Source organism: Quercus lobata, chromosome 8, assembly GCF_001633185.2.
Source record: "Quercus lobata isolate SW786 chromosome 8, ValleyOak3.0 Primary Assembly, whole genome shotgun sequence".
Lineage (NCBI taxonomy): Eukaryota > Viridiplantae > Streptophyta > Magnoliopsida > Fagales > Fagaceae > Quercus > Quercus lobata.
Genome location: NC_044911.1, coordinates 22,847,303 through 22,991,481, shown reverse-complemented (window position 1 = coordinate 22,991,481; position 144,179 = coordinate 22,847,303). Strand labels below are relative to the sequence as shown.

The 144,179-nt window shown below is 38.5% G+C and overlaps 3 protein-coding genes across 6 annotated transcripts; 2 read left to right on the top strand and 1 right to left on the bottom strand.

Moving 5' to 3' along the window:
• The first annotated feature begins 35,338 nt into the window (after positions 1-35,338).
• Positions 35,339-86,135, top strand: LOC115955772 (gamma-glutamyl hydrolase 2-like). Of its 4 annotated transcripts, XM_031074095.1 has the most exons (11): positions 35,388-35,904; positions 41,875-41,961; positions 47,298-47,387; positions 48,082-48,176; positions 56,070-56,130; positions 64,039-64,128; positions 64,263-64,325; positions 65,353-65,441; positions 79,381-79,470; positions 85,779-85,871; positions 85,956-86,135. In XM_031074095.1, exons 1-11 carry the CDS (start codon positions 35,461-35,463, stop codon positions 85,987-85,989), a joined length of 1,236 nt encoding a protein of 411 aa, XP_030929955.1. In that variant the 5' UTR covers positions 35,388-35,460; the 3' UTR covers positions 85,990-86,135. The 4 variants fall into 4 exon arrangements, with proteins under 4 accessions (XP_030929957.1, XP_030929956.1, XP_030929955.1 ...); XM_031074097.1 differs by lacking the exon at positions 79,381-79,470 and having other exon boundaries at positions 35,339-35,904; XM_031074096.1 differs by lacking the exon at positions 41,875-41,961 and having other exon boundaries at positions 35,386-35,904.
• A 15,091-nt stretch (positions 86,136-101,226) lies between these two features.
• Positions 101,227-101,877, top strand: LOC115956622. Its single transcript, XM_031074942.1, has one exon. It carries the CDS (start codon positions 101,227-101,229, stop codon positions 101,875-101,877), a length of 651 nt encoding a protein of 216 aa, XP_030930802.1.
• Positions 101,878-132,944: 31,067 nt separating this feature from the next.
• LOC115956620 lies at positions 132,945-133,385 on the bottom strand. The gene has a single exon (XM_031074941.1). The coding sequence runs from the start codon at positions 133,383-133,385 to the stop codon at positions 132,945-132,947; it is 441 nt and encodes a 146-aa protein (XP_030930801.1).
• Positions 133,386-144,179: the final 10,794 nt, after the last annotated feature.

Below are 144,179 nucleotides of genomic sequence, written 5' to 3'. Positions count from 1 at the left end.
AGCCCACTGCATCACCACAAATCCATACTAAGTGGCTGCAACATAGTATTCCCTAAGGCGAGGCCCATACCAACTCTCATCTTCGTCGGTGCTTCCTATGGTTCCTTGGTAGTTTCTTCATAGGCAACAACCGATTTGTGTTGACTTGTTAGCTGTTGTAGGCTATGGAAGTAGTCTCCGACATTAGGACATATGACTGGGGGTCAATGACCTACGGCTTTTTCATTTCTTTCTTGAGGCGGGCCTCCCAGTGAAACTTTAAGAGTTTAGAGGGATGTTGGTAGATATTGACATGGTGGGTATACGAGTACATCCTAACCTTGCGGCCGCATTATACAGGCCTGTCCTTGATAGCATACCCTCGAGCATATGCATAGGCTCATTATAGGATCTTGAGGGTAGTAGTAGTGCAGCCAGTCACTATTTATGTAGCTTTGGATTGCGTCATCCAGGATGAGATAATAGTTTGTCCATATGATGGCATGTTATTGAGGAGGGCAAAGCTCACCATTGCTATGGGCCAGTTGAGGATCCGATGTTGGTTTTGGGCCCTGACGAGCTAGGAGTTCTTTTTGGTAGAAAGGACCTTCCATCAGGTTATGCCAGTCTATGGAGTGCCCAGGGATCCACCTCCTCACGATTTGACATTCGAGGCCATGGTCTTAGATGACCTAGATTATGCGACGGGTGCCTTAAACGCTTATAAAGATACGAGTAGAGACTATTCCACTTGGTTTGCAAAGTCTTCTACGTGGCCTATCATTGAAGACATCCCTGTGAGTGGGGGTAGAGTACAGGAGGCGCTATACACACTCAGGTGGCAACTGGGGTTGAGTGGAGAGCGCGTGTCAAGACTGTTGAGGCTAGAGTAACAGAGTTTGAGGCCTTGTTTACTGCTAAAGAGGCACATATGTAGGAGGAGATTACTCGGGCAGTAGCTTAAGAGTGGGAGGTCTGATAGAGAGATAGGGAGATGCGAGCGGAGTCAGTTCCAAACTGAGCTAGCCTTGCATCAAGGTTATTCTATGCTTTTGGTGAAAGAGTTACGAGTGACTTTTCTTCTCGTTCCGGTTGCCCTCGAGATTCCAGGCCGAGGGACCATCATTCCTCCGTTTGAATAAAAGTACATGCCAGTTCCATTAGGCCCATTAGGCAGTTGGGGTTCTTTTGCTCAGGCTCTGGGGCCTTCCTGAGGTCCCAGGTATGCTTCCAGCACCTCAAACAGTGCAGGTCCTTCTACCGGCCCTTTTGCAGGTGGCGATAATAGTGATTATGGTGATACCGACCAGTTTATTAGCAGCGAGGATTTTCAGTAGAGTCAGCTTTTTGTTGTAGCATGTTGTAACCCCTGCATGGGCATGTATCTTTTTCATGTATTCTGTAGACATTGCCCTTTAATGGGCCAGCTACGTGTATACTATGTATTGCCTCTTGGTAGGCCTGGACATGTATGTATCATATTGCCCCACAGTGGGCTTTGATGTATTATATTATCTCTCTATAGCATGATGTATGTATGGAACAATGCCTCTGATTAGGACTTATATGTATGATCTAGATAAAACGCCTTTAGAAGGGTGATTGATGTGTATGAAAGACAATGCCTCTAATCCTAAGTCATATGTATCTCTGGATAAAACGCCTTTAGAAGGGTGACTGACATGTATGAAAGACAATGCCTTTGATTAGGACTTACATGTATAGCTTTGTATACTACCTTTGAAAAGGTTGTCGATGTATGTGTAAAACAATGCCTCTCATTAGGACTTATATGTATCTTTGGATAAAACGCCTTTAGAAGGGCAGCTGATGTGTATAAAAGACAATGCCTCTGATTAGGACTTACATGTATAGCTCTGTATACTGCCTTTGAAAAGCTGCCGATGTTGCGTAAAACAATGCCTCTGATTAGGACTTATATGTATAACTCTGGAGAAATCGCCTTTAGAAGGGCTGCTGATGTATATAAAAGACAATGCCTCTGATTAGGACTTACGTGTATAACCATGTATAATCTCGGAAAATGCCTCTGAGAGGACTGTTGAGACGTACGCACGCACTATTGCATTTTTGTTACGGATGGTGGTATTGAACCAGCTTATATCACATTCACCTATTTTGCACCGCAATTTCATGGATTTGCCAGTGGCTTCTGAACAATGATCGTCCCGTTAAGGGAGAAAGGAAGGAGAGATCACGTGAAATAAACTGCCCTAGTTTAGGGTTTCATGCGACTCTCAACATGAAAGATATATCCTCAGTGAGACAGACCTATTCTTGTATATTGGACAAAAAGGGGAAGGAATCGCGCAAAAAAAACTACCCCAATTTAGGGTTTTAAGGGGTTCCGAGCTTGTAAACTGGTTGTAAATGGCCTCGGCTTTGTAGGCCATGCCATAATGCTGATGACAAGTGCGAACACTTCAAACAAGATAATTTTAGATACACCACAAGGTGGTATGCACTGATTGCTCCTGTTAATACCCGAGCATGCTAGAAATCTGAGAACGGGACTCTTGAGGTACCACTATAGGAAATGACTCCCCCCGTCCTCCGAATAAGTCAAAAAAGCCGCCAGGCAGCTAAGATCGGGCTCTAGCATTTTTCTGTTGCAAATTTTGATTACCGGGGCTGAACCGACCTCGGAACCAGGCAAACCAGGTTTTGAAAACGAAGTTCAAGTCATTTGAAGGTGCTAAATGAGACACATAAATATAAACTACCCCAGTGTAGGATTTGTACGGCCTCGGATGTGCAAGTGAGAGTTTCCGAAAATTGGTTTACTATTAGGTCGACCATGCTTTATGGTGAGCACTAAAACGAGGGAATCTTAGTTCCAAAGTGCAAAAAAAAACATGTCAAATAGGAGAGGGAGTGTCAACACATGTCTGGGTTTGTGCCTAGGGGGCTAAAAAGCCTTGGCACACTTCTCGAGGTCAAGGGCCGCCACCTCAGGATGTGTGTATAAAAGTTAGGCATCAGCCCAACACCAGCTCATTCAGTTCCGCAATTTTTTCTAGGTCTTCTCCTGCCTTTTCTTCACTTAAAACACTTAGAAAACACCATTCTTCATCGTTTTTTGCGTGGATCTTCATCAAACTATCAGATCAAGTAGGGCTTGTTCATGGAGGTTCTTGGCGCTTATTCTTATGACACCTTGGTTGAGCTTGAGAGGGAGGAGTACCATGAGAGGAAGCTTAAGAAGTGGTGGGGCTCTTTCTCGTGGTGACCAAGCACTCATCCGTCAGCTTATTGGTGACGCCACTGCTTTACTTCACACCACACTAGATTGGCACTTGTTAGAGGTCATCACTTCCGGTTGGGACCCTACTCTAAGATGCGTTACTATTAGAGATGTTGACTTGGTGCCTACTTTGGAGGAGTATGATCGTTTCCTTTCACTTTCTACTCCTATGAGCATTGTTTTCATTTCACTAGTGCGAACACGCTACCGCAAGCGGCTTGTTGATCTGATGGGCTTCAAGAAGCTCATTGTAGAGGCGTTGACCTGTTATGGCAGCGAGGTAGGAGGGAGCATGTCCTTTAAGTTCCTACATAATCGGTTCCAGTTACTAGAGTGTTCGACTAGCTACTGAGACGATTTTGTGGATTTGAAGGAGCAATGGGCATCCTATCGGTGACAAGCCTTTCTAGTGGCCTTCTTTGGCACGGTGTTATTCCCTTCAACATCAGGAGCTATCAGTTTTGGCGTTCTTCCGCTGGTGAGTGTTCTGCCTCATGGTTATTCTTTCATTCCCGCTTTACTTTCTAAGACTATTAGGTCTTTGTCCCTATGCCAAGAGACTGGTAAGGGTAGATTAGGCTATTGCATCCATATGTTATAGTTGTGGTTCTATAGTCACTTGAGCGTCATTGCTAGGGATCAGCCTATGGACTTTGTGGATAGGTATAGGATCCGAGCTACTGTGTCTCTCGATCTTCCTTTTTTCGGGGATATTGATGGTTGGCTGAGATATTTGTGTAGCCTGGGCCCTATTGATTGGACCTAGGGGGTCAAGTGGGGTATTACCAGGTAGTAGGGGTAAACCCATTTTGTCGACTTGCTCGGTATTCCCTTGGTGGGCATTTACAGGTGCATAGGGTATTTCCCCGGTATGGCCATGAGGCAGTTTGGGGGTATTCAGCATATTCCCCAACTCAGTGATCTTTCTATTATCACTTGTGAGTATGGGCTGGTGGACATTGACATAGTAGTGGTTGGGTGTGCCTCAAAGTTCTAGGAGGCGCACAGATCGAGTATAGACTTCCCCCTATGCTCTAGGGACGACTAGAAGTGGTTCTCCGCTGAGTTTAAGGCATGGCAAGACACGTGGGATCTCGTCTTTGTGTTTAACCTGTCAACGCCGGTTTAACTGATATGCCACTTCTGATGGACATCTTGAGAGATTATATCCTAGAGTTTGAGATTAAAGTTGAGAAGGCCCTTGCAGACCTGAGGGAGTGCTTAAAAAAGGTTGTTAGGGACAGAGACTGCGGCGGGGAGATAGCTAATACACTCGTGAGTTTGGAGGATGAGCTTGTGGTCCTTACTTGGAGATTTGCTACTCTAGATCACACTTAGGATGAGGAGAGAGCTGCATTGGAGACTGGCAGGGTCGCGGCTAGTAGTTGAGCTGATGATTTAGCACTGGAGATATTGCAGGCGAAGTCTTATATTCACTCCATAGCGGGCTTTTCGTCGCCTTCAGACTGAGTTGGCCGAGAGAGAGGAGGCCTTGAGGGTCGCTACTGCAGAGGTGAGCACCTTGCAGGCTTTGCTAGAAACAGAGAGGAAAAGCTCTACTTCTGATCCCACGATGGAGCAGGAGTTAGTTCGTCTTCGGCACTAGCACGATAGACTTAAAGAGGTAGCCAGAGATCTGGGCTTTAATGCAGCCGAACTACTTCGCACTCATGCTTAAGATGACCAGATTCTTCACACTGGTTTTGGGAGGCTGTGTCGAGCCGTTTTCAATCGCCTAGGCCATGTTTGATCTGCTGATATTCTTTTCTGTTTACTTTATTTCTGCACATGAGCTATGTAGTTAGTATTCCACCATGTATGGAAAGGTCCTTCGTAAATTGCTAGGCAATTGCGTAAGGCCTTCCACTTTTGTTTTGAGTTCTTAAACCATAGTCTAGTCTGTTAGGTATGCTTAGAAATTGAGAGATGGTGTAAAGGGATGCTTATGATGATATTCAGAAAAGATATATTTATGAGATGAGATTTCATGTTTTGATACAGAATGTATGAAAGAACAGAATGGCACAATATAGGCATGTTAATGAATATGCAGGCAAATGCTTTGAAAATGCAGGATTATACAAATAAGTAATAAATGTAAAATCCATGCATATCAATAACTTATTTTTCCAAGGATATATCTTATTCTAGACGGATCTTTTCCTTTTCCCATCAAGGTATATTTCCCACTGACATAAGTCAGAACATCGTGAGCAAACCACTAGGTTGTGGCAGTATTGTAGACAGAGAGCAATCTCGAAGGCATCTTCATATCTTGACTTGGATGTTGGATCCCTTTAATCTTTTGGTCTTGAGTAGAAATTCTAGTGGGTGCAACTGACAGATTTTTCTTTTAAGATGTGACTGAACCAAGATGGCTGCCTACGTACCTCCATGAGAAAGGATCAGGTCATCACGTAGTTCAACTGACTTTTGATTGCCTTAATTTTTGCTTAGACACCGCCCTTTCGGGTTTTCAATCTACCTTTTGCATTTTCTCACGCTCTCTTTCTTTTGGCTCTCCTTTTGCATAGACCACCCTTTCGGGTTTTCAATCTACTTTTTTACATATTTTCTTTGTTTGTTTTTTGTTTTTTTGTTTTTTTGTTTTTTTGTTTTTTGGACATAAAAATGAGGCGCACTACGAGGCTCCTTCATGCAAAGTACTGTATGATGGCATCAAAATTGGTGGGCATATTGAAGTTATGCCCGTCCATGTCAGCTAGAATCAAAAGGGTCCTCCGGAAAAGGCCTTCTTTATCACGTACGGGCCCTCGTAGGTTGGGGCAAACTTTCCTCTGTGATCAAGCAGGGCCTGGTTGCATTTCTTTAAGACTAGATCGCCTTCTTCAAAGACTATGGGTTTGACTTTCTTGTTGAATGCTCGCTCGGCACAGCGTTGGTACAACAATCCATGGCACATTACAGTCATGCGCTTCTCATCTATCATGTTCAACTGTTCATATTGAGAATAGGCCCATTCAATTTCTGACAGTTCTATCTGAGATAAAATCTTGAGAGACAGGATCTCTACCTCTGTGGGGAGGATGGCCTCCATGCCATATACCGGCAAATACGGGGTCGCACCTATAGAAGTACGAACAGAAGTGCGATATGCGCACAGAGCAAATGGCAAGTACTCGTGCCAATCCTTGTATGTGTCTATCATCTTCACCAAGATTTTCTTTATGTTCTTGTTAGCAACTTCCACTGCACCATTCATCTGAGGGCGATAAGGAACCGAATTTCTATGCTCGATCTTGAACTGTTGGCAGAGTTACTGGATCATTTTCCCATTTAGGTTTGTCCTATTATCTGTAATGAGCTCTCTTGGCACGTTGTAGCGACAAATAATGTTGTGTTTCAGGAACTAGGCTACCACTGCTTGAGTGACGCTTTTGTATGAAGTGGCTTCCACTCACTTTGTGAAATAATCAATGGCCACCACAATGTACTCATGACCGTTTGAAGCTTTCGGAATCACGAGTCCGATGACATCCATACCTCAGGCTAAAAAAGGCCATGGTGCCACCAAAGAATGCAAAGGCTGAGGAGGGGCGCTCTTCCTATCTTGATAGGCTTGGCAACAGTGGCATGTCCTCATATATTTAATGCAATCATTCTCCATGGTGAGCCAGTAGTATCCAGCTCTCATGATCTTGTAGGCCTACAGGGGTCCACTGGCATAAGCTCCAAGTAGGCCTTCACGCATCTCTTCCATCAAATGATTAGCCTCAAAGGCATCTACGCATCGAAGTAAGGTAAAATCATGGTTCCTTTTGTACAAGACTTCTCCACTCAGGAAAAATTGGCAGGCCATGCACCAAATAAACTTATTTTCACTATCCGTTGCACCGGGTAGGTATTCATTGCTCTTGATATAAGCCTTGATATCATGGTACCATGGCTTTCCATCGGCTTCGACTTCAACACTTATGCATTCTTCGATGTTCGTACAATAGACTGGAACGCCATGGACTTCTATGCACAATTGTCGCATATCATTTCCTTCTGATAACTTAACCATGCTAGCCAGGGTAGCCAAGGCAAATGTGATGTTTCTGAATTTCGAAATCAAGCGGTTGACGCATTTCTGATATGGAATCAACTTAGGGCCTCGAGCTTGCCATTTTCCTTCGATTTGGGGGATGATCAAAACGGAATCTCCAAAGACGTAAGTCGTGACATGGGATATACAATTGAATACAAAATGGTGAAGAATGATGTTAAGATTACAAATAGATGAAAAACATATGAAAAAGGAGTTCAAATGCCCAAACTAGGGTTTCTGCCTAGTGCCATGCGTGTGTAGGAAAGAAGCTGCGTATGCAAAATTCTACACGCATGTGTAGGTTAGAACCTGTGCACGCATGAACTGAAAAACAGATACATGCGCGCAAGAACAAGCCTACATAAACATAAATATAGGCTACGAGTGCAAGAACATGTCTATGCACGCACACCTGAACCTATGCATGTAGGAACAAACACAGAAGGGTGTTCTTCAACATTTTCAAGGTTTCCTCCATCAAAACTCAACCTAAACATGTTCCTACCCCTCCTAAAGTTTCAGGTTTTCATCTAAACCCATCCTACAGCAAAACCCAAGCATTTACAAGCCTAAAAACATATCAAAATGGAAAATCAAAGGAAAAAAAAATCACCGATCCGGCCCTTGCGCCATCAGAAAGATGTTGTTGCAATTTGTAGGTCAAGGGAAGAGCCTCAGCCAACCTTACCACTCCATTCCAATGAGTGAGATGAAATGCATAAGTGGAAAGGATGTAGGAACTCTTCTTGGACTTGGGTGCCATTGAAAGAGATGAGAGAGTTTGAGAGAGAAGTTGAGATTGAAGAAGAAGATGAGGGTTAGATTGTGAGGGAATGAGAGGGAGGCAAAAGGATTTTGTAAAGGGATTTAGAGAATATGAAGAGGTGAGGGAGATGAAGAGAATGAAAAAATAGAAATAAAAACGGTTGGTAGCCGTCGCAGAAAAAAAAGATGAAGAGGTGGGAACATACTTGGTGGCTAAACTGCATGTAGTTTAGGCCTCCATGCTAAAGTACATGTAGTTTAGCAAAAAAAAAAAAAAATCAAATATCCCCAAGCGGCCCCTAGGAAGCTAGAAGTGCAAAGGAAAATTCAAAAGTATGACCAAAAATGATAGAAGTGCCCTTAGTAGACAAAGAATACAAAGATCCTAAAAAGGCATCTCCAATGGATCAAAAGCATCCAAAGCATCCCTAGTGGATCAAAAGCATTGAAAACATCCCCCAGTGGATCAAAATTATCATGAAAACTCCTTTATGAGTCAAGATCATCAACCAAATCCTAAGTAAAATTCCATAGGACTCCCCAGTGCGTCCAAGACACAGAGGCTGCCCCCTCAAGTGTTGCAAGATGAAATTTCCCCAATGGAGTTAATAAAACCCCCTCGAGGGTGGAGTCAACATCAATCCTTAGTGAGTCATAAGAAAGAAGAAGATAATTTTTCCACAGTGGAGGAAAGTTTTCCTAGTGAGCAACACACCATTAAGAAATCCCCAGTGGACGGTACACCATCAAGACTTCATGGAAGGTCAAAATCATCACCAAAACACTTCTCAGTGGAATTATACTCCCCTGTGAGTCCTCCAGCATCCTCAGTGGATCTGTCATCCAAAAAGTAGTCAAGAAAGTCAGAAAGTTAGAACTCATATGCATACCCTACGAGAATTGAACATGCAAGCACGAAATCCCATGCAAATTAGAAAGGAATACCATTAAACTTATGCACCTATCCTCTGGGAATTGAACATGCAGGCACATCATACAGAATTTGTGCACATATCCTCTGGGAGTTGAATATGCAAGCACAATGGAATAGATAAAGGTAGAAATAGAGACCAAGATCACCCTGAGGCAAGAGCCTTACTAGAACATGTAGAGATGGAGATGGAAGACAAGTACCACCCTGATACTGGATTTGTATGGGGCAACTCAAACTTAACCGATATAATAAATGGAAATAGGCTAGATGAATATATTTTGTATTTTCTAGTTTAGTGGGATAAGAAAAAAAACACTCAATAATTTAAAAGATAGATAAGCTCACCATCTACGAAAACCCAAAGGGATACAAATAGCACCACCCTAAAGAATTTAGCAAAGGATACAAAACTATTTTGGCTCACCACTCTATGAGATACAGATTAACACCACTCAAGAGATACATAAACCGATACTCGCCACCCAAAGGAATCCACCCAAGGGATGCGAGATAATTTAGAAGAAATCCATCTTCTGAAAAACATAAGGTTTTTAATTCTGAAAATACACTCAACTTTTTATTAGATTCAGCCAATGGCTTTAATAGAGCTTGGAACAGCCTCCCAAGCATAGGAAAATGAAAAATAATAATAAATACATTCATTTAATCTAACTGAAGTCAAATATGACTCTTAAGAACTTAGAAACACAATAAATTACTTGTTGGCCTAGGAGACACTAAATAAAGACAAATTGACTTAATTAACAAAAAAAAAAACATTTTAAAATAATGGGCTATTAAGGTCTTCAAGGAAAGCTTTTGGGCCTGGACTAACATCAGCTTAGGCTTGCAGGATCTTGGGATACTCCAGTGTCATACTCCCCTTCTTGAAAAGGACTTGCCCCCAAGTCGGCCTTCTTGATCTTCATAGTAAGGAGAAAGATCAGAAACATTGAAGGTTGCTGAAACGCTATAATGTCTAGGCAAATCAATCTTGTAAGCATTCTCACAAATCCGTTGCAACACTTTAAAAGGTCCATCAGCTCTAGGTTTCAACTTAGAAGATCTTTTGGAGGGAAATATTTCCTTCCTAAGATGAATCCAAACCAAATCAACTTCCTTGAAAACTGTTGGTTTTCGATGCTTATTTGCTTGCTTGTAGTACTTCTCATTCTGCTTCCCAATCTTATTTTGGACTTGTTCATGCAATTTCTTTATTTCCTTCGCCTTTTCTTTAGCATCACCACTGAAATTCTTGGTAACAGAAAGTGGTGTCAATTCAAGTGGTCCAGTAGGATTAAGGCCATAAACTACTTCAAAAGGACTATGACCAGTAGTTTGGCTAGTGGATTGATTATAAGCAAGCTCGTCTTGGGCCAAAAGAAGATCCCACTGTCTAATGTTTTCCCTACAAAATTTTTTAAAAGATTTCCCAAACTTCGATTCACAACTTCAGTTTTTCCATCTGTTTGTGGATGGTAAGAAGAGCTGAATTGCAGTGCAGTCCTAAGCTTTCTTCAAAGAGTACACCAAAAATGATTTACAAACTTTGAATCACAATTAGAAGTGATAGTTTTTGGAACACCATGAAGCTTGACTATTTCTCTGAAATACAAATCAGCAATAGAAGATGCATTTGCAGTTTTGTTACAAGGAACAAAATGAGCTATCTTTGAAAATCAATCAACCACCACCAGGACAGAATCCTTGTTTCTTTGAGTTCGAGGTAAACCCAAAACAAAGTCTAAGCTGACATCTTCCCATGGAGCCTTGGGAACTGGTAATGGTGTGTACAACCCAGTGTTCTGGCTGTGACTCTTAGCAATTTGGTAGGCTCTGCAGCTTCTCACAAGAGACATAACATCATGAGTCAACTTGGGCTAGTAGAAATTTTCTTGAACAAGAGCCAAAGTTTGTTCTCTTCCAAAGTGTCCACCAAGACCTTTCCCATGAGCTTCTTGGATAATTGCTCTTCATAAAGAACATTGATGAATGGACAGTATGTTGTCTTTGAATAAAAAACCTTCTTACTTCAGGAAATGATTAATAGAACCCTTGGAAAAATCTTTCCACACATTACCAAAGTCTGGATCATCATTATACAACTCCTCGAGAACTTCAAAACCTAACACCTGCACCTCCATAGTGTTTAGCAAGGAATGTCTTCTACTCAAGGTATCCGCCACTTGATCAGCTTTCCAGACTTGTGTTTGATAGAAAAATAATAGGATTGAAGAAATTCAACCCATCTGGCATGTCAACTGTTGAGTTTCTGCTGACTATTTAAATACTTCAAAGCTTAATGATCAGAATGAAGGAGAAACTCATTTGGAAGGAGATAATGACTCTAATGATCCAAGGCACGAATAATGGTATAGAATTCTTTATCATAAGTAGAATACTTTTTCTTGCATTCATTTAGTTTCTCACTAAAAAAAGCAATAGGCTTACCCTCTTGGCTTAGCACAACACTAATTCTCATACTTGAAGCATCACAATCCACTTCAAATAATTTGTTGAAATTTGGAAGCACCAGATCGGAGCTTCTGTCACCTTCTTCTTGAGCAATTCAAAACTCTTTTGGGCTTCTTCATTCCACTAAAACTACCCCCTTCAAACATTCAGTAACAGGGGCAATAAAACTGTTGAAATTCTTCATAAAACGCTGATAAAAGGAAGCAAGCGCATGAAAACTTTTAACATCATGGAGAGACTTTGGCACGGGCCAACTAAGTATAACCTCAATTTTGCTTGGATCCATTTTGATTCCATCAACTAAAACAACATAGCCTAAGAACACAAGGCTGTCAGTTAGGAAATGACACTTCTTCAGATTTGCATAAAGCTTCTACTCTTAAAGAGTTTGAAACACTTCATAAAGATGCTCCATATGCTTCTACTGAGACTTGCTGTACATTAAGATGTCATCAAAATACACAACAACAAAGTGACAAATGAATGGCTTAAAGATATGATTCATTAAGCGCATAAAAGTACTAGGAGCATTAGAGAGTTCGAAGGGCATCACCGTCCATTCATATAGCCCTTCTCTAGTTTTGAAAGCTATTTTCCATTCATCACCTGGCCTCATTCGAAATTGATGATAACCGCTACATAGAAGCTAGTCAAGAAGATCATCTAACCGCGAAATAGGAAAGCGGTATCGAATGGTGATCTTGTTTACTACTCTACTGCCAATACACATATGCCATGAGCCATCCTTTTTGTGAACAAGGACGGCTAGAACAGCACAAGGACTCATACTCTCCCTTACAAGGCCTTTTGTTATCAACTCTTCAACCTGCCACTGCAACTCTTCATGCTTTTTCAGATTCATTCTATAAGCTGGTTTATTAGGCAAAACAAAACCAGGCACAAGATCGATGCAGTGCTGCATATCTCTTATAAGTAGAAGACCAAAAGGAATTTCATCAGGAATGACATCACCAAACTCCTTAAGAAAAAGTATCAACAAAGGAGGAATATTCGCTTGATCCTTCTTTTCTCTAACTACAATAGCAAACCCCTCACCACATTCTGTCAAGGCTTTCTCCACCTCAGTTCTAGTCAATAAATTACTTCCCTCCCCAAGTGAAGGTTTGGGAACATGGGTCATTCTTAATGGAACCAAAGCTATTTTAACCCCATCTAGTTCAAAAGAATAAGTATTTTTGAAACCATAATGATTAGTCTTTCTATCATACTGCCACAGTCTCCCAAGTAACAGATGACATGCATCCAAGGGTACAACATCACAAATTACTGCATCTTTATAATTCTTGCCAATAGAAAACTAAATTAAGCACCTTTTATTTACCTTCTCCTCATTGCCTTTGCAAAGCCACTAGAGTTTGTATGTCTGAGGATGATTTTCACTTTCTAGCTTCAACTTTTCCACCATGGTTGTTGCAACAAAATTCTCACAACTTCCTCCATCAATGATAACATCACAAACTTTTCCATGAGAAGTACATCTGGTATGGAAAATATTATTCCGAAATCATTCATCTTCTGCATAGGCTACCTTGAGACTTTTTTGAATAATAAGCACCTCTCCTTGGTTAGCAAAGACTACCTCCTCATTGTAAACAGTAGGTTCATGAATAACCAATGCTGAATCATCCTCATCTTCTATCTCCGCATCTCCCTCCATCAAAGAAACTATCTTGCAGTTTGGACAATCAAAAGCAATATGTCCAAAGCCTTAACATTTGAAATATCTACGGCCTGTACCAGTGGTGTTGGGATGATTAGAACCTGATGTAGATTCATTCTTTGATGATTGCATGACAGTAGCTGTCTTGGGTAGTGCAACAGCCTTAGAAGTGGAACCACTCCCTCGGTTAGAAATACCTTCTCGATTATAGGATTGAAAGTTACTGCCACGCCTCTCCTTCAGTTGCTTCTCCACTTTCATGGCAAGCTTGCAAACATCATTTCCAATAGGTTTGAAGTTGGACCACATCACGGAGTTCAACACGTAAACCTCCAAGATAGTGAGCTATCATTTGCTCCCTGGTTCTATAATATCACATCGAGTCATAAGATGATCAAACTCTGCTGTATACTCCTCTATAGAAAGCTTCTTTTATTTGAAATTATGAAATCTCAAAAAAAGCATCTTGCTTGAAGTGATCAGGAAATTATTTTCTCTTAAGCTCTCTTTTTATCTTTCCCCAGGTCACAATACGATCTCTTCCTTCCTATTGTCACTGCCACTTGAGATGCTCCCACCAAATTGAAGCATGTTTTCTTAGTTTGATTGCAACAATCTTCACCTTGCGATTATCTAGAATATCTTTGAAATCAAAGATTAGCTCCATAGTAGTTGGCCAATCAATGAAATCATCAGGTTGCATTTTCTCCTCAAATTCTGGAATGTCCACCTCATATCATAACCTCGTTGTAAGTTTCTAAGATGACAAGGATGGGGTGGAGTGCTCCCAACAGAGAAATGACTAGGGGCACAGTAAAATGGATTCTCCTCTTCATCATTGCTAACAGCTTCAGATTCTGAATTATGATATCTGGGACCTCACCCTTCATTCTCGTAAAACCCTGGAGTTGTTGAAGTTGTCTCCTTAAATAGTCCATTTCAAAATCTCGATGATCCTTTTCAAGTATCTCACCATTGTTTGATGATGTCCAACCATTGAACCAAAACTCTGATACTAGATTCGTAAGAGGTAACCCAAACTTAACCGATATAATAAATGAAAATAGGCTAGATGAATATATTTTGTATTTTCTGGTTTTATGAGATAAGAAAAAAAAAACACTCAATAATTTAAAGGATAGATAAGCTCACCACCTAAGTAAACCCAAAGGGATACAGATAGCACCACCTTAAGGAATTTAGCTAAGGATATTGTACTATTTTGGCTCACCACTCTATGGGATGCAGATTAACACCACCTAAGAGATACAGAAACCGATACTCGCCACCCAAAGGAATCCACCCAAGGGATAAGAGATAATTTAGAAGAAATCCATCTTCTGAAAAACACAAAGTTTTTAATTTCGAAAATACACTCTACTTTTTATTAGATTCAGCCAAAGGCTTAAAAAGAGCTTGGAACAGCCCCCCAAGCATAGGAAAATGAAAAATAATAATAATATTAATTTGACCAAAGTTAGATATGACTCTTAGGAACTTAGAAACACAATAAATTACTTGTCGGCCTAGGAGACACTAAATAAAGACAAATTGACTTGATTAATAATTTAAAAAAAAAAATAATGGGCTATTATTCTGGTCTTCAAGGAAAGCTTTTGGGCCTGGATTGACATTAGGTTGGGTTTGCTGGATCTTAGGACACTCTAGTGTCACACCCGAAGAAGTTTGAGGCAAGAGCTCTAGATGGACACCATAGATATATATCCTTTTAAGCTGGTAAGAGTACCCTTGTTTGGTTGTTTGAGCTCATAAAAGCACCTTTGTTTTGTTTTTTTTTTTCTTTTTTCTTTTCTTTTCTTTTAAGTGACTCTAGGATAGTAAGTCTCTCGCTTTTTGCTTGCAATTGTCAAAATGGGTTCTGGGATAGTGAACCTATCGTTGCTCGTTTCTTGAGCAACAAAGATGAGAATTCTGACATACGAATCCCACGCAACTCTTCGGAGTTGCACCTCGCCCCATGTATGCGTGATATGTGTTGTGTGTATGGGTTGGGCTCGAGTCGTATGTCAAAACAAAATGTTTTGTCTCTTATTCTTTTGATTCTCTTAGCAAAGCTCGTGAATAAAAAGAGGGGCATTTGTAGACACCGCATTTTGTACCCCTTACCACTCGGGCCCCCGTTCCCTAATAATGCTGAAATTCTTAGACCTAAGGTTGGTTTAGGGCCTAATAAGATGTTAAATTGATTTAAGAAATGTTAAAATTAAAAATATAACTTTTAATAAGCAAATAAATCTATTTTTGGAAAAGTAAAGCAAAGGAAGCCCTTGGCATGCGCACATAGGCTCGATCTTGCGCGCGGATGTAGGATTCTAGAAACATAAAAAAATGCAAGTTTTCTGCATTAATGCTAAGGTTTAGAACAAATCCCACATTGTTTGGGAGCCGTTCTAAACCCTTATTTTCACAATATAAATAGCCATACATGTTACATTTTCAAAACACATAGATATCCTAAGGGAAAACACTAAGATTCACTAGAAATAGTGAATCAAAGGAGTTTTTCGCAAAACATCCTTAAGTCAATTTTCTTTTGATTAAAGAATTTTCTAGCCTTGATCTTTGAGTTTAAGATTACTAATCACATTTCTTATTGATTGTGAATAAATTTGACTAAGGGAAATGGTAAAAAATCAAGCTTAAGAGCTTTTGTTTTGAGGTATTAAGTTCTAAGCTTTTCTTTTTATTTCTTGCTTTTAATTATATTTTAATCTTGTTTCTTTGCTTGTTTTGTATTTGTATGTGTTTATGTAGTTTTTATGTTTTAAAGCATGTTAGGATGTTAGATTCATTGTTTTGAAGTCATGTTTGTTTTCTGTGTTGCTAGGGTTTCTAGGGTGGATTCCACGTGCGCATAATCTTGCCTGTGCACGTAGGCTAGATTATGCACATGCAGACTTGTTCATGTATGCGCATGATCTTGCCTAGAAACCCTAACCCTAGTTTATCTGATCCTGTTTCTCATTTCCTTGCATAAATATGCTTTTGTTCTAGTCTTCCTTTGTATGTTTAAATCTCTATTTCATTGTTTGATCATTCTTTTTCTCTTCACACGTTAAAATTAGGGTTTATCTTTCGTTTCTTTGTTTCGATGCCCTAAACACGCACTCACATGTTCATGCATTAATGCCATAGGTGCTAAGATGCATCAAGGTAAGTAAGGTAAGTCATGCAATCACATATACATGCATTTTGTTTTTAATATTGTTTAGTATTGATGAACGTAATATGATGAATAAGCATTTTGTGTTCTTAATGTTTTCAATGATCTCTTGATGATACCATGATTTGTTTATTGCCTATGCTTCTGCCTTGAATATGATATGATGACATGGTGTTAGATGAATGATAGGTGGATGATATGTATATTAGAGATGCCATGATAAATGTATGTTAGGAGATACCATGATAGATGTATGTTAAGATATGCCATGATAGATGAATGATTAGGTCTTTTTGGGATGATTGATGCCATGTTGTATACTTAGATGTATGATAATGTGTGTGTGTGTGAGTTAGAATGCAATATTGAGTATGTCTTTAATAAGGTTAAGACATAGGATACAATGAGAGGAAACCAACCTTAGGATTGGGCAGTTTTGGGTGCCTAACTCCTTCCCAAAATCGTACCTAAACTTTGAACCCATATTTCTAGTAGTAAGATAAAAAAAATCCTTCCTCAAGAGGACGCTATATATATATGGTTCTTAGACCATTTCAAAAACTAGGTGGTAGACTCCCTTGTTGTGTCCACAGTTGGGTAAAAGACACAAGGACCCTCAAAACATCCCTAATGGATTGAAAGCATCAAGAACATCCCTCAGCAGATCAGAAATCACCAAGGAAACTCCCCCACGAGTTAAGATCATCAACCAAATCCCCAGTAAAGTACAATATCTTGGAAAGACTTCCCTGCAAGTCCAAGGCATAAAGGCAACCCCCTTGAGGATTGTGAAGAAAATTCCCCTTGGAGTTGATGAAACCCCTTTGTGGGTGGAGTCAGTACAACTTCCCTAGTGAGTCATAAAGAAGAAGAAGAAAATTTTCCCAGTGAACTACACACCATTAAAGACTTCCTCTTAGGTCAGAATCACCACCAACACATCCATTGGCAAAGTTATTTTCCCAAGTAGGTCACACACCAAGGACTTCCTCGTGAGTTAGAAATAACAAGAACTTGTGCACATATCCTCTGAGAATTGAATATGTAGGCATAGACCCTATATCAATTAGAAAGGAAGAATACAACACTTGTGCAGATATCCTCCCGGAATTGAATATGTAGGTAAATACCTTATACAAGCCAAAATTTGTGCACATATCCCTAGGGAATTGAATATGCAGGCATAACAGGAGAGGTAGAGATAGAGATAGAGACCAAAGTCACCCTGAGGCGGAGACAAAGACGAAGAAGACGAGTATTATCCAGAGGCGCAAGCCACCCAGAGAAGTTTGAGACAAGAGCCCCAAATGGACACCACAAATATGTATCCTTTTAAGCTCGTATGAGCACTTTGTTTGTTTGATTAATGGTTGCGGCCGTTGGCCATGTTTGTTTTTCTTTTTTAGTGACTCTAAGATAGTGAGTCACTCATCTTTTGCTTGCAATTGGCAAAATAGGTTTTGGGATAGTGAACCTGTTGTTGATCATTTCCTGAGTAACAAAGGTGGAAATTCGGACATACGAATCCCACGTAACTCTGCGGAGTTGTACCTCGCCCTATGTATGCGTGTTATGTGTCGTGTATGTAGGTTGGGCCTGAGCCATATGTGGAAACAAAAAGTTTTGTCTCTTATTCTTTTAATTCCATTAGTGAAGCTCACAAATCAAAAGAGGGGCATCTGTAGACATTGCATTTTGTACCTCTTACGACTCGGGCCCCTATTCCCCAATGATGGTAAAATTCTAAAGCCCAAGGTTGGTTTAGGACTTGATTAGATTATAAATTGACTTGAGGAAGGTTTTTATGAAAAATATAACTCTTTTATGAATAAAATAAAGTAATTTTTGGAAACTAAATGCCATGGAACCCTTAAGGTTGCATATGCATACGCGCGTATGAATACACTAGTTTGATGTATGTGTACGCATACACAAGCTTGGGCACGCAGCTAAGGCTCCAGAAACTATGAAAGACACGTTTTTCTACATTGAACTTGATGTTTGGAATGGATTCCACATCGTCTAAGAGTCATTCTAAACCCCAATTTTTCAACTATATAAAGCCTAACATGGTATATTTCAAAGACACATAGAAAATCTTAAGGGAAAACACAAGATTCACTAGAAATAGTGAATCAAAGAGGGAGATTTTCACTAAACATCCTCAAGTCAATATTTTCTGATTGGGGCCCTTTTCTGGCCTTGATCTTCGAGTTTTAAGATTACTAATAACTTTTGTATTTGATTGTGAAAAAATTGACTGAGGGGAACGATCAAAATCAAGTTTGAAAAGCTTCTTGTTTGAGGTACTGAATTCTAACCCTTTACTTTCCATTTCCTTGTTTTAATTATGTTTTCCTTTTGTTTTCTTGCTTTGTTTATGTTGTAACATGTTTAGGTAACCTCGAGTTTAGTAGCTTTCTATTTTAAAGCATGTTAGGTTGTTAGTTTCTTTAATTTTTGTTTCTGCTTTTTTGTGTTTCTATGCTTTTGGGTTAGGGTTCTAGGGCGTGTTTACGTGCGCAAACTCGAAGTATACGTACACATACAACTGATCTGCGTATGAAGGCCTATGTATGCGCACATATACTTGTGCCCAAAAACTCTAATCTGAGTTTTTCTGCTTCTGTTTCTTTATTTCTTTCACATAATATACCTCTGTTTTGACCTTCTTTTATGTTTTTGAGTCCCTGTTACTTTGTTTGATTGTTTGTTTGCCTTTAACATGCTAGATTAGGGTTTCTTTCCATTTCTTGTTTTGATATACTATGCACATGCATTAATATGATCATGCAATGATGCATAGATGCTGTGATGCAGTAAGGTAAGTGAGGTAAGTCATGCATTCGATGAACATGCATTTTGGATGTTGAACACAACGAATATGTTTGTTTGATGCTTGGATACTATGCTTAGATGTTTGAGCTATATTTGATATCAATACCTTGCTGCCATGTCCATGTTTCTACCCTTGTAATATCTTGTTTGTTTACTGCCTTGGATGAGATGATATGATATGTATGATAGATGTAAGCTAGGTTTGATGTGAATTGCCATTATAGGTGTATGTTGGGATTTTGGGATGATTGATGCCACGTTGATTGCTAGATGAATGCTAGTGTGTGTGAGTTTAGAATAACAATATTGAATATGCCATTAGGTGTCGATTCCGTTTTCACCCTTCATCTAGTCCACTCGGCTAAGGCGTACTTCCCATGAGGAACCCACTTGTCATGGGCGCTTGTGCCCACAATTATTTATTTCAATGGGTTTACAATAGTGGTTGTCGGTGTTTAGTTTACTGTGTTAACAACTATGAGGCTTTTTTCCTTCCTTTTTATTAATAGATTGTGAGTGAGATTGTGTTGTTATTGGAGTCTAATATACTATACAAGGAGTAAAGATGCGGCTGTGAGGGTTTGTGGTATGTTTGGATAGGTTGTTATCTTCTTTTTATTTTGCTGTTTTTTTATTTATATATCACTTTATTACTTGATTTGGTTTGAAAATGTACATTTCTCTTTACATTGATAGTTTTAAAGTCAATGTGATTGTGTTTATATTTAAGTACTATTGAATTGGTTTGGTATGTTGATTACTTTTATTTTCAAAAACTCAATTTATACACCTTTACGAATTGGGGTAAAATTGTGGAATATTTTTTTTTCCTTTTTTACGATCAATGATTAATATGAATTTTGAATTCAATTAAAAGAAATAAATAAATGAAAATTTACAAATACAAAATAAAAAAAGAGCCAAATATAATCTAATCTAGGTGTATTAGAAATAGAATTCACGCGTGAGTCCAAATGTGAATTCACGTGAGTCCAAATTCATGCATGAGTCCGAATGTGTGCGGCTAATTCTCATGGTGAATGGGGACTACTATGTGTTTAAAACTGAAATTCCTAGTTAGCACTTAGCACTTAGCAGACCCCATAAGGCCAAAACACAAGAAGGACTCCAAGGGTCTATTTGAGATCTGCTTATTTTGCTGAAACTGAAATTTTTTTACTGAAAGTATTGTAGATAAAGGTAAAAGTTAGTTGAAATAGTATAGCGGGACCTATAAATAGTACTAAAAAGTTTAGTGAGACCCATTTATAGTAGTAACAATAAGCTAACTTTTTAAGTTGAGTCAAACACACACCAATTGAATTGAGTCACTGCTTTTTGGTTGGTAGTTGGTACACAAGTCATTTGGAGTCCTTTCTTCTTTATTGAAATGATAGAGGAGTCTTTTATTTGTTTGTTTGCATATTCCTTTGGCATACAAGATTATGCTTTTTTGGGCAAAAGTAAAACTTTTTTTTTCTCCCATTTTGTGTGCTCCCAATCCCAAGTGGCCAATGCCCAATGCCGTCTCCATTTTGAATTATTAAGGGGTTGTTTGAATGAGTGAGTTTTGAGTGATATGATCCTGTTTTCATCACTCATCATCCAAAACTTGTGGGACCCATGGAAAACATTTTGTTTGGACACCATCACTCATGTTTGGTCATCCGGTTTTGGTGATTCTATCACTCAAAAACCTGAGTGATGAAGACCAAAAATGAAAATACATTTTCCTTGTTTTCAAAACTCATCATCCATGACTCAGTGGTAGTTCTGTAATAAGCTGTCTCAATGGGCCCCATTCGACCAGTGCATTGTCCCATCCATCTGACCATTGGAGCTTCCCCTGTTACACTTCATTTCTCCGAAAATTTTTTGCTAAAAAATTCCCTCTTCTCACTTCCCTCTCTCAACCTCTTCTCATTTTCACTTCCCTTCTCATCCCCAGCGAGGTAGTTGCATGGCACCATAGTCTGTGTTCGAAGACTGAACCAAGCCTAAGAAGATTGTCCGTGTTTGAAGAACAACGCCTCATCGAAGCTCTGAACCAAGCCTGAATCTTCACCGGCAAGTGTACCTCTCTGTCACCGTGTCCATACCTCTCTCTCCTTTTCCCAGGTGCAATATTATCTCCCAGGTGCAGTAAATCTCTCTCTCTCTCCCTCTCCATTTTCCATGTCCCTGGTCTGGTTTGGGTTTTTTGTTGGATGTGAAAGGGGGGTTTTTAATTTAAAGTACTGATGTTGGTTGTGGCTTGTGAGACATGTTGATTGAATTCTTCTCATATAGATTTTTAGGGAAAATTTGTATTATCTTACTCTAATACCATAGGTCCAAAACAGAGCATGTAAGTGGGAAAAAAAAAACAAATAATCATTTGTATTATACTCTTAACAACGTATGACCATAGCAGACTTAGAAGTATTGATTTACAAGGGCCGGGTAATGTAGATGAGCAATAACCAAACAATACTAATTTAGAAGTGTACTTTATGATTTAACATTTTTTTTAATAAAAAAAATTCTTGTATCTATAAGTATATAATTATGAACATAATATTTACTAACTGGCAATGGAGTATCACAATAAGCTGACCAATAGAACTATAGAAGTTCATAGGTGTGTCCTTCAGTGAGGTAAAAAGTGCAAAATTCAAATAAGTACTTTCTTGATAGTCAAATTACATTTTTTTTTTCTTTGGTCGAATAAGACAGTTTAAGAACCACCTTTAGCATTTTATATGTGGTTTTTCTTTTTTTACCTCCATTCTAATTAGTGTCGCATGTTTTAGTTGATTTTCTCTGCAAATTATGTCACTAGCAGTAGGTAGTATCTTTTCCTTTGATTTCTTTACATCTTAGTACTGCAGCTGATTGTGAAACTGGCACTTGAAGAATTATGAAATAAATTGCTGTCTAAATAGGTTTTTTGTCTTCTTAACTTAAGTTGAGTGGTTGGTTAGAGATTCAAGTTGCCCATTCATAGAACTATGAATATACAAATATTAACATATGCAATTGTGTTGGGAAATTTGTATTAGATGGCACAAGAAACTCAGGATGTTGATGACAAAAAGTGGCCTCCCCACATTGAACATCTTTTCATTGACCTTATGGTTGATGAACAACAAAAGGGGAACATGGAACATGGTGTCTTTTTCCCAAAGCTTGGTTATCAATTACGAAAACCCTAAATGAGCAAATTGGGAAGAGTTTCACCCTTAAGCAAGTGAAAGATAAGCATAATAGGCTTAGGCAAAAACAAAGAAAGTGGGGCCAGTTTTTGAGGCATACCGGGTTGGGGTGGGATGAGACAACCCAAACGGTGATTGCTTCTGATGAGGTGTGGGCTAACGTGATTGTGGTATGTTATATTTACTACCCTAATTCTTTGTATATTTGTTTGTAATTTTCTATTTCATATTAGCATGATTTTGATGTATATATTGTCATTTCAGGGGGATAATAAGGCAGCTGCATTACGGAAGAAAGGGTGTCCTAATTATGAGAAGCTTAAGCAACTGTTTGCCCCTAATACTGCAACCGGTTCCCTTCAAATTTCCTCAAACACGCCAGCCCCAGATAGTGATGAAGAGCGTGTCTTGGAAGAGGAACTTGCCAATGAGGCACGTAAGGCACATCGTACCCAATTGGATGATGATGATTGCTACAATCCCAACATGGAGGGCGTAACCCAAGACGATCCCACTGTTGATGAGCAAACCTAACACGCGGACAAACATCCCATGGAAGAGCCTACTACCAAGGGGAAGAAGGTTGCCAAGAAGAATGATAGGGCTAGTGAGATAACCATGGCTCTTCAAGAGTACATTGCCTTGGCAAGGGAAAGGTTTTCCAAAAAAAAGGGAAAGTCTTTTGGTAGCTCTGATCATGTTGCACAATCCGCCGGTGGTGGCAATCCTTGCTCGCTTAGGAGAGCTTTAGAAGTGCTGAACCAGTATACTGATCTTAATGATGACACCTACCTTAACATCGCCGAGGCTCTCCAAAAGAAAGAGAAAAGGGTGTTGTTCATGGGCATGCCCGAGCAAAGGAGGAGGAGGTTTATGGAGCGCCACGCTCAGCAGCCGAATAATTAATGGGGATTGCTTTTGTTCTACCTTTTGTTATGTGACACTCTATGTGAATCACTTGGTTTAGTTTTTTTCTTTTTGAGAAAACACTTGGTTTAGTTTTTAAGTACCATTTAAGGACTTTATGTGTGTGTGCTTGAACAATGTTCGACGTTTGGTTTTATTTCTCTATGCTATCAGTTGAACACTTTTATTTAATGTAGTTTTATTGTAATGTTAAAGTGTTGTGAACTATGCTTGTGATTATGGTGTTACTTAAATTAGTGTGTGGACTTTGTTATATACTTGGTATTTTTTTTTATAGATTATATATATTTTTTTAATATTTGTTATTTAGTTCATGTTACTTACATTGTAAGGTGAGTTCAGCTAACATTATTGCAATTCTCTTGGTACTTTATATTAATTTGTCCGTTTATATATTTCAATATCTTTGGTTCTAATGCTTTGGTTTTTTTAGGGTATAGGTATAATGGTCTCCCCCAGTGATCCTTTCTGGCAATATGATTTTGATGATGCTTATTTTAACTCCGACGATGATGACATGGACAGTGGTGGTTGTGGTGATGACATGGACACTAGTTTCAGTGATGATGACATGGATATCAGTGACTGTGACGATGACATGACCACTGGTGCAGACACGAACTCGGAGTATGACAGCGAGGAGGAGGAGTTTTGGTTTGTATTTCCACTTATTGGCGAGATGGTGGCATATTTCCAACGGCATTACGACAAGCGCCCACAACGTACGAGCATTTTGACTGGAAGCGATTATATGGCTGAAGTGAGAGATAGCAATCCTACCAATTGTCATGAGATGTTCCGCATGACACTAGATCTATTCTATCACTTAGTTGATGAGCTGAAACATTATGGGTACTTGAAGGAAGGGAAGGTGCATGTTGATGTGCAGAAGGCAGTGGCCATATTCTTGTACATTGTCGGCCATAATACTCGGATGCGGCCTGTGGCAGACAAATTTCAACATTCCACTGAAACTGTGGACCGCAAGTTCCGTAGGGTGTTGCAGGCTATCCACACATGGGGCCAACATTTAATCAAGCCCGATCCGAATGTGGTAGGCCTTCTAGAGCATTTGCGGGAGAACAATAAGTATGACCCTTGGTTTGAGGTAAATAATTTCATAATATCTTCCAAAATGGTTGTACACATTACTATATAGTATTTCAACTAATCGGCACTATTCACTGTAGAGAAGCATAGGAGCTATTGACGAAACACATATTAGTTCTCGGCCTTCAGCGATAAGACCCCAGCCTCATAGGAGTCGCAAGAGCACTGTTACAACCAACGTCATGTGTGCATGTGACCATGACATGCGGTTTACGTATGTCCATGGTGGTTGGGAGGGAAGCGCCAACAACTCCAGGGTGTTTGAAGAAGCTATTAAAGACCCGAAGCATGGCTTCCCATGGCCATCGGAAGGTATGTGTCTTTAACTTAAATACTAACATTTGGTTCTGTAGGAAGATTCAAATATGGTTTTATACAGTTGGTTCTCTGTGTTGCAGCTTAGGCTGCACTGTGTTGTAGCTTCTTGTTTGGGTTATTAGTAGGTTCTTTGAAATGGTTGTGGCTTTGTTTGAGTTCCACAGTGAATTAATGATGATCTTTAGTTCTTGGCAGAATGGGAGTACTCAGTGCCCTTAGATTCGAACCCAATAGCATTGACTCCATTGAGTGGATTAAACAGTCTTTACAACCATTTTTATACTCAGATACCATAGTTCAAGGTGCAAAGCTAGTAGAGGCTGCTTTATAAATTTACAACACAGATGACATGTTTTTAGAAACCCTAGCTTTATTTGTTTTCATGTAGACATGTTTATATTGGGCTGCTGCACTGGTGTGGCAGCTGGTGCACTTGCTGCTGCAACACAGTGCAGCAGCCCAAGCTGCAACTCAGTGCAACTTGGGCTGCACTGGTGTGGCAGCTAGTGCAGTCTGCCACTAATTAACCCTGCTAGAATCTTTTGATAGTTGTTATCATTTCTAGATTCAACATGATTCTCGCCTTGTTTATGAAGAGTTTTAGGTTTGTCTTCGTAAATTATGATTATTATTTATTTGGTTTCAGTTTTAGTTTAATGTATAATGTCTTTTCAACTGAACTGTGCTTCTAGACACTCAAAATTGAAGATGTTAATTATCTTGCAAGTTTTTTGTGTTGGAGTTGTCAATTCCTTTTACATTTGACAACTATATTAATGCAGTTGTGACTTGTGTCGTAACATATATTTGTATGAACATGAAAGTTAGAATCAAGCAGCAATTGAACATGGTAGTCTCCACAATTTTCAGGCCGAGTGAGTTATTTGTTTGGTAGATGGTTTTAGTGCTTCTACAATGAAACAAAGGGCAGCATGTGAGCTATATTTTGATGTTATTCTTTTATTTTAATTATGACTCTGCACAGTTCAACTCATTCTTTTCTTAAGTACATATGATCATAAACACACAGGACAAAGCGTCTTTCAATGTTTTCCTCTTCGCCCCTCCCCCCTTGATTCGATTGGTATAGAGAGAGCTTGGGCTGCACTGTGTTGCAGCAGCTAGTGCACTAGCTGCAGCACTATGTTGTAGCAGCTAATGCACCAGCTGCCACACCAGTACAGCAGCCCAAGCTGCAACACAGTGCAGCTTGGGCTGCACTGGTGTGGCAGCTACTAGCTGCTGCAACACTGCTGCACTGTGTTGCAGCAGCTAGTGCAGCAGCTGCCACACCAGTGTAGCAGCCCAAGCTGCAACACAGTGCAGCTTGGGCTGCACTGGTGTTGCAGCTTGGGCTGCATTGTGTTGCAACTCCGGTTGCACTGGTATGGCAGCTTGGGCTGCACTGTGTTGCAACTGCACTGTGTTGCAACTCGGGCTGCACTGGTGTGGCTGCTTGGGCTGCACTGGTGTGGCAGCTGGTGCACTACCTGCTACAAGCTGCCACACCAATGCAGCCCAAGCTGCAACACAGTGCAGCAGGTAGTGCACTACCTGCTGCACTGTGTTGCACTACCTACTGCACTGTGTGCTGCAATGTGTTACATAGTTCCTTTGCTTAGAATATAGCTAGCTGCACTCAGCGTACTTGAATTAGAATATACAGGCTCTGCTGATTATTTTATTGATTTAATCCCCTTATTATTACTGATTTAGATATGCTATTCTTATAGGTTCCTATTACTTGGTTGATTCGAGGTACCCCATTGGTGCATCATTTCTTCCACCACAAAAGGCCACCCGATATCATGCCCAAGAATTCAGGAAGAGGAGTACTAGGCAACCAAAATCGGGGAAAGAGTTGTTTAATTATAGACACTCTTCATTGTGCATGGTGATTGAGAGGTGTTTTGGAGTCTTGAAGGCTCGCTTTCCCATCTTGAGCAACATGGCGAAGTATAAGCAATATCGTCAGCGTTTAGTTGTTTCTGCGTGTTGTGCGTTGCATAATTTTATACGCATCAATAATCGAAGGGATGTACTGTTTAACACATGGGAGAACCTTGGTAGAGATGATATGCAAACCGGAAACAATGGGAACTCTCTTGAGTCGAGTGCAAGTGCCGAAAGGAGGCATGTGAGGGAGATGTCTACTGCGTCAAAGAGAGCAATGGGTGAATTCAGGGATGATATAACTGACCGCATGTGGGAGGAGTACATGCGACGTCGACGTTAATGGTTGGCATGTCTAAGGATTCACTCTTTTTGTTGGGACTTGTATAGAGCTAATACCTAGTCCCATGACATTTTGTTGGGACTTTTGTATAAGTCTAGGTACTGTGACTAGAAGTCACTTAGCATGACACGTGATGCACGCTTTTGGACATTATGATGCATTTTTTTTGTAATTAAGATTAACTGTACATATGCTTACATGTAATGGCTAATGTCAATAACCTATTGACATTTCTGATGTAATTCTTTTTGGCAATTTTAAAGTAGGTGTATGTAATACCTATTGGTAATGTAAGTACAGGTGGACATGGTTATATGTAATACCTTTTCACAATACCTTTTTGCAATGCATTTTATATGTAATACCTTTTTGCAATGGAGTATTTTTCAAGGACCAATTATTGTGTATCTGATATGGTTACAGGTGGATAATTATGTTATATCACCTTGTAAAATATATAGGAACTCAAAACAGGGCATGTAATCTTTTTTTTTTTTTTGGTAGAAAGGGAAATTCATAAAACACTAACACAGCCAAAAGAGTTTCAGAACAAAGCCTGTTCACAATACAAACTAGTGGCATCAGCCTCCAAAATGCTAACTAAGTCCACAGGCGGACTGGACAAAACAATGAAATCGTTCTCAAACAGGGCATATAATTTTTTGGTAGAAAGGGAAATTCATAAAGCACTAACACAGCCAAAAGAGTTTCAGAACAAAGCCTGTTCACAATACAAACTAGTGGCATCAGCCTCCAAAATGCTAACTAAGTCCACAGGCGGACTGGACAAAACAATGAAATCGTTTTCAAACAGGGCATATAATTATTAACATAATACATGTGATTGTAAATGGGTCATGGCAAACGTAGTTACGTATGGCCATGGCCCCCAAAAACAGTAGAGTATACAAAATAAACCCCAACTACAGTCCATGACAAAAGTAAAGCTAGCCTATACTTGTAGAGCTTGTCTTCAGCAATCCGGAGTGCGAGCTTAGTTTTTTCAGCCTTCTGCTTTGCTATCCTTAACTGCTCTCATGCTACTGCTTCCATTGCATGAGCCTCATCCCTTTCATTTCTTGCAGCCGCTGCCTCAGCCTTATATCTCGTAAACCTTTCATGGACAAGTGGTGCTGTTGCACGGCCACGTGGGCATGTGTTTTTATCCAACCATTTGAAGAACTTACATGCCTAATTGGAGTCCTGCATACAACATTGAAGGACACAATAAATATTTTGCATGGTGCTAAAGAATGAATATAATATATAAAAGCTATAACAGTCTTTATGATAATAATTACAAAAACAAATCAAAAGAATCACATAATACTAATCGGCGTCCAATGCTGACATCCATAGAACTGCCTACCAAAATTACGGATAGATAGGGAGGTCCTTTCCACACACCGATCCGTATCGCACATATGGCCACTAGAAGTGGACTCATAAGTAGTGGTAGAAGACATTCCACTGCCGAAGAGTATAACAAAAAAAGTAAAGATTAGCACTATGTGAAAATTCAAACAATTATACACACTAATGTGGGTCATTTTTAAGCAAAAATGTATATAAAGCATCCATTTTTTCTCTATGTTGCCAAAGCAAAACCCACTGATTCCCAGTTCTAGTGCTATAAGTTTCTAACATTTTAAAAAAATTGGGTTTGGTTCACAAACCTCCAAAGAATAATAAAAAAAGTTTTTGTGTCTGTTTCAAGTGTGCTATATCTTTGTCAAATTAAATTTTGAAGTAAGCTTTAAAGACAAGCCTGCCACTGTACAGACTACAAAGACATATATTATCATCATAAGATCTTCTAAATTTCAAGATAGTTATCTGAATTTTAACAAATGTTAGCAATTCAAATAATAGCAGACAATTCTGCCAGATGAATCTAGTTACCACTTCTAGAAACTAATCAACCAGTCAACCCTCAAATTAAACTATGATTGATAATTTCAGCACCCAAGTTTTATAATCATTCATTCTATAGAGTACAACTTATGTCTCATTCAACTAAAATCAAAATTCCCCTCCACCATATTCAGTATTCACAATCTCAATACCTCCAAAACACACACAAATATATACATATCAAGCTCTTGTAATCAAAATGATAACTAGAATAAACTTTACTTCTTCTTTTTTTCTTCTCATTTTTTACAAAAAAAAAAAAAAAAAAAAAAAAAAAAAAACAATGTTTTTGTTATAGAAATTGCAGTGACCCCAAATACAATGACGAATTCACAGGTAGTAGTAGTACATGGTAATGATTATGAATCAAGAAACTAATCAAATAGAAATAGAGAATGATTCTAAATTGAGAAAACATAAACTGACCTAAGGAAAATAAGAATTTTAATCAATCCAAATTCCCACGCTAAAGCTCAAAAGAGAAGAGATGGCAGCTCTAATCTTGAAACTAATAAGATGAAAAGAACCCACTTAAAGATAATGAATTAGACTAAACAGCCACTTAAATTTTACACCAATTATACACCCAATAATGTGAGTTCTTTTACATATAATAGAAATGCAGAGATGATTTTAAAATCTTTAATCTTCATTCCATCAAATGAGCCAAACCTGTTGTCAAAGTTTTCCCAAATTGATCAAACAATGCAGAACTCTACTAAAGTGATTTGGGCACAAAAATTGCTTTTCTTTTCCTACGTTTTCTCAACAACCAAACAGCCTCACAGGGGTCGAACACAAATGGAAGCCCCAGAATCTTCCACATTTAGAAGGATTTCACACAAAATGGTATAGTTAATAGGAACCCAAAACCACATTAAAAAAACAAAACAAAAATAAGACACCCATTTACAAAAACAACACAAAAAATTAAGAAAATAAGACATACCCATTCAGTTCAAAAACGAATAAAATGGAGAAGAACTGAGAAAAGAAATGAGGCATTCAAACACAAAAAAAGTGAAGCAACTAAGAGAGAAAACGAAGGAAGGTGACGGTACACACTGACGAGGCGAGGCGAAGGAGGAGAAGGGGAAAAATGGGGGAAAAAACGGAACTTTAGCAACAAAGCATAAAAGAAGAAAAAAGTCTCAAACCTGAAGAAGGAGAAGGAGGCGAGGTGAGGCGACGGAGCTTCTGAAATGGTGACGGTACTCACTGACGAAGCGAGGCGAGGGAGCTTCAACGCATTTTTCTAGGTTCGGGTTTGGGTTTTGGAAGAGGCACTCTGTTTTATGGGTGAAGGGGAAATGAGAACTAAAGGAAATGGGGAATCAGCGCGGGTAGACTAACAGAAGCTACTGACTGGTGATCAGGTGTGAGTCCCACAAAAAGGTTGAAATATTTGAGTTATGTAGAGTGAAAACAGTGTCCAAATGGTAGGGAGTGAAAATTGGGATATTTTGAGTGATGAATGATGAGTGACGAAAACTGAGGGTATGTTTGGTAGAGTGTAATAGAAACTGTAATGTAATAGTTATTCCTATGGTTTAGCTTTACAGTTGTTTGGTTATGTTTTTATTACTTGTAATAATCATTCCATATGAATCTCTATTCCTTAAAATGAGGAATAGACATTCCTTATTAAAAGTGCTGAATCCCTATTCCCTTGCTAAACGTAATACACTCTGCTTAAGCAAAATTCCCAAAATCCCCCTCTACCCGCGTCTTCTCCAAAAATTTCTTTCTCCTTGCTCTGAACAAAAATCCCAAAATCCCCCACTACCCGTATTTTCTCCAAAACTTCTCCTTTCTCTGTTAACAAAATTTCCAAAATCCTTCACTACCTGCATCTTCTCCAAAATTTCATCTCCTTCCTAAATTTTCCATCTCCCTCCTCTCTAAAATTTTATTTTCCCGTTGCTAGAGATCTATTTATATGGGTATTGTCTTTCTTTCACCCTCAGTTGCTGCTCCCTCTTCTCAAGGAAATTTTTTTTTCCTTCTTCCCTTAAGTCTGCGATTTCCACAGGTATTGCACCCTCTCTCTCTTCTTTTCTCATCAATTTGTATGGGTATTTCCTTTTACTCACCCTCAGTTGCTGCTCTCTCTTGTCAGGATTTTTTTCTGCCCATAGATCTGCAATTTCTACAGGTACTGCTCTCTGTTTTTGGTATCCATATCAATTTCTTTTTTTTTTCTTTTTTTTGACATTATATCAAATTTTCCATAATTGATATTTGTATAGCTGTAAGGTTCTGTGAAGCAAAAGATATATATATTGATTTGCTGTGTAGTTGAAATAATAATATATATATTCCTAAATATAATGCCAAACTGCAGTTTGACATACTAACAAGCGAATCAATATAATAATATATATATATATATATATATATATACATATATATATATATATATACTCCTAATATATTGATTTGTTGTGCAGTTGACATACTAACAAGTGAATCAATATAATAATATATACATATATATATATATATATATATTAACGTGTCTAATATATACTATATGTAATCTGTGGGGATGACTTTAAATAATCAAAATTCAAAATTTCAAAATCAATTAATTAATATTAGGAGGCAGTGAATTGAAAGTTATCTATTGAAGTGTGGGCCTGTGTCAAAGTTATCTATCAAGTGTGAAAGTTATCTGTTGAAGTGTGAACATTAGTCTCAAGGAATTTGGTGGTGGGTTACCCATACACTTGGTATTGTGGTTATTCATATTTAATATATTATTTTAATTATCATCTTGTTCAATTATTTAAATTGTGTACAAATTTTATTAATAGTATTGTGAATTTGTTCAATGCTATTGTTTGCAGTTATGGCCCGTTTGAGTTTAGCCACAAGGAATAGGATAAAGAAAAGGAAGTTGGTTTTGGTTGTGATGTTTTGGTTGGATATGTTGCACATTGTTAGTATGTTTTTTCAATTATTATGCTTTATAGTAGAGGACCGTGTTCGAAAAAGATCATTGAAAGCAACATATGGTCATGATTTTCATTCAAGGAGAGGGGAAATTCACTGTTTATGCTATAAGAGTGATGAAACTTGCATTAACCAACTTAGGATGAATAGAAATGCATTTACCAGGTTATGTAATATGCTTGAAACAATAGGTGACTTAAAAGATACAAAACACATGTTAGTAGATGAACAAGTTGCCATGTTCCTACATACACTAACTCGTTATGCAAAAAATCGAGTCATAAAACACCATTTTAGGCGCTCAGGAGAGACAGTGAGTAGATATTTCAATGATGTGTTACATGCTATCATACGTTTACAAGGAGAGCTATTTAAGAAACCAGAGCCAATTCTAGAAAATTCTTCAGATGAGAGATGGAAATGGTTTAAGGTATCCAACAACGTGAATTTTCTTTTCAAGTAATGAAGTAGAAATATTGAATAAATTGCTAATTGCATTTTTTTGTTGTTGTTGTAACTACAGAATTGTTTAGGTACATTAGATGGAGCATATATTAGGGTGAGAGTGCCTTTAGAAGACAAACCTAGGTACCGAAATCGTAAGGGGGAGATTGCCACTAATGTACTAGGAGTTTGCTCACAAGACATGCAATTTATTTATGTTTTGCCTGGTTGGGAAGGCTCTGCTGCTGATGGTAGAGTGCTTCGAAATGCAATAAGTAGGAGGAATGGATTGAGAGTTCCCCATGGTAAGAGAAATAGGTTGCCTACTAATTATATTATTATTTTTTAAATTTTTATACACCCATTATACTAAAGACATTACAATATATAGGGTATTACTATCTTGTTGATGCTGGCTATACAAATGGTGAGGGATTTCTTGCCCCATATAGAGGACAACGATATCACTTAAATGATTGGAGAGATGGACAACAACCAAGAACCCCAGAAGAGTTCTTTAATATGAAACATTCTTCAGCTAGGAATGTTATAGAGAGATGTTTTGGATTGCTTAAAATACGATGGGCTATTCTTAGGAGTCCTTCATTCTTCCCAATCAAGACACAAAATCGCATTATTATGGCGTGTTGCCTTCTCCATAACTTCATAAGGAGAGTGATGCCTGTAGACCCAGTAGAAGAGGAATTGGACAATGATGAGTAGTTGGCAGAAGGAATTAATGGTGACCCAATAACACATATTGAGACTTCAAATGAATGGAGTGCATGGAGAACCACTTTGGCAAATGAAATGTTTAATACGTGGAGAAATAGGAGAGAGATATAGTTTAATAATATAATACTTTGATTTGTGACTTTTTCATATATTTTTCCCTTGAGTTAATAAATTTTTTTATTGCATTGGTGTTATATTGTTTATTATGTGTGTCTGAACTTTTGCATATTAATTTATTATCTTGCCATTTTATTGTTAGTATTTGGAGAGAAATGGAAACGACTGTACTTAATTCTCAAGATCCTTCTAAACAAAAGTGGACTCTTGCTGAAGATATAAAGTTAGTGGAGGCTTTGGTAGAATATCACCATGAAAGAGAAGGTAGCCCTGAAAATAAGTTTAAACCTGGATATTTGAAAATCTTGGAAGGAAAGATTTCTACCAAATTACCTAATGCTGGCTTAAGAGCAAAACCACATATTGAGTCAAGATTGAGGACTTTGAAAAGAGAATTTCAAGTTATTCATGAAATGTTGACTGGGCCTAACACAAATGGGTTTGGATGGGACACTATGAGGAAGTGTGTTATTGCTGAAAATGATGTATGAGATGCATATGTGCAGGTAAAAGTTCACTATCTTATAGATGCATTTATTTTATCTCTTTTGGTTTAACATAATTTATTTAATTTTATCTTGCCATTTTCATATTTTTGTCAATTGTTTTGTAGAGTCATAAGGGGGCAATTGCTTGTAGAAACAAATCATTTCCACACTATGAAGACCTTTGTATTGTGTATGCAAAAGACCATGCTACTGGTAAAGATTCTCAAGCACCTGCAGATGTTGTTGAAGAACTAGAAGCAGAGAAAAATGATGACAAATTAGATGATATTCCTGAAGACGTGGACTGCACACAAATTCCCACCCCTGGTAGTAACGGGGAAGAACAGAATGCTCGAAAAAAGAAAAGAAAAATTCAAAGTGGTGAAGATAATATGGTAGAAGCGATGAAAGAAGTTACAATCATTCTTACTGCTCAGTTAAAGGATGCATCAAATAACCTTAGCAAGGCAGTCATTGGAGTAGTAGCAGTTGATAGTAGGTCCAAAATTAATGATGAATTACTAAAACTACCTGGCCTTACAACTAAGGAGCATCACAAGGCAACTAAATTGATTGCTTATCAACATGAACTAATAGATGTTTTCTTGAGCATGCTGGATGCTGAGAAGGAAGAATGGGTGAAAGGCCTTATTAATGGTGACTTTTGAGTGGCTTACAAAGGTTGGAAAATTCAATTTGCATTTATGCTTCTTTTTTATCCCACTTGAACACGGGGCTCCTACGAATTTTGGATGATTGTGATGTTTTTTTTAAAAAATAAATGGGATGTTATGTTATTGAAATTTTATATAATTTGGGCATTTTAAGACTTTTCAATGGTTATTCAACCTTTAGTTTCATCTTTCTTGTTCTTTGATTTCATTCATGTGCTACTTGTAATTTTGTTGCTGATGCCCTAGCTAAAAGAAATAAAAAGGCTGGTGAATTTGCTCAAGCATACTTCTAGTTATGCTTTTGTCCCAGGATACTTCTAGTTCCTATTAACCAAATATACATATATATATATATATATATATATATATTAGGGAAAAATGATACCTTTAATACTGGGGCAGGGTCTAAGATTTAGTCTTTTTTTCTTAAGCTCCTAATAGAAACAAAGAACGTACATCAATAAAAATGAATGAATGAGATTTCAAACTGAGATATTTAGTTGTTGGTAGTATTTACAGTTGAAAGAATAATGAAATAGTGATACTGTTTGTTGGGCAAATTTTACAGGTGTGAGACAACGTTGAGAAAAAAAAAAAAAAAGACAAGTTAATTTTAATGCAATGAAATGAAAGTAATCCAAAAAAAAAGGATTGGGTTTATTAAACCAAAAAAAAAAAAAAAAAATTCATTAGAGGTCTCCATTCCAGATTGGGATTATTAAAGGAATCTTATAAAAAATGTATTTATTATAATAAGGGCATTTTAGGCAATTTGATTTAAAAAACTTTCATTATATCGTTTGAAGGTGTTGTACCAAACATGTGGAATACATATTCACAATTCTATTACTATAGGGTTCCCAAACAACTGAATAAAAATAATTATTATATTACAACATTTTCCATTCCTTGTAATAGCTATTTCTATTCTTATATAATTATCATTACAGTCTATCAAACATGCCCTAAATGATGAGTGATGAATAATAAAGAGTGACAAAAACTGAATGATGAAAAAGTCCTAACCAAACAACCCCTAATTGAGTCCCACCGTTCCTGTCTCTTTCAGTCTATTATAGTAGTTTGTATCAAATATCATCATTCGTCAATTCACTTCATAAATTTCAATGTCCTTCTCTTTCCTGCTTTTGAATACAAATTTACAATTTACAAGTAATGACAAACGACGCTGTTCCCCAGTACTCATCCTCGTCATCTTCATCTTCATCTTCCAGTACTGGCTCAGACATGCCGAAGAACGACGTCGTTTCCTCTTCCTCTTACTCTGAAATCTGGAACTACCTCTGGATCCCTCTCCTCATTTCTTACTCAAAAGAACTCAGTCTCGCCAAAGCTCAGTCAACGATTCTTCTCCCAACTCAAAATCATCAACTCGGTCTCGCCGACTCCTCCACCACCACCTGTATCGCTCCAGATCCCAACCTCAACTACCGGCCGGTCATCGGAATTCTGAGCCACCCGGGCGACGGCGCCTCTGGACGTCTCAACAATGCCTCAAACGCTTCCTACATTGCGGCCTCCTATGTCAAATTCGTTGAATCCGCTGGTGCTCGTGTTATTCCTCTCATCTATAATGAACCTTCCCACATTCTTTTCCAGGTACTATTATTATTTAATTAACCTTACTTCTTCTTTCAAGGTTTTATTTATTATGCTAGTTGAAATTTGATAAAGAAGAAGAATTATTTGGGCTTTTTATTTATTTATTAGATTAGGGTTCAGGTCAGATAGATGATGAGCTTTTTGAGTATATTGCGATGATTAGGAGGCGTTTGTGCTAATTGAGTTTTGACAGCAAGGGGGATGGATGGATTGGGATTGATGCCTTCTTTATTTTTTAATTCTAGATATATTTTCATACGCCGATGGTGCAGATAGATTTTTCTGGTAAAATAGAATGAATTTTTCCTTAATGAATGTTGCTAAAATACCTTTTCTTTAATATATTATTTTTATTTTATTATTATATTAAAATTCTCACGAAAATGTAATTACTCTGAATGAAGTTGTGTTTGGTTATAGAACTGGAGAATTTTTTTTTTTTTTTTTTTTTCTATAAAAGGAATAATTCATTTTATTTTATTATTATATTAAAATTCTCACGAAAATGTAATTACTCTGAATGAAGTTGTGTTTGGTTATAGAACTGGAGAATGTTTTTTTTTCTATAAAAGGAATAATTCATTATAAAAATATTATGAAATTATAATTTTTGGCCAAAATGTTGTTTTCGTGGCTAAAATTTACCAAAAAATCGGTTTTTGTCCCTAAACTGTAAAAGTTTCATCTTTTGTCCCTGATCTTTGCAAAACATTCTGCTTTATGTCCTTTTGTCTATGTTTAGCTGTTTGTTAGTTTATATCATATGTGGCCTAACGGGAATGCTGTTGTGGTATTTGACTTGGACCAAACTATTTATAAAAAAAAAAAAAAAAGGTTGAACACATGTCATGAAATCATTGGAATAAAAAAAATATCATTAAGACAAATTACCCCACAACATCTTCCTTGGATTTCAATAAAACTTCCCTATCAATGAGTTAGGAACTTAGGGCTTAGAACCACACAATTTGTGAGATTCTCTTTCTCTTTTGCTTGTTTTAGATTGAAGTTTTCTCATTTGTTTTTAAGGTTATCATTTTTGTTATGTTTGTGTTTAGCTTATGCGTACTGAGGGGACAATGACGATTTGTGAATTTAAGGTCTCTTTCATTGTAATTGGCCCAATAGGCCTTGCCAACCGTCGTGATATATCACTATTCACTACCCATATTTTGAGCCGTTATATAACTAATTATTATTCTTCGTTTTTAGAAAGATTTAGATTTTATGTTTTCTTTTTTCAAATGTTATTTGTTTGATTTTGTTTGGATTGGTTGTTATTAAATACATAAATTTAAGACAAGCATATTTCTGAATCAATCTATGTTGATCAATATAATCTTCTCTATAAGGCCCTTTAAAAGCAAACAACTTTGAGTATTGGGATTGTTGAGTGGTTATGTTATGCGTACTGTTTGGTTCTTGAGCAAATGGGGGGAAAAAAGTTCAATGATTGGGTGTTAGCGATTTTTGTTGAAGTCCAAGGGGGACATTGGGTAATTTGTCTTGGTTATATATATTTTTTTCCATGTTTACCTATTTCAAACCATATTTTCAATTTTTTAAAAAGGAAACAATTTGGTCAAAGTCAAATACCACATTAGCTTTCCGTTAGGCTGCGGAGTTTATAAAACTAATGGACATAGACAAAAAGGCATAAAGTAGAACATTATGCAAAGTTTAGGGATGAAAAGCAAACCTTTTTAAAGTTTTGGGAGGAAAACTGAATTTTAGGTAAAGTTAGGGATGGAGACATTATTTTAGCCAATATATATATATATATAGTTTTTTCAAATATTAACTTAAAAAATCACGGTTAACATACATGATTGCCAGTTTAACCTCGCACCCATTCACCCATTCACTACCCAAAGGCCACCACCATGAACACCATACAATCATCGTGCCCAGGTCACATCCCTCCAACCTCCCCTCAGACAGCCATTGCCAACAGATCCAACTTCCAGCCCTCCAACAGAGCTGCTTCCCTCATTGACTCCAAAGCAAAGAACCTGCTACCACAACCTACACACAAATCACTTCAATCCCCTAGAAGCACCCAATCACCACTGCTCGACAACTCTTCCATTGCTGCATTGCAGAAATGTAACTCTGGGGCAGCTTATGAGATTTGGATGCACTTGCCAAAAAAACATTAATGTCAGCTTCTCCATTTGATTTTGATGCACTGGTGAACCATGAATGAGTAGAGGGATAAGAAAAAAACAGAGGAAAAAAGAAAGGAGGATGAAAGGGGAGTCTTGTGGAAGAGAGGGAAATAGAAAAAAGAAAAAGGTTTAGCTTGAGCATTTGGGCTGGTTAATTTTAAAGAGGAAAATGAAAGAAAAAAAAAAAAAGACGAGAGAGAATTGAGAAGGAAGATATAATTAAAATAAGGATTTTTTTTTCTTCTGGTATCTACCTATATTTTTTTTGGTGATAGGGTTATTATTTTAAAAATTCATTAAATGGTTAATATTCTAATTGTAAAATTAATTAATTGGAAAAAATGCATTCTCCAATAACATAGCTAAACTCAATTTCATTCAGCATAATTACTTTTTAGTAGAAGTTTCAGCATTAAACCAAATTTAGTTTTTTTATAAACAGGCATTCTGTCATAATATAATTTTTAGAAATCATTTTGCTAGAATACATATTGTTTTTATTTATTTTATGGAATACTAGTAGAGTTACCAAACGCAACCTACTTATCCAAAAAAAAGAAAGAAAGAAAGTAGAGTTACCAAATACTACCTAAATAAGAAAAACAAAATGCAAAATGTATTCTCATGTCTAGAACATTGTGTACATGTAGGTAATTGGATGGTGATTAATCAAAACCTGAAATTGATAGATTTAGTGGTGACTTTATACATTGTTGAGCCATGTGAATCGCATTTCTTATTCATTTTGAAAAAGAACTTAGGAACAGTTAAAGAACATAATGGAATTAAAAAGACAATGAAGAGAATCTACATAAGTGGGAATATATATATATATATATATGTGATGTAGGACAAATTAGGGATTTGTCTACGTTTAGTTGTGGTGGTTTTTGGGTTAGGAATGATGAAGAATCAGAGAGAAGTTAGAGCTGTTTAGGGGCTGTGTGAACAGTACCCATGAACATTGCCCATTGCTCAAAACACTCAATTTTATTAATCAACTACTTCTACCTTTTGAATACATTGAGTACAATATATATATATATATATATATATAAAGACTCTTACTTGTACTAGTAGTATTAGGCTATGTTGCACGGACACGGATACGGACACGGACACGACACGGACACGGACACAGGGATACGCCAATTTTTTAAAAATAAGGACACGACACGGCGGGGACACGGCGGTTAAATAATTAATTAAATTTTATATTTAGGCATATTTTTAAATATTTTTAGACATAAAATACGTTTATGTCTAGAATTTAAATTAGGCAACTGACTGAGCTGATTTTTCACTTTCAATATTCATTTTAGTAAAATCATCTATAATATTTAACTTTAATAAATAAATAAATAAAACTATAGCAGGACATACAAAAACAAGAATCACTAAATTTATAATGGATTTTACTAATATGTGTCCTAAGGGCACAAAATAATAAACCAATTTTGAAAAAAGTTTATTAGGAATTGAAAAAGTTTTGACAACTATTTTAATTCTTAATAAAAAATTTTCAAAAATAGATTTGTTAACAGGACCCATTTATAATAAACATTATAATTTGAGGCAAAACAAAAGGCTGAAGGGCTGAGTAAAGAAACACAGTAGCGGGACAGTGAGAGTGGGATTAAAAAAAAAAAAGCGTGTTATAAGTAACCCACTAACCCATTCAGTCATTCACCCAAACCAAATGGCCGAATATCTGGAAAAAAAAGAAAAAACAGAGAGAAGCTTAAAGAGGTAGGACCTGACGCTGAGAGAGAGAGAGATCGGAAGGGACAAACACGGCGTCGACGTCGATGGAGCTCGCCGATTGGCCCGATCTAGCTCTGGCGAGGAACAGAGGGCAACGGCAGCAGCGGGCAGAGCAGAGGGTGGGTGGGTTGAGAAGTGAGAACTTGAGATGTGGGTTTCGGGACTTCTCCGGCTTGTTGTTTCACAAAATCAATGTTATTGGTAAGTCAAAATCTGTGATTTCCTTTTTTTATTTCACCGCTGGCGTGTCGGAGCCGTGTCGGAGAAGCGAAAAAAAAAAAAAAAAAAAAAAGAGACACTCGCCGGACACCGGAATCTAGCGAGTCGTACCCGTTCCGGTGTCCGACACGTGTCCGACACCGACACGACGCCAAAAATGGCGTGTCCGTGCAACCTAGGTATTAGGACTCCTACTAGTATTAGGACTACTATTTAAACCTAATAAATTAAACCAAAGCCCATACATAAAAACCTATAATTAAATAAGATTCGTTAATAAATTCCATGGCCTGTAACTATGGCCCATACCCAACAATTGTAAAATTACTAAAATACCCTTGACTCAAGACTAGCCAAATAAAAAATAAAAAAGTTAATTAACTACCATGGACACTAATGCTCAGTTTGTTTTGAAGTAAAATATTGTAGATGTAAAATATTTTACCGTGTTTGATTGTCAACATGAAAATACAGTGAAAAATTGTATGTTTCACTGTAAAATGAATATTTTTTTCATATTTCTCAAAACTCAACTGGTGCACAGACCTTCAGCCAAAAAAAAAAAAAAAACTGGTGCATAGACCACCACCACCACCACCCACCCCCCAAAACCCCACATCGGAAGAAAAAACAGCCACCAAAACACCACCAACCATTCAAAAAACAGCCACCAACCACCAAACCACCATTGTCCATTCAAATGACAACCACCGTCAACCAAAAATCCAGATCGGAAAAACCAAAAAAAAAAAAAAAAGGAGATCGGAAAAACCAGCCAAAAGGCAATCTCCATCAACCAAGAAAAACCTTTACGAACTCAGATCAAAAACCCAAGAAACAAAGAACATAATCTGAAAATCTAATCCTAGCAGAGGTGAGATCGGGCGTAGCCACCAAAAACTTAAGACCGTCGTTGGACCCAAGGCAGTGCAAGAGAGAAGAGAAAGATGAATTTTTGCAGAAGAGACATGATGAGGTTTTGTAGTGCCAATGATGGTGGTTGGGGTCGGTCAGTGGGTGGGCAACGGTGTGAGATGGGTGGAGATGAGAGGGTTGTGGCCTTGTGAATGAGAGAGTTGAGAGATGGAGAGAGGGAGAAGAACTGAGAAAGTTAAGATAGGGGGAGAAGTTGAAAAAGTGAGAGAGGAGAAGAAATTGTAAAACGTTTTACTGATTTTTTAAGTGTAAAATATTTTACAGTTTTTGCCTTTAGTTTTTCCTTTGACTGAAAATATTTTACATTTGATGAATTATTTTACTGCAAAACAAATATGGTAAAATGTGAAAATATTTTACATCAAAACAAATAGAGCATTATTCTTGGGCTTTGCCTTAGATTTAGGCTTCCAAAGAGAATATCCTTTCTTTAACCATGTTATGATTCCACCATCAATATATATATATATATAGTCCCAAAAACCTGGGGATCTGGGGGATTTTAACTGGACCAACCTATAGATTATGCATTACTATCAAGAGGTCCAATTATTTCAGTATATCCCATCCAAAATCCAATAATTTAAGTTCTTGGTGTGCGTATTGGCTGTTGGCTCGGTTCCTTTGAATTTGTTTGATAATTTGATATTGCAGTATTACTGTTATCTAGTTATTTGGAGAAACTTGATATGTTGATAAATTACATATTTTAGCACTTATATCATCTCTGCTTGCAATGAGCTCCAGCTCAAATGACACCTTTTCTCTTGTAAGAGTAAGGTGGAGGGCAAGGTTCGTGGGTCAAGACCCATGGCTCTGTTTGTAACATTACCTATAGAAAATTATAGCGTCATGCTAATGACATACAGCTGCATTACAGAAGCTCAACTTGGTCAATGGAGTGCTCTTCACAGGAGGGTGGGCTAAAACTGGTCTGTACTACAAAGTTGTTGAGAGGATTTTTAAGGTAATAATTACATATCTGCAATATTGGGGTTGACAGCTTTTGACAGGCTACAGTTTCCTATATCAAGCTTTCTATCATGAAAGTACCTAGTTACTTTTTTTTGATAAGCAATAAAAAGAAAATACAAAAAGCTCAAGAGCTAAAGCTAACAGCTAACATATTGTTGTAGAAAGCAGAAATTGAAATACATTGTGTAAGACCCCAAATACGAGCCCATTGAAATAAAGTACCAAAAAGAGGATGTTTTAAAATATCTAAAGATATCTCATTATCTTCAAAGATACAGTTATTACGTTCTTGCCAAACTAACCACATTAACAAAAGCTTCATTGAAAATAAAGAGAACAATACAAGGAACCAAAGAACGCATGCACTATGCTAAGGAACCAGCAATACATCAAAAACTATGGAGCATGGAAAGTACAACTATCAAGCAAATCAACCAAAGAAACAAAAGTAAAGACACCCAAAACATTTGTCCACTCTAACAACATCAGGAGGAAAGACAACTTCAAGTCATTGGTTGATCTCTCATTTCCTTCAAAAGTATGGGTATTCCTCTCTTGCCAAATATTCCACATGAGGTTGTGAGGGATCATGCTCCAAATCACCACAGACATTTTTTTTTTGATAGGTAATCAAAGATTTATTTCATAAAAAGGACATCATGTTCCCGATGGTGAACACTCAGAATTTAAAACGAATACAAGTACCTCAGGAAGAGATACGAATAGAAAGAAGAAATTCAGAAATGGAAATACATTGTGTAAAACCCTAAATTTTACCCCACTGAAATAAGGTCCCAGCTAGTATAGGCTTTAAAAGATCTATTGCTCTCACAATATCTTCAAAAGTACGATTATTACGCTCCCACCAAATTAACCACATCAAACAAGCTGGAATCATATTCCAAAAATTAGGGGAATGCTTCCCCGGCCAATTCCACCGCCAAAAAGAAGGGAGGCTACTGTCTTCGACATCACCCACTGGATTCCAAATATCAAAAAAACTTCACTCCACAAGGCATAAGCAAACTTACAATGAAGTAGAAGATGATCCACAGTTTCCTCATTTCACCGGCACATGCAACACCAATTAAACAATGGTAAACGCCTAAGAACTAGATTATCAATGGTAGGAATACTACCCCTAGTTGCTGTCCATAAAAAGAAAGACACCCTTTTAGGTACCTTTGTACTCCAAATGCACTTCCAGGGAAAAGGGATAGAAGAAGAGCCAGCTGGGTTAGCTAGCAAGTTATAGTAAGAGCAAACATCAAAGACCCCTGAATGATTCAACTTCCAAGTCAATGTATCATCTCCCTCACCACTTGGCATATTAGAATAAAGATGCTTGAGTAGAGATCATGATCTCTCTACCTCCCTTTCATGAAAAGCTCGACGGAATTGTAAATTCCAGCTTTTATTACCTGCTTCTAAATTAGAAACGACCAAATAAAAAATCCAAGCTTCTTTGGAAACAGCACAAGCAAACAGATCTGGATAGAGATCCTTTAGAGGGATAGGCCCACTCCAAGGGTCATACCAAAAACGAATACGATGGCCTTCCCCCACAGCATACTCCACCTGTCTAAAGAAACTCTTAACTCCTGCTCTAATATTCTCCACAGTCCACAGCCATGGGTCCCTCGAACATCCCTAGTACACCAACCCCCACTATCAACTTCATATTTGGTTGCTATAACTTGACGCCATGACCTGTGAACTTTTTTCCCAAAGTGCCATAACCACTTACCAAGCAAGGCTTGATTAAACAACCCCACCCTCCTTATCCCCAAACCACCTTCCTTCATCGGTAAACAAACTTTCTCCCACGCGACTAAAGAATATTTAAAGACCTCATCAAAAGTCCCCCAAAGGAAATTCCTTTGTATCTTCTCCAATCTGGTTGAGGAATAGTGAATAGAGATAAAAAATAAGTAGGAAGGCTCGAAAGAGTACTCTTTAACAAAATAAGTTTGCCACCCTTAGACAAATATCACTGTTTCCACCTAGAAAGTCTCCTTTCCATTTTTTCTAGAATTGAATTCCATATCGAGGGATCCTTGTAATGTGCCCCAAGAGGCATACCCAAGTAATTCATAGATAGATTTCCCACCCTACAACATAACACACGAGCTAGGGCATGTAAATTGCCTACCTCACCTACTGGCATAATCTCACTCTTACCAACATCGACTTTCAAACCTGTGATGGCTTCAAAGAAAATCAACACCATTCTTACATATAATAATTGTTCTCTAGAAGCATCACAAAATAAGATAGTGTCATCTTCAAAAAGAAGATGGGAGATTTTCAAACCCCCTTGCACGTGGGAGCCTACTTGGAATCTGCTCAAGAAACCGCCCACTTCCATCTTCTTCAGCAACTTGCCTTAACCTCCATCACCAAGAGGAATAAGAGTAGAGATAAAGGATCCCCTTGATGGAGACCGCGAGAATTGCCAGAAAAACCCGCTAGAGAACCATTAACAAGAACCAAGAACCTAACTGTAGAAATGCAAGCCTTCATCCATCTCCGCCACCTCTCCCCCAAACCCATCCTCTCCATAAGGTAGAATAAAGCATTCCAGTTCACATGATCGTAGGCCTTCTCAATATCCAGCTTGACAATCACACCAGGAATCCCACTTTTTATTCTACTATCTAGACACTCATTTGCAATAAGGATTGAATCGAGAATTTGTCTCCCTCCAACAAGAGAATTTTGAGAGTCAGAAACGAGCTTATCCAGAACACCTCTTAGCCTATGAGCTAAAACCTTTGCCAGAAGCTTATACAAGCTGCTCTCAAGACTAATAGGGCGAAAGTCCTTAATACAAATAGCATTGACCTTTTTAGGGATCAAACAAAGAAACGTGGCATTAAGAGATTTCTCAAAGATGCCATGTCTATGAAAATATGCAAAGAAAGCCATAAAATCCCTTTCCACTACACTCTAGCATTTTTGGAAGAATGCCATAGTACACCCATCAGGCCCCAGGGCCTCCTCAGCCTCCTTTAATGCCTCAAGAATCTCCTTCTTCTCAAAATCCCTCTCTAGTGAGAGCTTCTCAGTCTCATCTAGACAATCAAATTCTAAGCCATCAATAGTAGGCCTCTAGGATTCCAACTCCTGGTAAAGTTTCTTATAAAAGGCCACCACATGATCTAGAACATCTGATTCGCCCTCATACAACACGCCATCCACCTCGACACTCCTAATAAAATTCATTCGTCTATGAGAGTTAGCAAGTCTGTGAAAAAACCAGGTGTTATTATCCCCTTCTTTTATGAACAAAGCTTTCGATTTTTGCCTCCATGAAATCTCTTCCAAAGAAGCCAAAAACTCAATATCAGCTTTAATAATAACTCTTCTCGATTCCTCCTCTTGAGACAAGACTTGCTAACCTTCCTTTGAATTGAGATCCAAAAGCTTAGTCAATAAGCATTTTTTCCTAGAAGACACATCCCCAAAGACATGTTTGTTCCAATGTTTCAAATCCCCATCAAGAGCCTTCAACTTGCATGCTAGTACAAAACTAGGGGGCCCAACAAAGTGATAACTATTCCACCATTGGCGAACTCTATCCACAAAACCCTCCACCTTTAGCCACATATTTTCAAATTTGAAAGAACTCTTCCCCCTCGACATACCACCCGCCTCCACAAGAGGAGGGCAATGATTTGACAACACACGAGAAAGAAGCCTTTGGGTCACATCCAAGAAGTGGTCCTCCCACTTTGTTGAAACCAAAACTTTGTCTTTTCTAGACATTGAAGGGTTGTTGGAACCCAGAAACTAAGGGAAATCACCCCCCATCAAAGGCAAGTCAACCCAAAAATGTTTCCCAATGAATTCCGAAAATTTAAACATGTCTGGGGAGAAAGAAGTGCAACTAAACCTCTCTATCGGGTATTTGATAACGTTGAAATCACCAAACAAACACTATGTCAAACTCCATCTTAACCTCACAGTATTGAGTTCCACCCATAGAGCATCCTTGAGACTAACATCCGTCGGTCCATACACCCTGGAACAAACCCATTCAAATCCATTTGTCACACCCTTCAACAATACAAAAATTGAAAACCTTCCTACTACACAATCAACTTTCTCAAACATCCTTCTATCCCAAATTGATAATACACCCCCAGTAGTATGATTAGCATCCAAAGCCACCCACACTACAAAACGGCTACCCCACAGATTCATCACACCAGTAGAATTGATACTATCCAATTTTGTCTCCTGTAGACAAACTACATCACATTTCCACTCTGCCAGCAAGTTCTTTGCAATTACTCTCTTTTGGGGATTGTTCAATCCCCTCACATTCCAAGATAAAAGTTTCAAATTCATGAACAATGATCCGTCCCAATGGATTTTAAACTTCCTTGAGTATTTCTTCCAGATTGACCATCATAATTAATTGTGGAAATTAAATTTCTTAATTCTCTTATACCTTTTTGGCTTGAATTACTCACCCAACGTGTACTTGCAGCAGCAACCTGTTCTTCCCACTTTCTCTCAAGCTTTTGAAATACTCATACTTGAGAATTGCATCTTAAGTTGGTGACTAATTTCGCTAGCATTTTCATTTACAATACAAAATTTTGATCATTTTCATTCATTCAAAAAAAATAAAATAAATAAGAATTCAGATTTACATACATATAATTTAGATATTTAGTATACAATATAAAGAGTCAATAAAGAACTAAAATTTTAGAACTGTGACTATTCTATAAACGTATTAAATGCTACCATTAAATCCATATAACCAAGTTTGAGTGCAAATTAAAGCTTCCACATTCTCGGGCAAAAGACAAGAATGATACCGAGTAAAAATTTTACCTCCAGTGCTAAAGGTTGATTCAAAAGCAATTGCACTAATAGGAATGCTTAAGAGATCACTTGCCATCAACAAGAGCTCAGAAAATTGATTTTTCATATAACCTTTAGGGTCAATTTGGGTTGCGGGTTGACCCAAACCCCCCGTTTTCCCTAAGGGTTCAAAATCTCGGGTTCGGGTCCAATTTTTTCCTCAGGTTAGGGTTCAATTTTGCTAGTTCTTCCTTTTTCCGTTTCTAAAATGGTAATTATGGTTGGTTCATTAATTCTTAATTTGCAAATACAAAATATACATCTAGTTTCCATGAAGACTAATTCATCAAATACCAATGAAATAAAGTGCGTGCTGAGATTCTCTTTTTACCTATGAACTTTTTACATTTTAAAGTTATTAAGAAAATAAAAGGATGTGTTATTTCTAAGTGTTATTTATGGATTTCTCTTACAATGAGTCAATGACCTATCTTTTATCTGTTTATGCAGAAAGCGTTAGAGAGGAATGATGCTGGTGACCATTTCCCATTATATGCCATATGCCTAGGTTTTGAGATATTAACAATGATCATCAGCAAGGTAGTCTATCCTTTCTCATGATTTGTATAAATTTTGCAAATTATTTTTTGTCTGTATTCGTTAAAGTAGCATCTCCTTTTATTTTCTTTTTCTTTTTTACCCTTAGTGATGTTCAGTGTCAGAATAGTCAATTGAGTCAATTTCTTTTATCATTGTTGGCGATTCAAGTTATTAAATTTTTGACAAGAGTAGAATTATGTGATGTGTTGTTCTTAAGGAATGCCTATATGTATTATCAAGTGGTTAACCTCACAAGGGTAGACTGTTTACTAGTAATTTTTTATGAGTTCCTTCGGTCTGGTACATTAAGTTCTCCAATTAAATTCAAATACATGATTGCATTGACCAATAAAGCGTGAACAATGTTATCTATTCTAAGGACAATTAGATAATTTAATTGGCAAATCTAATCTAATGCACCTTAGGGAATCGTACCTAAGTTTTACCCATTTGTTATTTACTACTTTGTGGCTTATGTTGGTTTACAAAATTGGTGGCTGTGGTCCTTTTGGCATTCAAGACTACTAGTTATCATCCTTGGATGGGTGGGTAGACTTTGATTTGCATTCATGATGAAAAATGGAATAATTTTTGTTCCATCTTTTGTTGATTTGATTTGTAAATTTTTGAAGTTTCAACAATTCTTTTCAAAGGATATGTTTTTATTTTATGATATTTCTTTTCTTGATAATAGGACCATAATATTCTCGAAGCATTTAATGCAACAGATCAGGCATCTACTCTTCAATTTATGGAAAACACACATATTGAAGGAACTGTGTTTCAAAGGTATATAATTTTTATATTATATCTGCCAACTGATATAGATATGTTAAAACTCAGTAAGGCTTATAGCATTTTCCATATGTATTATGACTATAAGCATATTAATGTTAGCATTTTCTTGAAACTGTTAGAAGAAAAAGGGGTAATATAAAGAATTGAGAAGTAAAAGATTTGCAAAGAATTGACAAAAAATTAAGAAATTTCGCAAAGAAGTCGTTAGCCTGACTATCAAATCAATTATATAAATTCGAATTGGTTGTCTGCATTCCACAGGGTGAAGATTATATATGTAATATACATCCCTCTTCTTTCAATCATGAGTACTGGTAGACTAAAGTGGGTTGCTTATCTAGATGTTTAGAAGAATCAAGTTTAGAAAGCTTCCTCATCCCTATTGTCTCATGGGGAGCTGTTGATGATTAAAGCATTAGCCGATGTTATTTTTGCCTCTCTAACCCTTTTTGCTCCAACCCAGTGGAAAAGAATGACCAACTATGAAATGTATCAGTGTTAGTTTAAACTTTCTTGTTGAGTGTAAGGCCTGGCTACCTTGAATTAGTCATAAACTTTCTTCAATCTTTTCTCTTCTCTACTTACTTTGTCATGGGTGGCTCTCTCTTTTTCTTCATTGAGTCAAAATCTTTTGAATTTTCTGTTGAAGAAGGGGGTACTTTTTTCTTATTACGCATTTTTGAGAGAGGCAGAGATTCTTTACGATCTGTGTTCATGGGCAAAGAGAGTGCTAAGAGAATGTTATCCATGATGGAAGACTTTATTTCCACTGAGCCCCCTGGACATTTTGCGCGATCTGTTAGAGATGGAGAGATGGTTTTTATTCTACAACTGGGTTCAAATGCACATGGCTCTTTTCTTATGATTTCAGAACTTCTACATGGCCGTCGGAAAGGTTTCATAATTGTGCCGGAAGGAAAATCGGGTAGTGGTAGGAGAGGATTTAGTTTGCACTTAAGGAAGGCTATAGCTCCAGGGACTCTTGCCATCAATCTGCCTCCAAAGCTTTTACCTGGGTCTATCATTAAAGACTCCAAATCTTTTGCGGTAGCGGTGGTGCAAGGCCAACGTAGTGAACCCAAAACTCACAGGCAGGCAGCGGTGGAGAATGCTTTGAACCAGGATACTCGTGACGTAGTGAATCCTTCGCATTTAATATTGGATTCTCGAAACTCTAACTTACCAAATCCAGGTGCTCAGACCCAGGATTCTTGCGAGAGCTGTCTTGGGAAGGAGAATGCTCTGTTCGGGGCTGTCTTTTCAGGTGATACTAAAGGTGGGGTGCTTTTGAACCTATATATTAGGTTGGATCGTGGGCCTCATGGTAAGTGGAGGATTAGCTGGTCCAATGTTTTTGAGGTGGACCCTTCAGTTGACCAAGCCCCTAACCCAAAGCCCATTGATTTTATTAAGCCCAAACCTTATTCAGCCCCTTCGGTTGGCCATAATCCAAACCCAAAGCCCAGTGACTTTTTTAAACCCAAAATTAATTCTGCCCCTTGGGTCAGCCAAAATCCAAAGCCCATTGACTTTTTAAAACCCAAACCTTATTCTGCCCCTTCGGTTAGCCAAAATTCAAAGCCCATTGACTTTTTTAAACCCAAACTTAATTCTGCCCCTTCGGTCAGCCAAAATCCAAACCCAAAGCCCAATGGCCATTATAAACCCAAACTTAAACCTGCTTTTAAATGGAAACCCAAACCCTCCCAGCCCTCATTGACTCAATCTCAGACTAACCCACGGTCTATGTTCTCCTCGCCTGTCCCTCCCTCGCACCTTATCTCTCCGGCACCTGCAATAGCTGATAGCGTTCAGTCCAATGCTATGCTATCGCTGACCCACATGGTGCCGACATGCACAGAGATGTGTTTCTCAGTGCTTGACAGCTCTGATGCCTCTGTGACTGAGTCTATGAGTTCCGATGCTTCCGTGGATGAGTCCCTGTGCTCCAATGGTGATGTGGCCTTGCAACGTGACATTCAACGGATCATCCATGAGCACACAGATAACGTCATCAAAAAATGGGGAAATTCAGAGCAGTGGATTCTTGAATTACGAGATGGGAAGAGGGTGGCTGTCCCGATCCAATTTTCTTTGCCATCGGGAGAGGTCGTTGCCGGAGTGGACGACTCGAACCAATTGCCAACGGCACCAGGGGTGTCATCGGAATGTAAGGAGCTAAATTCAGAATTGGAAAAAGGGGCTAATGTTACTTTGGAGGATTGGGTTTCAGATTTTTGTTCCGAGGATGCTTCCCAGTTTACTGATTCTTCGCCTCCTCTAAATGTCGAACCACTGGCTTTCTCTTTGCCCATGGGCGTCATGGATATTTCTGAAGGGTCAGCATCTCTGGATGAGGAGAAATTGCTGGGTAAGGACAATTACTCAGAATGGTTTCAGGAAAAATTCAGTGGCTTTGATGATTTTCTTGGGACATCCCTCAAAGGTTTGGAAGAGTCAGCAACCAAATTCCTGTTGGCTGTAGAAGCTGAGTTACAGTAGAGGGCCATTAAGGAACAAACTGATAAAGCTATGAAGAGCTCAGGGAGGAAAGGAATTAGGGAATTGAGGGGTTTATTTAGCTCTGTCAATTATGGTTCAGCTTCTTCAAGGCGCATTGGTAATGGTAAGGACAGGGCTCTAATCACTTTCCAATGAATTTGAAGATCATATCTTGGAATGTTAGAGGTTTGAATGAGAAGGAAAAACGGCTTAAGGTTTGTAATTTTTTACGTTCTTGGAGGGCTGATATCGTTTGTTTGCAAGAGACAAAGTTGGAATGGGTTACAAGAGGAATTGTTAGAAGTATATGGAGCTGTCCTTACATAGATTGGTTATATTTGGGTTCTGAGGGTGCTTCTGGTGGAATTCTTCTCATGTGGGATAGAAGGGTGGTTGAAAAGATAGAGGAAGTAGTGGGGTTTTTTTCGATTTCGTGTAGGTTCAAAAACGTCAGTGACCAATTTGAGTGGGCTTTCACAGGTATGTATGGTCCAAATTTGAACAGGAATCGTCAATTTATGTGGGAGGAAATGGCAGGCTTGAACAGTTGGTGGAATTTACCATGGTGTTTCGGAGGAGACTTTAATGTCATTTGCTTTCCTTAGGAGAGGTTAGGGGCAGGAAGATTTACTCGTTGCATGTATGATTTTTTGGATTTTATATCTCTTCATGGGCTTATGGACAATCCTCTGGAGGAAGGCCTTTAAACAAGGTCTAACTCCACCTCAGCTTCTAGAATAGATCGGTTTCTTCTCTCTCCAGTTTTGGCAGATTACCTCTCTCATTTCTCCCAAAAAAGGCTTCCTAGAGTGTTATCCGATCACTTCCCAATTCCTTTGGAGAGTGGGAGTCACTGCAGAGGGCGTATTCCTTTTCGTTTTGAGAATATGTGGTTGAAGGCGGAGGGGTTTCTAGATAAGGTGAAGTCTTGGTGGGAAAATTACCATTTTCAAGGGACTCCTAGTTTCATTCTTGCCAAGAAGTTGACTGTTCTAAAAACGAACCTAAAGAAGTGGAACGAAACAGTTTTTGGCAATATCTCAGTCAAGAAATAGCAATTATGGAGCAAGTTGAATGCTCTAGATGTAAAAGAGGACAATCAACCTCTAACTGAGGAGAAGAATTTGGAAAAAGCATCCTTACGCGCCGATCTTGAGAAGGCAGCCTTGTTAGAGGAGATTAGTTGGAGGCAAAAGTCCGGAGTGTTGTTTTTAAAGGAGGGTGACTCCAATATGAGGTTTTTTCATAGGATGGCTAATTCTAATAGAAGAAATAATTGTATTGATAACCTTATGATTGAAGGGGCTTTGTCTTCCAACCAGGATAGGATTTCTGACCATATTGTTCAATTCTATATGAACCTATACTCTGAGCAACATGAACAACATCCTTTCTAGGATGTATTAGACTTTCCAAGGATTTCAGGGGGTAATGTGGATTGGTTAGAGAGACCTTTTGAGGAATCTGAGATTTTTGAAGTCATCAAGGAGTTTAATGGGGACAAATCTCCTGGGCTTGACGGTTTTTCGATGGCTTTCTTTCAAGCCTGCTGGGGGATTCTCAAATCCGACCTCATGGCTGTGTTTCACCATTTCCATGTTACAGGTCAGTTTGAAAAAAGCTTGAATGTAATCTTCATTGCTCTCATTCCAAAAAAAGCTTCAGCAGTGGAGGTAAAGGACTTCCGGCCTATCGGCCTTGTTGGGGGGGTTTATAAAATTCTTGCTAAAGTTTTGGCTACTCGTCTTCGCATGGTTTTAGGAGAGATCATCTCAGCTCCCCAGAACGCCTTTATTCTAAATAGGCAGATTATTGATTCCGTTCTTATTGCTAACGAATGTCTTGATAGTAGATTGAAGTCTGGTCAGCCAGGGTTGTTATGTAAATTGGATATTGAAAAAGCCTTTGATCACGTGAAATGGGGATTTCTTTCTAACTTGCTTGAGCATTGTGGTTTTTCTAATAAGTGGAGGCAATGGATTTCTTTTTGTTTATCTACCGTTCGTTTTTCTATCCTCATTAATGGTACTCCCCATGGGTTTTTTGGAAGTTCTAGGGGGTTACAGCAAGGTGATCCTTTGTTCCCTTTGTTATTTGTGTTGGTTATGGAAGCCATCGGTAGAATGTTGAATAAGGCTGTCCATGAAGGTCGTTTGTCAGGTTTTAGTGTAGGTGCTTCTTCTGGAAGATCTTTGATGGTTTCCCATCTCCTTTTCGTTGATGATACTCTGATTTTTTGTGATACTAATATTGATCAAATTCTGATTCTCCGTATGGTGCTCATTTGGTTTGAGGCTATGTCTAGTCTGAAGGTAAATTTGGATAAGTCTGAACTAATGGCTGTGGGGGCAGTTCATAACATGGATCTTTTGGTGGCTGTCTTAGGCTGCAAGCAAGGGTCTCTCCCAATGAAATATTTGGGTCTTCCTTTGGGGGCAAAATTTAAGGACAAGTCTATTTGGAATCTTATTCTAGAGAAGATGGAAAGAAAATTAGCAAGTTGGAAAAAATCATATTTATCCAAGGGAGGTAGAATCACTTTAATTGAAAGCATTCTCTCTAATCTCCCTACTTATTTTCTTTCTTTATTCCCTATTCTCGCTTCTGTGGCCAACCGAATTGCTAGACTTCAGCGGGACTTTTTATGGGGTGGCCTAGGAGACGAGCCCAAATTTCATTTGGTTAATTGGTCTATAGTGTGTACTCCGCTTTCTTCAGGTAGGTTGGGGATTAGGAATCTGAGAACCTTCAATGTAGCTTTATTAGGGAAGTGGTTATGGAGATTTGGGCAAGAGAGGGATGCTCTATGGCGTCAAATGATAGAGGTGAAGTATGGTTGTGATTGGGGTGGTTGGTGTTCTAGCTCTTTCTTTGGTCCTTATGGAGTTAGTTTGTGGAAAAGTATTAGAAGGGGGTGGCACTCTTTATCTCGGTTTATTCTGTATGAAATTGGAGATGGATCAAAAGTGCAGTTTTGGCTAGATCGTTGGTGTGGATCTTCTCCTCTCGCAGACCACTATCCTGATTTAGATAGGATTTGTTGTAACAAAGAGGCAAGTGTGGCAGATCTAATGAGGTTCACCAATGGAGTCCTCCATTGGGATTTTCAGTTTTGTAGGGAGGTGCATAATCGTGAATTGGAAGCTTTCAGAAGCTTCATCAATTCCATTTATTGCACTCCTGTAAGGGGGAACGGGGAAGATAAGAGATGTTGGCTGCCTTGTAAGAGTAAGGGGTTCACGGTCAGTGCTTATTACCATATTCTAGTTGGCCATAGTGAGCAGTTTTTCCCTTGGAAAAGCATTTGGAAGCAGAAGATTCCCTCTAGAGTGGCTTTCTTTGTATGGACCACAGCCTTGGGGAAATGCCTGACAATTGATAACTTAAGGAAAAGAAAGGTTTGCATTTTGGATTGGTGTTATATGTGCAAGTGTAATAGTGAAACTATTGACCATCTTTTCCTTCATTGCCCGGTTGCTTCGGAGTTGTGGGATATGGTTTTTGGGTTATTTGGAGTTTGCTGGGTTATGCCATTCTCTGTTGTTGGGCTTTTGGCTTGCTGGCAAGGTCATTTTGGCCGCCATCGTAATGGGGATATTTGGATGGTTGTTCCTCATCGTTTGATGTGGTGTATTTGGAAGGAGAGAAATAGTAGGTGTTTTGAAGACAAGGAGCGTTCCATGCCTGATCTCAAGCTTCTTTTCTTTAGAACCTTACTTGATTGGTTTTTTGTGTGGAGAAACCATCATTTTTCTTCTATTTTGGATTTTCTTGATTTTTGTAATGTTCGTTTTTGATTTGTTCTCCCCTGTATACCCCCGGTGTACTTGGGTGTCTTTCTCTTTTTGATATCAATGAATTTTTATTACTTATCAAAAAAAAAAAAAAAAAAATTATATACATTCGAAGTTGTTGCTAGAAGATGGAGATGCTGAAAAAACAATGCTGTAAGTAGTAGAAGAATAAAATTAAAAACTACTCAGGCCAAAAGCTAGACCAAATCTTACATAGGCCTTTCTCACCTGTGACTCATTTTAAGGAAAGTGAGCTATGTGTTTGAACTGTATCTGATACAACACTCCTAAAAGACATCTACATATTTGCTGCCAGCAAAACTTTAACTGAACCCAAACTATTGTTATTTTTTTTCCTTTCAAATTGTTCCTATGCATGGTAAACTTAGGCTTGACTCTCTATAGAAACGTTGTGCCTCTTGCCTTAAATGATGAATCCAATTGCATACTGAGATAATTCATAGGCAAACAGCGCACTTTACAGCACACATTTGCCAAGCCGTTGATATCATTGACTTCTGCAAAGGGAACAGCCTCACTTTCTCCCAAGTTCATTTTCAAGCTTAACACTGCTTCCAAGCAAAGCATAAATAAGAGATGTTCAACATTTGTATCTCAAAAAAAATGTATATAATATTTAAGTTCCTAGGTAATTGAACTATGATGACATCATCAGGGGAATATATAATAAATAAGCTTGAAGCTTTAATGAGATATTACCCTAAAGTTTTTCCATCTGCACAAATACCTTTTGAAGGGGATAAGCTAGGACTTGATTCTGTGACTCCTTTTTTTTCGTGACTTGAAGTCCACTTCTTTTGCAGTGAATAAAACAGATCAGTGATTTGGTATGTGCTGCATCACATCATCATTATTAAGAGTTGGGTTCTTAGGCATAATTTATGAAGGGACAGGTTGGTCACAGAAATGGGTTGTCAGTTGTCTCCCCCTAAGAAGACATTGCATGTCTTTCAGTAAATGTGGAGTCTTGGTTGGATAGGGCCTTGATGCATTCTCTTGCATTGTTTTTACTTTTCACCTTGCATACCTAGCTTAGATTTGGCTTCACTAGTTTCTTGTTTAAAACAAGTGGGAGAGGAGGCATTTGAACCTTGGTTCTCTCCATGTGAAGAACCAGGCAGTGCCACTTCTACAAGACTCTTGGCATGGCTTCACCAGTTTATAATAATGTTTAGTTACAAAAAAGAAAAAAGTATATAACTTCTGAATTGTGAACGTGCTTTATCCATTAAGTATGGTAATCTTTAATATCTCATGTATGGTTTAGCTTGTATGTGTTCCAATTACACAATGCAATATCTCTTCAATTTAAGTGGATCCTCAAAGCGTATGGTTTGCATGGCAGACTGAAAGGTATAGGTGAAAGAGTTCAACTTCTAAATGTGGAGTTATGGTTAGTTTTTAGAAGCTGGCCTTGGGAAAAATAAGTGCTGAACTTTTTTCTTTTTGGGATTTTCTGACTAGTCTGAGCTTTATATTGTAATGTTAGGAGGTGAATTACTATACTTATTTTGTATGTGATTCTTTGCACTAATTATTCCAACTTGATATCCATTTTCTTTTGCAGATTTCCTCCAACTTTGCTTAAAAAAATGAGTACAGATTGTCTTGTCATGCAAAACCATCGTGTAAGTTCCAGATCATTGATGGCTCATTTATAAAAAAACAATAAAGAAGTTACTCCCTCCATTCCAAATTTTTGGTCCTGTTTAGAAAACCCAATTTTGTAATAGAACATCATTTATTGTTTTGTCTCCTAATTAAAAAGATAAAAGTTTCCAAAATTACCCTTAAACAAAGTTCTCAAAAAAATTTATTGTTTAAAGTGCTTGTGTTTGGAAGGGACATAATAGGAAACTCAGTAAATTAATGATTTTTAATTTTAGAAACAAGACAATTTTTTTTTGATAAGTAAGAATGATATAAATATGAAAGGCTATTCTGTGCATGAAAGGCATAGGGCAAACCCAAAAATTACAAGAAAAAAATAGAGAAAATACATAAAAGAAAACCAAGCAACAGATTAATTACAAAAGAGAAAGAGAGCTAAGAAAAGAAGAGAGAGAATCACTAGTAGTGAGTCTCCAAGCCCGAGACCAATCAAAAAGAGTTCCATTGAAAGAAGCAAGCATCTGATCACTGGAACTATCCAAATCCTCAAAAGTCCGTCAATTCCGTTCCTTCCAAATACACTATAGTATGCACAATGGAACTAAATTTCAGATTTGAGACAAATGCTTCCCCAACCAATTCCACCAGCGAAAAAGCAAATCTGGAATCGATCTAGGTATAACCCACGACAATCCAAAAGTTATAAAAACAAAGCTTCACAACCGATAAACCATCTCACAATGAAGAAGTAAGTGGTCTACCGTCTCCCCACAATGTCGACACATAATGCACCAGTCCACAAAATCCAAGCTCCTCAATCTCTGGTTATCACCCGTTAGGATCTTATTCCAAGCTACACACCAAACGAAGAAAGAAACACGCCTAGGGACCTTAACTCTCCATATACCTTTCCAAGGAAAGACAACTGAGGGAGAATCCCGCAACTTGTTATAATACAACCGGATGTCAAAATTCCCATTAGACTTCAACTTCCATCTCATCCGGTCTCCAACATCCATTGAAAGAGTATTGGCTCCCAAGATACGAAAAAAATGTAACCCTTCATCCATCTCCCAATCATTAAATTCTCAAATAAAATGAACATCCCAAATTCTTCTATCCTCTGTCCCCTACCTTGAAAAAGAAGCTTCTACAGAGGCCTCCTTGTCTGTAGCAATACCATACAGCCTCGGGAAAGCCAATTGGAAAGGTTGATCCCCATACCACCCATCCTGTCAAAATCTCACTTTATTCCCCAACCTAACAACAAATTGAAGATTTTTTGCTAAAATCCTCCTAGCCCATACGAATACCTCTCCACAAACCACACCCATGAACTCCCCTGCCTAGCTTAGAAGTCCATCCCCCCCACTCTTCTCCAAACTTTGAAGTTACCACTCTCCACAACCGATTCTCTTCTTTCCCAAACCACCACAGCGATTTCCCCAATAAGGCCTTATTGAAAGTAGGAAGTTTCCTTATACCTAAACCCCATTGGCTATAGGCGTACAAACTTTATCCCATCTCATTAGATGAGTCTTGCTATCACCCCATAGAAAATCCTTTTGCAACTTTTCAATTCTATTAGCCATGTAAGTAGGAATGATGAATAGCGATAGAAAATAGTTAGGAAGACTAGATAATGTACTCTTGAGTAGCATCAATTTACCTCCCTTAGACAAATACTTCTTCTACCTGGCCAACTTCCGCTCAATTTTTTCCAAGATAGGATTCCAAATTGAAGCAGAGTTATGCGAAGCCCCCAACGGCATGCCAAGATAAGACATAGGCAAAGTTTCTCTGCAGCCCAAAATTTCAGCCAAGGCATGCACATCATCTACCTCCTCTATTGGAACCATTTCACTCTTTTGCACATTGACCTTCAAACCTGTTACAGCCTGTAAACTAAGTAACAACAACCGAATATGAAGAATTTGCTATACATTTGCATCACAAAATAGAACAGTATCATCTGCAAACAATAGATGTGAAACACATTCCCCACCACCCCACCTACCCTCAGCTTTGAAACTACGGATTAAACCAGCTTCCTCTACTCTTCTCAACATCCTTCTGAAAACCTCCATCATAATCAAAAACAGCATAGGAGATAGCAGATTCTCTTGTCTTAAACCCTTTGAGCTACCAAAAAATTCAGTTGGAGATCTATTAATCAAAACAAAGAATTGAACTGTGGATATACAAGTGCGAATCCACTTACACCACTTCACCCCAAAGCCCATTCTATTCAACAAATCCAGAAAAGCCTCCCAATTCACTTGATCGTAGGTTTCTCAACATCGAGTTTACATATGACCCCAAGAACCTTACTCTTCACTTGGCTATCAACACATTCATTCGCAATAAGAACCGAATCAAGTATTTGTCTCCCACCCACAAAGCTATTCTAAGTCTCAGAGATCAACTAATCTAAAACCATTCTCAAACGATTTGCCAAAACCTTAGCCAAGATTTTATACACACTCCCCACCAAGCTAATAAGCCAGAAATCTCTAATATTAGAGGCATCATTCTTTTTTGGAATTAAAGAAATGAAAGTAGCGTTAAGAGATTTTTCAAACTTATAAAGTTGAAAAAACTCTTCAAAAACCGCTAAGGTGTCTTTCTTTACTACTCTCCAACAATGATGATAAAAAGTCATAGTAAACCCATCCAAACTTGGAGCTTTGTCCCCTTCCAAGTCTCTTACAACTTGAAAAATCTCCTCTCTCTCTCAAACTTCCTTTCAAGCCAAACCCTCTCCATATCCCCAATACAATCAAATTCCAAACCCTCCACAAAAGGCCTCCACCCCTCAGACTCCTTATACAAATTTCTATAAAACTGAACTACTTGAGCAGTTACCTCGGATTCCTCCTCAAAAACCACCCCACCCATCTCCAAGATTCTCAGATGATTATACCTTCTATGGGAGTTAGCCATCTTGTGGAAGAACTTGGTGTTATTATCCCCTTCCTTTATACATAACATCCTAGATTTTTGTCTCCAGGAAATTTCTTCCAAAGAAAGAAGATGCTCCACCTGGGACCTCAAATCTACCCTACAACATTTCTCCCCATCAGTAAGACCAAGATCCCCTTCCTTAGCATCTAATTTTTTCAACTCTTCTAGTAATTGTTTCTTATGACGCTCTACATTACCAAACTCTCGGCAATTCCACAGCACAATGTCCTCTTTCAGAGCCTTTAATTTTTTGGCAAGCATGAAACTAGGTGTGTACCTACAAAAGAATGCGGATTCCACCAGGATTGAACTCTATCCACAAACCCCTCCGTCTTTAACCACATATTTTCAAATCTGAACGGACTTTTCCCCCTCGCCATTCCCCCTGCCTCCAAGAGAATTGGACTGTGATCTGAAATAGGACGGGGTAAAATCCTTTGAATAACATTTGGGAAGTGTTCCTCCCAATCTGGAGTAATCAAAGCTCTATCAATCCTAGACATCGCTAGTTGATTAGTACCACTTGACCAAGTATAGCTACCTCCTTCCAAAGACAAGTCAATCAAATTAAGATCCTCAATAAATCCAGAGAACTTTTCCATAGCCAGGTTAATACACGTCTCACCCCTTCGCTTACTTGGAAAATGGACAATATTAAAATCTCCAAAGCAACACCATGGTACCTTCCAATGCTGCTGAATACCAATCAACTCATCCCACATGTGACCCCTCTCATTATTTTCATTTGGGTCATAAACCCTCGACCATGCCCATATAAAACCGTCCACCACCCTTTGCCACTTAACCGAAACTGAGAAAGTACCAACCATAGCCTCCATCTTTTTCAAAACCCTTTTATCCCACATAATCAAAGCCCCATCAGCAGTCCGATCGGCCTCCAAAGCAACCCAATCCACATACGGATAGCTCCACAAACTACAAATCAACTGTCTATTCATGCTAGCAATTTTCGTCTCTTGTAAACAAACTACATCACACTTCCACTCCCGCAACAAATTCTTCACCACAAGTCGTTTCTGAGGATCATTTAAATCTATAACATTCCACGAAATAATTTTTATTTTCATAAAAACAAAAATATTCCCATCTACTAACACCAGCACAAAACCAACACTCTATCTCCCATCATAATTCATCAAAGAGATCAAGTTTCGCAGCTTTCTACGTACCTTGTTTTTGGATTTAGCCACTTTCCTGTGTAACACATTGGCTGCCTCCATCTCAATTTCTAGCCTTTGTAAAAGAGCAATGCATAGCTTCTCATGTCGGGTCATGGACAGCCCAACCAATTTACTGAAATCGGGAATTCTGTGTTTCACCCATCCAAAAATATCCAACTTAGCGTCAATACTCAACATCTCAGTGACCTCCTCTAATTGTACCGAAGTTGTCGACCCATTCGGAGCAATAATCCTTAGAGGAAGATAATCTGGAAGTTCTCTCTTACCAAAACCCACAAAAAAATCAGCTACATCCTCCACAAGCATGATGTCCCAAGAAAGGCTAAAAAATTCCTTACTAGAAAAAGAGTTCACCTCCTCACCTGATACTCCCAAACCCAGTGACCCAGCTCGCAAAAACCCCAAAAAAAGATCGGGAAAAGATGGTCCAAGTCCAACCAATCGCGGCACAAATTCAAGTCATCGACCTCATAACTTCTGAAACCAACCCACCAAACAACATCTTGGAGCCAAAAATACTAACCCCTTCAGAACTGAAGCTTAAAACCATATTCTGAATATTCTCGGGGCAGCAGGACACTCCTACCGGTGAAGCACAACATGGGTGAATAACCAAATCTCCATCTACATTGGTCTGCGTTGCCCGTGTGACTAAGAGACCGAGAGGCTCTCTTCAGCTTTTTAAGTTTTGACGGATCAGTATGGGTAGGATTCGTAGTTTTTTTTGTTGAATCGAAGCTTTTTTAGTTGATGGTGGAGGAAGGAGGAAATTTCTTTGCGTTACGCATTTTTGAATGGGGCATACTGATGAATAATAGAGAACACACGGTGGTTGGGGTAAATCCCAAACAATTTTTCACACTTTGGGAAGGCGATACTGCTTACACCTTGCAACAGGGATCAAACTCTTTTGGTCTATTCCTGCTAGTGTCTGAACTCAATGTTGGTGGGCTTTGGACATCCCAAAAAATGAAATACAAGACCAACAATTTAGGACCAAGGGAGTAAGACAAAATTTATCATTTTCGCATATAGTTATAACATAATTTCTTCATCCAAAAGCTCCTATTATTTCATCCAAAAACTCCTATTATTTCTTTCCATCCAAGGCACCACATCAAACAATGGGGCACAACCATCCATATGTCACCATTTCTATGGAGATCAAATCGAACTTGCCAACAAGCTAACAACTCAACAAAAGATTGCAGCATCACCCAATACATTCCAAATAAACTACCATGGACCACAAATCTGTGGCAATAGAATAATGAAGTAATAGGTGATCGAATGATTCCCCATTACATTTGCACATATTACACCAATCTAAAATCAAAACCGTTTTCCTCAAATCATCAGTCGTTAGAATTTTCCCCAAGGCTACCGTCCATACAAAGAACAACTCTGGTCCAAATGCTTTTCCAAGGGAATGACTAATCACTAGGACCAATAAAGAGACAATAGTAACCAAAAACGTAAAAATCTTATCTGTCCTTCAATACATCCTATCCTCCCCATTCCCCCCTACCAATACACCAGAGATAGCATCCATGAAGTTGGTCAAGGACTCCGACTCTCAATCTTGCACGGCCCTCATGAAGGGCACATTCCAGTGAAGAACCCATTGTTGAACCCCATAAGATCAGCCACACTGGCCTTTTAGAATAACTCAGGATAGCAAACAGCCAAAGGGCTCTCCCCACACCATACTTCACACAAGTCCCATCACTAACCTCATGTTGAATATAACGTGACAGATTTGGCCAACCCCGTCTAATAGTTTTCCACAAACTCACCCCATAAGCACTAGTAACTGAATTAGTACACCAGCCTCCACATTCACAACCATATTTCACCTCTATAACTTGGCGCCATAGCGCTTCTCTCTCAATACTAAATCGCCACAATAATTTCCCTTGCGAAGCTTTATTGAAATGTCTCAAATTCCTTATATCCAACACCCCACCCCACCCACAAAAGGAAAAGGGGCACAAATCATAGCCCTTACCAAATGAAATTTAGTCTCATCTCCCAAGCCACCCCATAAGAAATTTCACTAAAGTTGTTCCATTCCATTTGCCAATTCTCATGTATTAGAGCATTCACATCCAAGTGTCTAAAAAAAATACTCATATTACCATCTAAAAAGCTACTTTATCTACATTAACAACCCATTATACAATTCACACTACATCCCAATTCTTATTTTCAAATACAACTAACACTATTCATTTATTTATTCATTTCTCTCTCTTCCTCTAAAGCAACCCAGCCATATCAAAACCCCATCAAACCACCGCCACAAGCACAGGTCAAAATGATCCACCACCACTAGATCGGGACCCAAAACAAATCCACCCAACCCAAACCATTGACCCACACCAAATCAACCCAACCCAAGCCCAAATCAATCAAACTACCACCGTGACCCATGCAAATCCATAGCTCAGAGCAAGAAACAAATACAATCTAATCAAGAACTAAAGGAAATGGAGACGAAGAATTTAGATAAAGAAATACAATTCGTACACCCCCGAATACAAGCCCAATGAAACAGAGTACCAAAGAGGAGATTTTAGGTGATCTAATGTTCTCTCATTTTCTTCAAAAATGTGGGTATTGTGTTCCTACCAAACTAACCACATTAAACATGCTGGGACCATATTCCAAATGGTTGAAAGATGCTTTCCAAACCAGTTTCTCCAGATAAAGAAAAAAGAGCTAACTAACCTCGGCATTACCCGCTAGATCCCAAACACTACAAAAGTTTCACACAATAAGGTGAGAGAACTTACAGTGAAGAATGTGATCCACTGATTCCCCATTGCTGCAGCATAAACAGCACCTATTAATCAGGGACTGAACAAATCATTGGAACACATGAGCTCCACTACCCAGCCCGAAACAAATCAAACCCATGAGTTGCACAACAAACCAAACCCATCGTGATCCATACCCATGCACGCCGATCTCCACCGCCTCGGCTGAGGTTGGCCATGCCAGATCCACCGCCTGGGCCAAGTTGGCCATGGTAGTAGGTGTTTGGGTTTGAGGGAAGGGAGGGATGAGAGAGAGAAGAGAGAAAAGAGGTGAGAGAGAAGAGAGAGGTAAGATGAGAGAGGCAGAAGAGTTGAGAGTGAGGGGAGAGGAGAGATAAAGTTAGAATAAAATATTATTTTTTAATTTTACAAACTTGCTACAGAAATTCTTATATTTAAGATGTTACTATAGCAAGTTGGTAAATTTTTTTAACAATAGATACCCAGGTAAAGCCAGTTTTAGGTATATGTGGGTGTAAAATAACAATTTAGGGGGGTTTTACACCCCCCAATGTGAATGCTCTTACATCATATTATTATTTTTATATTAATTTTGCATATATTGGGAAATAATTCTATGGAGTAATTGATCGAGTCTGGTACAATCTAGGAATATGTAATAATGATTATCTTTCTCCTAATCTTGAAAGGTTCATTTGGACTAGAGAATTCATCGAAGGGATTTGGGTTTTGACCTTAAGTCCAAAATGGTTTGAAAGAGGTATAAAAGATAACACTTGAAAATATTTGGCATGGATAGATCCTTTTAAGTTAGATTGAAGGTGTTGTTTTAAATTCGTTCCCTTAGTTGGAGTACAATCTTGGACCCTGTCTCCATGTTGCCGATCTTCTTTCTTGCAAACTTTGAGTAGCAAATTCTTTTGTTCCTTTGTGTTTCCCTTTATTTATTTATTTATACATTTGTTACTCAATGGGACAGTATGGTATCTCACCTGAAAGGTTTCAAGAGAACCAGAATTTATCCAGCTTTTTTAAGGTCCTGACAACCAGCACAGATGAAGATAACAAGGTACTGAATGTATTCGTGCTATTTTATCTTAGATCGATTCACAAAGTCACATTAAATATTTGACTACATTCACCTCTTCGTATTATTTTTATCCTCTTAAATCATTCTGAATCTAGTGGTAATAATTATATCAGGTCTATGTCTCCACAGTACATTCACACAGCTATCCCGTGACTGCCTTTCAATGGCATCCAGAGGTACTATTATATTATGTGTCCCATAATCTTATTACGTGTGATTGTTTTCTAAGTTGCGAGATTGTCAGAATTTGAACCAAAACTCATTGGCCTCTACAATAGTCTAATTTAGATGAAGTGGATGTGTATAGCCTACACAGTCTAATTTAGATGAAGTGGATGTGTACAGCCTACAGGCGAGTGTGATTCAAGTTTTTGAATGGAACTCAATTTCTTTCCCCTCAACTTGTTTCTTGATTCAGAATACACAAATGAATTGAGAATAATATTTCTTTTTTTCCCCATTAGAAGGGGTAAAAACATGACACCACAACCAATTGGGGGATTTTGTATCAAGTAATGGCTATTTTATGAAAGGTTTGAAATCAGGAACACTACTTTTTCCCTTTCATAAGAATGGTTTATTACTTCTTTTCATATCAATTTTTGCATCCAAATAGTGATTGTTGTTGGTGGGCCCTAGTCCTACCTCATTATGCAAACTAGTAAATCACCAATTATCTTAAGAGCTTAAGTAGTTAGGAATATGTTGAATTTAATTATTTTACCATAATTCTAACACCCACCTCATTTGTGGGCCCAAATTCTCCCATAAAAAGTGAGGTTCAATATGTGTGGATTTTAACATTAAATGGGAGGTAGAGTGGAGATAGGGATTGTACTTATGATTTCCTGCTCTGATACTATGATAAATCACTGATTATCCCCAAAGCTTGAGCTGTTAGAAAATGGTGAATTTAATTATTTCACCATAATTCTAACACAAGCATTAAGGAAATGGGAGCAAGTGTTATCCTGCAAGTGATAAAATTTTAGCGTTGAATATATTTTGCACTTGAAACACTTAGTTGGGTGCCATACCGCATGTATGTCTTGGTCAACTGATGTGTACTGTGTTACAGCTTTGATAAACTGCAATTAAGTCGCAAACTGATCTTTATCTACACCTCCACTTCTCTCTCTCTCTATATATATATATGCAGTGGTCTTATTTCATACATGAGATGATTGATTATATACACTGCAGAAAAACGCTTTTGAATGGGGCTTATCAATGATTCCACACTCAGAGGAAGCAGTTCAGGTGACGCAGCATGTTGCAAACTTTTTGGTCAGGTTAGGCCATGTGATTTAATGTGTCTAAAACCTAGCCGTTTAAAATAATTGAAAATCAAGGTTTAACGAGTAACAGAAGTAACTTTTCACATTATTAAGTAAACTTGATTTTGAATGGGGGAGGGGTTGTCTCCTTATAAATGGGATTTAGCTATTGCTATATAAACTTCTTCCAACCATATGCAAGGTTACTTCTAGTTCATGATGCAGGTGATGTAGCCTGTTGCAAACTTCTATCTATTGTGGTTACTTGTGAAACCTTGATTTTGTTGAGGGCAAAATGTGTCTTGGCTTTTTAAACTTAACCCTTAGGCATAAAATAATATTACATACCATTTTGCCCCTAGCTTATACCCATAATACTTCCCCTCAAATTGGAGAGTATATATCGTACAATCACAGCTTGTTACATAATAAACCCAAACAAGTCTTACATAAAACTTTGGTAAATATATCAGCAATTTGGACTCTTGTCGAAACATATGGAATAGCAATTACACCATATGTGGGTTGTGGTTAGTGGGGTTAATGACAAATAAAGGTATGCTTTGATAATACCATGTTGAGGGGAAGACATGTCTTGAGTTTTTTAACTTAACCGTAACACAAAATATTATTTATATATAAGGAGCACATAGTGATATTACTGTTTTGCCCCTAACTTATACCCATAACATGAATTATATAAGACGGCTAGTTTGTAGACTTAATTTTAATTAGTAATTTAGACATACCTATATATTTTTTTAATTCACATATTTATTTGTTGATTTCTTAAATTAATTTATATGTTTTTTGTTGGACCCTATGATTAGACCACCGATCTAACAAGACAGACCACTGTTACCCCCACCCTACCTTTCCAATCCTCTAACCTCTTTACACATCCACCACCACAACAACAAAGTCTTAATCCCAAAATTTTGGGGTCAATTATGGATTCTCAACAAATTAGTTAGAGTCGGTCACATGTATTCTTTTCTTCTGTTCTATTCTATCTCATATTCTCTATTACTTTCTTAGTTTACTTGTCCTTTTATATTACTTCTATTAATGTTATTTTTGGTATTCTTCTTCCTTTTTGCATTCTCTTAATTTGGATCAACTCACTCTTTTTTAGTGGTGCATTAATTGCTCTTCTCTAAACATGACCAAACTATCTAAAGCAGTTTTTTCTCATATTTTTATCTACAGTGGCTACTCCTATCTTTAAGCGGATTTCTTCATTTTAAATTTGCACCTAATGAAGTATATGTCCATCTCTTAAGTTAAAAATGAAACTACATATTTTAAAAGTTTGGTAGAAATATTGATCAAACACACTTCAAGCAGTTTCCCCCAAGGTTGTCAAATCGAGATTTTACATAGGATGGTGGAGGGAAGGTGGGATTGTAGATTGTAAGATCTTACACGAAAAATACATAGGTAATGGCATTGTATGTTGAATAATCATATCAATTATGAATTCATCCATTAAAAAAAAAATTGTATCAATATGATGTAATTTGTATATCACACATTGTTAGATCTATTCTAACAAAGCTGCCATACTTAATTTTGAACAGAATTTATCCAAAACGTTAAGTAAATGTTTAGTCTAGGAAGCACCTACACAGATATGGGTGTGGGTGCAGTGCGGCGACACCGAAATTTTTGAAAAAGTAGGACATGGATGCGGCGAGATACGTTTTTTAATTAATTATTATATATATTTTTATTTTTATTTTTTGTATATTGTTAAGCATTTTTTTTTTCATATAATGTTAAATATATATCAATTTAAGAGCAATAATGTATAATAAAGTGAATATATAACTATTAAATGATGTTTAGAAATTAAAATTTTAAATTAAAAAAAAAAAAGGCACAAGTTAAAACAGTAATATAGACTTGATAATGAAATAAAAGGCATATTCATATATCAAATTGGACTTGGGAGAAGGGTCCAAGACTTAATAATTTAATATAATTTTAAAAAAAATTTAAATAAAATGAGTATATTGTTATTAACTAAAATTGGGGTCCTTCTATACAAGGAACCTTCTTGGAAATACACTTTTCCTATTTTCCATGCCCACCCACATGATTTGCACTTCATCCTAGTAAATTTTTTTACTTTTGTCATCTCACTCATCTACCTCTCTTGTTATTCTTCTTTCTTTCTCACAGTCTGCTCTCTTCTGGCTCTTCTTCTTCTTTTTTTCCTCTCTCACACAGCCTGCCTCTTTCATCATCTGGTCAGTTCTTCATTTATTTTTTTGCTGTGGGTGCTCGCTTCATCTTGTTCAGTTGCTCTTCATCTCATTCTTCTCTCCTTTTTTTTTTTTTTTTTTCTCTGTTGAGTTTGTTCATAACCTCAGTACAAAGTGCATACCAGCCGGATCTTTGATTTCAGCCGGTATTGACTGAAATTGTATGAAACGTCCAAAACGACTTGGATCTTTAATCTGTGTTCAGGTGTCCCAGCTGTATCGGATTAAAAAAAAAATTGTGTGGGATGCGTATGCAGCCGCGTCCAGTAAGCTTAGCGTGTAGCCTTTAAGTGGCACCCTAACAAGGAAAATTTAAAACCTGGCAGCTTCATATCCACTTAACATTAATATCTCAGACTTGGCAGATTAATGTTTTCATCTTCTCTGTTTTACCTCTTGAAGCATAAATGGCTAAGCTTAAGTGTAACTACCTCAAAGATTGTCACCTTTTGATCTTTATCTATCTCTTAAAACACATATGTATTATTGTTGTGGACTTGTGGATTTGGTTTTTGGTTATACCCTTTGTCTTGTAAAATTTGTCTCTCTTTCTTCTCATATATTCAAAGCAACAACATGAAGACTCTCTCTCTTAAACACACAGGTATCATTGTTGTGGACTTGTGGATTGGTTTCTGGTTATACCCTTTGTCTTGTAAAAAATCTCTCTTTCTTCTGATATATTCATAGTAACAACAAGAAGACTAAGTGTACGTCTCTTTCTTTTTCATTTGGACCCAAGTATGCTTCTATTAGACCATATAAATGGCCAAAAACTAGGATCGCGTAGGATCATACGATCCTATCAATCCTTGAACGTGAATTGAAAGTGAATGATCCATATCGTTTTGGGCGTGTGAGATCATAGGATAGTACGATCTGGATTGCAATTTTGAAAAACATGGTTTCCCTCTATTCTTTTTAAATTTTGTTCCACTCCTACGAATGTGCAATGGTTGTGGAGTTGGTGGGAATTTGTTTTGGTGGTGCTTGAGGTGATGAGTGAGAATGGTGAATGATATGTTGCAACATTGGAGGAGAAAACTAAATTAATTTTGAAATGGGACATGGATTGTATTCCTTTAACTCTCGTTTGGGAGAAGGAAATGGAATGAAATGGAAATGAATGAAAAGAATAATTTTATAATATTCCTTCCTTCCCTTGTTTAGGAGTTTTAATTGAGAGAATTGAAGTCCATTCCCTTGTTTGGGAGTTTAAGTGGGAGGGAATGGAATGGTTAGAAGGGAACACTCATTCCTCTCTATTCCCTTAAAATTTCAAATTTTAATTTCCCCCGAAATTGGAGAAATGGGAGGGAATGAAATTAGATTTAATGAATTTTTTATTAAAAGTCTCAAAATACCCCTATATATTCAACCTTTTATTTTAAAATAGGAGTCTAGTAATATTGTCATAAAATGATTTCATTCCATTTCCTCTATGTTACTTTCAAACAAGATTACTTACATTCTATTCATTTTCATTCCTCTATTTTAAAACATCCAATCATGGCTACTTAATTCCAGGGGAATCTAGTTAACTAATTTAATTTTTCTAACTATTTAGTTAGTAGTTAAGGTTTCAAAACTATTTTTTTTACTAGCATCTCGAGTCTTTGAGGCTCGATTTTGGCCTATAAATCGAGTCTCAAAGACTCGATTTTTATGGTCTAATCACATTTGATGTGGCATTTCTTTGCCACGTGGTAACCACCTGGAAATCGAGCCTTTAAGGCTCGATTTATAACCAAAAAAATTTGAAGTATCATGCACCAGCCAAAATACCCATAAACAAATTTCAAAAATCCCAAACACAAGATACTCAGATCAGAGGGAGAGAGAGCAAGCAAATTTCAGAAATCCCAAACACAAGAGACTCAGATCAGAAATCCCAAACACAAGAGCCTCAGATCAGAGGGAGAGAGAGCTCACCTCACTGGCGCGACGGCCTGGGTTGCGCGCAGCCTGGGCTCACGCGACAGCCTGGATCGCACGCGGCCTAGGTCACGCGCCGGCCTGGGCTCGCGCGGCCGGAGTTTTGGTGATTTTTTTTCTCCGATCTCCATCTTCTTCGATGTTCTGGTGGTTTTTTTTCTCTCCAATCTCGATCTTCTCTTTCTTTTCTGTTTCTGGGTTTTTTTTTCTCTGGTTGTGCTATGATGTTCTGGTCTGATTTCATCTTATTTATAAGGGTTATAAATCGAGTCTTAGAGACTCGATTTCAATGCACGTAGAAAAATATGCCACATCAGATGTAATTTGAGCATGAAAATCGAGTCTCTGATGCTCGATTTTGGAAAATCGAGTCTCTGATGCTCGATTTATAGGCCAAAATCGAGCCTCAAAGACTCGAGATTCTAGAAAAAAAAATAATTTTGAAACCTTAACTACTAACTAGATAGTTGGGAAATTATGACTAATTTCCCATTTCGTCCTTAATTCCATGTTATTCCATTCATTTCCTTTGCTTAAATACATTCCATTCCATTCTATTCATTTTCATTCCCTTATGAATTCCCAAACGAAGCCTAATGCATTATGTGGAACATTTGGAGGGAGAGTATTAGGCAAACATTTGAGGGGCAAAAACTTTATGTGGAGGGAATAAAATTAGGTTTTGTTAGTACTTTATTTTCTTGGGCATCACTGGATAATTGTAGGCCCCTACTACTTGTGATGTTTTGGATTCTTTGTTTTGACATATTTGTTCTGTAGGGGCAGTTGAGTATATAGCTTGTATACTTAAACTGCCTCCCTGAATCTTTGTATATTTTTTTCCCTACTTAATACAATTACTATTCACCTATAAAAAATATGTTACTTATTGGTCTTTTGTTTCCTTTTTAAAAAAAGGCATTGTTTCCTTTTATTTTATTTTTTCTAGTCTTCTTTGATGTCTTGGATGCCCTAGATTATCCCCAAGTTCATACTTCAACCCTTGTCCTACAAAATCTATAATAACTATGGTTACTATGAGTCTTGCTTGCTTTATTCCTACTTCTTTGATCACCCTTCCATTCATAATTACTTTGATGGTTCCAATTGGGGGAGATATAATTGTTTCGGCTGCATCCCTTATATGGAGTTGGCTTGTACTACTCAACCTTTAAAAGACCATTGGTATATTCTTAAATCACTTGGTATGAAATTAATTTGAAATTTGTGTAGCAAAAACAGTCGTGTAAATTTAAAAATTTTGATAATTAATTATTCAAAAGGTAACTAAAAAATAATTCATCAGGTAATTAAGACCTTGAAAGAATTATTTAGAGCATGAAGAAATCTGGTTGAATTGATTATTTGAGAAACTCTGGAATGTAAAGTTGGTAATATATTTGGTAACTTGGAAAAATTTGTTTAAGTTTTCCCAAATACAAAGAAATGGGTTGCTTCTAGAGTCTAAGCTCCCAAAGCACAAAATCTGGTCAGTGCTCAGGCCTATGAGATTTGCCTTAACATTCAAGAATGGAAAAGCAAAGATGATTTTTAAACCTGGGCTGCTCCTTGCCTACACGGTAGAATAAAACCAATAAATAATAATAATAATAAATAATAAAAATAAGAAGAATAAAAAAAAAAAAAAAATCCTCTTCATATGCCATATCTGCATCTGTGCATATCACCAGTCTTATTTATTTGACATTTTATCAAAAACTACTCTCCTGCTGCTTAACAAAATCTAAATATTTTCATAAAACCCATATGTTTCTATTATTTTTTGTGTATGGTATTCCAAATTTCTGTTCTATTGTTTCTATTTTCTCGGTCTTGTCATGTGCAATATTTGTTACGAGTCAGTAACACGTGCAATGCACTAGAAAATTTGACATAATATGATTTCTTTTCTCATTTAATTTTTGTTAAATATGACATTTGATAAAGCCTCTTATGCAGTGAGGGGAAAAGTCTTAATTTACTCTTTCCTCTCTCTTAGGCAATGCCTGGCTACCTAGAATAAGCCATAAACAAGGCCTGACTACCTCAGATTAGTTGTAGAATTTCTTATTTTGAGAGGAGGGGAGTTCGCAGTTTTTACGTTGAAGCCAAACTCTTTGAACTTGTGGTGGAAGAGGGGGAACCTATTTTGAATTGCGTATCTTTGAGAGGGGTAAGTAATATTTGAGATCTATATGTATGGGAAAAAATGTAGGCTAATGGTTACTATCTAGTATAGAGAAAACGATGTTAGTAAGCAATCCCAAACAATTCCTTACATTCAGAGAGGGCGATATTGCGTATATGTTTCAGAGGTGCTTAAATGCTTTTCAAAGGTATATTGATGTGATTAAACTTAAGGCTTAAGGACGTCAGAGGTTAGTGCTTATTCCAGAAGGTAGATGCGTGGGTGGAGGGGTTCTAGGTTTGAGTTGCAAAGTTTTTTAAAACCTAGCAAGCATGCTTTGGGGGAATCACATGCATATATACTTTGCACAATCAACATAAGGCCAAGGTGCATGCTTCTCACTCTTTTGTAGCAATGGCGAAAGGGGAGAAGAGCAAAGATGTGGTGGTAACTGCCCTTGTGCCTAATGCAATAGATAAAGGGAAACAATGTTTACGGGCAGAAGCTCCTTCGATGTTGATGATAGAAGCTGAAACCAAAACAAGCTATGTGTGGTGTGAATGATAGGATCTAGCAGGGTCTAAGGCTTCGGATGGTCATGGGCAACAATGCTCGGAAATCTCAATGAATTAATGCTCACTCAAAATTAACGGAATCTATTCAAACAAGACTTCCGTTACATTTTGATTCAAACTCAAAAAAAAAAAAAAAAAAAAAAAATGAAAATCATGGGAATCCCAAATTTTGAGGGGCTTAACGGTCGTGTTCAACAAGGGAAGAGGCAGGTACTATGGGGTTTCCATAACTATCAACACACTCATTTGCAACCAAAATTGAATCCAAAATCTGATGACACAAAAGCATTTTAAGATTCAGAAATGAGGCCATCTAACACCCCTCTCAATTGATATGCCAACACCTTGGCCAAGATCTTATAGACACCACGTGCCAAAATTATCAGTCTAAAATCTCTTATATTAGATAGAGGCTTAATGTGTCTTCGGAATAAGAGCAATAAAAGAAGCATTCATGGACTTCTCAAATTTACCATATTCATGAAACTCCTCAAAAAAAGCCAAAATATCACTCTCCACAACCCTCCAACAATGATGGAAAAAGGTCATCGTGAACCCATTTGGTCCCGGAGCTTTATCCCCCTCCATATTACCCACAACTTGTAGAATTTTCTCCTTTTCAAACCTCTGTTTAAGCAACCCATTCTCCACTACCATAATATTATCAAAATTCATGTCATCCACCATAGGTCTCCATCTCTCTGTCTCCATTTATAATTTTGATAAAATCCCACCAACTGGTCAATCACCTATGGCTCCTCTTCATACACCACAAAATGAACCTCTAAATTACCCAAATAGTTATTCCTTCTATGGGAATTAGCCATCAGATGGAAAAATTTTCTTATCTCCCTCCTTAAGCCACAAAACTCTAGATTTTGTCTCAATGATATTTCCTCCATCGTAGCCAACTGATTCACTTCTGATGTCACTCCATCCCTTTCCCTCTTCTTTGCTAGTGTGAGCCCATTAATCTCGTTCTTCTCATCTAGCCTAACCAACTCCTCCAACCTCTTATTATTCACCCCTACATTTCCAAACCCCCTTATGTTCCACCAATGAATGTCTTCCATTAAAGGCTTCAACTTCTTAGCTAGCACAAAATAGGGCTTGCCTTGGGAAGAATATCAACTCCATCAAGATTGTACCCTTTCCACAAACCCATTTGTTTTAACCTCATATTCTCAAATCTGAAAGGACTTTTTCCTCTCACCATTCCTCCATCTAAAAAAATAGGGCAATGCTCTGAAATTGGATGTGGTAACACCCGTTGGATTACATCAAGGAATTGCTCCTCAATCCGTGGTCACCAACCCTATGAATTTTGGACATCGAAGGTGAATTAGAACCACTCGTCCATGTATAAGTCCCTCACTCAAGAGGTAGGTCAATTAAGTTCAGGCCTTCAATGAAACTCAGAGAACTTTAACATTGCTTGACTAAATCTGCAGCCACCCAATTTCTCACTAGGAAATGAATCACATAAAAGTCCCCCAGACAACGCCAAGGAATACCCCAAGAAACTCTCTAACCAACTCATTCCAAAGCAAATCTTTGTATACCCCTGAACAAGTCCCACGCAAGCCCATCTCTTAAAAATATTATATGCTAAGATTCTAATCAACGGTTTCAATTTATAATCTATATGCATTGCCTTGTTACAAAAGATTGAGAGGGAGACGGAGGCTGCCAAAGAGCAGAACAGGAAAGCTACGGCTACTAGAAAAGTCGTCATCCTTAAGGAGAAAGGGAAGAGAGAACTGAGGAATTTGCAATCCTCAGTTAATTATGATGGTAGGCAGCGTGTTGGCTGCTGAGTTTTTTTTTGGTCAGTGGGTCGTTAGTGTCTTTATGAATTTGAAAATTCTTTCTTGGAATGTTAGGGGTCTGAATGATGGTCGGAAACGTTTGATAGTGAAAAATTTATTGCGTGATTGGAAGTGTGATGTAATCTGCCTTAAAGAAACTAAGCTTGCTGGCCTGGACAGACAGTTGGTTGGTAGCTTATGGAGTTGTCCTTTTCTGGATTGGGTGGCGCTAGATACTGTCCAGACGGCGGGTGGGGTTTTGCTGATGTGGGATAGGAGGGTTGTAGAGAGGTCGGAGTGTTTGGTGGGTTCTTTCTCTGTGTCTGTTCGGTGGCGTGGGGTGGGGGACGGTTTCACTTGGGCGTGTTCGGGGGTTTATGGCCCAGTTGATAACAATGAGAGGGGTCTTATGTGGGACGAGTTGGTTGGTGTTCAGCAATATTGGAATGTCCCTTGGTGTTGCATCGGGGATTTCAATATTGTTCGTTTCCCTAGCGAACGGTTGGGTTGTTCTCGTCTTTCTCCGGCCATGGAACTCTTTTCGGAGTTCATTGGGGATCTTAACTTGATTGACTTGCCTTTGGAGGGTGGGAGATACTCTTGGTCTAGCGGATCAGTCCAGCCCTCGATGTCTAGGATAGACAAAGTTCTGGTGTCTCATGATTGGGAGGAGCACTTCCCGGATGTGACCCAACGGATTTTACCTCGTCCTATTTCAGATTATTTTCCAATTCTGGTGGAGGTAGGGAGAATGGCGAGGGGTAAAAGTCCGTTTAGGTTTGAGAATATGTGGCTAAAGTCGGAGGGGTTTATTGATAGAGTTCATTCTTGGTGGAATCGTCATTCCTTCTCTGGTACTCCTAGCTTTGTGTTTGCCAAAAAGTTGAAGGCTTTGAAAGAAGATATCATTCAGTGGAACCGGTCGGAGTTTGGTCATGTTGGGCGCAAAAAGTCTCATTTATTAGAGGCTCTGAAATCCTTTGATGCCAAGGAAGGGGAATTTGGCCTCTCTGATGCTGAGGTTTGTGAGAGAGACGCGATGAGGTCTGAAGTTAAGAATCTTCTCTCTTTGGAAGAAACCTCTTGGAGACAGAAATCAAGGATGCTTTGGATTAAGGAAGGAGATAATAATACTAAATTTTTCCATAAGGTGGCTAATTCCCGCAGAAGGTATAATTATCTGAGCTTTTTAGAGGTGGATGGGGTGATCTATGAGGAGGAATCTGAGGTGGCTGCCCAAGCAGTAAACTTTTATAAAAATCTGTATCAGGAGACGGAGGAGTGGAGACCTTTTGCGGAAGGTTTGGAGTTTGATCAGATAGATGGGTCGGAGAGGGGTTGGTTTGAAAGGAGGTTTGAGAAGGAGGAAATTCTTCTAGCCGTTAACGAGCTGGCCGGAGATAAAGCTGCAGGACCAGATGGTTTCTCTATGGCCTTTTTCCACCATTGCTGGAGAGTGGTGGAAAGGGATGTCCTAGCAGTTTTTGAGGAGGTCTATCAACATAGTAAGTTTGAGAAATCTTTGAATGCTACCTTCTTAGTTCTCATTCCTAAGAAGAACGATGCTTCCAATATTCGAGATTTTAGGCCTATTAGTTTGGTGGGGAGCATGTTCAAGATCTTGTCTAAGGTTTTGGCGAATCGTTTGAAACTGGTATTAGATCATCTAATTTCTGAGTCTCAGAATAGTTTTGTGGGAGGAAGACAGATTCTTGACTCAGTTCTTATTGCTAATGAGTGCGTTGATAGTCGAGTGAAGAGTAAGATCCCGGGGGTCATTTGCAAGCTAGACATTGAGAAAGCTTATGATCATGTGAATTGGGAGGCTCTTCTGGACCTTTTGAAGAGGATGGGTTTCGGGGATAAGTGGTGTAGTTGGATCCGCACTTGTATCTCGACGGTCCAGTTTTCTATTTTGATCAATGGGGCTCCTGCTGACTTTTTTGGGAGCACAAGGGGTCTGAGGCAAGGGGATCCGCTATCTCCTTTGTTATTTCTAGTTATGATGGAGGTCCTAAGTAGGATGTTGAAAAGAGTTGAAGGTGCCGACCTGATTAGGGGTTTCAAGGCTATTGGAAGACAGGGTGAAGGGGAATGTGTCTCGCACCTTCTTTTTGCGGACGATACTATTTTGTTTTGTGATGCGGACGTGGAACAGATCCTTCATGTACGGATGCTTCTCCTTTGTCTTCAGGCTGTGACTGGTATGAAGGTCAATGTCCTGAAGAGTGAGATGGTTCCAGTAGGAGAGGTTATTAATATTCATGCCTTGGCAGAGATTTTGGGTTGCCGGATTGGGTCCTTGCCAATGACCTACCTTGGTATGCCTTTGGGGGCGTCTCATAAATCCCCCTCTATTTGGAATCCTATATTGGAGAAGATTAATCGGAGGTTAGCCGGGTGGAAGAAGTTGTATTTGTCAAAAGGCGGAAGATTGACGCTTCTCAAGAGTACTCTCTCTAGCCTTCCTACTTACTACCTATCTCTTTTCACCATTTCGTCGCATGTGGCTAATAAAATTGAGAAGATTCAGAGGGACTTCCTATGGGGGGAGTCGAAGCTTCATTTGGTGGGGTGGGATAAGGTGTGTGCTCCTAAGGTTAATGGTGGCTTGGGTATCAGGAAACTAACTACCTTTAATAAAGCTTTGCTTGGAAAGTGGTTATGGCGGTTTGGGATTGAGGAGACCCGACTTTGGAGGAGGGTTGTAGCGTTGAAGTTTGGGGAAGAATGGGGGGGTTGGTCTTCTAAGTTGGGTAGGGGTGTTCATGGGTGTGGTTTATGGAGAAGTATCCGAAAAGGCTGGGAGATTTTTAGAAAGTTTATCCGGTTTGAGATTGGGGTGGGGGATAGAGTGAAGTTTTGGTCAGATCAGTGGTGTGGGGACTCTCCACTCCATCTTTCCTTCCCGGTTGTATATGGGATTGTTTCTAATAGAGAGGCTTCTGTGGCCTCATCTCTCGAAAGGCTGGGGACCGAGGCTCGTAGAAGTTGGAAGGTTCCTTTTCTTAGGGATCCTAATGATTGGGAGATGGGAGAGGTGGTTAATTTTCTCCAGACCTTGGATTCTTGTTTACCTCACTCCGAGCAAGAAGACCGCATGGTTTGGAAACTGTCGAAGAAGGGGGATTTCAATATTCGCTCCTTTTACGACAAGCTTCGAAGCCCCTCTCATTTTACTTTTCCTTGGAAAGGTATTTGGAAGGTTAAGGCCCCTACTCACGTCTCTTTCTTTGTTTGGACGGCTGCTTGGGAGAAGATTCTTACAGGGGACACTTTGCGGCGTAGAGGCTTTGAGCTGGTTGATTGGTGCATTATGTGTTGTTGTAATGGGGAGACGGTAAATCTTTTACTTCTCCATTGTGATAAAGCTTATAAGTTGTGGAGCTTGATTTTCAGATCATTTGGGATTTCTTGGGTCTTGTCTAGATCGGTTGCAGAAATGCTCTTCAGCTGGTGGAACTGGTTTGGAAAGCTCTCTTCTAGCATTTGGAATCTAGCTCCGTTGTGCCTTTTGTGGTGTATTTGGAGGGAGCGGAATTGGCGAACTTTTGAGGACAGGGACAGATCCGATGACCAGTTGCTAGCTTATTTTTGTGGTTCCCTTTTTGATTGGTCTAGGGCTTGGGGACTCACCTCTAGTGATTCCCTCCCATTGTTCCTTTGTTCTCTTCACTGTACTTAGTTATTTGTTGTTTTCTTTTGTTTTCTTATTCGCTTTTCTTTTTTTGTTTGTTTCTATCTCTGTACTTTCTGTTCTGCCTCTGTTTTCATGAGGTAGTTTTCTTAATATACTTCTTTATTACTTATCAAAAAAATTTTATAATCTAATTTAAATTCAAATTAAAAATATATATTAAGATTGTAAGACCTCAAAGGCTTATGTGATATAATATTATGAAGTCAGCCAAAAGTCAAACATTTTTGGTTTTATATATAATACTAGTCAATAACTTGTGCAATGCATGAGAAAGTTTAATATATAATATGATATTTTCTCTCTATTATTTTTTAAAAATATGAAATGTCATAATTATGATAGTTATTGTCATTTATTATGAATTATTATTATTTTTTTTTTCTATTTTTATGGAACTAAATATTCTACTATTAGGCATATATTATGACTGTTTGTTTATGGCTAAATGGACCCATATATCCAAGTCCATCCATTAAAAAAAAAAAAAAAAAAAAAATTATGTGTTAAAATTCTACTAGAGTTCAAATATAGAATAAAATTAATTTCAATTATAAAATATATATAAGAATAATGATGTGTAAAATTGTGAGAGTTCAAAAGTTTGTAGCACAATATTATGAAGTGAACTAAAAGTGAAACGTTTTTAGTTTCATATATAGATTATAGATAGATTTGCTTTGTGAATTACAAGTGTGGTGGTATGTTATTCCATAGTTTTTTTTTTGGGTGTAAATTACTTTCTAAACCTTAGTTTTGGGTGTGTTTTATTTAAAACACTTTTACTTTCAAAATGTTTCATTTAATTCTCAAATTTTCTAAAACCATTTCATTTTTAAACCTTTGATTTTTGGATATGTTTCATTTAAACCTTACATTTTAAAAATGTTTCATTTAAATTTCATAGTTTCTAAAAAAAATTCATTAAAACCTTCTCACATGTTTTCTGTTAACCTCGTTCAACATCATGTGATTAGTTGGTTTAAATGAAATTATTCTCTCTCTCACACACACACACACACAACATATTTACTTTTGAATTCATGATGAAATTAGCCAAATGTTTGCATCACCTTTGGATAATTGGCTTGCCTTTTCAGAATTCAGACAATCAAATGAATCTTTTGGATATGTTTCATTTAAACCTTACATTTTAAAAATGTTTCATTTAAATTTCATAGTTTCTAAAAAAAATTCATTAAAACCTTCTCACATGTTTTCTGTTAACCCCGTTCAACATCATGTGATTAGTTGGTTTAAATGAAATTATTCTCTCTCTCACACACACACACACACAACATATTTACTTTTGAATTCATGATGAAATTAGCCAAATGTTTGCATCACCTTTGGATAATTGGCTTGCCTTTTCAGAATTCAGACAAATAAATGAATCTTCATATGACAAAATTCTGTGGATAAAGTCCTGTTTTTTTGTAACTAAGAAACATTCTTGGTTTCTCTGTTCCATTTTTTAGCATCATTTGGTTCATTGTCTTCGAACATGAAAATCTTGAGCAAATAAATTATTTTTTTTCACCCAGATTAAGTTCTATATCAGCAGTTAGTGAGGTGCTGTGGCCGGGTCAAGCTGCCACACTTCTACTGTTGCAGCGGAAAGAGGGAAGGTGTCGGTGAGCAAAACGAGTCGTCCAGATAATCAAATTCTCACATTTCTTCATATCAAACCTTGGTGGACTCCTAGAATTTTAAATTTTCAGTTTCAACAAGTTTCCTTAACAAAAATCCTTGGTGGTCAGGAATATATGCATCATCTGGGTTAGACTATTATGGGTGGTTTTCGCAGTTTTTTTCCTGAATCCAAATTTTTTCAACTGGTGGTAGAGGAAGGGGGTTGGTTTTTTTCGTTAAGGATTTTTGAGCGGAGTAGGTACTTCATGAAGTCGGTCTTCATGGGTAAGAATGGGGCACAATGGCTGATGAAGAGTATAAAACAAATTGTTGTTGGGATCAATCCGAAGATTTTTTATACGTTCAGAGAAGGTGACTTAGCTTACACCCTCCAACGGAGCTCAAACTCTTTTGGCACGTTCTTACTCTTGACTGAGTTTAAAGTTGGCGGGTCTAGGAGGTCCATTTTTATTCCAGAAGGTAGAGATAAGAATGGATGGAGGGTTTTTGGGTTAGAACTAAGGAAGTTGTTAGAACCTGACAACTATGTAAATGATGGGTCTGGTTTTTCGAAATTCGTAGCTCAACATCATAAGGTTAGTTCAAGGGTTCAACCATTTAAAACCTTTGCCAATATGGTGCGTGGGCCTCAGGTGCAGGTCAAGGGCCAGCATCAGCCAAAGCTGGTCAGGGCCCATGCTAAAGGGACAATGATTTTAGAGGATAAGAAAAGAGAGAAGCAGAACCCAGCTTTTGAACAGAGGCCAGTGAGCACATCAGGTTCGAAAACTCTTGGAGGAGGAGAAGTGGGTTCCCGGTGCATTAATGAGGATTTTGAATTTGGAGAGACAGATACGGTAAAAGAAAAGAGGAGATCTCCATTGAAAATCCATTCAAACTGGAATAAACATGCTAATGGAAAAGAGTGTAAACTGAGGCATCTTGACTGGACATGAGGAGGCTTGTCTGTTGAGGTGAATGAGGAAGGAATTAGGCGTGTAGCTTGGTCATTTAATAAAGAAGGACTGAGATATTCTTTTTGGGTTAATAGCAGTCAGAGGGGGCAGGTAGTGGGTCCTTCAAGGTCACGGGTTTATCATAAGAGGCGTGTTTCACGAAATAGCGATAAGAGTGGTTTTAAAAGCCTTAAGTGGGTCACACAGGGTGAGAAGCCCATTGTGGGCTTAGGCTCCTTTTGTGACATGAGGTCCAAAGAAGCCTATGCTGGATTCTGGCCCAAATGGTGACACAAGCATGGGCTTTCCAAACTTTCCAAATATTCCAGAGTTAAACCCAATCAGACTTGAAGTGGGAGAAAGCTCTTCTTTGGCTGACCCGAAACTAACAACCCACAAAGCTCTTGACTCGGTGTTGGTGGCGAGCTCCAAAACACAACATGATTCCAGTGGGTCGACGGAGGTTGGGTCGACGGAGCCTACAACACCGATACTAACAACTGGGTTAGCGACGCCGGTACTAATAACTGGGTTAGCGTCGCCAGTGGGTATACCGAGGAGCGATGATGATGAAAGGAGCTCCTCGGTCATTCAGGTGCATGTGGCTTCGCCGGTAGGGGTGACGCAGACCGAGGCTGAAGGAGTAGTGTCAACTCACCAGCGCTGGGCATCGCCGGTGGAAGTATCGAGGTGTATCGAGCTTCTTCTGAAGATGTTTCAGATTTAGCTCCAACCGGAACAGTACTTTGGGCTTTAACATGCTGTCGGGTGGGCTGATTTCTAAAGGTAATAGGTCGGTGATTCTTGAATTTGTGCCGAGATTGGTTGGACCTTCTTTTCCCAATCTTTTTCTGGAGTTTTTGAGAGCTGGGTCAATGGATCTGGGAGTATTGGGTCAAGAGGCTAATTCTTTTTCTAGTAAGGAACTTTTAAGTCTTCCTAGGGAGGTCTTGCTTGTGGAGGATGTAGTGGATTTTTCTGTGGGTTTTGGTGCAACAGAAGTGTCAGATTGTTTACCTCTGCAAACCATTGCTCTGTCTGTGCCAACAATTTCGGCAGAGTTGGAGGAGGCCACTGAGGTATTGAGTATTGAGAATAAGTTAGATATTTATGGGTGGGTGAAGCACAGAATTCCTGGGTTCAGTAAATTGGTTGGGTTGTCAACGATCCGACATGAGAAGTTGTGCATTGCTCTCTTACAGAGGTTAGAAACTGTGATGGAAGCAGCAAATGTGTTACACAGGAAAGAAACAGGTAGCAAAAAAGTGGCTAAGTCCAAAAACAAGGGACGTAGAGAGTTGCAAAACTTGATCTGTTCAGTGAATTATGATAGGAGATAGAGGGCGGTCTTGTGCTGGTGTTAGTAGTTGGGGATAGTTTTGTGTTTATGAAGATAAAAATGATTTCTTGGAATGTTAGAGGTTTAAATGATCCTCGGAAACGCCTTGTGGTGAAGAATTTGTTGCGGGAGTGGAAGTGTGATGTTATTTGTTTACAAGAGACGAAAATTGCTAGCATGAATAGACAGTTGGTTTGTAGTTTGTGGAGTTGTCCATATGTGGATTGAGCTGTTTTGGAGGCTGATTGGACTGCTGGTGGTATTTTGCTTATGTGGGATAAAAGGGTTTTGGAGAAAGTGGAGGTTATGGTTGGTACTTTCTCAGTTTCGATAAAGTGGCAAGGGGTGGGGGACGGTTTTATATGGGCATGCTCAGGGGTGTATGGCCCAAATGATAATATTGAGAAGGGTCACATGTGAGATGATTTGGTGGGTATTTAGCAGTATTGGAGGATACCGTGGTGCTGCTTTGGGGATTTTAATATTGTTCGCTTTCATAGTGAGCGTAGGGGTGAGACTCATTTGACCTTGGCTATGGAAAAATTCTCTGAATTTAATGAGGATCTTAATTTGGTTGATTTGCCTGTGGAATGAGGTAGATATACTTGGTCAAGTGGTACTGATCAACCAGCGATGTCTAGGATTGATAGGGCTTTGGTCACTCCAGATTGGGAGGACCATTTCCCAGATGTTATTCAAAGGATTTTGTCCCGTCCTATCTCAGACCACAGTCCAATTCTTTTGGAGGCAAGGGGGAAAAGTCCATTTAGATTTGAAAATATGTGGTTGAAAACGGAGGGATTTGTGGACTGAGTTCAATCTTGGTGGAATCGGCATTCTTTTGTAGGTACACCAAGCTTCGTGCTTGCAAGAAAATTGAAGACTTTGAAAGAGGACATTGTGCAATGGAATCGCCGAGAGTTTGGTAATGTAGTGCGTCAAAAGAATCAGCTTTTGGAGGAGCTGAAAAAATTAGACGCCAAGGAATGGGACTTTGGTCTCACTGATGGTGAGAAAGGTCATAGGGCAGCTTTGAGGTCCCAGGTGGAGCATCTTCTTTCCTTAGAAGAAATTTCCTGGAGACAAAAATCTACGATGTTATGTATCAAGGAAGGGGATAATAACACCAATTTTTTTCACAAAATGGCTAATTCCCATAGAAGGTTTAATCATCTAAGGACCTGGAGGTGGATGGGGTGGTTTTTGAGGAGGAATCCGAGGTAACTAATCAGATGGTACAATTTTATAAAAACTTGTACAAGGAGACTGAGGGGTGGAGGCCCCTTGTGGAGGGTTTGGAATTTGATCGTATTGGGGATATGGAGAGGGTTTGGCTTGAAAGGAAATTTGAGAGAGAGGAGATACTCCAAGTTGTAAATGACTTGGAAGGGGATAAAGTTCCAGGTCCGGATGGGTTTACTATGGCGTTTTATCATCATTGTTGGAAAGTAGTGGAGAAAGACGTCTTAGCGGTCTTTGAAGAGTTTTTTCAACATTGTAAGTTTGAAAAGTCCCTTAATGCTACCTTCATTGCATTAATTCCTAAAAAGAATGATGCCTTTAATATTAGTGATTTCCGACCTATTAGCTTGGTGGAGAGTGTGTATAAAATCTTGTCTAAGATTTTGGCAAACCGTTTGAGAGTGGTTTTAGATCAATTGATCTCTGAGACTCAGAATAGCTTTGTGGGTGGGAGACAAATTCTGGACTCGGTTCTTGCGAATGAGTGTGTGGATAGCCAAGGGAAGAGGAGGGTTCCTATAGTCATTTGTAAACTTGATATTGAGAAAGCCTATGATCATGTGAATTGGGAGGCTTTGTTGAATTTGTTGAATAGAATGGGCATTGGAGTGAAGTGGTGTAAGTGGATCCATACTTGTATTTCCACAATTCAATTCTCGGTTTTGATTAATGGGTCTCTAGCTGATTTTTTTGGTAGTTCGAGGGGTTTAAGATAAGGGGATCCGCTATCTCCTATGCTGTTTTTGATTATGATGGAGGTGTTTAGTAGGATGTTGAGAAGAGTGGAGGGAGCTGGCTTGATCCGTGGTTTTAAAGCTGAGGGTAGGAGGGGTGGTGAAGAATGTGTTACACATCTATTATTTGCAGACGATACCATCCTATTTTGTGATGCGGATGTGGAGCAAATTCTTCATATTCGGCTATTGTTACTCAGTTTTCAGGCGGTAACAGGTTTGAAGGTTAATGTGCATAAGAGTGAAATGGTTCCTATAGGGGAGGTTGATGATGTGCATGCTTTGGCTGAAATTTTGGGCTGCAAAGTTGGAAAATTGCCTATGTCTTATCTTGGTATGCCGTTGGGGGCTTCACATAATTTCCCTTCAATTTGGAATCCTATTTTGGAAAAATTTGAGCAGCATCTAGCTGGGTGGAAGAAGTTGTATTTGTCTAAGGGGGGTCGATTGATGTTACTCAAGAGTACGCTATCTAGTCTTCTTACCTATTTTCTTTCGTTATTCACAATCCCTACTTATGTAGCTAATAAAATTGAAAAGTTGTAAAGGGACTTTCTATGGGGTGATAGCAAGACTCATCTGGTAGGATAGGATAAAGTTTGTGTGCCTATAGTCAATGGTGGCTTGGGGATAAGGAAACTTACTACTTTCAATAAGGCCTTATTGGGGAAATGGTTGTGGCGGTTTGGGAAGGAAGAGGGTCGGTTATGGAGGAGGGTGGTAGTTTCAAAATATGGAGAAGAATGGGGGGGATGGACCTCAAAGTTGGGTAGGGGAGTTAATGGGTGTGGTTTGTGGAGAGGTATTCGCATGGGATGGGAGGAATTCAGCAAATATTGTCAGTTTGTTGTTGGGTTGGGGAATAGAGTGAGGTTTTGGCAAGATGGGTGGTATGGGGATCAACCTTTTCTATTGGCTTTCCCAAAGCTGTATGGTATTGCCGTTAATAAGGAGGTTTCTGTAGAAGCTTCTTTGTCAAGGCAAGGGGCGGAGGATAGAAGAATTTGGGATGTTCGTTTTATTCGAGAATTTAATGATTGGGAGATGGATGAAGGGCTGCATTTTCTTCATATATTAGGAGCTAATACTCCTCCAATGGATGTGGGAGACCGGATGAGATGGAAGTTTAGGTGAGTTTCCTTTTTTGTTTGGTGTGTTGCTTGGAATAAGATCCTAACGGGTGATAACCTGAAATTGAGGAGATTGGTTTATGTGGATTGGTGTATTATGTGCCATCATTGTGGAGAGACGGTAGATCACTTATTTCTTCATTGTGAGATGGCTTATCGATTTTGGAGCTTTGTCTTTATAACTTTTGGCTTGTCTTGGGTTATACCTAGATCGATCCCAGATTTGCTTTTTGGCTGGTGGAATTGGTTGGGGAAGCACTCGTCTCAGATTTGGAATTTAATTCTGTTATGCATCCTTTGGTGTATTTGGAAGGAACGGAATCGGCAAACTTTTGAAGATTTGGATAGTTTCGGTGATCAGATGCTTGCTTCTTTTAGTGGAACTCTTTTTGATTGGTCTTGGGCTTGGGGACTCACGACTAATGATTCTCTCCCTTCTTTCCTTAGCTCTCTTTCTCTTTGTAATTAATTTGTTGTTTGGTTTTTTTTTTTTTTTTTTTTTTCTCTCTGGGCTTGCTCTTTGTTTTTCTAGCATAGAGTAGCCTTTCGTATATATATCATTCTTACTTATCAAAAAAAAAAAAAAAAAACTATATAGTGGTTTTAATTAGCTAGTAAAGTGACCTATTGTCAAATAAGACATCTGATATCGAACATTGCCTAAACAAAAAATCAATTGGTGTCTTGGCCCTCTAGGTTTAAAATGTAATTTACCTTTCACCCCTGAAATTTCCAAATATTCAGTTGAGATGCTGTTATACTTCACATTAGGTTTTGGCTGAAACTGAAATTTGGGTTTTGCATCTTGTGCGTAAAATTGAACAGTTGTTCACACGAGCAATTGAACAAAATTCTGTGCTTCTTTACTAAACGTTTGCTGAGTGAGTTGAGCATGGTATTTTGGTGCAGTGAGGCAAGGAAGTCATTGAATAGGCCACCTTCTCGAAGAGTGCTCGACAATCTCATATACAATTACAGTCCCACTTATTGTGGGAAGGCTGGGTAAGCCCTTTTCTGCTGCAAACTGCATTGTATTTCTTTCACGTGAACATACTAACTTTATTTGATTTTCTGTCTTGACTGTAGGAAGGGATACGATGAAGTTTATATCTTTTCATAACTGCCAAACCAAAATTTTAAGGTCATTTATTATGTATGCGTCTTTTGATATATGTGTAGCGTGCATTGTATTTGTTATGAACTTTAAAAGTTGAAAAACATGACATTGATCATCTTTCCATATATTGAAGACTAATACTTCCCACTGGCCTGCTACGTCCTCTAAACTTAATTTGTATTTTATTCTATCATATATATATATATATATATATATATATATATATATATTCTTTTTGACTAATAAGAGTATCTAGATCTCTTTGGATATCTAACTATTCCCTCAGGTGTATGCAGTACTTCCCTACCACACGTACTAGGTTATTACAGGGAATAATGGGTGGCTCCAAAATGTTGACGAGAGGATTTAAACTTAAGATTTCATAGATATCATGAGACCTTAGAAACCATTAAGCCAACCACTTGGGGTTGATCATATAATATGCCAATATTTGTTTTCCTTTAAATAGAGAGAGAGAGAAAAATGGAAGTGAGGAAAATAATTAAAAGACAAAGTTTGGCTAAAAGCTAGTTTGTAGCCGATGACTACAATTCGACTCAATATCTTTTTATTAGATGTAAATTTAACAAATCTTGAATTTTTTTTTTTTTTTTTCCTTATGTTCTCCACACTTGCAAAATTTCTAGAAGATTAAAGATTAATAACTAAATCATAAATCAAAATTAAAATTTCAAGTTTTTGTAATCTAGAATTATGCATAAAAAATTTGTGGCCAATGGTTACAATTTCATTTAATATCTTTTTATTAGATGTTAATTTTAACTAATCTACCATTGGATTAAATTTTCTTCTTATATTTTCATACTTGCAAAATTTCTAGTAGATCAAAAGTTCTCAATTAAACGTTGTTGATGGCCATTTGTGGAAACCCAGGCAGACAGAAAAGCCCAATAATGAGGGTTACAAAGAATTGACAAGATAAATAGCAAAAAACTCATTAGGTCCAAGCGGCAGGAATAATGGACCACAGGCCCAACAAACAAATAAATGGGTCTTGAAGAGGCAAGCGGGCTCAAAGAAGTCAGGAAAGAAAGAAATAGCATCTCATGGGCAAAGTATGAGGTAGAAAAGTGAGAAAGGGCCGCCGTAAGCCCAAGGCAATGCAAACTATGAGAGTAAGGGGTTTATGGCAGACTCATGAACCCTAAAGATAAGGATAAGGTTATTGGGCCGGGAAAGCCTAATGAAATTAGTAAAAAGCCTATGAGAGTATGGAATTAACAAACGGGCCGAGGAAATCCAAAGAAAGCAATCAGGCCATGGATGCCCAAAGAAAAGCCTAAAGGGACATAAGAGCCTATGAGTAAAAGCAAAACAGTGCCCATGGCAGGCCACTGAGAAAAGGGATAAACGACTGACCCAAAAAGAGGTCCAGCAGGATTAAGTTATTACGACAGGAATAACAGTTCAACATAGCAGGCAATAAAGAAAAACAAAAGTGGGCTAAAGAAATGTAAGACCTATCATCATACGAAGCCCAGCTCCTGAATGGAGCGGGAAACCAAAGAAAAGCCCACATGAAGGGTTAGGAAACGCAAACGGAGAGTCTCCAGATCACGACAGGCACATGAGCAGCAGGCAGACTCTTGGACATATCTGAAAGGGAAGCACGCGCAAGGTCTAGGCACCACCAGCCTGTACCCAACCAATATAGGACGTGGTGGGGCCATGGGCTAGAGGTAAGAGGTAAAGGGGGTATGGTTTGGTAGTGGGGAGAGGGGAAAATGTCTATTTGCGGCTCTTGCCCAAAGCCCTTTTAGGAGGCACGTCCTGTTGGGATGACAGATCACCCAAAAGAGGCAAGTTTAAGGGAGAACCGTTGGGTGCATGCCTTGAGAGTAGAGTATTTATACCATGGCAGGAAAGAAGTGTTGCGGTAGAGGGAAAAATGAAACCTGCCTCTGTCTGGCAAGAGTGAGTGGTACACACCTCTAGGTCACCGGCAAAAGTACAAGTTTAAGGGACCAGACAGAGCATGCCTTGAGAGTGGAGAGAGAGAGTATTTATACCATGGCAGGAAAGAAGTGTTGCGGTAGAGGGAAAAATGAAACCTGCCTCTGTCTGGCAAGAGTGAGTGGTACACACCTCTAGTGGTCGGCAAGTACACCCAGACCAGACAGAGGCGGTTAAGGGGCAAAATGGTAAAACCTTGGTCACGGTAGGCACTATAAAAAAGCTCTTGCTGTGCCTTGTAAAGGGGATCGAAAAACAAAGTATATTTTACGGAGTGAAAAGAAAAACAGAGTAAAAAGAAAAGAAAAAAGATAAGAAAGAAAACAGAGAAGAATAGAAAGGAAACTAAGGAAAAATGAGAGTTAGTTCAATGGGCATGTACCAATAGATCGGTTTTCCTCTCTCCCCCTTCAAATCTTACTTTCTTCCAAAACGTAAACAAGGACTCTTTCTTTTTGGGCAATAATCATTCAGGTCCGACTCCCTCAAAGCCATTAATCCCCACGACAGGATCTTTTTCCTAGGGGATTATTTGCATTGAGAAGAGGCGTTTTTTCCTCTTTGGTTTTGCTGCGGCAGACTAAGTTTAAAACTTAATTTATGCCCATTTGATTAGCTAGTATTATTTTCTTCATTTTTCCCTGTGATTGATATCATTATGACTATAATAATGTTTTATTAGTAGGGAATACATAGCCATTTATTTAAATAGTCAGAATACTCTGTTTTGGTTGTTATTATATTTTTCTGTCGTAACTCGTCTGCAGCAGTTCTGCTTGTCGTAAGTTCACTCCTAGCAAATAAGGCATAAGTTTGTGCACAAACCAGCCCAAGTTGAGTTACAATTGGACCGGTCCCAACTCCCTTACTCAGAAATATTCGGGCCCACCACCGCAGGAGGCAGCCCAATACACCATACGCGAAAAAGGCCCCTACAAACGTTTAAAAATACGTAATCTAAAATTATGCATAAAAAATAAGTTAATAGTTTGTATGATAAATAACATTCAATTGACAAGAAATTTTATATGCGTGTTAAAAATATAAATAACTTCCACTTCAAAAATTAGATTTTCAAAATATAATAATGTTCATTTTTTTTAGTGAGAGTTGTAGCTGTCGATTACAAATTAGTTTGAAACCAAACTTTGTCCATAATTAAATAAATGATATGTAAATATAAAATTAATTAAGTGCAATGGACTTGTTAGTGAATTAGGGGTTAGTGATTCAGGGATTAAAATCTCTAACCCTTATATCCCTGACCCTTAAGTATCCAATCCTTGAATTACTAAACCACTGAATTGCTAAATCTTGAACCACTTGTTGGGGATTTTACCAAATCAAAGAGTGATAATGAAAGAACAAAATAAACACATCAAGTAAATAGAAATTAGTAATTGACTTAGAAGCACAATTGAATGTTATCCTTAGACAATATTTGTCTTCATATGTAAGTTGCTAAAGAGTTTTTACAAACTTGTCCCTAGGATACAACCAACTTTATTGGGTTTTACATATAGCAATTTTAGAAAATATTCACAAGATTTCTTATGTTGTGAACATAAACTTCTATTTATACTTATAGAGTTATATTTCATCAAAAGGCAAGTATGGAGAGTTAAAACGTTTCATGAAACTGTTTAGAAGGTTTGAAATCTTTTTAAACATTCAGAACAGTTATCAAAAATTCAATTTTCATGAGTCTCGATCGATCGAGAGGAATTGAGCATCAATCGAAGTCTCTTTTCAATCGATCAAACGGGAATCGAACACCGATTGAATCAAGTTGGGACTCCAAGATATTATTCATCATCACTTCGATCGATTGAGCAAAAGTTTCGACCAATCGAACATACTAAATTTTGAATTTCACTTGGAAAATTCCAGATTTTGAATTTTTACTTTATGAAACAATATTCTTCAAACTCAAATATCATTATTACAACATTTCCATGTATATACCTATATATACAACAATCTTCCACGAGGTTGTAATAATATATGTCTCACTTGATTGATATTCTATAATGCATAATGGAAGACATCTTTCAACTTAAACCTCCCTTTAGTGTAATTGCTCAAGAAATCAACTGAGTTAATGGTGGCTTGGTGCTTAAACAAAAACTCTTATGTGTTGAAATCGGAAACAATACACACATGAGAATATTCACAATACATTTAAAAATCCATTTTGTTAGCACTATTATAGCCTTGTGCTCTTCCTAGTTTAGTGAACATGTAAAAAAGAAAACCCTTTTACTTTTGCTAAAAGCAGCACCACTCATATGTTCACAAAAGTGAAGTTCCTTCTTATGTCCCTGTTACACAGACATTTATAATTTATGAACTTCATTAAGAGTTTAAAACTCATCCTCTATTTCATCGTAATAGTTTGCACTAATCTATCCTAAATGAGACACAAATTTAGTGCTCTTACTAATCACGTATCAATAGCTTGTTGTTACCCTTTAAATCTCTTAGATATAACAAGTTCATGATTAGGTTCCTATTATTGGTGGTTCTCTTTAAAGAAGGGTTTTAGTCTCATTTCAATGGATATTATCCTTACCAAGTCTCGAGACACGCTTAAGTAAATGGCCTATTTTATATATAGAATTTATGTAGGCAATGGACTAGTCCAACCACACTTGACTTGTCTAACGTATTCTTGTCTTAGACTTTTAATTCTAAGTTCACATCGTATACAACTCATGTACACTATACGCATTGTAGTTTCACAATTACATTACAAGGAATGGTTCACTATGGTCGTGGCCACGACCCTATATCAAATTTTAGTCATTTTATTTCCTTGCCCATTACCATTTATAACCAATGTTTTCAATTTAATTCTATAGCAGAGTAAGAAATACACATTATTTCTTTAATGCTTACACATAGCACCCCAATATATAGTGAATATCTCACTAGACATAGATATTATCACACATCAATAATAGAATTATCTTTGAATATTCTATATAATAGATATTCATCACTCTTTAATTACTTTCTAGTGATCAACCTCAATATATATATATATATATATATATTAACTTTAAAAGTCTACATACTGTGAAAGTAATGTCTAGTTTTGTTTCATATATGATACGCAACATGTACTTAATACACTAGCAAACTCGAGTTGTGCATCCGCCTTTCCAGAAATCTCTCTTTTTAATATTGGAATCAAAGTGTCTTTACTTCTTTAATGATATTAAAATTTAAGAAGCAAGTTCTCAACACAATAAGATAACACAATTCCCAATAAAATGAGAAAATATTAATCTCAACACAATGAGATTACTCAAATCTCAACAAAATGAGATAGCATAAATCTCAAAATGAGATTAATATAGTGCACTTCTCCACTATATTTCTTTACTTTACTTGATTCATATTCATAAAATACTTTCATTTAATTATTTAAGAAAGTACAAACTCACAGGTCTTTCAAGCAAACTTCCTTACCAAGATCACTATTTAAGAAAATTACTTCACATCTATATGATGTATACTCAAATTATATGTGGACACATAATCCAATGTTTTCATTATTGATCCTTGAATGTTCATTTAATGAATTTGCTTGTACATTCTTTATTTCACAAAGAAGTACTTTGAAAATAGGATCACAACATGTGCTTGATTAAACTTAAGACATCTATCACACATGGCAAAGTTTAATCACAATGAATTTAACATCTCTTGATGTTAATTCTTGATACTTTTAACAAGCACATCTTTGATGCACATTAGCATCCTTATGAGTCCATGACACTTTTGAGGGTTATACCTCCACACTGTTTGGATATCATAATTCCACAATTTGAGTTTCTAAACCCCACAGTTCGAGTTCTCAACCATTCCAAAATTCACATGTATATTCACATTGTAATTACATATATAAAAATGTAATAATCGAATATAGTGAATTTCTTTAAAATTATATGAATGGTTTTTTAAAGATATCAAACTAATAACACAAATAGTTACTAGTACATAGATATCAAGTAATCTATCTTTTCCCTTTTGTTTCAAACTCTTTACTACTAACCTTAGGCCAAAGGATTTTACATCTTATTCTAATACCCACTCACAATCAATTGATTTTAAAACTAGAGGTGGATCCACTAAGACCAAATTATTATTAAATAATATCGAGTCTATCTCATCAATAATAACTTTTACGATAGAAAGCTACATATTTAAGAAGCACAAAGCATTCTCAAAACTTTAGGATCACTTTCCTCAAAGAATACTATGTGTATTTTTTTAGGACTACACTTTTATTACCTTCAACAAAGTAAACAAAAGCTTCACATGAAGTAAAATTTGGATAAAATCCTTTTTATTTCTCACACTTTGACTCCACCTTTGTTTACTTAGTGAACAAGTTTTTAAATTGTTAATATCATTTAATGTGATATTTAACATTAGAGTCATTTACTCATGTTTTAGTAAGTATTGGGATATCCTTGAAATCATTTTTGAATTTAAACTCAATAAATTCTATGTCCTTTGATTTCACTTTTATATTAGACATTAAGTCTAATAAACTACATACCACAAAATTTACACAAAACCTACATATACACTTTATATAGCTCTTTGACAAATTAGTCCTCTTTGGTCTATCTTTTTACAAAAGGTTAAGCACCCCCACAGATTAAAATGATAAGCATTTGGTCACTTTCTCATTTCATAACACATATGAAATACCTTTGAGAGAGAACTCTATTATGCACATAGCATATACAAAGCAAAGCTTCTTCTCATTGATAAGATAAGAACTTAGCTGATTGCACTCAAGTTTATGGCATTCACCATATCAACGAGAGTTCTCTTCTCTTTCTCTTTTGACTAAAATTTTTTATTAGGATGTATAGGAGACTGTACTTTGGTGTATTATGACATAATCCTTACAAAGAAGAATATACATTTAGAAAGATTCACCATTTCTAGTTAAAACACCATTCAACACAAATCATCATGTTTATATAAAGTTATATCATGCTTTGACACAAATTTCAAGAATTTGAAATTCAAATGTCTATGTCTAGCATGCCACAAATAAAAGAATCAACAATATAAGCATAACTAGAAACATCTTTATTAATAACACTCAGTTTGAACATGTCATTAGTAGCATATCCATAGCCTATTAATATCCCATTCTTGGACAATATCATTCTTAAATAACAAATTGGCATTTCTTGATATCAGGTACGTAGAAAAACATTGTTTAAAAGAACTTCTTGCCAAAATTCAATTTCACTTTAACAATGCATTTTCATGAACTCTTGCCTTACTGTAGATGCCCACAAGCACCTCTAGTTCTGTGGAAGACTTCTCATAAGTCTTGTATTAAGCCTTGTAGTTGCACACATGCAACATTGCACCCGAATCAAATCATCAATAAGAAGGATTGATAATTACAGCCATATAAAATATAGTGATCATATTATTATATACCTATCTCACCATACCAATAATGTCCTTAATGACAATTGTTTCATCTTATTCTTTAAGAACTTACATTCTCAAATGCAGTGGTCACTTTAAGAGTTTAAATTCTCATCCTTTAGATTTTCTACTTCACTTTATAACATTTAAACATGTCAAAAGTCTATTCTTATTTCTCAATTCCAATAAATTTGCAACACATGCAAATATTCTAACAAAGAAACTCATCAACCAATTTGAGATTCAAATTGCCCATGGACAAGAAATCTATACCTTCAATGTTCAAACTATGAACATGGCTTTTAGTGCATTCACAATGTGAAAGAATCATCATCTTGTCTTTCCAACAAAGAAACTTTGTTTCTTTAAGCCTTGTTCCATTGAATCTTCATTATGATCAATTCATCATTTGAAGACTCTTCAAACCCAAGCCAATTGCTCTTTCCACCGTGTAAAATTGGTTTTATCAAAGTGATCCAATTTCACCAAATCATGGTTCAACATCTTCAAAGTTGTACCACCATTTACTCCTTTCATTTTAGCAAATATCGTCTAAGATTGTTAGGGATTTCACCAAATCAAGGAGTAATAATGAAAGAACAAAATAAACACATCAAGAAATAGAAATTAGTGATTGACTTGGAGGCACAATTGAATGTTATCCTTAGGCAATATTTGTCCCCATACGCAAGTTGCTAAAGGGTTTTTACAAACTTGTCCCTAGGATATAATCAAGTTTATTGGATTTGACAAATAGCAATTTTGGAGAATACCCATAGGATTCTTGTGTTTCTTTTTCAAGTGAATATAAAACTCTATTTATACCCATTGATTTATATTTCATCAAAAAGCATGTATGGAGAGTTAAAATATTTCATAGATCTACATGTTTGGATGCTATGCCTAGTGCTTTTATAGCTTTACTAGCTTGTAACCTGTGCATCGCACGGGATTTTTAAAGCAAACAAAATATAAATCTTAAAGCAATGGGAAACAAACTGTTCTCTTGAAGTTAATTTTTTCAAACCTCATAAATATTCACGATAAAAAATAAGATTTATAATATGTAGCAAATGAATTTATATAGTTTCCGAAGCAATGTAAGATTAACTTCTTTTTTATTTTTTTATTAGTGCAAGTATTTTTTTTTTTCACATATTGTTTTATTATGACTTTTGATAAGATCTTATATAAATTATAGATTAGCTTTCAATAACCAGTATACATAAAAATTGTACTCTCATCAAGCTACAAAACTGCATGTTGAAGAAGAAACTAAAATATACCAATTTAGTTGGAGGATTGTTATTTGACTGATTAATAAACTCAGTGTTCCAAAATTAGACTCAACAATTTCTTTAGATTCAAAATAAAAAAACAAATAGCTTCACTCCTAACTCCTAAGCAAGTTCACAAATAATATCACAATAAGCATGTTGTTGACTGCAATAAATCCTTGATGTTTGTTTTCTAATAATGAAGACTTTACACTCATCAATCAAATACAATTAGATCATGGGAATCTTCTCCAAAAATTTCTAACTCCTTCAACTCCTCTGGCTTTGGAACTGACCTACTAAATCCTCCAGAGATGAAACCACATTTAGCAATCCAAAGCACGATCTTCAGAAATATCTTATCCCCTTTCTACTGGAATCCCACATTGCTAAACATGAAAATTGTCTTCACCATCCTATGTGGGTTTAACTTCTCAGTTTCAGAAATTTCCAAGAGTAGATCAAAAACCTTTTGAAAATCTATGTTACCATTAGTAGAAATATCAAAAGAAGTCATCTTATATTTAAAGTGATTTTGAAGTGAAGCTTGATTAAAATCACTTGAGCTAACTATCATAATACAAAAACATGCAATAGAGATTCCATATTAATTTGAAGAAAGGAATAAGACTTACAACAATGAGTTTTCTATCATTGAGCCTTCTTTTACCACCTTTATTGCAGCAGCAATTGCTACACCAGATGAAATCCCCACCAGAAATAAACATGCTCTCACATTCACCACAAATTTTGAAAACTAAAAGGACTAGCAAGTAGCAACAAAGTAATAAATATAAGGTAGTGTTGATATTAGCTTTCAATTTATTTTGACATTGTATTGTGAATGACAAATCAATGAATATTTAAGAAAGATTTTAGTTACATATCTTTTAAATAAACCAAACCCAAAAAAAAAAAAAAAAAAAAACCATGTTGCAAGCACAGTATTGATATCAAATGCTAAACAACAAAGTTTTAGGAATAACAATATAATCATAAAAGCTAGACCGAGGTAGTATTAAAACAAAGTAATGTTATTTTACACACATATAAAGAATTTGAGTAATTATCAATATTCACCAAGTGTGTGTAGATTCTTTTACACCCTGCAAAGCTTTGGTATGATCGCTAATTATGTATTCCATCTTAGTCTTTTCAAATCATTCTTTTACAAATAATAACTTAAAGGTGGGTACATATGATGCACATATTATGATAAGTAATTAATCCAACAAGCTTGGGGAAGGATTAAATCCAAAAATATAATAAGGTAGTGTTGTAGAATGGTAACAGACCTCAAACATGTATGAGTGAAAGTTAAAGCCTCCTTCAATAATTTGTAACATATTATAATCTTTGATCATTTAAGCATTAACAAAATTAATGAATGCAGGAGCAAAATATAATGGCCATTTATAACTGGCATATATTATAATCTTCAGGTAATTTAACAATTTCCTTACCCAAAAAAAAACAATTTCAGCCAAAGAAAAATTGGTTTAACTTAACAATATAATAACTATAGTAATTTGCAGCTAATAAGGTGGTCATCGGAAAGAACATTTACCTCATGCAATAGAGACTTCCTTACTGTAGTTATTCATACAATTTATAACATTTATTTTGTACTGGATCAAAGGTCATTAGCTAATTCTTGAAAGTATGACGTGAAGGAATCTAGAAATAAAGGAATTAACTGCATGCTACAGAGAACAAATTTAAGAACAATTCTAATTTGTAGCAGATCCTAATCAAGTGAATGTTAAGATGCATGCACTTCTGCCAGTAAGCTAATATCTATATTTGCATGATCAATAAATATTTTCCTTGTGTATTAAAATAACACAAAAAAGGCCAAACAAACAACTAAAGTACATGCAAAATAATTTTGAATTAAAAGTTGTCCTAACAACATTTATTTGAAACTTAAAAGTAAATTAAATATTTGATACTTGTAACTTGATCATATTTTACTGGGTGAATGAAGCTTACTCTCTTCCCCTGGTATCCCTATCACATAGGATTAAAAATTCTTAGGTTAGCTAGTGTTCATTATTCCTAGAATTGGTCCAATATTTTCCAATAGCTTCACTCTCAGTCATCACAACCCAAACTTTGGTGGTATTTACATATGAGCCTAACAAATTACATTGAAATAAAACAGACATGCCTTTTCACAATTAGTTGGAGCCAAACAAATTAGCCTTTAATGCAATATAACCACAATCATGCGAAATAGTCTTTAAAGGCAAGAGTTATGAAATAAAACCTAAACATAATTAAAATGAAACCAAAAAAATAAAATATAGACTTTATAATAATTTATTACTCAAACAATTGGTAACCACATTCAAATTTATAGTCATGTAGATTATGTTTTGATATAAACTCGAATTTTTTTTTTTTCCAAAAAAAACTAAATATTAACCTAAATCAAAATTCAACCAAAACTATAAGAAGGAGAAAGAATAAATTGTGATGAGAAATTTTAAAAACACAACACCAAAACACATATAAAAACAAAACAAAAAAACCATTAACTTAAATTAGAGTTATAAGAAAGAACAAAAATTCACCAAAAAAAAGTAAAGAGAGAGAGTACTCACATTTTTTGTATGGAAAAAAATGGATTGAATAAGAAAAATGATATCAAATTTATATAAAAAGAAAACATGAAGAAAAAGAGTCAAAATATAAGAAATAATAAAAATACGAAAGAAGTGTAATAGTAAAGTAGAGAGTAGTGCACAGATAAAGTAGCAAAAAGGGACTAGAAAAGTTTAACGAAGTGTAAGAATAAGTGCGGACTAAAGTGGGGAGTATAAGAGCAATTTTTTTTTTCTTTTTTAAGAAAAGGGAGAAGAAAAGTTTAAAAAAGAAAAAGAAAAAAGAGGTTGAAAATAATTGGAAAATAATTGAATAATGATGAAGCACAATGATCATTGTAGCAGAATTTATATATATATATATATATTATATTAAATGATGGAAAGATTTTCTTATAACAAAAATAAATATTACATTTCAACTTTTAAATATTATATAGATATTAAAAAATTTTAAATTAATATTTTTACTCTATCTTACCTCTTATATAATAAGAATACTTTCGGACATTCAAAACTTGTAGTCCACCACGTGAAAGTCGCTTAAATAATAGTCCAAAAGAGAAATGATATGCCCAGAATATTTTCACAATATTTTTATAACAAATTCTAGGTTGCAAGTTATTACTAGTTGTTATTATTGTGGCAAAAAATTAATCTTAGTATTAAGCTCAAATTTGAACTAATAACAACTAACCACATGTGATTTATTGTGAAAAATATTGTAAAAATGTTGTGGACGTAGCATCTCTCAGTATAGAATCTTCAGCAACATTGGCTGTCAAACATGGTTTCAGATCATCCGATAAATATGCAAATTTTGGTTTGACAAAGGTTTGTTTGTGTTTTTTATTTTATTTTTTGGGGTAATTACACTAAACCCACATGTGGTTTGGCACGAAATCACTTTGCCTACTCGTGATTTAAAAAGTGTCACTTTACCTACGTGAGGTATGTTCCGTTTGTTTTCCGTAACCCACGTAACCCACCCCTGTTAAAATCAAGGGTAAATATGTATTTTTGCTCAAATTTTATATATCTCTCTCCTCCCAAAACAAAAAATAGCACAAAAATGCAAGAGAAACAAGATCAAAAGGGAGGGTTTTGTGAAAATTAATATTTGGACCCTATATTCAAAACTCCTAATTTCATAGTAGGAGAACATCAAATTGTCATTCCATTTGTTGGAAATTTCAACATATATTTCTTCCAGAGCATATGGAGAACAGTGTATGTGATATTTACAACTGTGATTGCAATGCTATTTCCAGTCTTCAACAGTGTTTTGGGTTTGATTGGAGCTGCCTTATTCTGGCCATTGACAGTATATTTTCCAATAGAGATGTACATTTCACAGGCTAAAATCCACAGTTTTTCTCTTAAATGGTTCGGGCTAAAGACGTTGAGCTGGGTTTGCTTCATTGTAACTATTGTTGCTGTTGTTGCATCCATTCGAGGCATTATCATCAATCTCAGTCACTACAAGCCTTTCAAGTTTGTTTCCTAATTAGTATGTGTGTGTGGGGATAAGTGAGTTTGCCTTGGAGGAAGGATATGAGTGCATTGATAACTTGTCTAGGATCTATGGAATGAAACGCATGTTATTGGTTTTCTTACTATTTTCCAAAGAGTGCATTACTGGGATTTGCTTTTATCATGTGTTTTGGAGCTCCGAATTTGATAGGTAACAATGCGTTCTTAAACTTAAAACACAATATATCTTTAACCAGTGGCAACAGTCAATCCCTATTAACCACTGAGCCAAGACTTTGATTGATGCAGACCGACCTTCTAGTACAAGTCATAGTGTACTGTTCGGTTGATTGAAGGTCAATATTGTACTGTTCGGTTATTTGTGTAAGTTGATTTGGGTTTTATTTTTTTGGGTATGTTCTTCATGGTCAAGATTTATGTGAATTGAGAGAGAGACCAACACCACTTTTTGATCTTGTTTCTCTTGCACTTTTGTGCTATTTTTTGTTTTAGGAGGAGAGAGACAAAATTTGAGCAAAAATACCTATTTACCCCTGATTTTAACAAAGGTGGGTTATAGAAAACAAACGAAACATACCTTAGGTGGGTAAAGTGACACTTTTTAAACCACAGGTAAGCAAATTGATTTCGGGCCAAACCACAGGTGGGTTTAGTGTTATTATCCCTTATTTTTTTCTTAGTAGGAATTTTTTTTTTTTTTTTTAAATGTGAAACGTGTACATAGAAATGGGCCATTTGTCGCCATGCATGGCTTTGTTAAACGCTATGAATATCCTTATCTTACTCGGTGGTGGGTAGAAGGTACTTAATTACTGTATTTCACACTGGGAAGTCCAAAACTTGTGCCTTTCAACAAAACCTGGATGGCTTGCTCAGTTGAATCAACCTCAAAACGCCCGAAACTATCTGAGCCAGAAGAAGCTACGGTGGTCGTCAGGATCAGCAATCTACCAATGTCTCTCACCTGCCATATCCTTTCGTTTCTCACAACCAAAAAGCTGCTGTCACAAGCATCTTATCGAGCAGGTGGAAGACTTTCTGGACTCTTGTCCTAAAGCTTGACTTGGACGAATATGAATTTGAGAAGATGTCTTCATGGTCCTCAGATTCAGGGGAGCAAATTCCTAACCAAAATTGTCACCAACATGAAGATCAGTGGAATGGGTACTGATAAGTATAATTCCTGAAGTCTAAGTAATAACTAACTACCCTGTGGTAGCTGACGATCCTAAAGTAGCTGACGACTTTGCTTATATTCTAGTGACTGACCCCAAAAGGTTGACGATCCATATAAGGGATGACGGGAGCAACTAAAGGTCATCAATGCATGGGTTAGAGATGACCAGAATGATGTTTCATGGAAGGATAAGTTGACGGGATGAAGCTGACGAGTCCAACATGCATGTCTCTTGCGTGGTTCGCACGCATGGGTATATAAGGATATATCTTACGCCCCACACTTAACCCTAATCAAGAAGACTCTTACAATGAAAGGATTCCGCAAGATACGCAAAATAAAGAGTTTCTCTCCTACAAGGAAACATCTTATTAATCAAGGCACAGATGTCAGCCCTACACTACTATAAAAACCTCGAGACCCTCACAAATCAAGGTACGCATAATTTACCCCAGCTCTGACACTCTAAAGTTGTGAAAAGTTATAACTTGACCTTCGGAGGGTATTTAGCCGGCACCACACCGGTGTTCTCTGTTAGGTCTTCTTTTTTTGTTGTGCAGGCACAGTTGCGAGCACGCAAGGACTGTATGACTCACTAGTGATTTTTTTGGCATCATCAGTTGGTGCCGTCTGTGGGAATTCGTGACTTGAAGGCCATACTATCGCTTCCCGAACAAAGAGTTGCATGGTACTTACTCGCTTGATGGCGACCACCAACAACATTCAGGGAGACGAACCACACTCGACCGCACATAAGAGACAGGTTCAAACTCTCATTGCTACTGCGGAATGCCTCACCAAGCAAAACAATGATCTAGAAGAGCAACTGCGTCAAAAGAACGCAGAGCATAACATTCAGGAGGAAAACCAAGAAGGTACTAGCGCTGAGAGAAGAGACCAAGAGGGACCGGAAGGTAGCAACGCCTCAAGTAGACTAAAACGAAAGGACACAAGCCGTCCATCCATCATAGATACGGCTGCATCTCACATGGTCTCAGAGATGCAAATAATAAAGGAACGGATGGACTTTATGATGAACGCCTTTAAAGGACGAGTGTTCAATGACCTCGATGACTTAGTCCACTGAACCGATTCGCCATTTACCACGTCCGTTAATTCCTTTCCCCTTCTGCCGAAGTTTCGAATGCCGTAGATAGAAAGCAACGATGGAGCCAAGGACCGCATAGATCACTTGGAATCTTTCAAAACCCTGATGCACCTTTAGGGGGTGGTGGACGAGATCATGTGTAGGACCTTCCCCACCACGCTGAAGGGTCCTGCAAGGATTTGGTTCAGCAGATTGACACCTAACTCCATCAGTACATTCAAGGAGCTAATCGCCCAGTTTGCTTCACACTTTATCGGAGGGCATAGGTATAAGAAGTCTACTGCGTGCCTAATGAGCATTAAACAACGGGAAGATGAGACACTAAGGTCTTACATAACCCGCTTTAACAAAGAAGCACTTTTAATCGATGAGGCTGACGATAATGTACTGGTAGCCGCGTTCACCAATGGGTTGCGGAAGGGTAAGTTTCTATTCTCCCTATATAAGAACGATCCCAAGACTATGTCGGATATGCTTTATAGAGCGACCAAATACATGAACGTGGAAAACACACTTTTGGCCCGAAAAGAGAAACCCAGGAAAAGAGAAAGACAGAAAGACACATGGCAGGACAAAGGGCGGAAGATGGTAAGAACTGGAGAACGAAGGGAGGACAAGCACTCTAAGCCTCCCACAGGGAAATTCACGAGCTTCACCCTTCTGATTGCCCCAATCGACCAGGTTCTGATGCAAATCAAGGATGAAATGGCCTTAACTTTTCCTGGAAAGTTGAAGGGAGATCCCAATAAGAGGTCTAAAGACAAAATACTGTCATTTTCACCGTGACCACGGTCATGACACAGCCGATTGCTACGACTTAAAACAACAAATCGAAACCCTTATCAGGCAAAGAAAGTTACAGAAGTTCGTTAGTAGGGAGAGAGTGGATCCACCTTAAGAGTAGCCTCCTCGACGGGACAATGAGTATCCAAGGCCCCCCCTAGGAGATATAAGAATGATTGTAGGGGGTACAACAGCTACCCGATCATCCAAAAAGACCCGTAAGACTTACCTAAGGATGGTCCATAACGTCCAATTGACAAGTTTTGTGACGAAGCTGCCACAGATCAACAACCCTGTCATCGAATTTTCGGAAGAGGATGCCCGACATCCTTACCACCCGCACGACGACGTACTCGTCGTCAGCATACGAGTAGGAGATTACAACACGCACTGGCTCCTGGTTGACAATGGTAGCTCCGCTGACATCCTTTATTACCCAGCATTCCAACAGATGAGGATTGATAAAAAGCGACTAGTTCCGATGAACGCTTCGTTTGTTGGTTTTGGAGGAACAAAGGTATACCTCCTTGGCACAGTCACATTATTCATGACGGTGGGTGACTATCCCCAACAGATCACTAAGGACGTAACATTTCTTGTGGTTGACTACTCATCCGCCTATAATGCCATCTTGGGACGGCTTACCCTCAATTCATGGAAGGCCATAACCTTAACCTACCACTTAATGATCAAATTCCCCACCGATTATGGAGTAGGGGAGCTACACAGGAACCAGGTAGCCGTATGCAAATGCTATGTAGCTATGATGGAGATGGATGACCACCTCTAGGCCATGAGCATAGAGGAGCATCGGACAATGACGGAGCCCGTAGAAAAGCTTGAAGAGATACTTCTCGACGACTCCGAGCCTGATCGAACGACCAGAATCGGTACTCTAGCTAGCCCGATGATTCGCCGAGCACTTACAACTTCTCTCAAAGACAACCGGGATGTATTCGCTTGGAGCCATGAGGACATGCCAGGAATCGACCCTTTGGTTATGGTGCACAAACTGAATGTATCACCTTCCTTCCTACCCGTTCGTCAAAAGAAGCGAGTATTCGTCCCAGAACGGAACCAGGCTATAGCAGAAAAAGTTCACAAGTTACAAGAGGCGAAATTTATCAGAGAAGTCTACTACCCCAAATGGTAGGCAAACGTGGTAATGGTCAAGAAAGCCAGCAGTAAATGGAGGATGTGCATAGACTTCACCAACCTAAACAAGGCATGCCCTAAAGATAGCTACCCCCTCCCACGGGTCGATGTCCTAGTTGACTCTACAGCCTAGCACCGGTTACTAAGGTTTATGGATGCCTTTTTCGATTATAACCAGATCCGAATGGATGAGGCGGATTAGGAGAAAACTTCATTCGTTACCAGCCAAGGCCTTTTCTATTACAAAGTAATGTCGTTCGGCCTCAAGAACGCATGCGCGACATATCAGAGGCTCATGAACAAGATATTCGCGAACCAGATCAGGAAGAATGTTCAAGTCTACATCGGCGACATGCTGGTAAAAAGCTGTAGGGAGGACGACCATTTGGAAGATCTTAAGGAAACATTTGACACCCTTTGCTCCTATAACATGAAACTCAACTCGAGTAAATGTGCATTTGGAGTGACCGCAGAAAAGTTCCTGGAGTTCATGGTGTCTCAAAGAGGTATCGAGGCCAACCCGGATAAGATTAGGGCCATAGTGGAGATGGCCCCACCAAAGAACGTAAAAGAAGTTCAAAGTTTAAACGGCAAGGTAGCCACCCTGAATAGGTTCGTATTGAGGGCAACGGATAAATGTCTACCCTTCTCCTGCACGCTAAAAAAGTCTTTTGAGTGGACAACTGAGTGTCAGCAGGCGTTCAAGGATTTAAAGGCCTACCTCTCTTCTCCACCGCTACTAAGTCCTTCACAACCTGGGGAAGAGCTTTTCCTCTATTTGGTCGTCTCCCCGACAGCCGTCAGCGCAGCCTTAGTTAGGGAAGAAGACAAGGTTCAAAAGCCTATGTACTATGCCACCGGGCACTTCGTGGTGCAGAAGAAAGATATTTGTCGACGGAGAAACTCGTCTTCGCTTTGGTTACGGCGGCCCACAAGCTCAAACCATACTTCCAAGCCCACACGATGATCATCCTAACCGACAAGCCCTTACGGCGGGCAATGAGCAACCCCGAAGCCACTAAGCTATTGGCATTGTGGGCCATAGAGTTGAGTGAGTTTGACATTCAGTTCCGCCCACGTATTGCCATCAAGGGACAAGTCGTCGCTGACTTCATAGCGGAGTTCACCAACGGGGAAGACAAGGGGGTAGATGAGTGCCCTCAATGGAGCATACATACAGACGGATCGTCTAACAGACGGGCTGGTGGAGCAGGCATCGTGCTTCTTTCCCCAGAAGGAGACAAGATTGAATGTATGGTTCGTCTCGACTTCCCTACCACCAACAATAAGGCGGAGTACGAAGCACTAGTTGACAGGGCTTGACTTAGCCAAAGTGGCAAGGGCCATAAGTGTGGTTATTCATTGCGAGTTCTAGGTCGTCACCAACCAAGTAAACGGGGATTACGAATGTAAGGGTGAAAGGATGAAGCAGTACCTGGAGCAAGCAAAAAGAAGGGTGGACGACCTACAAGCCAAGATTGTTCAAATACCCAGAGGAGAAAATGCGCAAGCCTACTGTCTTGCCAAAGCCGCTTCAGCATAATATATGGTCATCCCTGACAATGTACTCTCCTTTGTTCAGCTTTCTCCTCTAATAGATCCCATTGATGTGCAGGAGGTAGATTATGAAAATAATTGGACCACACCATTAGTCTCCTACTTGAAAAATGGCGTGTTACTAGACGGAAAGGAAGCCGCAAGGAAGCTGAAGGTCCAAGCAGTACGATTCATTCTAATAAAAGATGCCTTGTACAAGAGAGGCTTCTCCCGCTCATACTTAAGGTGTTAGGGCCCTGAGGAAGCAAACTATGTCATAAGAGAAGTTCAAGAAGGGATCTGCAGAAACTATTCAGGATCACGGTTGTTGGTACACAAACTGATTTGAGCAGGGTACTACTGGCCTACCATGCAGAAGGATGCCCAGACTTATGTCAAAACTTGCAACAAGTGTCAAAGGTTCAGCAACATCATCAGACAGCCGTCCGAAGAGTTGACCTCGATGAATGCCCCATGGCCATTTGCTCAGTGGGGATTAAACATCATGGGACCATTTTCGATAGCGGTGCAGCAGTTGAAGTTCCTTATAGTAGGCATAGACTACTTCACAAAGTGGGTAGAAACTGAAACTCTAGCAACCATTACGAGAAGAACGTGCGAAGCTTCATTTGGAGGCACATCATCTGCAGGTATGGGATTCCTAAGGTCTTGGTCTCAAACAACGGAAAACAATTCGACAATGACTCCTTCCGGAATTTTTGCTCACAGTTGGGGATCAAAAACCACTACTCCTCCCCCGCCCACCGCCAAGCTAACGGACAAGTTGAGGTTACAAACCGATCCTTGCTCAAAATTATCAAGACTCGGCTTAAAGGGGAAAAGGGTATATGGATTGAAGAGCTACCAAGCATATTATGGGCGCATAGGACAACAGCAAGAACACCTACTGGAAAGACACCATTTCGGCTAACATACGGGAGCGAGGCAATCATTCCAACTGAGGTCAAGCTCACAAGCTACAGGGTGGACAACCATGATGAAAGCAAAAATGATGAGGCTATGCGTCTACAGTTCAATCTACAGGATGAAGTCAGGGCGACAGCCAAACAAAGACTCGCACGATACCAGGACCTCATGGTCAAACATAGAAACTTTCAGGTTGGAGATCTCATTTTGAGAAAGGTAATGGGCGCTGCTAAAAACCCTACCCAAGGGAAGCTTGGCCCCAACTAGGAGGAGCCTTACAGGATTATGTCATGGCAGAGGAAAGGCACCTACAACCTAGAGACACTAGACAGATGGAAGTTGCACCATCCGTGAAACACCGAGCACCTACAGAAGTATTACCAGTAAAGTTGACAGCAAGGAAAGCAACACTCTTCATTTTCCAGTTTACTTTAGTTAATTTTAGCTACACTCCTCAGTTTTTCAATTTACCCTTGTTAATTTTTGCTACAATACTCTTTAAACCTAGAGGGCAGGTCTTTTTCTTTAGAGAACAATTTTTCTAAGAATGCATGGTTTATCATAATAAGAGGAGTTTATTCAGATATGATTAATGTGTTTTTCTACAAAATATTACAAGTCCACAAATGGACAAGTTTATTAGTAAGTCCATAAGGTGGACGAGTTCATAAGTCCAAGGGTGATGAGATCCCACAAGACCCCCCGGCCTTATGGCCAACGGGGTCAGAGGAACTACAGGCTTATCCATGGCAGGTTGAGCAAGAACAACAACAACACTATCATCCTCTAGATTCGCCTCGGACTCGGTGGAGTCATCATTCTCTTCAAGAGTAGTGTCACCTACAGGTGTCGACGGCAAGGGGTCATCCATGGAAACCTTAGAAAAATCCAGGTAAGGGTAGATGGATTTGACCCACTTAAGGCAATCCTCAAACCCATCACCATAGTATTCGGCACAAGCATCAATGAATGTCTGTGATGCCCTGAATTCCTTCACGACGTCAGCTTTGGCTGTCTCCACCTGACCTAAAAGGGTTGTCAGCTCCTTTTCCATTGCCTCTTTGGCCTCTTGTTCCTTTTTCTTCTAACGACCCTCCTCCTCCAGCTTCTCTCTCAACTCTTTCACCTCCTAGTTAAGGGTTCGGAGGGCCTCCTTATACTGTTCTTGCCTGTCGGTCAAGTTCTTAATGCGTTTATGCAAACAGGTGATCACCCCTTCTTTGGCGATGCCCCTATCCTGCAACACCTTCATATGAACCAGCGCCTACAAAAAAGTACTTCCGTAAGCTTTTAAGCATAAAAAATGAATAAATAGAGAAAAATGAGGAAGGTACATGCCCGGGCAAGGTTAAAGAGTCCTGACGACCTTAGTTCCTCCATCCCTTGCTCAGCATAAAGGTCTACATCCTTATCCTTAATGATGGACCCCATCATCTCAACGGCGTAGTCCTTATGTGTAAGAAGATGACGATCTGGTTCCTGGATGATGGGGCCAGACGTCGTCATCAGGCCTTTGCCTACCCCGTGTTTGGGCTTAGGAGGTGATGGCTTCTTGGGGAGCCCCTCCTCAGGAGTGGTGGACACCTTTTTGGACGAGCGGTCGTCCTTCCTGCCACTTTCCTCTTCGGCACCCCTTTACCGACGACCTTGGGTGCTGATGAGGACACCCTCTTTTCCCTTTGCCTTCTATTCCTTTTTCCGGGCAGCAGCAACCCTCACTTGCGCTCTTTGCCTAGCAGCCTCCATTTCTACAAAGGACAAGTGAAAAGCATTAAAACAAATAACAATGAGAATAGAAAAAGAGGCGTCAAGGTGGATAAACTTACGATGACGGGAGTAAGTGTTAAGGCGACGAGCTGCTGGTGTTGGCTTGGGACCCCCACATTAAGCGCGTGAAGTGTCGAGTGTAATGAGATCCCGACACTTTCACTCGTCCAATGAGATCTCTGTAACCCGATGAATAAAAGCTTCTTTCTCGTCTATGATATGCAGACAAACACTAGTTGAAATAGAAGGGAAAAGCAGACGATGTTAGAAATTCAAAACAAATAAACTAGAAGAAGCAAACGGGGTTAACCTGAATTCTTGACATAAGCCCAGGTGTTGTTAAAACCATGGGGCATCGTCTCCCACTCTTCTTGACGACATAACCAGTTTGTCCCTTTAACAAAGAAATACATGCCCTACCAATTCCTATTGGAATCGAGCATATCAGATACTAGCCTTAGCTTTTTCTTCCTTGCAGAGAAATGATAAATTTCTTGGGATGAGACAATGTGCTGAGGATGATAACATCAGAAGAACTCGTCAAGAGTTAGTTGACGGTTCCCTCCACTTAAATGACCCCACAAAATCTCAACCCCAATGAATATCCTCCAAGCGTTGGGGGCAATTTGGCTGACAAACAACCCCAAAAAATTGGCCAACTGACGGTGAAGTGCCGTCAAAGGCAGTCTCAATCCTACCGCAACATGGCGTCATACATGCTGACTTCCGCGATCTTCCCTGTATAACACTTCTCAATCGGCTTGAGCCATGTGTTCTGACAATTATGGCTGCTCGAGGAGTTGGGCAATAAATGCCCCATCTGCCAAAAAAAAAAATATATATATATATATGTACTCCATAACCCGACAGTTGGAACTGACAGGATTATGGAGTAGGGGGCAACTGATAAGTATAATTCCTGAAGTCTAAGTAATAACTGACTACCCTATAGTAGCTAATGACCCTAAAGTAGCTGATGACTTTGCTTATATTCTCGTGACTAACCCCTAGAGGTTGACAATCCATATTGGGGATGACTAGAGCAACTGAAGGTCATCAATGCATGGGTTAGAGACGACCAGAATGACGTTTCATGGAAGGATAAGTTGACGGGATGAAGCTGACAGGTCCAACATGTCTCTTGCGTGGTTCGCACGCACGGGTATATAAGGAAATATCTTGCGCCCACACCTAACCCTAATCAAGAAGACTCCTACAAGGAAAGGATTCCGCAAGATACGTGAAATAAAGAGTTTCTCTCCTACAAGGAAACATCTTCTTAATCAAGTTACGGATATCAGCCCTACACTACTATAAAAGCCTTGAGACCTTCACAAATCAAGGTACGCATAATTTACCCCAGCTCTGGTACTCTAGAGTTGTGAAAAGTTCTAACTTGACATTCGGAGGGTATTTGGCTAGCACCACACTGGTGCTCTCTGTTAGGTCTTCTCTTTTTGTTGTGCAGGCACGGTTGTCAGCGCGCAAGGACTATGTGATTGACTGGTAATTTTTTCGACATCATCAGGTACCATTTTACTTTTGTGCATATCATGTCCTGAGTCTGGGCTCTTCACAATGCAAATCCCCTTAAACACTTTCGCCTCCATTGGCAGCTTTCTAACTGTGACCCAATCCACGTCGATACATGGGTACGCACCGCAATTTCATGTGGCTTGCAAGTGCTTGATTTCAAGCTTTCTTATCTCCCTCAAGGCTATTCCAACTTGCCCTTTACCCTCTTTCACTATTGTAAAACTTTAGTAGTTCTGGAATTAGGTGGCCGTATTGTTCTTGATCCTGCATCTTCATCCCTAGGCTTCCCGAGTCTCCAGGTTCTGCATCTTCGATCAGTCAAGTATGCAAACCACGACTCTCTCTGGAGGCCTCCAAGATTTGTCTGTAGACATATTCGAAAAGGACCAGGCATGCAATTTAAAAATCATTGAACCTACACTGAAAAACTTAGCTTTAGTTATCGAAGTTTTAGGGTACGACCTTCACATAAAGGCCCCAGCTCTCGAGTGCCTTTATTTCAGAGGTCATCTGAGTAAAAACATTATGTTGGAACATATGCCCAACTTAATTAAAGCAAGCCTTGATACCACAAAAGCATATTTATCTGATGATATTGAAGATTATGGAAATAGGGTATGGGCCTTCATCAAAGCACTCTATAACGTTAAATCCCTGCATTTCTACACACATATTTCAGAGGTAAAGCACGTTTTTCATGGTCTGTGATATATTAAATTGCTTAAAGCTTCTTCCATTGTGATATTTTTGTTGTTACTTATGATTATTATGTCATCTTGTAGTGCCTTTGCAATGCGTCTGATCTTCCCATGTTTCATAATTTGTTTTACCTGCAATATGGGATTGAAAAATACTCTTGTATGGGGCACAGGGGCGGAGCCACGTAGTGGCTTGGTGGGGCCCCGACCCCTGCAAAAAAAAAAAAATTCCATTAGAGTAGGTAGAAAAAAAAAAATGGGCCCCCCAATATTGGACAGCCGGCCCCCCCATGCTCAATTCTCAACTATTCTCCCAAGCCCAGCTCAAATATACTCCCAAGCCCAGCTTTAGTTTTAGGCCTTTATCACCTTATGTACTCCAAATAAAACAAGCTGGCCCGCTCAAGTCCAAACACTAAAAACAAAACTTCACTCTCTTCATCTCAAAAAATCCACCCACTGACCCACGGAATCCCTTTCTTTACTTCTTATTCTTTTATTTTGTCTTCTTTGATACACTTTCATTTGCACTGGTACCGTTGCCTACCTCCCAGCCCCCAAAACTCCAGGTCCTCTATACTCACAGTCCCGGAAGAAAAAAAAAAAAAAAAAATCCTGACCAATTTTTTCTTTCTTCATCAGCTTTAGTTTTGGAACTTGGTGACTAGTAAGTTTTCTGCTCTTTCTTAAGCATTAGACATTCATCTCTTTTTAATGTCTTTTTTTTATTTTCTCAACTATCTACACCTAATATTCACATGCTCTTTATATTTTCATAGATTTTTAGAGAAATACATGATTGAAGGCATGGGGAGATTGTTTGTGATGAGTCTTGAAGGGAAGATCTAAAGTTAGAGGCAGTCAGGCAGAGGCAGTAGGTATTGCCACATGGGTGACCCATCTTTGCACTTTGTGAAGACAAAGTTTCTAAGGTAAAATTGTTTTGATTTATTACCTATTTTTGATTAGTTAGATATCATGTCGCTGTGGATGTGGCTGTGAGTGTTGTTAAATTGTTTGGTTTATGTTGTGTACCAATACTCGTGTGTTTAATTTTTGTTTTTGTTTGAGGGGTTATTATTAATTAAAGTCGTATTAAAAATGGGTTGTATGTTTAAATTATAGTGGAAATTTTGTTTTTTCTTGAGAATGAATAACATCCATATAACTAAGTAAAAATTTCTAATTAAAATTTTATTTTTTAAACTTCTTTTCAGGTTTATTTTTGAGTCATATTCTTAAAGCTAAAAGAATTATGAGCAAACAAAAAACAATTGATGCATTCTTTAAGAAAAAAGATGTTAGCAATTCAGAAATTAGGACACCTGCGGCTGTAGAAACAAATGTTGATACTTCAATGCCTGATGAACACCCTGACCCCTCCAAATGTTTAAGAATTCAATCTAAAGAGATAGATCGTGATCCAGGATCACGTAAACAAATATGTGAATTCCCTATCAACAAACAAGATGAAATCCGACGAGCTTATCTCAAAGAAGGTCCATATTAACCTAAAAATATAGACTATCCATACAACGATGATACTTATCGTCGTCGATTTCAACCTTCATGGTTCGAATCGGCCCTCCCATGTAAAAATTCCTGGCTACGCCCCTGATGGGGCATGTGCTGCCACTCTTGCTTCAACGGGCTCCTAAACTTGCAGAACTTGTCTTTTATAAGGTATGTTTAGTTCACATGACCATTATCATTTTTTCCCCCTCTTTTGAATTGTGTTAAAGTATCTGTTATGTCTTCTGTTGTAAGCGGCACACGACATTTTCCTTCGGTCATGAGGAAAAAAGGTCCCCTTTTTTCTATGAGGATGTCCCTGTACGTCTGTCATCAAGCCTTACAACTTTCCATTTTAAAGGATTTAATGGGTTAAAGATTAATGAGCTGGAACTTGTTAGAGATATCCTAATGTGGGCAAAAGTCTTAAAGACAATGTCAATCTCTTCTTATCCTCTAACTTCAGAAGACAAGGTTCGTGTACTCGAGGAATTATTGGTGTTCCCAAGACTTTCTAGCATTTGTCAAATTGCATTTGACTTTCTTTAATCAGTCTCTCTCTTAGTTAGTCCTTTTTCCAGCTAACAATTCAACCAATAGTTTTTTGTTTGTATAATTAGATTTTGAATTAATCAAGTGCTATTGGTCTAATGAATGTGTTGAGCATACTCTATTTTTGGGATTTCAAGAGAGAATTATTGTGGCGACTTTTCATGGATATATGTCACTTCATGTCTATTCTCTGTGTCTTAATTATTGGATTTTTATCTTAGAATTTCCTATTATTGAACTAGCACGAGACATCAACTCAACAATCAGCTGCATACTTTGTAGTTGTCCCCACACATTTGCAAAGGGCTTGTGCATGTGTGGGACTTTCTTATAGAATTAGCAGTTGCTTTTTTATGTGGTCACACATTTGGTCAAGTGAATCAGGAATATTTTAGAGCAAAATTCACAACGTACCATATTGGGAGACTCATTAATTAACTAGTCCTAACATTCTTTATAGAGTATCAGTAGTTAGGACTTGGAAAATTGAAATATAGTTATACAAATCAATATAGGGCTATAGAATCCACAATTAAATTTTTTATGCTGCTATGTTTGACTTCTCTGTAAATTAGTTGTCCTTTCCAACTAATAGGATGAATTTTTATTACCACACTTTTTTCCTTGTCTTCCTTGTCACCCAAAGATTTAGTTACTGTAGTCCATGGTGTTGCCTCTAGATGTCTTGAGAGAGATGAAAAACATATTCAAATGCAAGCTCAAAATAAAAGATCATAGTTATTGCCATAAACTAGAGGAATGAGAATCCTAGCATAATTGCCAAGAAATATAGCTCAACTGGCACTTCTTCTCCCTTATTTTCCTTGTTTTGTTGTGTTTTGATGTAAACCAAACTGCTATTGTGGTCTTGAGAGGTCCTGAACTCTCAAGGGCACAAGGCACTAATAGAAATCATTTGGGATGAAATTTGGCAAGCTAAAGGGAAACATTCTTCTAATCAGTAGTCCTTGCTTCGCCATAAGGTGCGTCTTGATTTTGGCAAATTCCTTTGTTTAGCCCCCGAAAATAGTGATTTTGCTATTTTTAGTCATTTTTGTTTCTTTAATAACTTTTTGCTCAAAAGTCAGAATAAGATCCCATTAATTTTGGAACTACATTTAAAGTCAGTAGTTTATGATTTTGCATTTAATTCAATTTTACCATTTTTGGTAAAATTTGGAATTTTGCCATATAATCTCGTAATTAGTGCAAATTAGAGTTTCAGACGTTTTCTAATTGTACTAGGCTTTTACTTCGTTAGTATTTATACGTTTTGTAGCTTCCAATGGCAAAATAGATTATTATTAATAAAATTCAGAGTTTTTCTCAAATATTTTCTTTGGTAGATTCCAAACCTATCACCTTGTGGATTCGAGAAAATCACAAGAAACTCCTCAGAGATTCAAAGTTTATTACCAAAAACTAACAGTTTAGTTTCTGTTACATCAAAGAAAGTATCGTGTGTACTTTTTTCAGGCTTCTGCGACATCATGTTTTGAGGCAATGTTGGGCTAAAGAGTAAATCCTGAACCTAATGTGGAGAAATTGGCTCTTATAACTCTACCTTCCAATGAAACAATTGGGGCTACCTTTAGGAGCTGTTAACGTGTATTAGGGTATGTGGACTTTAGGCCCACTTTGTTTACTTGTATAACACACTTATACTGCACACTCTGCCTCCTATATAAAGGCACTTATGTGTATTCTATCACTTGAGAAATACAATACAATCATTCAGTATTTTTAACATGGTATCAGAGCCACTGCTTTAATTTTCTTGTGTCTTGCAGTCTTGTCTTGTCGGTATTTTCCACTGCCTCATCTTCTGTCGTCAGTAAACCGTTTCAGTGCCTTCTCCCAATTGCTCCGCCGCAGTCAGAGGTCCTCAGGGTTGAATCTCCACCGCCAAAAGCTCCTCCTCTGCCGCCAAAACCACTACCATCATCGGATTTGTCACCTCTGACCTCCCATTAGGACATAAGACCTATCATCGTGTAGATATTCAATCGCTCTACATATCACCGCCAGAAACATCCACATCTGACCATCCACGCGCCGCCACGCGCCGGTCAAAGTTTCGGTGAAGTTGATCCACGCATCTCACGCGCCACCAAGGTATCTCCGATCTTGTTGCCGCCGACACTATAAGAATCGTCCTTCTCCGATCTGCATCATCGTAGAAGAAACGGCTTCATCGGGCAGTTCACGCACTCTCACGCACCACCAGAATCTTCAGCGAAGTTGATCCACGCACCACTGGGTTATTTGCTGACGTCATCTCTGACGTCATCCCTACCACGTCAGCCCTAGCTGACGTCATCTACTGACATCAGCGCCACATCATTTGCTGACGTCATCATCTGTCAGCCTGCTGACGTCATCCGTTGACTTTGACTAAGTTGACCGTTGACTTTTTGCAGTCCAGGTGCTCCTTATCCAGTTTTTCGCGTAGATTTCATTTTTGTAGTCCATTTTTGCATATTTTGCTTCTAAATGAAAAATAAAGACAAGTCTTCTTCTTGTTGCAATAATCGTCGCCGACAATCCAGCAAACGTTTTTGTAGTTTTTACAAACGTTTTGGCCACAATATTGAGACTTGCTATCATTGCAACAAATCAACTATGTCAATTTTTGCTGCTACTGTTGCTAACACTGAGAGTGTCCAACCAATGGCTCCCGTCTCTGCACAGTCTAAGTCTTCAGGACGCACTTTCACAATGTCCACAGATAACCTTAAAAATATTATCGCCAACATCATTCGTATGGTTGGTAATGCATCTTATTTCTCTTCTCTCTCAACTTTATCTGGTATGTCTCCTTCCTCTTGGCTTATGGATTTTGCTTGTTGCAATCACATGACTCCTCACTCGTCCTTATTTTCTGAACTTAAACCTACACCACACCCTCTTAATATTCATACAGCAAATGGTTCCACTATGTCTGGTCATAATATAAGTTCCGTTTCGACCTTCAATCTCTCGGTTCCCAGTGTCTTTAATGTTCCTGACCTTTCTTACAATTTATTTTCTGTGGGACAATTAGTTGAGTTAGGTTATCACATTATCTTTGATTATTCTGGGTGTATTGTGCAGGATCCAAGGACAGGACAGGACAGGAGTTTGGGACCGATCCCAGAGTTGGGTGTATGTTTCCCGTGGACAACTTTCGTCTTCCACTTGTTACTCATGTTTCTGTTGTTGCAGCTGCTGCAGTTTCTTCTACTCCTTCCCTTGCACTTTGGCATGCTCGACTTGGTCACGCATCTTCCTCTCGAGTAGAATAATTGGCTTCTAGTGGTTTGTTAGGTTCAGTGTCTACAGAAAATTTTGATTGTGTTTCATGTCAGTTAGGAAAACAACCAGCTTTACCTTTCAATACTAGTGAATCAATATCCACTGATATCTTTGACCTTATTCATTCTGATGTTCGGGGGCCTTCCTCTGTCTCTAGTATTAGTGGGTCTCGATATTTTGTTGTCTTTGTTGATGATTACTCTCGCTATAGCTGGATTTTTAATATAAAACATCGTTCTGAGTTATTGCAAGTATATTCTAATTTTGCAAAAATGGTTGAAACTCAATTTTCCAAATGTATCAAAAATTTTCGATCTGATAATGCTCTTGAATACACTCAATATGCTTTCCAAGCTGTTTTGCATTCCTATGGCACTGTTCATCAACTAACTTGTCCAGGTACCTCTCAGCAAATTGGTAGAGCCAAACGAAAACTTCGTAATATTCTTGACACTATTCGTGCTCTTCTTCTCTCTGCCAAAGTTCATGCTCCTTTTTGGGGCGAAACTGCTCTTCATGCTGTTTATGCTATTAATCGCATTCCAAGTCCTGTTATTCAAAATCAAACTCCATATGAGCGCCTTTTTAGGTCACCTCCAGACTATCACCACCTTTGCTATTTCGGTTCTGCTTGTTTCATTCTTCTTCAGCCACATGAGCATAACAAACTTGAGCCTTGGTCAAGGTTTTGTTGTTTTCTTGACTATGGCGAAACTCAAAAGGGGTATCGGTGTTATGATCCTGTCTCTCATCGTCTTCGTATCTCCAGCAATGTTGTCTTTTGGGAACATTGCTCCTTTGTCGAACTCTCTCACTTCCGTGCCTCCCTATCTTCCTCCTCTGTTTTAGATCTTTTTCCAGATGAGGCACATATTCCTTCTGTAACTGCTCCTGATCCTCCTGTAGTTGCTCTTGATCCTCTTATAGACTTCTTTGTCCCACCACCAGATGCCTTTGATCCCTTCCCTAGTTCACCCTTTAATGAACAAGTGGAAGATACACAGGTTGAAGACAAGCTACCCAACCCTGAGCTTGGGTCCCCTGCTCCTACTCCGCCTGAAGATCTTGCACAAGACATTCCACCTCGTCACTCAACTCGGGTAAGATCCATTCCTACACATTTACTTGATTATCATTGTTACACTGCCCTTGTTACACTGCACGAGCCTCACACCTATCGTGAGGCTTCCACTGACCCTTTATGGCAGATTGCAATGAAAGAGGAACTTGATGTATTATCTAAAAACCATACTTGGGATTTGGTGACTCTCCCCCCTGGGAAATCTGTGGTTGGTTGTAAGTGGATTTACAAGATTAAGACTCGCTCTGATGGGTCCATTGAGTGCTACAAAACTCGTCTTGTTGCAAAAGGTTTTACATAGGAGTATGAGATTGATTATAAAGAGACATTTGCTCTGATTGCTCGTATCTCATCTATTCGAGCTCTCTTAGCTGTTGCTGCTACCAGTAAATGGGACCTTTTTCAGATGGATGTCAAAAATGCATTCCTTAATAGGGATTTAAGTGAAGAAATTTATATGCAACCTCCTCTTGGTCTCTCTGTTGAATCAAATAAGGTTTGTCACCTTCAGCGTGCACTTTATGGCCTTAAACATGCTCCACGAGCTTGGTTTGCCAAATTTAGCTCTACCATCTCTCACTTGGGTTACATGGTCAATCATTATGATTCTGCCTTATTTCTTCGTCGCACTGACAAAGGCATTGTTTTACTTCTCCTGTATGTGGATGATATGATCATAACTGGTGATGACTTCAGTGACATTCAAGAACTCAAGAATTTTCTCAATCAGCAGTTTGAGATGAAAGATCTTGGACATCTCAACTACTTCTTGGGTCTTAAAATCACTCATTCTACAGATGGACTTTATATTACTCAAGCTAAGTATGCTTCTGAACTCTTGTCTCGAGCTAGACTCACTGATAGCAAGACTGTTGACACTCCAGTTGAGCTTAATGCACATCTGACTCTATCAGAGGGGAAACCCTTGTCTAATCCCTCTCTTTACAGACGCTTGGTTGGCAGCCTAGTTTATCTATCTGTCACTCGTCCAGACATTTCCTATGCTGTTCACCAGGTGAGTCAGTGTCTGTCTGCTCCACGATCGACTCACTATGCTACTGTTCTGCGCATTCTTCGATACCTAAAGGGCACTCTCTTCCATGGTCTTTTCTACTCTGCTCAATCTCCTCTTGTTCTCCGTGCATTTTCTGATGTTGATTGGGCAGGAGATCCCACTGATCACAGGTCCACCATTGGTTGTTGCTTTCTTCTTGGTTCTTCTCTGATTTCATGGCGAAGTAAGAAACAAACTCATGTGACCCGCTCCAGTACTAAAGCAGAATATCGTGCCATTGCTGATACCACATTTGAGCTCCTTTGACTACAGTGGCTTCTCAAAGATTTAGGTGTATCCACATCCTCTGCTACTCCTCTTTATTGTGACAACCAGAGTGCCATTCATATTACTCACAATGATGTCTTCCATGAACAGACTAAACACATCGAGATCGATTGTCATTTTATCCGTTATCATCTTGTCCATGGTACTCTCAAGCTAATCTCAGTCTCTTCTAAAGATCAACTTGCAGATATTTTCACCAAGTCACATCCTAAGGGACGTCTTCGCACTTTGGTTGACAACCTCAAGTTGGTCTCACATCCACCTTGAGTTTGAGGGGGGCTGTTAACGTATATTAGGGTATGTGGGCTTTAGGCCCACCTTATTTACTTGTATAGCACACTTACTTCTACTGCACACTCTGCCTCCTATATAAAGGCACTTATGTATATTCTATCACTTGAGAAATACAATACAATCATTCAGTATTTCTAACAGAAGCTAAATTTAAATCTCAAGAGATTTGAAATCCTTATCTAGAAAAGTGAGAAAAGATTTGGAATCTTGTTGGAAGAAAATTTATTTGTCTAGTGGGGTTGGCTCAATCTGATTAAAAGCACACACGCTAGTCAACCAAATGTTGTTGGTTGTCAATTGAAGGATAATATGCTATGAAATAAGTCATTGATTTGTTTGTATGAGTTTTTTGGTTTGATGATCAGAATTCAGGTTGTTTGAATGTCGAATCAGCATTATTGATGATCTTACTGTTCGAATTTCAAATGAAAGATTAAATGACATTCAGGTTGTTTGAACGTCGAATCAGCATTATTGATGATCTTACTACTCATTTGAATGGTCTTCTTTCTTTCGGTTTGCATTATTGATGATCTTACTACTCATTTTACTGATGATTAATTTCTGGTTTTATTGTCAACAAGTTGCATTCTTGTTGAATATTGACAAGAGATTATAACAAAATCCAAATAGCAAGAGAGAAAAGAACCATACAAATTGTAGGTTTTGAATATGTCAGACATAATGTTGGCTTCTATTGCTTGAACATACCTCGATTAGACCATTCTGATTCCCTCATTAAATCAAATGAGAGGGCACTTGTTATGGAAGTTCCTGAATCTTTACTTGTGTCCCTTCCATGACCTCCTTTAATTACTCATAATTAAGCGCTAAGAAGTTGATAATAATGTCAGACATAATGTTGGCTTCTATTGCTTGAACATACCTCGATTAGACCATTCTGATTCCCTCACTAAATCAAATGAGAGGGCACTTGTTATGGAAGTTCCTGAATCTTTACTTGTGTCCCTTCCATGACCTCCTTTAATTACTCATAATTAAGGGCTAAGAAGTTGATAATAATGTCAATATGATATGCCCAAATACAAACTGCAGTGATATATAGAGTCACGGCCCTAAAAGAGCACTTTTTGTTAAATCATTTTAACAATTATGTTTGTACATGGACTTACCATAAGATAAAAGAACGAACTCTGTTTCTTCGATTCATCTAGCTTTTTCCCCCGCTACTTCTTCCCCATGCCATAAATGTGATGATTTCACCACTCTGTTACTCTGTTAGACAATGTTAACTTGGTAGATTGAATTGCTTCAACGTTCTGATATATCTTGCAAAGAATGGTATGAATATATCCAAGTGGATTTTGTCACAAGCTCCTAGTTGGCGCCTATGGTTCTCAATTTGCTACATCTTACGTACTTGTATCACAAAGTTCGGACCTTTAAAAGATATCTCACTCAGCTGTTGGTTTCTTTATCCAGCCACTTCGCAATTTTTTGTCCCTAGTTAGGGCAAAATAACTCTTCCACTAATACCATTGTACAAGTGCTGGCTCCTTATTTTGCTGCATGATTTTCTTCTTTTCACCCCATGTGCTGTTGCATGTCCTCTTTGTGAGGAAGCCAATCTCTTTGCGAGGAAGCCAATCTCTTGGGTTTTTCACCATTCTCTCTCTCTCTCTGAGGATATGCACAAAAAATCACAATTATCAGTGCCTCAAAAAAAAATTCACAATTATCTCTTCTTTCTTTTTTTTTTTTTTCTCAAATACTCTCATTGTAACATTAAAACTCCCGTGTTTAGCTATTTCTTCTTCTTCTTTTTTATTTTTTATTTTTTATTTTTTATAGGGTGTTTAGCTATTTCTTTAAGCATTATTTTATTTATTTATTTTTTTTTTTGAGAAGAATGAATTAAAGTTAATACTAGGGAGTAGAAGAATTTTGCTTTTATAAAAAACTCTCGCTTAGACTTAAACAAGTCACATGCGCTTCGCAAATGCGATTAGACTCTTTTTTGGATTTACAAAACAAATACCAAGCATTGACTCATGACCTTGTTTTTCACCGAAATTTTATCCTTATTTCCATATCCTACTATTCTAGAACCTACATCATGGATAAACCAATTGCAATAAAATAAGTAAATAATTATACTTTTTTATCAAAATTTTATAATTCACAGTAACAAAATTACAAAAAGAATGCAAAACGAAGAAAAAAAAAATCTATTCACACATATAACTCACTCATATACAATAAATAATAACTTTTAAGGAGAATTGAAAGGGAAAAAGAGGGGGGGGGGGGGGAAGAAAAGAAAAGAAAAGGGGAAAACAAAACAAATAGGATAAGAAAATGGTGTCATCTCGTGAACCTTTTTCATTGTCTAACTTCGATCTCATTTGGTCCTTAGTTCCTTATTTTTGCCCCTATACTATTTTCCTTCTCACCCAAAGATTTTAGTTGTTGCAGTCCATGTTGTTTAGATGTTCTAAGAGATCAAAAACATCTTCATATGCATGCTAAATAAATTAATTAATTAATTTTAAAAAAAAAAATCATTATTATCTCCATAAACTATGGGAGTGAGATTCCTAGCATAATTGTCAATAAGTTATAGCTCAACTGCCACTAGTTCCTCCTATTTTCCTGGTCTTCTTGTGTTTTGAGGCAGTATCAGGGCCTAAAAAATAAAATTTGGTGAAGGAATTGGCTCTTATACTTGGGTATATATAGGGTCTCTACTCTTCCAATAAAACACCTGGGGCTGCCTTTAGGAGCTAAATTTAAATCTCAAGAGATTGGAAATCCTATTTTGGAAAAAATAAAATAGAGAAAAGGCTAGCAAGTTGGAAGAAAATTTATTTGTCTAAGGGGGGTTGGCTCACTCTGATTAAAAGCAGTTTCTAGTTTGCCAAACGTTGTTGTTTCGTGTTGTAGTCAATTTAAGGATGATATACTATGAAATGAATCATTGATTTGTTTGTGAGATTTTTCTGGTTTGATTGTCAGAATTTGTGCTTGCAAGCCATGAATTTTGTGTTGAAAACAAAGGCTAATCACAAAATCTGCATCAAGTAAACAAGCTTGCGGTATTTAAATGACATTCAGAGATTTTCAAAGTCAGATTTGCTGGGTCTTCTTTCGGTTTGCATTATTGGTGAATTGACTACTCATTTTCCTAATGATTTTTACTTTCTGGTTTCACAGTCAACAAGTTGCATTCTTGTTGAATATCAATAAGAGACTTATAACAAAATCCAAATAGAGAGAAAAGAACCACTCAAATTATAGGTTTTGAATATGAGTGACAGACATAATGTTGGCTTCTATTGCTTGAACATACCTCAATTAGACCATTCTAGTTCCCTCAATAAATCAAATGAGAGGGCACTTGTTATGGAGGTTTCTAACTAAAAGGGAGACAGCTTCTTTCTTTCAACTTAAAAATATGTTGTCTAAATTAAAGTTATGACCCTCAATTTGAAAAACATTGCATTGATTTTGCCATCGCTTCTCCAAATTACATTTGGTGACTAATTGCAAAGCAGGTTTGGTAAGTGTTTAATGAAAGAAAATTCCCTTTTTCCAAATTATTGTCTCAAACTAAATTTGTATATTTATCGCATGATCTTAAAACCATGTTGAGAGCCAATGTTGTTGAAGAAGTCATCCCAAAGAAAAGTCTCCATCACTGACCAGGCATTTTGTTTACACCTAAATTGTTTGGTTATAGTGAGAATTTGAGATGTTTTTGGTGTAGTATGAGTTGTAATTGTTGATATGATTTTAGATTGTCTAGATGACATTTTTAATTGTCGTGTCTTATTCTTATTGGACCACCTCTTACACGTTGCAGGGATTGCATATTCCCCAGTTGCAAGTGATATGCTCGCAAATGTTTTTTGGTCATACTTTTGAATGTGTTGGGACATGTTAGCCACTAGTTCTTGATTTTACCTAGGTGATTTACAACATGCCAAGTTGCATTTTATTGAAGAATATATCTATTTTTAGACCTCACTACTTACTTGAAGGCATGCTGACAATAGTTCTCCTTTGTATCATTAGACCCTCTCAGTTAGTCAATTACTATTGCTCTTAACGAAATTGGGGTTTTCCACTTTGTTGTTAGGATTAGATGGGTATATTACGCATATGATGTCTTCAGGAGAGAGAGATAATCAAGGTTCTATGCTATTCCTCATGGTTAAAACTTAAAAGTTGTTTCTCAAATGTGTTTGCGACAGGCAATGCGTCAAGAGCTAGGAAAAAAAATTTTCTTTTTTTTTGAGCTTTAGATTAGTTCTAGACTCTAGTGGATGTTTAATCAGCCTAAAACATTCATAGATCAACTTTTACTCCACAAACTTCCAGTCTTCAATTATTGCTCAGTTGGAAAGTTGGATTGCTTCAACTTCTTGCCGGACAACAAATGAGGTTAATCTTTTGGATCAGGACTCTGATTTTCATGTCTTCCATAAACATCATGGGTATCAAACTGGCGATTTTAATATGGGATTCCTATGTCTTCCATTAACTTTCCTGAATCTTTGACTTCTGTCCTTTCCATGATGTCCTTCAATTAGTCATAAGTGCTAAGAAGTTTATGATTATGTCAATATGATATGCTCAAATACAAATTAAACTGCATTTATATATATAGTTTATGGCCCTAAAAGAGCACTTTCAGTACACCACATATGACAATCGACAAAACCTGCTATTGCTAGCTATTAAACAGGGTCTTAAAAATCGTTTTAACAATTTTGTTTCTACAGACTTACCAAAAGATAAAACAACTCTGTTTCTATATAGCATCACAAACTTACAGCTTTCTCATTTCTTCAATTCATTTATCACGAGCAACTAGTGGGCACCGATGGGCCTTTCACCTATTTCTCAATTTATACGTCTTTCTTACTTGTACTACAAAGTTACCATATATCTACACTGATGCGACTTGGGCAAAAGATCCTACCAATTGTTAGTCTACTACTGGCTTTTGTTTTTTGCCTAGCAATTCACTCATCTCATGGCATAACAAAAAGCAAACTGTGATTGCACGTTTTAACACGAGTAGAATATAGACCGCTTGCTAATACTACTTTGAGCATCTGTTGCTACTATGGCTTCTTCAAGATAAGGGGGTTTCTTTATTCTCTGTCATTCCTGTGTACACACAATGATATTTCTCATGAGCAAATCAAAAAATTGATTGATTGTCACTTTATTGGTTGCCATCTTATTCAAGGTAACTTTACAACCATTCCCTCTCATGATCAGTAAGTCGACATTTTCACTAGGTCTCATCTGCCAAGCCGATTTCATTATCCTGTATCCAACTCAAGTTGTCTTCCTTCAACCCATATTGAGTTTGAGGAGGCTATTAGAGCAATCATTAAGTTTTAGGCCCATGCATAGGCCTAGTACCATTACTTTATTGCAAATATAGGTCCATGTCCATCACTTAAACAACATTTATGTGACTTGATAATGCATTCATAATGTATGTCTATAATAGGCCAGATCTTTCTATAGTTTTGCATACAATTGAATAATATCTTGGGAAGTTTTTCTTTGTCACTGTAGAAGAAATTTCACATGAATTGGGGGACCAAGTTGAGTGAAATTGGGACGGGTAAAGGTACAAAATGCTCATATATTCCACCGATTATAAAGCAAGTGACAATGGATGCATTTTGAGAGGGTACGTGCAAATTGATTTTGTGATGCATCTATACTCTTTTATCAGTTTTGCCTGCATAGATGCTAAACCAAAAGGCAAGCAGGTTGAGATAAAACCCTACTGTTCATCCCCTAGCCAACATGACTAAAGCAATATTTTTATTTGGTTGTAATGTCACAGTGCAGTCATGTAAGAATAGAGGAAAAAGTCCAATCAGTTTGATTACTTGTGCTTTTGTGAAGTGATGTTGCCACGTTCTTTCTATCTATTCCTGAAATCTCAACCAAATGTTTTTACTATTTTTATATTTGTCTGGAAGGACCTGGCAGAGCTGATAATGTTGAATTCGAAGTATCTTATCAATGGGTTATCATTGCAGCTTTAGCCACAAATTTGGAGACGTTTTTATTGTAATGATAATTGAAGTTGAAGTTGAACTCAATGACTTACGTAATTAACATGTTTGTGTAGTAGTTTAGTTCTAGAAAACTGTTCCTAATCTTGGACTAAAATACACTCAAAGCTTGTGCAAAAAATTATGTCTATTTTAATATAAGAACCTACATTTTCTATAGGCGTAAATGCACTTTTAGTCCCTACATTTTGGCGTTTTTCCATTTTAGTCCCTACATTTTATTTTTTTCACTTTTTGTCCCTAAAACCAATTTACGCTTTCCGTTTTAGTCCTTGAAGCACCATTCCGTCACCTAACTAACGGAGAAACTGACGGATGAATAAAATATTAATTTTTTTTCCATGTTGGATAATAAAATAATAATTTTTTATTATTATCAACTAACTTTTCTTTAAAACGTTAAAACCCATGTCTGAATCGGCTGATCGGTTCCTTGTACCACTTCTGCCGCCTTCTTTTTTTCCTTCTTTCTTCTTCTCCCCCTCTCTACAGCTCCAGCAGAAAGGGTATTAAGAGACACGTATCACAAGTTGAGTGTTGTCTCTTTTCTTTGTGTTTTTGCTAGCCTTTGCAATCGAGGTGTTGTCCATCTTGCCCGATATCAAGCCTACAAGTACGAATCCCATGCTGGGCGCCTTGACTCAAACCATCATATATACTTGTCGCATGGGTTTTACTTAGTCATTCTCTCTATCATGTCCTTCAACCTTGGAATCTTCATAGCCGCCCTGGCTTCCATTTCTAACAGGTACCCGAAATATACAAAAGCATAAACCAAATTATTCACCAACAAGCACGTCCCAATATTTCCAATCCTCATATAATCCTATATCTGGAAAACAACACACACACAGTGAACAAAAAATAGGAAACTGTAGGGAAAACACGAAGAAAAGAGTGAACCTAGGCCGAATGGAGTGGGTGTCGTTCAATTTTGGTCGGATGAAGGAGCCATGTAGGTGATGAGGTGTGCTTTGTTTTGGGTTATATGGAACAGGGGCTGAAATAGTTTTGGTTTTGGCGGTAAAAACATGAAGAGGTCGTGTGCATGTAGAAAACATAATAGTTGAATACCTCAACTGTGGCCATTTGGGCTGCAAAAACTGAAAGTAAAAGAAAACTTGAAGAGAGAGAATTGAAAGAGGTGAAATATATGAGTAACAAAGGAATGAGAAAGAGTGCTTGTGAGTGAGGAGCTGACCAATGTGAGAGCTATATATAGAGATGGTGCGGAGAATACTAGAAATAATAAAAGGAAATGGGAGTGAGATTAGTGTGAGCGCCCCTGAAGAATCTTTGGTAAGAAGACACCTCACGTCACTGACACAAATTAAAAGACATTTGGTAAGTCTAGCTGTGAATGTTTTTCTTTTGTTTTTTTAAAGAATAAAGGTATTTTTAGATAAGTATTTTTTTTTCTTAATTATCAATAGCTTTGTACACCATTATTTGTATAAGCCAAATGGTGGAGACCATAACTCACATCGGTATTGTAGGAACCAAGTATGAGGCTGCTGGGCCTTAAATCACTTGGGCTCACAATTTATTTGTAGTGGGCTTGAGGATTTCCTACTCTGAGTCGTTCTCGGCAGAGAGACTCAAAACAACACTCAGTTTATACTTTCTCACTTGACTGTTTTATCTCCGTTTTTCTGAACCCCCTCTTCCTTCCAAACTTCTGCTATTTATAGCCAAGGTTAGTGGTGAGATTACGATTTCAACCTCTGTTAGTGCTATTGAAGGTCCAGTATTATCTGATTTAAGTGGATTTTTAGGTGAGAGTGGGGCGCAACAATTATGGCCTTGGAACTTGGTTCCAGCTTAGCTGATAGTGCTCGGTAATGCAGTTTACCGAGCATATCATGATTTACCCGAACACGGTTAATACGCTTGTTCGGAAAGCATATGCCGAGCACACATCAGAATTCAAGGCCCAAAATTGGTTTTTGCGCTAAGGCAGATCCAAGAAGGGCTTAGGGCAATGGGGCTGTTCCCGTTTGGCCTGGGCCCAAGGGCCTACATGGGTCTTGGGATCTCGGTGCCGTACATTAGCCCTCCCTTGATTCATACCCGGTTGCCGGGAAGAATTAAGGAGTTGGCCGAGCCTTTTGACCTCGGAGACTTTTATGGCCTGGGAATCGTGGTTATGGTTCCTAATCAATGCTCATCTCAAAAGACGCGCCATTTCGCGACGTCAGGTACAATTGTCATTATTGCCTGACGCTTCGTAAACCGGAGTGGCGCGCGTACTAGTTACGTTTGGCATCCGCAGGGTCGTTCGTAAATCGTGCCCATTTACTACTTGATTAAACGCTTCTTTGCCCCCCCTCTTTTTGACTCTATAAATAGTTCCCCATAGAACATTCTCTCATTTTTCCTCCACCTCTGATATTTCGTGCTTACTCTCTGCCGACCAACTCTCTGTGTGCTTACTCTCATGCCCAGTGTTCTCTTCCTCCTTAGAACCCAAAGTAAGTTTTTCTTCCTTTTTCTATTCCTTCAGCTTATTTCTTCAAGTTCACTTTCATAGCATTAGGTGTTATAGATGGGTTACTCTTACCTTCTAAAGTCCCCGGATGCCTTGGCCACCTTTAGGAGCACATTTAGTATTCCCGATGACATGGATGTGGCTTACTGCCACGAGAGTGATATTGCTCTCCACCGAGGATTTGGTACAGCCTTTTTTCCTCTGATGGCAATCTTAGAAGGCGGGGTTAGGTTCCCCGTGGATCCTCTTTTGACCGACACACTTAGGTATTACGAGCTGTGTCCCGACCAGCTGCCCCCCAACTTTTACCGGGTAGTTAGCTGCGTCAGTAAGTTGAACCATACCTTCAATTTACAGTTAAATTACCATGACATTAACCACATGTATAGACTCTGTGGGAACAAAGCTACCAACTATTACCTAAAGGCACGAGATAATCGGGTACGGCTGATATCATGCCTGCCTGATTCGAACAGGAACTCCGCCGGGGAGTTCGTTCAGGTGCGCGGCAATTGGTTTGCCGGGGATGTCCCTTGCCCCCTTTCACGGCGTGAAGTGGGTTTGTACCAATCCCTTGATCTAACTGTTTTCCTCCGCTTTTCCTTTTCTTTTAATGGAATACATCTTTATAATCAGATACTGATATGACACCTGTTCTTTTGCAGATGGCAAAGTGTTTGTTCCGGACATTAGAACCGTCCACGCCAAGGATTTGAACTTCATCCTTCGTTCCGAGATATACGTGCATTGGGACGGACAACTCCGAGCTTCGCACCTGATCCTCGGGATAAAGCCAGTTTACTCCACGTGGCAAAATTTTAAGCAGGCACTTCTGGTTGACAATCCCCTGCTGTCATACATAGATGTCTGGTACGCGAATTTCCTGCCGCCGACGCTTACAACCGAGGAGGCGAGAGATTTTGGACGGCGCTTCACCTACTCGGACGAGCTAGCCCCATTGGGAGACGAGTCCGCGGAACGGGTGTCTCGGTGCCTTAGGGAGTTAGCCCACGAAGCTGTCCAACAAGAGGGCCTTGTTCAAGAGCAGCCGCAGCCCGATGATCCCCCGGCCGAGACTCAGCAACCAGTGGTTGAAGCAGCTGCCTTGTCGGTTGAAGCTATCCATCCCGGCGGAAGGATGGTGTCAAGGAAGGTCATGACCATTGACCGTTTCGTGCCCGGTGCACGGCAACCTAACCAGCCCCCCACCTTCTCAGGGCCGGGGCCAGGGGCCTCAGCCTCCACCCTCTTCTCAGGCTGGACGGGCCCGTAAGAAACAGAAGGTAACTAATCAACCTTCCACGGGCCCGGGGGATGCCGACGTCTAGACTCCTCCCCAACCAACAGGGGGAATCATTATCCATGAGCCGCCAACCCAAGCTGGGACGGGGGTTGCGTCCTCCTTTCAAGTGGCTCCAGCGTGGAAACCCAAGTTCCTATTGGACAGCAAGCCGCTACTTTCAACCGCCTGTGTTCGGACGTGGGAGAAAGGCGAGGGCGGCCGTATTGCCCAAACTTTGGCCGAAAGTCTTCTTCTTCCCGAGGACGTGCATGCCTTCGAGGAGGGATCTGAGGAGTCTGTGGGGCGCCGGTTAGAGTGGCACACCATTGCGGTAATTACTTAGTTTATTCGTTTTTTTTTTTTTTTTTTTTTTTTTTATACGTTCACTTCTACTTCTTTATTAACTTTTGTGCTTGCTAGGCTGCCCAACTGGCTCACATAGTAGCCAACCGGACATGGGATCTCGCCGAGGAAGTCGAGCGCGAAAAGGGAGCGCGGGAGTCAGCGGCCAAAACGGCGAAGGAAAAGCTCAAGGTAGCTGAGTCCGCCGAGAAGAAGGCTGCTGCCGCGGAGAAGAACAGGGCATTGGCCGAAAAGAGGTGTGCGGAGCTCTTGGCCAAGCAGAATGAGACGGAGGTCAAGTTAGCTGAAGCCATCAGCCTTAATACTGCCAACGCCGAGGAGTTAGCCGACCTTAGGGCAACCCTGGCGGCCGCGGAGCAAAAATGGTATAACGAAGGCTTCGCTGATGCCGAGAAGTCTGTAGAGCCGGTAGTGGCTCAGGCTCGGAACCTGGGTTTTGAGGCCGGGTGGTTCGCCACTCTCCAAGCACTGGGTGTTCCCGAGGATTCGCACCTGAGAGACCCCGGCCAAATTCCCTTTCCGAGCCCTGTTACTGCCGTCCAGGACACCCCGGCTGATATTGACGAGGAGGAAACGGCAAGCATGAGGGAGCTGGTTGAACAAATCGATGCTCATGCCGAGCCAGAGGACATGGAAGCCACCAGCATCCCGACTGTGCAGGAGCTTCTCGGTGAAGACTCGCGTTTCCCCCTGACCGACCAGCCAGAAGCGACGGACCCGGCCCGACCCTCCAGCTGATTTTCTTACAGTCCTTTTATGCTTTTACTTGTTTTTATCATATTTCTAATTTAATGGTTTATTTGCCTAGGGCACCGGGATGTGGTGCATGAACAATTACCTTTATTTGTTTGATTGGTAAAATGCTTTCCGTTTGACTCTCATTTTAATCCGTTGAATGAATTTTTGTCTATTTGTATGTTTCACGTGGATTATGCCAGTGTTTTGGCCATTTAATGGAATGATACTCCCAAAACCTATTACACGGTGCTTTGAAAAATCCGAGAGCGCCAATGGAGTTGGCTTTTGTAAAAGGTCAGGGTTCCCGTATGTTCGGTGGATTTAGCTTGACCGAGAGCCAGGCTTCTGTCCTTTGTATTTTTAGTCATTAGGTTTCAACCTGCTCAGTGATTTTAATCGAGCTGAGTGTCAGGTCTCTGTCCTTAGAGATTTTAGTTGCAAGGTTTCCACCTGCTCGGCTATTTTGATCGAGCCGAGGGCCAGGTTTCTGTCCTTAGAGATTTTAGTCGTGAGGTTTCCACCTGCTCGGCGATTTTGATCGAGTCGAGGGCCAGGTTTCTGTCCTTAGAGATTTTAGTCGTGAGGTTTCCACCTGCTCGGCGATTTTGATTGAGCCGAGGAACAGGTTTCTGTCCTTACAGATATTATTTGCAATTCTCTTGGTGTGCAGTCACGGAACCAAAAACAGCATATACAAATAAGTTCATCATAATCTTGATTTTAGCGAAATACAAGTTCTGGCTTACACGGATGATCATGCGTAGAATTTCTTTAAGTTGTTGGCGATCCACGGCCGGGGAAGCGGCCTCTCGTTGAGGTCTTCCAAGTAGTAGGCCCCTGCACCCGCGATGGCTGTAACTCTGTATGGTCCCTCCCAGGTTTGAGCAAGCTTCCCAGCAGCTATGTCTCGCATGTTTCCCACGACTTTTCTTAGCACCAGTTCTCCGGCACTGAATTCCCTCCCCTTTACATTTCGGTTGTATCTTTGGGCTAATTTCTGCTGATACTCGGCGAGCCATATGGCCGCGGCCTCCCTACATTCTTCTAGCCAATTCAAACGCTCCATCATCAGGTCGGCGTTCTGGACGGGGTCAAACCCTGCGACCCGTGCGCTGCATAAGCTCACCTCGGTTGGTATCACTACCTCCGCTCCGTACGTCAAAGAGAACGGGGTCTCCCCCGTGGATCTTCTGGGGGTCATGCGGTAAGCCCACAATACACTGGGTAGCTCTTCTGCCCATCTTCCTTTCGCCCCGTCCAACCTTCTCTTGAGCCCGTTTAAAATAGTCTTGTTCACTGCCTCAGCTTGGCCGTTGCTTTGTGGGTAAGCCGGGGTTGAATACTTGTTCCTGATGCCAAGTTCGCTGCAGAAGGTTCGAAAAGTTTTGCTGTTGAACTGTAGCCCATTGTCTGTTACTAGCGAATTTGGCACCCCAAACCTTGTCACAATGTTTTTCCATACAAACTTTTTCACGTCAGTATCCCGGATATTGGCCAAGGCCTCAGCTTCTGCCCACTTTGTGAAGTAATCTACAGCCACCAATACAAAACGGCGGTTCCCCGTTACTCGGGGGAATGGTCCGAGGATGTCAAGCCCCCATTGCGCGAATGGCCACAGCCTGTTGACGGGATTTAGACCTCCTACAAGCTGATGGATCAAAGGGGCATGCTTTTGACACTGTTCGCAGCTCCGAACATATTCAGCGGCATCCTTCTGCATCTGTGGCCACCAAAACCCCTGGGTCATCGCTCTATGTGCTAAAGACCGTCCCCCAACATGTCCGCCACACACTCCCTCATGTAGCTCGGTCAGAAGCTCTCTGACTTTCTCGGGATGTAAGCACAAAAGGTAAGGGCCTGCGAAGGACCTTCGGTACAATTTGCGGTCCGAAGACAGCCAGTACCGCGGAGCCACCCAACGAATCTTGTTGGCCTAGTCTTCATTCTCCGGAACTTTATCCTCGGCAAGGAAATCTATGATCGGGTTCATCCAACACGGATTAGCCACTGCTACCTGCGCAACCTCTACTCTGGGTTGGTCGGGAATACTCTTCACACTGATACTTGGCTCCCTTATAAGTTCTATTGTGACTAGCCGTGGCGTGTCCTCGGTAGCCGATGAGGCTAACGTGGCAAGGGAGTCGGCGTGCTTGTTTTGTGACCGAGCTACCTGGGACACCTTTACCGTTCCGAATTGACCGATAATCTGCTTGGCCGCACTCAGATAAGCTTTCATTCGAGAGTCCCGAGCCTCGAAGTCTCCTGTGATCCGATAAACAACCAGCCGAGAGTCCGAGTAAATCTCTACATCTTTTGCGCCCAGATGCAATACGGCCCTCAAACCGGCCAGTAGGGCCTCATACTCGGCTTCATTGTTTGAGGCTTTGAATCCCAATCTGATGTAGTGTTTCAATCGTATGCCCTCAAGGGTGATTATGACAATACTAGCCCCGGCCCCCATAGCATTTGAAGCGCCGTCCACAAATACCCTCCACGGTCGAATTTCTGCACTACAGATTACCTTGCCGTCGTTCTTAGGTGTGAATTCTGCGATGAAATCCGCGAGAACCTGTTCCTTCACCGAGCTTCTAGGTCGGTATCTTATGTCAAACGATCCTAACCGAGTCCCCCATTTGGCAATTCGACCTTTGAAGTCTGATCTCTTTAACAGTGACTGTAATGGATACTCGGTGAGGACGAACACCGTATGAGCCTGGAAGTAATGTGGCAACTTCCTCGTGGCGTGCACCAGGGCTAAAACTAACTTCTCCAGGGGCAGGTACCTTGTCTCGACATCTACCAAGGTTTTGCTTACGTAATACACTGGCATTTGTACTCCTTGGTCCTTTAGTAACACAGCACTTACGGCATGCTCGGTGACTGAGAGGTACATAAACAAATCTTCCCCGGGCTCCGGGGCCGTCAACCTCAGCGCCTTTGCCAAGTATTCCTTCAGCTCTCAAAAAGCCTCATCACATCCCTCGTCCCAACGAAACCCCTTCCACTTCTTCAGAAGTTGATAAAACGGCCGGCAGCGATCGGCAAACTTGGAGATGAATCGGTTCAAGGCGGCTAACATTCCAGTGAGCACTTGCACCTCCTTAGGATTGCTTGGTGGTTTGAGGCAGTTCACGGCCTCTATTTGGTCGGGATTAGCCTCTATTCCCCGAGTAGAGATCAGATAACCCAGGAACTTGCCAGCCCCCACTCCGAAAGTGCATTTCTCGGCATTCAGGCACAATTTGTGCCGCCGTAGTATCTCGAATACTCCCCGGAGGTCTTCCGTATGCTGTGACTCTTTTCTGCTTTTTACCACCATGTCGTCAATATAAACTTCAACCGTGCATCCAATTTTTTCTCAGAACATTCTCGTCATCATTCGCTGGTACGTGGCTCCAGCGTTCTTCAATCCAAACGGCATGACCTCGTAGTGATAGTTTGCATTCGGGGATATAAATGCTGTCTTTTCTCGGTCCTCGGCCGCCAAGGCAATCTGGTGGTAGTCTTGGAAGGCGTCCAGGAAGCTCATCCTCGGGTGCCCATACGTGGCGTCTACTAGTTGATCAATCTTGGGCATTGGAATGGGTCCTTGGGACACACCCTGTTCAAGTCTGTGAAGTCCACACAAACTCTCCATTTGCCGTTCTTCTTCTTCACTACGACAGTGTTTGCTAGCCATCTCGGGAAGAATATTTCTTTTATGACTCCGGCCTCCTTCAGCCGCTGGACCTCCAGGTTTACTGCATCGACGTGTTCTTTTGATGCTCTTCTCAGTTTCTGCTTCTTCGGGGGAAATGATGGGTCCACGTTGAGTTTGTGGACAATGAACTCGGGATCTACGCCGGGCACTTCATATGGGTTCCATGCGAAAACATTTACGTTCTGCAAAAGGAACAACAACATCTCTACCCTTTCCCGGTCATTCATGCTTGTGCCTATCTGGAAATACCTGTCAGTATCTGGAAGAATTCTAACCTTCAATACCTCATCGGCCACGTCCGCCCCTGTTTCCCCTCAGGGTCTCTGTAATTGCTATGAAGTTTCTTTCTCGACCTGCTCAGCTTGTCCGAGCTGTTCATTTTTCCATCTAACCGCGGCGACAAGGCACTGCCTCGCCACTTGTTGGTTCCCCCTCACCTCGGCAACTCCATACTCAATAGGAAATTTTACTTTCACGTGGAGGGTGGACGGAACAGCCTTCATGGCGTGAATCCACGGCCTCCCCAGGATTGCGGTGCACGGCGAGAATGATCGGACTACTATGAAGGTAACTATAACTCCCTTACCTTCCATGTCTACCGGGAGAGAGATTTGTCCATCGGGAATTACGACTCTCCCGTCAAATGAGACCAGCGGCGTGTCATACTTCGCCAAATCCTGGGTCTTTAATCCGAGCCCTTCGAAGAGATCTGGGTACATGACGTCAGCCCCGCTCCCTTAATCAATCATTACCCTCTTCACCAGGAACCCGCCTGTCCGGGCCGTCACCACCAAAGTATCGCCGTGAGGTTGGACCGTTCCTTCCAAATCGTCTTCTCCGAACGAGATGGTCAGCCGTCCAACTTTCTTCTTCTTCTCGGCTGATTCTCCTCCCGTGCAAGCCATCGTCAATACCCTTTTTGCTGCTGCTGTTCCTCTTGGTGTAGCATGGATGACTTCGATTACCCCCAGTAGAGGCGGGAAGGGGTTCCTTTTCTGTTGGACGCCCTGTCCGGCTTCTCGGTCAGTGGAGCCTACTACAAACTCTTTCAGGTACCCTGCCTTTACTAGCTGCCCGAGATGATCTTTTAATACCCGACACTGCTCGGTGATGTGTCCTTTGTCTCTGTGATAGGTGCAGTATAGGTTTTGGTTCCTTCGAGACAGGTCGCCCCCCATTTTGTTTGGCCACCTAAAGAATGACTCATTCTTGATCCGCTCCAAGATTTTGTGCACGGGCTCTTTAAACGCCACATTAACCCCTTCGATTTACACCTCTGGTTCCTGCATTCTGAAGTCTTTTTTTGTTTTTGTCGGCAAAACGCCTTGCCGAGATCTCCCAATTAATGGAGCTTTCCCCCTGCTCTGCAGCCGGTCGTCCTCCAGGCGTTTGTACTCCTCTATGCATCTCATCAGTTGCCTCATATCCTCAGAGGGTCTTTTCGTCAATGACTCCCGTAATTCAGAGTCTTCGGGGAGCCCCATCCTGAAGGTGCTGGTCACAATTTTCTCGTTCCCTCCACCAATCTCGTTGTAGAGTTCCCAGTATCTACTGGCATAACTCCGAAGGGTTTCCCCGACCCTCATCTTCATGGAAAGTAGCGCGTCAACCGGCTGTTGCACTCGGCTGCATGTCACGAATCTACTGCCGAACTCTTGAATCAGCTCGGCAAAGTTATGTATGGAGCCTTTCCGTAACCCATTGAACCATCTCAGGGCCGTTGAGCCGAGACTAGAGGGGAATACTTTACACATCAATGCATCATTGTGTGCATGCAAAGACATCATGTGGATGTAATGACTGACATGCTCCACGGGGTCTGTCCTCCCCTCATAGGAATTGAATGGCGGTCGCGTGAATCTGCTCGGCATAGGGGCCCGTTCAATCTCATCAGAGAATGGAGACCGGGCTGCCATCCGCAAGGCTCGGCTCATGGCATCCATGGCGGCATTGTGGTGCTGCCGTTCCTCCGGCGATTATGATCCTCGGTCATCGTATCCATGCGACCGTGAACGGTCCCGTCGATGACGTGGTTCCCGGGAGTGCCGATGTGACTCTTGAGAGCGTGATCGGTCTCGGAATCGTTGCGTACCAGATCGGCTGGAGCCCTCCTCGCCCCGATTTCTCCTTTTCTGGGGGTTGCGATTCCTTTCTTGGCACCGACCCCTTGCTTCTAGCTCCAAATCCATTACCAATCTGCTCAACCGCTCCAACTCTCGGTCTCTATCATCATACTGCTGATGCGTCGAAACGCCTGAAACCATTCGGTGTGTCTGGGCTGACCCTTCTCCCAATCCGGACCTTTCCTCTCCTCTTGGGTCCTCCCTATCCTCCCACCATTTCTGCCTTCTCTCCCTCCACGTCGATCCCCGAGAAGATCCTATGGAACTGCTCGGTGCACACCCTCCTGAACACTCCTCAGACATTTCCCTTGTTTGAGTCTCAGTCGAACCACAGTTTCTTAGGAGAGCCCCACGGTGGGCGCCAATTGTAGGAACCAAGTGTGAGGCTGCTAGGCCTTAAATCACTTGGGCTCACAATTTATTTGTAGTGGGCTTGAGGATTTTCTACTCTGGGTCGTTCTCGGCAGAGAGACTCAAAGCAACACTCAGTTTATACTTTCTCACTTGACTGTTTTATCTCCGTTTTTCTGAACCCCCTCTTCCTTCCAAACTTCTGCTATTTATAACCAAGGTTAGTGGTGAGATTACGATTTTAGCCTCTGTTAGTGCTATTGAAGGTCCAGTATTATCTGATTTAAGTGGATTTTTAAGTGAGAGTGGGGTGCAACAATTATGGCCTTGGAACTTGGTTCCAGCTTAGTTGATAGTGCTCGGTAATGCAGTTTACCGAGCATATCATGATTTACCCGGACACAGTTAATACGCTTGTTCGGAAAGCATATGCCGAGCACACATCAGAATTCAAGGCCCAAAATTGGTTTTTGCACTAAGGCAGATCCAAGAAGGGCTTAGGGCAATGGGGCTGTTCCCGTTTGGCCTGGGCCCAAGGGCCTACATGGGTCTTGGGATCTCGGTGCCGTACAGGTATCATATCTTATAAGTGAGTTTCTCTGTGTTTTGTAAGGTGGGACATCATCAGTACTGGCTATATATCATGCATCCATGCACATAAAAAAAATTGGAATGAAAGAAAGTGTAAGTAGGAGAAAATAAATTTACGTTTTCTACATGCACACGACCTCTTCATGTTTTTACCCCTCAAACCGAAACTATTTCAGCCCCTGTTCCATACAACCCAAAACAGAGCACACCTCATCACCTACATGGCTCCTTCATCAGACCAAAATTGAACGACACCCACTCCATTCGGCCTAGGTTCACTCTTTTCTTTGTGTTTTCCCTACAGTTCCCTATTTTTTGTTCACTCTGTGTGTGTTGTTTTCCAGGTATAGGATTATATGAGGATTGGAAATATTGGGATGTGCTTGTTGGTGAATAATTTGGTTTATGCTTTTGTACATTTCGGGTACCTGTTAGAAATGGAAGCCAGGGCGGCTATGAAGATTCCAAGGTTGAAGGACATGATAGAGAGAATGACTAAGTAAAACCCATGCGACAAGTATATATGATGGTTTGAGTCAAGGCGCCCAGCATGGGATTCGTGCTTGTAGGCTTGATATCGGGCAAGATGGACAACACCTTGATTGCAAAGGCTAGCAAAAACACGAAGAAAAGAGCCAACACTCAACTTGTGATACGTATCTCTTAATACCCTTTCTGCTAAAGCTGTAGAGAGGGGGAGAAGAAGAAAGAAGGAAAAAAAGAAGGTGGCAGAAGTGGTACAAGGAACCAATCAGCCGATTCAGACATGGGTTTTAACGTTTTGAAGAAAAGTTAGTCGATAATAATAAAAAATTATTATTTTATTGTCCAACATGGAAAAAAAAAATTAATATTTTATTCATCCGTCAGTTTCTCCGTTAGTTAGGTGACGGAATGGTGCTTCAAGGACTAAAACGGAAAGCGTAAATTGGTTTTAGGGACTAAAAGTGGAAAAAATAAAATGTAGGGACTAAAATGGAAAAACGTCAAAATGTAGGGACTAAAAGTGCATTTACACCTTTTCTCTATATTACATACTCACTCTCTAAAACACCTCACATCATATTATTTATTTTACACCATATTACATTAAAATATCAATTTTTTTTAATTATTTATTTTTCTTCACACATCATAACCACCACATCCACTCTCTTCCTTTATTATCGGAATACATAAAGAAATAATAAAAAACTAAATGCAAAGTGAATAGTATCCATGCAAATTTACATGGTTACTGTTGCAACTTTACAAATTTACACATTTTTAACTTGACTGGTGTGAATAATTTTGTGCTTAAATGTGTAAAATTGATACATTTTTCTATTTTGTATTATTTGATGCATGCAAATGCTCTTACATAACTGCAAAAACTTGCCTTGAATTTTTTGTTTCCCTCTGGAGATACGTTGAACCAAAGGTTTCAGTCAGCTTATTATGTAATGCAAAACACAAGGTGGGCTCAAGAATTAAAAATATTCAAGAAAAAGAGGATTTACCTTTAACTTCAAAATTTTCATAAAATTATGAAAAAGAATATAGATAATTCCAAATTAAGAGTATGTCTCCACATCCTATTAAAAGATCTACACTTTCTATAACGTTGTGATTAACCTATACCCTGTAATTTGATAATATCTATATTTATCAGGTAATATGAAGAAATTATATGATTTTGATAATTCTAAGTTTTAAGAAATTGTTATATACCAATTATACTTTCAGTTTATAAGCTAGCTATGATTGCTGGTGTTAACAAAGCCCCCTTGAATTTCAAACCTGTGTCGACCCTTACAAATTGAAGTCTTTGAAGACATGTTCTCACTCTCCTAAGCTTCAGTAAGACGATTCCACATCTTTCGCATGATTAGAAAGTAGTACATTGAGAATGGTTTTGTGTAGCATGGTAAATTCTGTGTACCCAGAATTGAAGGTGGGCTAGGATTCTAGGAGTCAAAAGAGGTTGGAAATCGTAACCAAAGCTGCTTTATTAAAACGCCTATTATGGCTAGCATCAAGGTGCCCCTCTTTGGGTATATAGATGGTTTTTATCCTTAATAAAAATGAGAATTTTTGGAGCATAATAAGTCCACTAGTGATTGTAATTGGTGTAAATCAGAGTGATGCAATCTTCTGCCAAGAATATATAGCTGATGGGAGCAAGGGCAGGGGGAAGGAATTGACTCCCTTCTCTTTTTTCTTCCTTTTTTTTAGATATTGTTTAGTTTGTTTCCATAAGAGTTCTTTAATATTATCTATAAGTAGTCGCAGACTCACACGATACGTGGGAATAGATAATTATATTTTACTTGTGGTATAATATATGATTTGTTCTCTAAATTTTGTGAAAAATAATTTGTTCTCCCAAAAAATTAAACAATTTCTAAAATTATTTTTCATTTATCTATCTCAAAAAATATATCATAATTTTATTATTGCGAGTTATATTTTCCTAATTTTTTTTTCATGTACAACTAAACTGTTTGAGTTTCAAATATATTATTAAAAAATTTAGAAATTATTATATTTATAATTTTTCTTAACGTAGTAGTTTCGAACTATTGATTGGGTTTTGTTTACTATAAATATATGAGATAAGAACTGCATATTTCTTAGACATTCCTAGGAAACTATACCATATTATAAATTTAATATTTAAAATAGTATGTAGGAAAAAAGTAAACTTTATGTCTAAAATTGAATACTTCACCTATTGAAATGAAAACAAATTAAATAATTTGTATAACAACATAAAGAGAACATAATTTAACATTTTTTTAGTACTGTGAGTGCCTAAAGTTGAAAGGTCGCAACATTGGCCCGAGGACGGAGGATGAAGTCGAAAGGTCGCAGCTTTGACGTGGTAATGCTGCAAGCCACGGGCCCAAGGGAGGAAACTGCCCTAGGAGGAGAAGAAATGAATCATGGTACTCTTTGGTATTCTAAGTGGGAGCTAAGATCTAAAGAGAGTGGAAGTCAGTGGGCAGTAGGAAAGCTTTTGGCCTGGTGTAGTCTGTTGCATCCGCATTAAATGATAGACAACAGCTTTATCAGCTGCATTGATGAGGAAGTGATCTGAATAATGTAGGCAACAGCTAGGCAGATTTCTTCCACTATCTTCTTCAGATGTGAAAGGTAACAAGTGTCAAAAAATGAGGGAGGTTAGGTAGAAATGAATGGTGAGAATGTGATGGAGGTAGAGGTATATAATGAAAGGAAAGAACATTGGAAATGGGGATCGAAAAAAGAAAGAAAGAAACTAAAGAAAGAACATTGAGAAGAGAAAAGGGAATAGCTCTACTTTTTATGTGAACTCAGCCTCCTCGGGAGCACTGGTGTAGAGCCTGAGACACTTTTGTTTCGAAATAAAAACTCGATTCTTCCTTGTAGCTGTCCTCAGGTAGAACCCATTGTTGTTGTTCTTTTCCTCCTCTTACAAATTTCATTGGTTTGGGCCACATTTGAAAGGCATAGCCCATTATTCTAAGTGGGTCTGCACTACAAATTTTTGGGTCCTTACAAGTACGTATACCTTCATTTATTGAGATTTTTTTTTTACTATTCTCCTGTTGAGCATTTTTCATCCGCCACTTCATTGGCCATGTCATTATTCTTTTTATTATTTACTTTTTACTTTTAATTTTTTGAAAATATTAAATATATAAATATATTGGTTTTACAAATTCATCTTAGCAGTTTTAACTTTACATATTCATCTACTTTAATTTTGATGTTATAACCAAATAAAAAATATTGTCTATACATATACATCTTGGACAGTTTTAATAGTTGATAAACACATTCAAATACATAGCCAAGATTGTATTTTGATATAAATTCAAAATCTCACTTTCAAAATAACTAAGTATTATGTCCAAAAAAAAAAAAAACAGAACCAAAGCTATAAGAGAAAGAGAGAAGACTTGTGATGGAAAATTTAAAAAATCAAACACACTACCAAATCGTATTAACCCAAAATAATATTATTAAAAAAAAATACAATGATTCATCAACCTAAAGTAAAGTTGCAAAAAATAATAAATAATATATATATATATATATAGAGAGAGAGAGAGAGAGAGAGAGAGAGAGAGAGAGAGAGTAATTACCTTTTTTGGGAGAGAAATAGAAAAGAAAATGAGGAAAAGAAGTATGAAAATAAATATATAAAAATATAGTCATAAGTCAAACAATAAATTATCTAAGCCATGCTATATAATAAAATAACATTATATTCTTGTAAACTATCTTTATATGTAGTAGAATAACATTATATTCTTGCAAACTATCTTTATATGCAATAAAATAACATTTAACAATTATAGAAAAGAAAAAAGATAATAACTTAAAAACACAAAACCAAATTGCATTAACCCAAAGTAAAATTCAAAAGAATACATAAACTCATCAATCTAAAGTAGAGATACAAAAAATAAAAAATTCACACAAAAATAAAATATGTGTGAGAGAGAGAAAGAGAGTAATAACCTTTTTTGTGTGAGAAAATATGTATAGAATGGGAGAGAGAATGATATACTTATAGTAATAGAATTGGGATAAAAACAACCAAAATTAAGGAAGAGGAAGGGATAGAAGAAGAGTGACATTAAGGTTGAAAGTAGTGGAGAGATGAAAAGGTAAAAGAGAAATTATGGTTGGAAGTAGTGGAGAGAAATAAGAAACAAGTAGATGATGTGGCCGCTGATGTGGCTCAATAGGAGTATAGTAACAATAAATGTTACGCTTCAACTTTTAGATAGATAGATATATATATATATATATATATATATAGATTAGATGGGTTAATTTTTAGAAAGAATGTGTTCTTTTAAAAATTAAAAAATTTATCTGATGATGTCAAAAAATCAACAGTAAATCACACGGTCCTCACGTGCTCAAAACAGCACCTGCACAACAGAAAGAGAAGACCTTACAGAGAGCACCGGTGTAGTGCCGGCCAAGTACCCTCCGAAGGTCAAGTTAGAATTTCTCACAACTCTAGAGTTCCAGAGCAGGGTAAATTATGCGTACCTTGGTTAGTGAGGGTCTTAGGGCTTTTATAGTTGTAGAAGGTTGACCTCTCTACCTTGGTTTGGAAGTTTTTTCCTTATAGGAGTCCTCATAAGCTTATTTTACGGAATCCTTTCCTTGTAGGAGACTAACACTTGCCGTGGGGCACAAGATGTTTCCTTATAAGTGCATACGTGAAGGCCAAGCCAGGATTATACCAGAACCGTCAATCTTATGTATCCCCTTCAGCTTAGTGTCGTCAGCTTTCCGTCTTCACCAACTAACCTTGTCAGCTTAAAGCCGTAGACTCCCTACTATTATTTGTCAGTGGGCACAAAACAAACTGTCGGATTTGATTGGGAACGTCACCCTGCGTCCATCCCATAAATGAGTATATATACAATTTTATCCTTATCACTATCAATTTGTAACATTAATAACTTTATTATCCTCTCTTTAACTCATGATACCAAATGTTACAATTTCATTTCTAAATTAAGTATATCATTTCTTCCTCTTTTATCAAATGCATTATATTGCCTTTGTATTTTCTAAATAATTTTAGTTGTTTTAGAATAATAACTGCTCTATTTTTAGGGTTTTAAGTTTTCTTATAAAAGCTAACAGGGAAAAGAGCTACATGATTATTACAAATTCTTTTTAAAAAACCCTTTCTACTAATAATGATCAAAACAATAATAAATCATATTTTATATTGTACAAAATGACTTTTTTGATGAACTTTTTCGTGTTCTTTCATATATACATTTTTTTTTTTCCTTTGGGAAATTTTAGTCGATAATGTTAAGTGATAAGAAAGAGCCTAGCGTAATTTAGTAAGTGTAGAAAGAAGGTGGATATCCTAGGAGTATTCTTGCATGAAATGAGTACGGTACTGCCAGGGCGGTAGTAAGCACTCCGAAGTTTAAGTTAGTACTTAGTAGAGAAGTGAGGAAATTACGAGAATGCAATTTTTTTGTCTTTATACTTATCATTGGACGAATGAGGAGCGGAGCGGGGGTATTTAATATTTATACCCCTAATGTCATGTGTTGGACTTTTAGTAGCCATCATGGTTATGAGGTTATCCTTATGCTACTTTTGAGAGAATGAGAACGATCTAGGCCTACCTCGTCAGCCATAGCACTCTTCCCAACTGGTTAGGTACTACGTCGAGGGGACAGACTATATGGCATTCAATGCTAAACGCAAGTCTTGTGTGGAGGTTGGTGGAGTTATTAATATGATTCTAACTAATATGGTTTCTATTTTCTAATGTTCTAGTCTGGTGAACGACGATCTTCTAGGTACTGGTCTTGGGGAGCGAAGTTACCACCAGGCCCCCTCAATGATATCCCAACCACCCACAAATAAATAATTTTTCTATACAAGTAAATAACTATTGTATGCATTGAGTTGTTCTTTTCAATCACTTTTATTATTGAATCATTTGATATTTGTTTGTAAATTTTTGGATTGTATAACCTTTTTCTTAAATAAAAAAATAAAAACCTAATTCTTACAAATTCTTACTATATATGAATAAATTTTTCATTTATAATAAATTTCAGTTAACTTAACTGATAAAATCTATTGTTGTCGTTTAAGAGACATGACCTTAAATCCTAATTTCACCAAAATAAACTTAGTGATGTCTCAATTTGATGGTAACAAACAACCATCATAAAGCAAATATCATAATTTTGAAATCTTATCGTATCTATCAAAAACATTATCATTCATAAAAATTAGCTTCTGTTGATAGTTTAATTAGGTGTAACAAAAAGTTTTCAAATCATAATCTTTATTTAATTTTTTTAATTAAAAAATATATTTATTCATTTTGAATAAACAATGAGACCTTACTCAAAAATAAAATAAGGAATAGGGTTGTAAATCAATCAAAGTCTGTGTGAATTATTTGGCGAAAAAACAGAAAGTATGTCAATTAAGATATAATGAACAAACTAAAAAAAAAAAGTAGTGCAAATTGCATTTCTTCAATATATTGAACCATTAAATTTTTATATAGTTATTAAAATATTTTATTTATTTTTATTCAATTTTACCCATAAATTGAACTCTAGCTCCGCCTACATTAGTCTGGATAGGCGTAGCACCCTTCTTTTTTTTTTTTTTTTTTTTTTACGACAAGTTTATCAAACAACTGTAATCCACTGATTTGTTTGGTAAAATTATTATTATTGTTGTTGTTATTATTATTATTTTGATGAAAACACATACAAGAGAGAGGGAGAGGGATAATAAAATTGTTATTATATAAAAAAAATTAAATGATTTTTTAATTTTAATTTACTCAATCACAAAAAATTTATAAAAAATAAAAACAAAAGAAAAATTAGTGGAGAGAGGTGATTGGCCGCAGTCCAAAATTTGGTTGCTATATAGGTAGCATACCAAAGTGGCTACCTAGCAGGAGACCTGTCTTCATGCCATTAATTTGGCTATTCCAACCAGGCTGGCTAGTGGTGACTGGTGACCGGTGAGCCACCACACCATCGAACTTGATCTTTCTTCACATGGGGGGACCGACCAATTACCACAGCCTTTTAGTGCACTATCTTAAACAGGAATTCGAGCCATAGTTGGTCATTTCCCTTTCCATTCTTTCTTTCCTCCCTACTATGCCCCTACTGGTTTATATCCACTCTATTATGATTGTTCATTTGTTCTTGATAAAGTATGAAAATAGTCGGCTGTATATTCCCGACTTGAAAAAGTAAGAACACACAATCGGAGTGCACTGATGTTGTGCCTGTCAAGGACCCTTTAATAATTAAGAATTTCCCTCTTGATCTTTATAAACTCTCAAAATATAAGAGTTAGTAAATTTTTCATATACCTTTGATTTGGTGAAGTTTGACCTTCATATAGGGGATCTTGAGTGGGTCTCCTTATTTGGTGTTGAGGGGAAAATGGATGCTTCTAAATAAAATATGGGGAAACCAAGCCGAAACTCAACGATGGGTTCTTAAGATGATGCCCAAAAGCTTTTGGTGTGGTGATAAGCCTATCCAAGCAAGAAATGAAGGCTGCACCTTGACAAAACAGCAACAAAAGCCCAATAAAAATACTTCACAATAGTTAATTAGTACATTAGTGGTCTTGTTTTGATAATACAAGAAAAATAAATTCTCCAACGATAGGGTGAAATTACACTTAAAGTCCAGCAGTCAATTATTAAATAGATTTAAGAAAATATTCACTTCTAGAAGTCCTTGTGTGTCTTGGTCAAGGGGATTTATTGTACTTTCAGCTATCATTACATCAATATAAGGGAAGAATTTCATTATTATAAATACATTATATCCTTCAATAGTAAAACAAAAAGTAAAAATTAAAGGTTCCATGGTGAGAAGAAATGGGTTAATTGGCATGGTGTGAAGGGAGAGAGAGATTCCAGCTCAATGCAACAAATGTTGAACTAAGATTCTTGGAATATGCGTGTGTGTGTGTGTGTGTGTGTGTGTGTGTGTGTGTGTGACATGAGTGGGGTAGTGTAGGCAATAGTGAGTGGGTACGTATGATGGAGTTAATGCTGAAGCTAAGTCTTTAATGGGTAAAGGGTTGTTTATGACTGATTAGGAAGCATTTATGGGTTTAGAATATGCAGAAAATGAAAAAGGAATGTTTGAGGCTAAGTGAGTATAAGTTAAGGGGAATGATTTATGAGCTTGGGGAGAGTTAAACTACAAGCAAAGTGACAAGAGTAACAGAAATTCAAAGGGGTTGGTGTGTGTTTTGTGGGCTAGTGTACTTACCCTTGTGTGTGTGTGTGTGTGTGTGTGGGGTAGTGTAGGCTATTTTGAGTGAGTGGTATGTATGATGGAGTTAATGCTGAAGCTAAGTCTTTAATGGGTAAAGGGTTGTTTATAA

Coding starts and splice junctions, on each gene's coding strand:
- LOC115955772 (XM_031074095.1), top strand. CDS start 35,461: ATGACAAACGACGCTGTTCCCCAGTACTCATCCTCGTCATCTTCATCT. Junction 41,962..47,297: donor TTGTTGAGAGGATTTTTAAG/GTAATAATTACA, acceptor CTGTTTATGCAG/AAAGCGTTAGAGAGGAATGA. Junction 47,388..48,081: donor TAACAATGATCATCAGCAAG/GTAGTCTATCCT, acceptor TCTTGATAATAG/GACCATAATATTCTCGAAGC.
- LOC115956622 (XM_031074942.1), top strand. CDS start 101,227: ATGTGTAGGACCTTCCCCACCACGCTGAAGGGTCCTGCAAGGATTTGG.
- LOC115956620 (XM_031074941.1), bottom strand. CDS start 133,385: ATGGGGGGCGACCTGTCTCGAAGGAACCAAAACCTATACTGCACCTAT.